The sequence below is a fragment of the Doryrhamphus excisus genome, chromosome 1, assembly GCF_030265055.1.
Source record: "Doryrhamphus excisus isolate RoL2022-K1 chromosome 1, RoL_Dexc_1.0, whole genome shotgun sequence".
In the NCBI taxonomy this organism is placed as follows: domain Eukaryota; kingdom Metazoa; phylum Chordata; class Actinopteri; order Syngnathiformes; family Syngnathidae; genus Doryrhamphus; species Doryrhamphus excisus.
The window spans coordinates 21018929-21163107 of NC_080466.1; the positions used below are offsets into that span (position 1 = coordinate 21018929).

The 144179-nt window shown below is 41.3% G+C and overlaps 5 protein-coding genes and 1 long non-coding RNA gene across 15 annotated transcripts in view; all 6 read right to left on the reverse strand.

Annotated features, from left to right (window-relative positions):
* Nucleotides 1-14612: 14612 nt before the first annotated feature.
* On the reverse strand, nucleotides 14613-36175 carry LOC131132681 (uncharacterized). Its single transcript, XR_009130411.1, has 5 exons — nucleotides 35856-36175; nucleotides 26059-26233; nucleotides 17376-17426; nucleotides 16489-16585; nucleotides 14613-14757 (listed from the first exon to the last, which is right to left on the reverse strand). It is a non-coding gene; the product is annotated as an uncharacterized LOC131132681 (long non-coding RNA).
* A 159-nt stretch (nucleotides 36176-36334) lies between these two features.
* Nucleotides 36335-108475, reverse strand: septin9b (septin 9b). 6 transcript variants are annotated; one of them, XM_058091574.1, is made up of 11 exons: nucleotides 108292-108475; nucleotides 77567-78250; nucleotides 48770-48955; nucleotides 45980-46108; nucleotides 45788-45869; nucleotides 44841-44978; nucleotides 40973-41090; nucleotides 40792-40887; nucleotides 40598-40694; nucleotides 37869-37920; nucleotides 36335-37698 (listed from the first exon to the last, which is right to left on the reverse strand). In XM_058091574.1, the coding sequence occupies exons 1-11, from the start codon at nucleotides 108320-108322 to the stop codon at nucleotides 37482-37484; spliced, it is 1830 nt and encodes a 609-aa protein (XP_057947557.1). In that variant the 5' UTR covers nucleotides 108323-108475; the 3' UTR covers nucleotides 36335-37481. The 6 variants fall into 6 exon arrangements, with proteins under 6 accessions (XP_057947557.1, XP_057947555.1, XP_057947556.1 ...); XM_058091572.1 differs by lacking the exon at nucleotides 108292-108475 and adding an exon at nucleotides 91904-92051; XM_058091573.1 differs by lacking the exon at nucleotides 108292-108475 and adding an exon at nucleotides 85119-85266.
* A 4560-nt stretch (nucleotides 108476-113035) lies between these two features.
* On the reverse strand, nucleotides 113036-123987 carry zgc:174863 (uncharacterized protein LOC100136852 homolog). Of its 2 annotated transcripts, none has more exons than XM_058091581.1 (8): nucleotides 123783-123987; nucleotides 121391-121470; nucleotides 120464-120793; nucleotides 119694-119990; nucleotides 116804-116929; nucleotides 114643-114687; nucleotides 114527-114577; nucleotides 113036-114436 (listed from the first exon to the last, which is right to left on the reverse strand). In XM_058091581.1, the coding sequence occupies exons 2-7, from the start codon at nucleotides 121461-121463 to the stop codon at nucleotides 114528-114530; spliced, it is 921 nt and encodes a 306-aa protein (XP_057947564.1). In that variant the 5' UTR covers nucleotides 121464-121470; nucleotides 123783-123987; the 3' UTR covers nucleotides 113036-114436; nucleotide 114527. The 2 variants fall into 2 exon arrangements, with proteins under 2 accessions (XP_057947564.1, XP_057947563.1); XM_058091580.1 differs by having other exon boundaries at nucleotides 123779-123987.
* Nucleotides 123988-124142: 155 nt separating this feature from the next.
* jpt1a (Jupiter microtubule associated homolog 1a) lies at nucleotides 124143-129390 on the reverse strand. Its single transcript, XM_058091582.1, has 5 exons — nucleotides 128927-129390; nucleotides 127536-127678; nucleotides 126254-126351; nucleotides 125750-125777; nucleotides 124143-125350 (listed from the first exon to the last, which is right to left on the reverse strand). Exons 1-5 carry the CDS (start codon nucleotides 128980-128982, stop codon nucleotides 125217-125219), a joined length of 459 nt encoding a protein of 152 aa, XP_057947565.1. The 5' UTR covers nucleotides 128983-129390; the 3' UTR covers nucleotides 124143-125216.
* A 149-nt stretch (nucleotides 129391-129539) lies between these two features.
* sumo2a (small ubiquitin like modifier 2a) lies at nucleotides 129540-133506 on the reverse strand. The gene is made up of 4 exons (XM_058091583.1): nucleotides 133354-133506; nucleotides 131550-131678; nucleotides 131186-131257; nucleotides 129540-129973 (listed from the first exon to the last, which is right to left on the reverse strand). The coding sequence occupies exons 1-4, from the start codon at nucleotides 133372-133374 to the stop codon at nucleotides 129908-129910; spliced, it is 288 nt and encodes a 95-aa protein (XP_057947566.1). The 5' UTR covers nucleotides 133375-133506; the 3' UTR covers nucleotides 129540-129907.
* A 663-nt stretch (nucleotides 133507-134169) lies between these two features.
* gga3a (golgi associated, gamma adaptin ear containing, ARF binding protein 3a) overlaps nucleotides 134170-144179 on the reverse strand; it is a 14838-nt gene continuing 4828 nt past the window's right edge. The window contains exons 4-18 of one of the 4 annotated variants that reach the window (XM_058091570.1): nucleotides 143047-143145; nucleotides 142851-142974; nucleotides 142652-142755; nucleotides 140339-140419; nucleotides 140100-140237; nucleotides 139934-140015; nucleotides 139734-139847; nucleotides 138926-138985; nucleotides 138791-138811; nucleotides 137596-137666; nucleotides 137187-137527; nucleotides 136702-136934; nucleotides 135685-135854; nucleotides 134979-135089; nucleotides 134170-134899 (exon numbers count right to left, since the gene is read on the reverse strand). In XM_058091570.1, coding sequence (XP_057947553.1) covers nucleotides 134789-134899; nucleotides 134979-135089; nucleotides 135685-135854; nucleotides 136702-136934; nucleotides 137187-137527; nucleotides 137596-137666; nucleotides 138791-138811; nucleotides 138926-138985; nucleotides 139734-139847; nucleotides 139934-140015; nucleotides 140100-140237; nucleotides 140339-140419; nucleotides 142652-142755; nucleotides 142851-142974; nucleotides 143047-143145 — 1860 coding nt within the window. In that variant the 3' untranslated portion in view covers nucleotides 134170-134788. Of the gene's footprint in view, nucleotides 134900-134978; nucleotides 135090-135684; nucleotides 135855-136701; nucleotides 136935-137186; nucleotides 137528-137595; nucleotides 137667-138790; nucleotides 138986-139733; nucleotides 139848-139933; nucleotides 140016-140099; nucleotides 140238-140338; nucleotides 140420-142651; nucleotides 142756-142850; nucleotides 142975-143046; nucleotides 143146-144179 lie in introns of all 4 variants that reach the window. The other 3 variants (XM_058091569.1, XM_058091567.1, XM_058091571.1) reach the window with 3 other exon arrangements.

Genomic DNA, 144179 nt, shown 5'->3' on the forward strand with positions numbered 1-144179 from the left:
TAACCCCGACCGCGACCCCTAACCCTTACCCCCTAACCCGAACCCTTACCCCCTAACCCGAACCCTTACCCCCTAACCCGAACCCTTACCCCCTAACCCGAACCCCAACCCGAACCCCAACCCAAACCCCAACCCAAACCCCAACCCAAACCCCAACCCAAACCCAAACCCAAACCCCAACCCAAACCCCAACCCAAACCCCAACCCAAACCCCAACCCTAAACCAACCCTTGATTTTTCTGTGCATAGTAAACTGTAAAATTATAGTAGTTTCACACAGGAACGTGTTTGTTCTTTGTCAAATTCCATCTGTACCTTTAACCTCCATGGCCAGTCGGCGTCTCCGTAATTGTACGTTATCTCTTCACCAGGCTTGATGTCCGTTGTTGCAAATAGACACAAATGAGGCTGCCCATTGACAGTGATCGTCTTCATTTTGCTATTCGGGCTCACATTATCATCGTTTACAAGTCGGCCGAGGGAGTCATCCTCTTGAGCAGCATCAACACTAAAATTACAAAAAATGACTAAATGAATAACTGTTATTGTTATTTTCGTTGAATAAAGAGTTTTTCTGTATAAAACAATATACTGCAAGTTATGTGTGACAATATACATACCACAAATGCTTTCCATTATACCGAAATTCAAACACGAACACCTTGAGGGCATCATGGTATATATGTAGCCTGTTTTCATGTTCTTGTTTAGATATGACCTGTCCTCCATATTCGATTAGGAACTCCCCTTTGTCAAAATGCCACTTGCTGAATACTCCTCGACCTAAAAAATAAAAAAAGACAATGGGTCAAAGTTTTGAGATTAGCATAAGATTTAGCACATGCTAAATCATCTTGTAACTCACCTTTGAATGAATGTATAAAAAGGATATCAAATCCATCCTTGTCCTTTCCTAAGGATGCAAAGTGTGCAGCCTTATCTTTTGGTTTTACTTTCACCCTCTGCGGCCTCATTGCCTCGCTTTGTTTCAATAAAGATGATGCCTTTGATAAATAAATAATAACTTAAGTATGTCAGTTTTACCTGTTACCAAACATTTTACAACTAACTTTTTGTCATAGTACAATGCAAATTCACTTAACCTTGTTTAACCAGAACATAATTCAAATAAGTAAAACATTTTAAACTCTGTACGCTGTTCAACCTTAAGCCAAGGATCAAGACAGAAACATCAACTCACTTGCTGTTTCTGTTTAACTAAACTAAACTAGATTTAAGTCCATCTGAAATTTACATCAGGTGCATGCATTGTCACTTACATTATATTTTAATATATACCACTTAATGTGTGACAAAAGAATAAGCATAGGAAGTCATGCCTTTTAGTTTGTATTAAAAGTTAATTTAGCAGGTTAAAAACACAAGGAACAATATCTACTTATGCTGGTAGGAATAATATTATATTTGTTTCAAAGACTAAATGAAAACATATATGATTAATGCTAACATGTGCTTTTAAAATAACCTAGCTCTTTAAGCTAGGCTAGCATAGCATATCATGCTAACATAAATTAACCAGTTAGTATGTTAAGATAGTGCTAGCTGGTTTACATGCTGTTGACATAGTACAGTGTTCTCCTTACTGGGATTGCAAACTTTATGGACTTGAAACCTAGTAGTGTGCCACTTGACAAAATCCTACATTACGAGGACGCTTTACCAGTCAGCCAATCAGGAAGAAGCAAATACACAACTTTTCTGTCACAATTGGTAATTGTGGGTACCTTTGGCCCCGGCGGCCAATCAGAAGCTTTAAAATTTACACAAGTGTGAATTATTAATCAGGGGTGCAATACCAGGACTTGGCTCCGGGGGTGCTGGAGTGATACACAGGTTTTACACAAATTCTGGTAAATGTGTATTCTGAGGACTTTTGGAGAAAATTTGGTTTTCAGTTTTTTAGACCCATAGAAGCACTTCTACGTTGGCGGAATTATGAGGACACCGACCCTGTCCTCATAATTCAAAATGTCCTCATAGTGTATTCTTGTCAAATGTCCTCATAATTCACAAAAACAAACAAACACACACACACACATATATAAAATAATAACACATGGACATGAAATTAAGATACATGCATTGCAGAAACACACACAGTCAATTACAGCACACTACTTCTACTTCTTTGTAAATTGACCAAAACCACAACACCAAAGGAGCGACGATGCACATGTTTACACCCAAATTACACCCTGAGGGATAACTTAGCGCCGTTACTACAACAAAAGGCCACAAGGTGTTGGATGCTAATTTGGTCGGGTGTGAATACATGGCTATACTTCATGCAAAACACCAGCCTGCATGGGTAAAAACAGGTAATAAAGTCAAAAGCACGAGTATTACAATAGTTCATGACTTATTTCCTGTATTTTTTGAAATTAGTACTGATTATGTTTATTATGCAGGCTGATGGCTGTAAATTACTTGAGACTTGGACTCCTATAGAGCAGCTAAACACAATAACCCGCACAGAAAGCTTTGTAGATCTTCCAGAATCTGTACCTATTCCAGCTGTGTTTCCTTGGATTTCCAAAACGGTCTGTTTTAATTTATTACACTTACAGGCCACTTACAGGCACGGCCACTCGGCTGGGATTGGTCACATTCCCAATTGTTGTCAAATACCTCCGGACCACTCCCAAACTCCACTGTCTAATTTTGTCAGAATAGAATTAATGATAATAAATGAATAAACCCTTTGGAGAACTACTTGAAAAGTGGTTAGCTCATGAGCTACAGGCTGGAGACCCCTGACTTAGAGTGCTAACGTAGGTCCGCGTTTACTATAATAGTTACTTACAGCTTGTGCTGACTCCAAGTAACCTTGGAAAGGCATTGGACTTCAGCAACAGTTTCGCTGAAACAGTCCAATATTTTTCTCTTTACCTGGACTCTGCAACTATTGAGGTAAGTTCGCTGTCCTTCAAACCTGAGCAAATATTTCCTGGAAGCCATTGATCCATTCTAACAGGGTAAAATCAGAGCAGTGAAACAGTGCTGCAGAGCTGGTGCGGAGGGCAAGCCTACAGCTTGTACCCGAGAACGCCCATATAAGGACGTCCGGTTCAATGTGACATCACAGGGAGCCGGTGTTAGACACATCCCTCTGAAACCGAGCCATCCCAAACTTTTTCCAGGGCTCACCTCCAAATGCGCAAACCTCATTATCTGAAACTTTGGCATCGTTTCACACGAGAATACAACATTTAAAAGGTGAGAAAAGTGGAAAAAAAAACAGGCATAGGTCAGCTTTAAACTTCAGATCAGCCTGTTTCACTTGATGCTTTTTTGCTATAAATTGCAAATCTCTCAACTTATAACCCCCTAAAGATCCAACAGTGCAAAATGTAAATTGTATATGTAAAGAGTAAATGTAAAGAATATATTTCATGTCTAAACGGCAATAAAAATATATTTAGACAACATATCGCACTACAAAATATTTGATACAGTAAACCTCTGATATATCGGATTCAATTGTTCCCACTGGTTTTGTCCGATATAAGCGAAATCCGTTATATGCGTATACCGGAAAATGTCCGTTTTACGCATATATCGGATTTATATCCGGTATATGCGTAAATCGGATTTTATCCGTTATAAAAAGGCACTTCCTTGACTATGTTTCCAATGTACCTGGACACGCAGGCAACGCTGCAAACGCTGCAAATGACGTCGTATAGCGGCCTGTCACGATTCGGCGAATCGGAGCGCCACGATGCGGCCATCCGATATATGCGAGGGAAATTTAATGGAAATGCATTGGAACGGGACTGGAGATTTTGTCCGAAATAGGCCAAATCCGTTATAAAAAATCTGATATATGCAATGAATTTTTATTGGAAATGCATTACAGAAAAATTGGTTCTTTTTTATCTGTCCGTTGTGAGCGAATTTCCGATATATCCGAGTCCGATATATCCGAGGTTTACTGTATGTAAAAAAGGAATCCTACTTCATGGAAATTCACTCATCACGGTCTGGAACCAGATAATTGTAATTCATGAGGAACTACTGTAAGGTGAGCTAGGATTTGAGCCACATGTCCATCGTGTCACCTCCTGTCAGTTTTCCACAGTGTTGCATTTGGTACAAATCCTAATGAATTACCCTAAGAACATGCTTGATTTATGTTCATTTGTTATGCAAAATGTGTGTTAAGGGACTGAGACGTCTCTGGTGTTAATGGCAGTATGAGAAGATAACAAGAGTTTAATGAAATCCAAAAACAAAGACCATTCATCTCGGAGTGTATAGCTGGAGTCTGTTCACCAATGCTCAAGGAATATAAACCACCATTCCTCGTGTGCAATATCCAGCTGTCTTTTCACAAAACAAGGAAATAACTTTCATATTCAGCACGAGCCAGAAAATGGCAAATGACAGATATTTGGTTGAATAGGGGGTGCACGCCGCTTTACTAACCTAGGCGGCAGGCAGTAAAATAGCAAGCGAGCCAACAACGGGGGAAATAAATGGCTTTCTGGACAAAGGCAGCGGCAAAGCAGAAAACATTTCTCCTGAGGCTAAAACCGGGAATGAGAGAGATGAGGGAGGAGGAGGAGGAGGAGAGGGTGTACATCACCTTGTGCAGCGCTCCATATCATTTGCATGGTTTATACTCTCCAAGGCCCCCACCATGCAAATGACTTATAACGTGGAAATAGAGAGACTTTGGAGTTGCTGTCTGGAGTGAATTTATATGTGATTGCCTGACAGGCTCCATGTCCTAAATCATTTTCAATTAGATGACACTTTCAATATCCAGCCTCTGATTTAGAGATATTAAAAAGTTCTCCACATTTCTCCACAGTTGAAAGCAGGCAAGCTTATCTGCAACCCTGCACATCTCACCCCTCTCTCTCTCTCTCACTCTCTCTCTCCATCTTCTTTTCATCACAGGTTTCTCATCTTCCCCTTGTTAAAAAAAGCAGACCTTATAGGGATGCTTTAAAAATGAGGAGGTGAAGGCCACCCTTGCATCTCAAATGGAAAATCCCCCACGTCGTTCATTGTTGCATGCAAATTCGGCACCGAGTAAAAAAAAAAAAAAAAAAACACAAACACTTTGAAGCAATTTGCAGTGAGAATGCAAGAATGTAAGTAAATACTACATCTGTTTACAGAAAGGCCTTGTTGACGTTTATGTGGAATTTCATGACAGCATTCTTCTAATTGCGGCTGCATTATTAACAGTCGCTGCTACGAAAAAGTTACCTGCTCAACGTGACCTAAATAACCATAAAATGTCACGTTGAGCAGGTGAAACTCACAAACAACCTTTACGCGCTCCTTCTGCGGCAACGTATCAAGCTAAGTGAGCATCGATCTTGAATCTCTTTACATAGTCCTCACACATTCACATTCTCTTCATGTGGGCCCCAGTCTCTGCCCTTTGTGGAAGCTGCATTTCAGGCATTGCTTGCAGTGAATGTAATGATGCTGGCGCATGTGCCTAGACCACACGCATTTAACCAAGAGCATCTGCATGCACCTATTTCATCTAAACCAGGGGTCTCAAACTCAATTTACCTGGGGGCCACTGGAGCAAGGGTCTGGGCAAGGCTGGGCCGCATCAAGTTTTCAAAAAAAAAAAACGCATTTATTAAAAACAGAAAAATATACAAACTTTTTCAGTGCTTTGGCTCCGATTTTCTACAATAAAAGCTCTGATAAAACATTCCACAGTTCTCAAATATCTTAATTTTTTTTTCTCCACAAAATAAGATGAAAAATAAATAAACAAATCAAGAATAAAGAAAATCAATCAATCAGTAATAAATAAATATAATAATAATAACAAAACAGCAAATAATAAAAACTTAAGAAACCACATATAGTTGGTGGGTAGACAAATGATTTTTTTCAGATTAAAATGAACAAAGCATTATTAGAGCCCTGTAGACATGACAAAACACGACTATAGTCACATTTATACTCTTTTTATTTACAACATATTGCGCAACTGCAGGGTTTTGAGACACATGCTAACTCGCAAACTAGAGAGCTAGCGACCTAAACGGTAGCCTTCAAGTTATTTCCTTTAAATTTAAATAGCCAAAAACCACTTCCACACAGATAGGGAGGATAACTATTAACAGTTATTTAACCTTTAACATGAACATTAATCAAACGTAATAATTTTTTCTGGGTACATGATACCATACAGCATCCATATCAAACTTGCGCAGGCCATACTAACATAAAACTTTCATATCAAGGCGGGGGCCTCAAACTAGTGTCGCGGGCCGCATGTTTGAGACCCCTGATCTAAAATTTATTCACAGCAATACAAGTGACATAGAGCAATCCTCATCAACAGCTAGCATGAACCTGGACAAAAGTTGGAAGCTCTTTTTTTAATCTTATCGCGTATCCTGAGCTGGAGCCTATCCCAGCTGACTTTGGGCGGAAGGTAGGCTGCACCATGGACTGCTCACATATAGACAAATGTACTCTCATTCACCAACACTGGCTGCATGGAAGTCCAGCACATGAGCAACTACACTATGGTTGTATGAATAAACCCCTGCAAAAAAACACACTCAGCACAACATAAACATGTCACATATGCTGCTGCAATGACAACAATTTACCCTTAAACTGTAGTATTTTGCAACAAAAAGACATTCATTCATTCATTTTCTACCGCTTTTCCTCATGAGGGTCGCGGGGCTGCTGGAGCCTATCCCAGTTGTCTTCGGCCGAGAGGCGGGGTACACCCTGGACTGGTGGCCAGCCAATCACAGGGCACATATAGACAAACAACCATTCACACTCACATTCATACCTATGGACAATTTGGAGTCGTCAATTAACCTAGCATGTTTTTGGAATGTGGGAGGAAACCCGAGTACCCGGAGAAAACCCAACAAAAACACACTTTAATGTAATTTCACAGCAAAGGGGTATCAAACAATCCATTAGTAAAAAAAAAAAAAAAGCAATTCAGCATTCACAGCCCAATAACGTTGCAGATTTAGCCATTTTTAAGCCATTTTCTCCCCACATATAACACATCGTATTCACCCTAAATCAGTAATAATTTACAAATAGGTTATAATACATTTTGAATGAGCGTGCTGGCCACACAGCTAGGAGACCTCGGTTCAATTCTCCGCTCGGGCATCTGTGTGGAGTTTGCATGTTCTCCCCGTGCATGCGTGGGTACTCCAGTTTCCTCCCCCATTAAAAAACATGCTAGGTTAATTGGCGACTCCAAATTGTCCATAGGTATGAATGTGAGTGTGAATGGTTGTTTGTCTATATGTGCCCTCTGATTGGCTGGCGACCAGTCCAGGGTGTACCCTGCCTTTCGCCCGAAAACAGCTGGGATAGGCTCCAGCATACCCGCGACAATATCCTCAACCGTAATCTTGCTGACTGTATGTATCTTATTTACTGTTTTATTACAGCAAAATGACTGGGGGGGGGGGGGGGGGGTACACCTACAGCTTCATACACTTGGCGAAGGTATTTATTTTTATTAGAACCTCTGACTATTACTATCATGTGAGATGAAAATGAAAGAAAATACGGATTGCATCGTTCTTAATAAAAGTGACAAGTCCATTTCATTTCGTAAGCTTGATCCCCACAAACACTCCACTGAGCGGCCAGTAAACAGCCTCGCATTTTGAAGCAATGAAATCTAGATGGTAATGGACAGACAATAAGTGAAAATCCCATGTAAGCAAATGGCCTCGCCTCCCATCGTCATTACAGTCGACCTGGCAAACTTCAATCTTCACCCTGGCTGCCCTTTCAGAAGCAATAAAACCAAAAGCTTAGATGGTCCTCTCCAATCTGCACGACATGTTGCCCACTTCCTCATCTTCCACCCCCCTCCCCTCGACTTCTGCAGCCTTTTCTTCATCCCTCGGCCTGTGCTCCTCCTATCCCATCTTTTCCATCTCCCCCTCTTATCGGTGCACACTCCTCCTCCTCGCCCTCCTCCCCTTCCCATGGTGTGATTGCGTGAGGGGCAAGTCCTGCCGACAGGCCTGTGCAGGGGCGATAACGCCGAGAGCCGAACAATGGGGGCAAAATTGTAGAGACTAATGGAAAGGAGTTGGAGGTGGAAGGGATCAGGGACATAAATCAGAGCGCCTGGCACTGATGGGGCTCTTCAGCCGCAATAAGAGAGGCAATACCTCTTCAAACCGGGCACAGGATATAGCAAAGGGGTCCTCCATACTCCTCGTTGTCACAGATTGAGAGAAAACACATGAAAAATAGCCTGACAAAGAGACTAGCGCTGCAAAATGACATGCATGCACCATAACAATATGTATTGAGAGATTTGCTTAATTTGAAATGTAAATATAGAAAGTGAACAATCTAAAAACGCTTTTAAGCAGACCCTGTGTCAATCTGGACGGAGATGGATGGGGATGGGAGGTAGCTCCCGGAAGATACTGAAAGTGATAACCAGCCAGGATGGATGAGTCACATTTTACCTTTATGGCGTGCGCCTATTCACAGTGTAAAGATAATGGACACAGCCACTTAGCAATTAGAGGTAGAATTAAAAGAGCTTCTCTCATCTTCATTCTGACTCACCGCTTTCCTTAGCCATCATTTTTTTTCCCCTACTTGCCATTGTTTCTAAGTATCGGAAAGTAAATTAATTTCTTCAGCGTTTTTTTATGCAGCTAAAAATGTGATTGAAGACTCCTGTAGGGAGAGTGACTTCAGGGCAAAGGAGGCTGAATAAGGAGGCTTTTAGCGAGTTGCAATTTACAACCAAGGTAATAAATGGCTTTGCTGCAAATAGATGCCATATTATTCATATTTGAATTGCTACAAAGAAAGTCAAATGACATGACAAAACATTTTCAGCAAAAAAAAGCCTTACACTACCATTATGCCCAATGTCAGCGAGTCCTTAGATTATAAATACACTTCAGCTCATCTAAAAAAAAAAAAAAGAGTAGTCTCAAGTAGAGGTGTTAAGAAGAGAAAAAAGTGAGAACACAGAAAGTTAGGTTGAGTACTGTACATTCACCATGCTAATGCAAAACGCTTTGTTGTATTGGGGTTTGAGGGTGGCTAACTTCTTTTTACACTTTCACTGTGACAAGAGGGCTGCACGGTGATCGAGTGGTTAGCGCGCAGACCTCACAGGGTTCGATTCCACTCTCGGCCATCTCTGTGTGGAGTTTGCATTTTCTCTAGGTTAATTGCTAGGTTAATTGTCCATAGGTATGAATGTGAGTGTGAATGGTTGTTTGACTATATGTGCCCTGTGATTGGCACCTAGCGACCAGTCCAGGGTGTACTCTCCTCTCGCCTGAAGACAGCTGGGATAGGCTCCAGCACCCCCGCGACCCTCATGAGGAAAAGCGGTAGAAAATGAATAGATAGATAGATAGACTTTCTTTATTGTCATTGCACAATATCACAGCAGTGAAATTGCCAACAGAATGTCGTTGCCTGGCTCCCACATAATAATAAATAATAATAATAATAATGTGGAGAATAAATAGATGACATCAAATATGAACAACAATATACAGCGTAAACAGTAATTTGTACAAATTAGAGCAAACAAAACCGATTTATGATGTTTTAAATGTTTTTTAACATTATTAGAGCCCCTCTAAACATGAAATAACACCCCTATAATTACCTTTACACTCATATTATCCAATATAGTGGACATAATAAGAGCAAACAAGACATAAATAAGATCCGTGCATGTGTGTGTTGCAATAAATGTGTTCCCAAAGGGTGGCGGACAGGAAGTAATCTCAGTTGAATTTTAGCTTGCCAACAACAGCGGTCTGTGTTTTTATTAGGGATTCTTTATGAAAAATAACAGTCCTTGTTGTGGGATCATTGAAACTTGCAATAAAAGCCTGGTGCTTGTGTGTCACACCAAATATTACGGTAACATTACGACATTGTAGAATACTACATATCATATACAGCGTCTTTGAATGTGTCTTCAGAATGCCTTATATCGGTATTTTACTTCATTTAGCCAATTTTATACTGTTGTTATACCAATAATAGGTTGTATTCGACCACAGAAAACATGGAGTTTTCATCATGTTACCCAAATTGCAAACATTTTTGTATGCAAACTTATCAAATATATAATTTCTTTAATAATTTACATTGATTAAAATATAAAGGGAAAGACGCTTTGCTCGGTGGCGGGCATGTTTTTCAACCAATCTTGGTCAAATTTCAACTAACGTGTGCGTGTCAGTCCCTTAAATCTCGTAATGATTCAGCTAAATGAGTGTTTTGTTGAATGTTAGCTCCCAGCAGTTCAGCAATGTAGAGAGTGGTCGACAGCAGCTCCTGTGTGAATGTTCACTGCATGTGTTCTCTGCTTGGTAATAAAGCGATTGAAATGCATCCAGCATCTCTCCTTAACCACAAACAGCTGCAGTTGAGTAATAAAATACACTGGTCTTGAGGTGTCAGTAAGATTACATTTATGACACATAGCCACCAGGAAGTACGCTGTCAAGACTGTCTTATTATTATTATTTTATTTATGCCTAAAATTGCTCCTCTTCTATTATCATGTCTACTATATTGGGTAATGCAAGTGTAAATGTGACTTTTGGGGTGTTATTTAATATCTAAAGGGCTATAATAAAAAATAAACATTTGTTAATATAGAATTCTATGGAAATTCAGTTACCGCGGTCAAGTCCAGAACTAATTAACCACAATAAATGAGGGGTGATTGGACTGTATGTGATGAGTAAAGCTCTCAATTCATGTTTGGCATCTCTAATCACCTCTAATCGTATAAAGCAAAGTGTATTTCATGGGCCATCTTTGGGAATTCATCACTGTAACTGCTTTCTTCACAGCATCCGTCCTGAGAAACTGTATTTATGAAGGTCAGTTTTGTTTATGTAGAGCGAGTAAAGACATCCTTTGTAGGGTTTAGATCTCCATTAATCATTGCCCCGATGTTCACGACACACAGATAAGCGTTTCCTGTGAAGCTGGAAAATGGTAAGAGGGGGAAAAATAGCACAAGAAAAGTGGGAGATCACAGACTTGTTAAAAAATAATAAGCTGCCACAGAGCCAGGGGCAGAGTCCTTGGTGAGATGGGAATTGCTGATTAAATTAAACGCTCATTAATCAGCTCTTGACCACAACTCCCTCGTATCTCTTGTTCAGTATCTGACTTTGACTAGTTTTTTCCCCTCATGCGCTGCTTCGTGGCTGCCAAAGGAAGGGACCCCCCCTGCTCAGGGGTCAGAAATCAACCGCAGAAAGTGTTGACGAGATGCTTCCAATATTAGCCTCAAATAAAAATAGCAATTTGGCCTTGCAATTGCCCCCTGGCAAAGTTTACCACATTATCCAAGTCTGCCAGTTCAACAATGGCAGCGGTCCACCAGCTTGATCGCAACAACAAAGCTTTGTAGGCTTCCTGCTACATTTCTGCTGTGATTTGGCTGCAGGTCTGGCAGCAGTCCACGTGGGCCTTGTGTCTCGCTGACTGTGCAAAAGAGGAGAGGTGTGAAAGCAACTCTCTGATGATGATGATGATGATGAAGCGCTTCAGAGAGCTGAGTGGCTGCTTGATAATGGTGGTGATTATGCCCTGGTCATTAAACCTGCACATTACATCATGGCTGCTGGGAAAGGAATAACATTAAATATATGTAAAATACATTTTGTAGGAATAAAAAGACAACAGGAAGTTATTAATTTTTAGGGCTCTAATTCCGTGGTGCAGCACAAGGTGGCGTGTGGAGTGTGACGCACCCCACACAGTGGCAAATTTGTCCAGCGCACCATGGTGCGCAGCCAATTTGGGAATTTGGTCGACTGGGCTGTGCTGAGATGGGCGTGCGGGCGCACCAAGGGAGGTGTCCACATTTTCAGCTCAGCGCGGTGACAATTTTGGGGCAGGCAGTGGTAAATTGGCTGCAGGCACGTCACCAAAACCTCCCAAGCAGGTTTTTCAGAGTGTCAGGCACATTTCAATGCAACCAACAACCACTATTTTATATAACCGTCTTAACCAGCATGTAGATTTCTGTATTAATGGTCCCATCACATCTGATGTCAGATCAAAGACATCCCGCAAAATAGGAAGTCAACCTGACACAAATTAATGTGCATTGTTTTGTGACTCAGTTCATAAAAAAGTCCTACATTCGTCCAGTCCTATATTTTGTCAAGGTAATGTTAAAATGTAATCTCGTCTCCTGTGAGCTGAGTGGATCGTGACACCCCTAATAGGGCTGTTTTTTAATCTGCTTTGGAGTTATGGCCAACTAAAGTGTACTGTAATTGTAGTGTCCAACTGCATTAGTGCCCATTATAAAGCTCTTATGTGAGATCTTCACCTCCCCGCAATCCTTTGGCTCCTCCCCTCCTCAATTGAACAGGAGTCCTTGACAAATCTGCCAACATCTGTTTCATTCATTGGTCGACCTTCTCTTCCTTCCCGCCCTTCTGTCCTCTCGCCTGCTTCATCTGTGGGGGGAGTAATAGGATCCCTGGGCGAGCTGACCCCCACATATGAAAAAGGCCACCGCACAAAGCGAGGAGGCAATGACCGCCTGAAAAAAATATATGGAATTGAAAAAAAGCGAGGAGGAAGAGCATGAAAAAAAGCACGGGAAGATGATGAGGAGTGTTGAAAAAACCACAAGTGCCTATCGATGTGTGAAAGACATAATTGAAAATGTCAAAAGAGGTAAGGAATGACAGCAATGAACTGGCTGAGCATGTCGGTGGGCTCTTGTCAATGAGATGCTACAGTACCTTCATCCTCCTGAACATATTGCCTCCACTTTCTTGGTCTTGAAACTGAAAATGCAGGTTTGCAGACCAGCACAGTGTACTTCAAAATACATCACTATTACTGCATGTCTTCTGTATTTACTTACATTACTGTTGGCCACAGTAAAACCATTATGCTACCATCTATGGCGTCACTACTGAAATACTAGGGGCCAATGTTTAGAGACGCAAAGTACTTCGGCTCCTCATAATACTGGTGTAATCCATCTGGTTCAGCCAATCCCACATTCTGACCTGTACACCAACCAAAATCCGCTGAATGAGAGTCAAGAGCGATAGTCGTCGAGCTAAAGCCCCGGACTGTCAACTCTCCATTAAGGACAACTCTTTAGGTGTCAGGGACTTTGGTTTGCCAACTTATTCATAGAGCCACACATTACAGAGTCCTGAGGAGGACATTTTAGCAAGAAAAGGACCTCCATCAGCAAAGTGGAGACTGTGGAGCAGCTCTGCTCCCATCCACGAATAAGGGTTTCAAATTCACAACAAAGTGCACCACTCATGTCTGTCATAAAACGACCACAGTATGTAGTCTTCCACACAGGTCACCAGGTTTCAGTAATGTTGGAGTTGGGGTTACGTTACTGTAACGACCTGTTTGTGTTGATGTTCTAAATTCTGATGTTTGCGAACACACCTCTGTGTTCGAATTGAACACTCCTATAAAAGAACGTCAAACTCTTTGGGGCTCTATAAAAAAAAAAGCTCAATCAGCAATGACAAGAAATTTAATAATTAAAAAAAGGAACAAGGACATTGCTAATGTCAGAGTCTATGTCCTATTTTCTATTATGATGTCTACTATAGAGTGTAAAGGTGACTATAGGGGTGTTATTTCATGCCTATCGGACTCTAATAGTGTTCAAATCATATTTAGAAGGATATTCAAAAGAGCTTCATGAGCGCTAATGAGTGACTGTGCTGCCAAAGGAGGAAGCCAGTCCAAGCTAGTCTCCTTTAATATTCATCATTTTAGCTCAGATTGCTGCATTGGACTGAACTCTATTCCACCACACATTCTTCCATGTTTGTGGAAGAAATATGTAATACGTTTGTCATTGCCACCAGAGAAATTGACCAAGTGTAGACTTAGAAATAGATTCTAGAAATAGAAAAGGGTCATTGTTGTGTCGAGTAGGAAAAAAGGGCAACAAGTCCTATTTTTTGGAAAGCTTTTATGGATTTTTCCATGAAAATTATTGCAAAAAATACGTTTTGGTTTCTGTACACTGTCTTGGTTATCATACGGCAGTACATTTGACAAACTAGTCAAGTGCCCAAACAAAACATCCAGGCTTCCGATTGGTGACTGAGTTTCTGTGAAGAATGGATTGTGTTTCTTTTAGAGTTCTTTTAGAGTCCCCCCTTCACACTTTCCACATTTCAGTAAAGTCGTGTTAAATGTTCATTTATCAATTTCAACATTTTTTTATATTATGTTATTTTTCTGTGTGTAAAACTATAGTAATTCTCTGTAAAATGTGCTTTGTGTTCATATTTTTGGGTGTCTGGAATGTATTGATTGGATTTGCATTTACATTATATTTCAATTTTCGTCAGACCTTTTGAAACGGATTAAAGATGAAAACTGAGGTTTCATTGTACTGGTTTAAAAACATAAAATATAACCTTTCCAAATATCAAACATACTAAAATAAGGTAAAAAAAAAAAAAAGTATATTGCAACATGTCCTTATATACTGTAGTATATATGGGTTTCTAAGTATAGCAGGTAGAAATGGTGTGCATGTGAGCATATTCTAATAGCTACACTTTCAAAAGTTCAATGCAATGCTGGATCAGCACTTGACCTTAAGGGTCAGCTTTACCGTTTATCCTTACCGCCATTTAACTTGGCCTTTGCTCTCCTTTCCTCCTCTTGACTCATCCAAGCCTCTCATCTCCTCTTTTCATCAGTGAAGTTGAACACAGGACTCCCCTGCACATTGACCAGGAGATAAAATAAGCGCCAATTCAGAAAATATACCTGCTATCAGTTTTATTTCAAGACAGAGAATAAGGTGGAGTGATGGAGGACGTCTGTGTAGTTCTACAAAGCAAATGTACCATAATGTGTAGGACGTTTTCTTAATTGAACTATGAATATGGGTGTATAGAGTTCAATAATGTACAATTATCAGCTGAAAGGAGCAGAATCAGAAATGCATGGAAGAATAAGCTGCTAGGAAAGTGGAAAAAAAAAAGGATTTATTAAAATAGTTTGATGACTGAGCAATGCAAGCATGAGTGTTGCTTTGCAAGATATTATGGTAAGTACCCTATGTATTGCAGATACGACATGAAACAGCATTAAAACTGTTGTCAGTGAACATTTACCAGCTAAAGAACGTTCTGTCTTAACATATGCAGTCATTAAAGAACATTGCTTTCAGGCAGTGATGTGAACACACCTTATTATATAATTATATAATTTTAATTATATAATTTTGAGCTTTTTTTTAGTTCCAGAACGCCAGAAATATGAAGAAAAAATACATTTTATTAGAGAATGAATATTGTATTATCGTCTGACAACAATGTGAAACAATTAATGAATTCAATAGATTAATATGTAATATCACCCTCGGCCATCTCTGTGTGGAGTTTGCATGTTCTCCCCGTGCATGCGTGGGTTTTCTCCGGGTACTCCGGTTTCCTCCCATATTCCAAAAACATGCTAGGTTAATTGGCGACTCCAAATTGTCCATAGGTATGAATGTGAGTGTGAATGGTTGTTTGTCTATATGTGCCCTGTGATTGGCTGGCCACCAGTCCAGGGTGTACCCCGCCTCTCGCCCGAAGACAGCTGGGATAGGCTCCAGCACCCCTGCTACCCTCGTGAGGATAAGCGGTAGAAAATGAATGAATGAACAATTACTTTCGTGACGTCATGAATTAATTGTTTTCTTAGTTAATCCACAATTAATCCTGTGATTATTTTTCTGTTCCATTTACCTTTAAGATTATATTTCACATTGTAATGAAAACTATTAAAACCACCGTGGGGCTGCACCGGGATGCACGGAGGCCTCACAGCTAGGAGACCTGAGTTCAAGTCCACCCTCGGCCATCTCTGTGTGGAGTTTGCATGTTCTCCCCGTGCATGCGTGGGTTTTTTCCGGGTACTCCGGTTTCCTCCCACATTCCAAAAACATGCTAGGTTAATTGACTCCAAATTGTCCATAGGTATGAATGTGAGTGTGAATGGTTGTTTGTCTCTATGTGCCCTGTGATTGGCTGGCCACCAGTCCAGGGTGTACCCCGCCTCTCGCCCAAAGACAGCTGGGATAGGCTCCAGCACCCCCTGCGACCTTCGTGAGGATAAGCGGTAGAAAATGAATGAATATGTAATATAATTTTTACCCATGTAGGCAAAATTTTTGTGTAATTTTGCATTGGAAGCCAAATAAAAAAAATATTAAAAAATGGAAGACTGTACTGTATTGATATATAAATTAATTCCATATGGAAATCCTAAGCTTTTTTTAGCCACACTTTTAGCCACAAATGCTGTCAACCTAACCACTGTTGGACATGTCATATCAATACATGTCTGTAGACCACTATTGATTTGGATTGACCACCGTTGAGGTAAATCCATGATCTATGAACGATAAGACCAGATAGCTGTCATATCTAGTCCTACCCGGTGAGACTAGAGTGGCCCTACCTAGTCCTGGAGCTTGAACTGATGCAGCCTACTCAAATTAGAGGCATATCGTGTTGTAAGACAATGTGAACAGTCCAGTTGTGATCGCTTCAATGCCCTGAGAATGAAAGAGAATATGCTGTTAATAAAAATAAAAACAATTAACCATGTCATATTTATATTTATTTGTTGGGTAAATGTAGTTTTAAAAAGTAGCTGGCACATTCCATAACCCATTCTAAAACGTACTATAATATGCTCCATCCGTTTCAATTAAGATGCCTATATTATGGCATCAATTCAAAAAGAGATAAGAGTTATCGCTTCCAATTAAAATCCACAACAATCCTGCCTTTAAAGAAGTGATTTTCTTCTGAAGAAAAACGATTTTTTTTCAGGGAGCATTAATTAAGAAGAAAAGGGGGCAGTGTGAGCGTATGGAGATGTTAGGATGTCATTTGCATAGCTTGATGACATGGATGGAAATCACCACCATACATACAGAGACTATACACACTTTCATTCATATTAATATATTGTCGAGGACATCAACACACGCACACAACACATCAAAACGAGATGTGCAATGGGGAAAAAAAACCATCTTATCAGACAATCCAAGTGCTGCTGCTATGAACCATGGAGAATGTGCTCATATTGAATAAAGTTCATCGAGTTTAGATCCGCCGTAAGCTGGCTGATGCAGGCATTTGATGAAAAAAGCTTAACAGAAATGTCACTGACGTCCTGCCGGAGAGATTGTGAGACCCCCCGTTGTAAAAACATGTACTTTGTAAGGCTTAGTGCAAGGTCGTGTGCTCTCTCATGTGAGAGTGCAAACAACACACCGATGGGATTTGTTCATGTTGTCCTTAGAGGGTTAGCAAGGTAAAGGTAGCTCATATTACCTTTCTTTTCAAGCCCCTTGAAGATCGGTTCAATGTTTCCACGCAGCCTCCCTGAATAGAGGGAATGGGAGAGTGGAAGGACAAAGAGATTAAAGACACCTATAAAATATTGAAATGCGTGCACGTAGACAACTGCAAGGTAAAGTAAATGTAAGGGGCATTTGTAAATGATGCACATTTACCACAAATGTCAGCTATTTGATATAGAATCAGGTTCTATATCTGTGGTGCAAATTGTATAGCTTCAATCTATCACAGTTTTCCAGAAACTTTTCAATTAAAAAAATTATGCTGTTTCATGGCCAGGTATGCATTTCAGGGTGTACAACGCCTCTAGCCATATGTCTGCTGGGATAGGCAGCAGAGAAGATGGATGGATGCATGTTTCATGATTGAACACGGCCTTTTATTTGTCAAAAAATATGCATATTTAAGCTAATTTGACATTTTTGGGGCCGAAACTAAGCATCACCATCATACAGTATGTAGTCTTCTACACCGGTCACAAGGTTTCAGTAATGTTGGAGTTGGGGTTACATTACTGTAACGACCTATTGGTGTTGATGTTCTAAATTCTGATGTTTGCGAACACACCTCACTGTGAATGTTATTGGTAGATTACAAGTTAGCGTTGTTGTTGTGGAAGAGAGTGCGAGGAGGAGACAAGTGTGCGAGCTGAACTGTGGTGTGTGTTTGAATTGAACACTCCTATAAAAGAATGTCAAACTCTTTGGGGCTCTATAAAAAAAGCTCAATTAGCATTCATTCATTTTCTACGGCTTTTCCTCACGAGGGTCGCGGGGGTGGGGTGGTTGCTGGAGCCTATCCCAGCTGTCTTCGGGCGAGAGGCGGGGTACACCCTGGACTGGTCGCCAGCCAATCACAGGGCACATATAGACAAACAACCATTCACACTCACATTCATACCTATGGACAATTTGGAGTCACCAATTAACCTAGCATGTTTTTGGAATGTGGGAGGAAACCGGAGTACCCGGAGAAAACCCACGCATGCACGGGGAGAATATGCAAACTCCACACAGAAATGGCAGAGGGTGGAATTGAACCCTGGTCTCCTAGCTGTGAGGTCTGCGCGCTAACCAGCCCGCTCAATTAGCAACGACAGGAAATTAAAAAATAAAAAGAAAAAAGGAACAAGTAACAAGAACAATATCCTATGTTCTATTATGATGTCTCTATAGAGTGTAAATGTGACTATAGGGGTGCTATTTCATTCCTATAGGACTCTAATAGTGTTAAAAATCACATTTGGAAGGTTGTAAAGATGTTTTCTATGGTGCGAATACAAAAATATTCCACTTCTGAATAAGGAATACTACTTTGTGGTATTCACTTATGTTTGGGTCTGGAACCAATGAACCACAATAAAGGAGGGATGACTGCATATCGGTAATAAAGCTAAAAACTTTCTACCAAGGTCACCGTATTGACCAAAATATAAAACGGTATTTGTCTACAGCAGGCTTGTACAAACTTTTGACACTAAAATTTAAAAATCCGTGTTGATATTGTTTGCAGGGCTTCCATAGCAAGGATGTCTTGTACCATAAATACATCAAATGTGTGATATGAATGCTCAAGTCAACTATGACACATTGTTCAATGTCTTTTTCACCTTTGTGGGTATGAAAGGAGATACTTTATGTACACATGCACACAGTAAGTGTCTGCATGTGTGCAGTGTCAAGCTGAGCCAGCCCCTAATACACGATACAGTGCAGCGTGAGATGAGCTGACCAGCCAACAATGCTACAATCAGTGACACTCTGTAATGGGATAAGTGGTGGGTTGCAAATGTGTCAACTGGAGTGTGAACACCATGTTAATATGCAAATGAAGAGGAGAGCCTATCAGCTTGACGCGCATGCCCCGTGTATTGCACCGCAGCCTGACACAATGGCACAAGGCCTGTCAGATGTGGCCATGTGGTGGGCTGTAAATTATAGTTTATTGCGTATTGATTCTAACCTCGGGAGATTAAATTGTTATATCTTCCTACTGTAAGCAAAGTGGAAAAAAAATTGCTGGATACACACTGAACTGCATTTCATGATGGCGTTTTAATGTCCCACGTTCATTTAAGCAACATAAACACGATACAAAATGAGATAAATAATATACCCCATTTACATAACAATAGGAGTCGGACCTCAATAACAATTTGGGTCTTCAGCTCATTGGACTGTTGTACCTAATAAAGTGGCCATTGAGTGTAGAAGTGTGATTGCACCGTCAATGAAGCTGCAGGATTGTTAGTCCAAGTGCGTCTGAGCACCATCTCTTGCGAGCGCACTTCCATGTCACGTGAGCGTAAAAACCTTGCCCTTGTACGCTTACTGTATAATAGGAAGGCCAAGTGATTGAACTGAATAGATATTTCTATAACACCGTGGGGGGGGTGGGGGGGATAGAATCACTAGAAATATGAGCAACTATTTGTAGGATTAGACTCAATGATCACAATATCTGCTCCCACCAGCAAATACTAATACAAACACCGTCTCTTTCGCCTTCCTCTGCTGTTATTTATCTTTCAGATTTGCGCCTTTACAGCTGGGGAGTTTGTTTCTCATTTCTGAGCATAAACAAGTGAGAAAAGGCAGGTGCCACTGAGCAGAGTGGAGTATTCGCCAAATGCCAAAATGGAAAGAAAAGAAAATGAAAATGAAAATGACCCGTGGCAGGAACCAAATGACGGCACAATGTGCCTCCAGCTCGTTAGAATAAAAGTCCAAAGGAAAAAAAATGCATTTTTCTTTTTCTTTCTCCCCCCCCCCCCTTAATTTTCCTGAGGACTGAGGTGCCTGCCTGGCACATGACATTGATTTCCATCAGAGCTTGGAAAATAACCTCGCGGCTGTTGCCAGGGTAACTCGCATCTACCTTTTTGCATTTTTGCATATTGCCTCAGTCTCTTCCCCCCCCACCCCACACACACACATCCATAGCTCACAGAGCAGCAGGATGACAAATGCGCTCAGGTTGAGCGGGCGGTGGGGAGGTGTGTGTGTGAGATGGGTGGAGAGAGGCACTGCAACGGTCGGGTGGGTGTCGAGAGATGGATGGCTATGCCAGGCAAGAGCAAGCAGGGCCATAGAAACCGTGGCATGTACAGTGAGTGTGTATGCCATGGGGGGGAGGGTTACTGATGGCTCCCCATTGGAGGCCAGCAGGGGCAGGCCGGAGGGGGAGGGGGATAACAATAAAACTCTAAAGCATTGACACCAATGGACTCCTGCCTCCTAATTAACATCAGGATGAACAAACAGACAGAGAGCAAGAGAGGGGGGGCAGCGAGGAGACGATCAGACAGGATCACATGATCTCTCTTCACACTTGCTAGTGTCACATGTGACTCAGAAATCCTGACAGAAATGCAAATAGATCAATGTAACGAATGGTTTACTTTCTTTTCAGTACATCGCACATTTACACTTAATACAATCCTTTCTCCGACTGCTAAATTTCTCTTGGTAGATAAATAAGTATTGAAATAACCCACCATGGGGCCAAATAATTATGTTTGCATTGTTTTCTTCATGCACATCAATTATTATTCTCTAAAAAATTCATTAATTCATTCATTTTCTACTGCTTTTCCTCACGAGGGTCGCGGGGGTGTTGGAGCCTATCCCAGCTGTCTTCGGGCGAGAGGCGGGGTACACCCTAGACTGGTCGCCAGCCAATCACAGGGCACATATAGACAAACAACCATTCACACTCACATTCATACCTATGGACAATTTGGAGTCGCCAATTAACCTAGCATGTTTTTGGAATGTGGGAGGAAACCGGAGTACGCGGGGAAAACCCACACACGCATGCACGGGGAGAACATGCAAACTCCACACAGAGATGGCCGAGGGTGGAATCGAACCCTGGTCTCCTAGCTGTGAGGTCTCTGCGCTAACCACTTGTCCGCTGTGCAGCCTCTATAAAATTTATTTTTGTTAATATTTCGGGGTGTTACATTATTTTCTATGGGAAAATTACCTTGGTTTTTCATTCATTCATCCATCCATTTTCTATCGCTTATCCTTACGAGGGTCGCGGGAGGTGCTGGAGCCTATCCCAGCTGTCTTTGGGCAAGAGCCGGGGTACACCCTGGACTGGTGGCCAGCCAATCACAGGGCACATATAGACAAACAACCATTCACACTCACATTCATACCTATGGACAATTTGGAGTCGCCAGTTAACCTAGCATGTTTTTGGAATGTGGGAGGAAACCGGAGTACCGGCAGAAAACCAAAGAACATGCAAACTCCACACAGAGATGTCCGAGGGGGCCTTGGTTTTTGTAAAAAAAAAAAAAAAGAATTCATGCCGAAAATATCCCCGTATAATATAATTAAGGACAGCATATATCATATTTGGCGCACCATAAGGCGCACCGGATTACAAGGTGCAGTCTCAATTACAGGGTCTATGCAGTCTTATGCAGGTGCTTTGTCTTAGACCAAGAGCTACATAGAAATCCTTGTTGTCTAAAATAAGGGCTTTTAAAGCGTGCATGAGGGTGCTACTGAATTATCGGAGTGTGTCATGAGAAATGCTGGTGCACAGACAAAGGGAAGGAAGGTGTATGAGATATTTCGATCTGCCTTCAGCATTCCATCACCGACATTCAGCACATGACTTCTCTTCCACATCCCTGTATCAACACTCAAGTTAAAGTGCAGTCAGGGAGAAAATGAATTTCTTATTACCCGATTATATTATTAGGTCTCGCTTGGGGTGTCGGTTGAATATTCCACATCAGCATTTCATCAAACACATGCATGGCATGCTCATAGGCGAGTGGGATGTAAAAGTTGGGGCTGTGGGTTATGGCAGGCCAGGCCAGAGATGGAAGCCTGAATTGAAGGCTGTAATTGCCTGAGACGTGCCTTCCCATCTTGACGAATAAAGGCTGGCGCTGGCAATATGCTGACAGAAAGCAATTTACACCAACGCTATTCCCCTTCCGCCACCCACTGGACAGACACACACACACACACACACACACACACACACACATACACAGATCCACTGCACACACACTTAAGCATGATTCCTGCTTCTCCAATCATCACAGCTGCCTGATGGTGAAATTTAGAAGCCAACAAAATGAAGGCGACATTACAGAGGCAACATGGAAGGGATTTTAAAGATGGATAGACCTTTCAGGTGTACATCAATCTCATGTTGTATATCCCTAGCTCTGATCCGCCTTGAAGGGGCGACAGCAAACAAAATTGATCATTACAAAATTCATGAAGTCCAGAAATCCAACCTCATGAGGTCTCGGTCTTTTTTCCTCGAGGGCAATGCCATTACTTCACTTTTTTTCCCTAGGACTCTCCTGCAACACATCTACACACAGTGACTAAGACGCAAGTAAAGGGCACATTTGCATAACTTCCATAAGGTAGAAAATCTGATCATATAAATGTAAATAAGGTGAGCTTAGCGTATATTTTCCTTGAGAAAACAACAAATTGATAACATATGAGCAAGAAGGTGCGAGCCAGGAGATGCGAATGGTGCTGAGAGGTCTCTCAGAGGGGCTTGTGGATCAGTGTATACGCATTAGTGTCAGCTCTGTTAATGCTGTGAAGAACCAGCAGGGGGCAGTGCACTAGTTACCGGTTCCAGTTGGACCTTGGTTTTTGGCACTGACCAGTTCCAAAAGGTCCAACGAAAACCATAACAAATGTACTTGCTGTTGAATTTTTAGTTGAAGTGAGTGAGTACCGTATTTTCCGGACTATAAGTCACACTTTTTTTTATAGGTTGGCTGTTCCTGCGACTTATACTCCAGAGCGACTTATAAATGAAAAAACTGTTTATGTTACATAAACACTGGACACCTTTTCTGTTCATGTTTATTTTTTGTGTAGCTGAATAACCATTGTGTTAGCATATCTTACACCTATTCTTTTATTGTTAGAACTTGCCTTCCAAGAGGACGTAATGTTTGTTTTGGTCAAGTAGTTTGCAAGTAGTTTGTAAAATAAATTACCCGCAAAAAATGCGACTTATACTCCAGTGCGACTTATGTATGTTTTTTTTCTACCTAATTACCGTATTTTCTGGACTATAAGTCACTCCGGAGTATAACGCACAAGGCCAAAAATGCATAATTAGGTAGAAAAAAAACATACATAAGTCGCACAGCAGTATAAGTGGCATTTTTTGCGGGTAATTTATTTTCCAAACTACTTGACCAAAACAGACATTACGTCCTCTTGGAAGGCAAGTTCTAACAATAAAAGAATACAGAACAGGCTGAATAGGTGTAAGATATGCTAACACAATGGTTATTCAGCTACACAAAAAATAAACATGAACAGAAAATGTGTCCAGTGTTTATGTAACATAAATATTTTTTTCATTTATAAGTCGCTGGAACAGCCAACCTATGAAAAAAAAGTGCGACTTATAGTCCGGAAAATACGGTATGCATTTTTGGCCTTGTGTGACTTATACTCCGGAGCGACTTATAGTCCAGAAAATACGGTATTTAGCTCTAACTAAGTTTGTAACGGACTAGAATGAATCAGCATCGCCGTGGCCCCTCCATCCCATCTTCTGTAAAGATAAGTCATGGTAAATATTAATTTAGCAATTTAATTTGTCATTTGGTTAGCTTTGTTTGTGCATGTCATACTATGATTATCCTCTATGAAATGTGTTTTGCGTTAATATATTTGGGTGTCTAGAACAGATTCAGTGGCGCTTTGGTTAGCGTCATTGTTTCCTTTCAGTAGGTCCAACTTTAACTATACCAATTTTTTTTCATAACACCATCTTCCTGTTTTGACATGAGCTATTTCTTGAATTCAATCATGTTTATGTCCTCAATAACCCACAAAGGAAGAAGATGAGAAACAGTACTGAATGTGAAAACAACATAACGAACCAGGAAAATGGTGTCTCCACATTGTCTATGGGAAGAATCACATCTTCATTGAAGGTAAAAGTAACCTTAAATGTTCATTTATCCCTTTCATTTATCTGCTGTTAGAATTGCTTATGCATGTGTAATTATAAAATTGTGTCAACCACTGATGACATTATAGACAGGCAGTGTAGTTGACTTCCAGTTCCGGTGGCCATTTTGTTAGCAAACTGAGCTTCTTTGTTAGAAGCAAAGGACACAGTTGGATTCATGCAGTGTATTAATAACACAACATATTGAATGTGCTGTAGTGAATTTCTATGGCAGATTAATAAAGTATCTATTTATCCATCGATGCATAGCATCTATCACAAATATATGCTAACCGAGGTTTCATTCATTCATTCATTTTCTACTGCTTTTTCCTCACGAGGGTCGCGGGGGTGCTGGAACCTATCCCAGCTGTCTTCGGGCCTGAGGCGGGGTACACCCTGGAGATTGGAGAGGACCATCTAAGATTTCACACTCACATTCATACCTATGGACAATTTGGAGTCACCAATTAACCTAGCATGTTTTTGGAATGTGGGAGGAAACCGGAGTACCCGGAGAAAACCCACGCATGCACGGGGAGAACATGCAAACTCCACACCGAGATGGGCGAGGGTGGAATTGAACCCTGGTCTCCTAGCTGTGAGGTCTGCGCGCTAACCACTCGTCCGAGGTTTCACTGTACATTATTTCTTTTGGGAGAGGTTGATTCAGTTTTTTGTCTGACCTTTTGGAATTACTGATGAAAAGTGTATCATTTATTTCCAGGAAGCTTTGCAACATTGTTACAACAAAGAAATAATGAAGCAAACTTCCTCTTTGTGCTATGTTTACAATAATATGTTGAATATTTGTGTCTCTCAGATACATTCCAATAAAAACAGACTAGAAAAAAAAAGTGTGTACAATTTTGACATTGTGTGAGAAAATTAGCAGATGACGTGAAATGTCTTTTGCATATAATGAGAACTGCCACTGAGAAGTTTCTTTTTTTTTTTTTTTTTGTTCATAGCGTGACTAAACAAAGATGCAGAGCTCAATGAAGGCTTCTTTACTCCTTCACTCCAACTAATGGAGCGCATTTGGCTGCGAGGCGCACAAGGCTTCCAGAATGAATGCAATTGTGACAGAGGAAAGTTCATGGCTGGGAAAATACAAGACAAGCATTCTATTAGCTCGCTCCAGGACATGCTGAGCTACCTACGGAGAAAATGAAAGGACAATCTTTTGAGCTGCATGCGTACTGCGGCCTCAGATTACATTATTTTCTCTCCGTATTGTGGATGTGAATTTAATCTTTTTATTTGTGGCCAAACAAACGTCCAAATGATTATGCCAGTGTCTCAACATATGAGCATGGAACATGAAATGGAAGCCACGGAGGGATAACAATCAAATCCAAGGGTACACTTTAATGTTTCTACAGAGGAAGAAAATGTGATTCGCGGTATCATGACCTCCAAGGAGGCTTCATCACAGAGTGGCTGTGAGGATGCCAACTTGCTCAATGGCGCATGAAACTGCCTCTTTTTATTGGCATGGCATTCAATCAGTTCCTCTTGGGTGTGTGTCCTTGGCTTTGTGGCTGGGAGGGGGTGAAGAGGGGGTTTGACCCATTACGGCGGTCCTGCACCTGCCCATGTCTTACCAGCCAATCCCTTTTAATGTCTCTCCATTCTCGCTTCCATTCCTGCATAAATACAATCAAGAAAAATCTGAACTACTCACTCGCTTCCTCCGCTGCCTCTGATTGATTATGCAGAACAAGCGCTGCTCCATCTTCCTATTCCCTCCCTGCGCCGGAGCTGGCTCAGTGCCCACAGATCCTCCCCCTTATCCTTCATACGCCAACCTCCTGACCTCAGAGGGTGTCCACCTATCTATACATCACACCGGTGCACCTCTGCAGGGGGGACAAACAGCGAGAACATGTAAAAAAACAAATGGTAGTATAATGATAACCTTTAGCAAACTAGTACACAAAGAAGAAAGATGACATCGTTACAGCACAATGTACTATACACACACTTCAGGTAATGACTGGGAAATACGCTGCCCGCCCATAAATAATGTCAGCACCGGGATTTAACTAAGCCGGAAAATACCAGCCATCCATTGGCTGATCGCAACCAACAATAATGCTTAGGGTTATTTTTGTAATCAAAACCTAAACAGCAAACAGCTTCTTTCTTGCAATGACAACCACGCCTGAAGGCATTTCCTGTTGTTGTGTACACAATCTTTTACTTATTCAAACATGCAGAATCCCTCGCTTGGAAATATATTCATAAATCATAGTTAAAAATGACCTTTTATTACATGGTCATATCATTTGCATACATAAGCAAATGTTGTGTATTTTTTGCCTTTATCATGTATTTTCAAGGCTGCACAAGGCTGAGTGATTAGTGCATAGGCCTCACAGCTAGGAGACCCGGTTCAATTCCACCCTTGGGAATCTCTGTGTGGAGTTTGCATGTTCTCCCCGTGCATGCGTGGGTTTTCTCCGGGTACTCCAGTTTCCTCCCACATTCCAAAAACATGCTAGGTTAATTGGCGACTCCAAATTGTCCATAGGTATGAATGTGAGTGTGAATGGTTGTTTGTCTATATGTGCCCTGTGATTGGCTGGCCACCAGTCCAGGGTGTACCCCGCCTCTCGCCCGAAGACAGCTGGGATAAGCTCCAGCACCCCCGCAACCCTTGTGAGGATAAGCGGTAGAAAATGAATGAATGAAGTATTTTCAAGCACAAAAATGGCAACATAAGGCAAAAAAAATAAAATAAGGCATTCAGAAGACACATTCAAAGACTTTGTGATGATATGTAGCATTCTACATGGTTTCTAGGTTTCAGTAATATTACTCTAATGTTCGGTGAGACACACCAGACTTGACCGCCAGAACAACTCTGAACCCTTGTCATTTACTTCCTGTCAACCCTCTGCTCAGCTCCCCTCGGGAACTCATTTACAGCAACACACACAAGCATGAGTTCTATTTATGTCTTTAATGGCTTATTTTGTCTTATTATGGCAACTATTATTTTATAACGGTGACTATAGGGGTGTTATTCCATGTCTACAGGGCTCTAATAATATTAAAAAACATATTGAGAAGGTCAGAAACAGGTTTTCCTATGCTTTAACCATGAAAATATTCCATTTATAAAGAAGGAATCCTGCTTGGTAAAAATTCACTTAGTACAGTCAGGTGTTGGACCGATTAAACGTGACAAACAAGGGATTACTGTATTCGACAAATATACAGGTATGTACGTTTTGAAAGCAGGAGCTTTCAAAGTGGAACTCTCCCATCCCGTTTACTGTTTACTCTCTCGACTCCAGTTGCTCGATACTGGCTTTCTTAGCGATATCCGATTTGCCGATATTGTAAAGCCAGATGCCGCAAATCTTTCTCTGGGGGCCTAAAACTATCGGATGCACTGCCCGACATCTATCCTCATCCATCCTTATCCTTACTAGGGTCGCTGGAGCCTATCCCAGCTATCGGACACGAGGCGGGTACACCCTGGACTGGTCGCCAGCCAATCACAGGGCACATATAGACAAACAACCATTCACACTCACATTCATACCTATGGACAATTTGGAGTAGCCAATTAACCTAGCATGTTTTTGGAATGTGGGAGAAAACCGGAGTACCCGGAGAAAACCCACGCATGCACGGGGAGAACATACAAACTCCACACAAGCAGAGAAGAAGCAAAGAATTACAAATTTCCCCACTGAGGGACGAATAAAGGCATATCTTAATAAAGGCATATCTTAAGCCACATCCACTCATGCTCTCCATCAGTGTGAGGCTTAAGTGATGCGCCTGTCATTCAGCACCATTAAACCACTTGAAAACAGTCCCTAGATAGCCCTATTGTTTGTGCTGTTTGTGCTCCCCTTGGCAGCACTAAACCATCGCTCTATCAACACTCACTCCTACTAAACAAGCTCCGCCTCCCTGGAGTGCTACCCACCTCCACTGGTCACTTCAATGAAATAAGCAGCCCTGTTTTAATCAAGATGCATTTGCATGCAAATGGAAATGAGAGGCAGCGGGTCACACACACACACACACACACACACACACACACACACACACTGAGAGCTGGCAGCACCCTGTTTCTGAGCAGCAAGAAGGTAGGAAGAAGGTGAAGGAGGAGGAAAGGGAGATGTGGGAGGTTTGATTGGGGGCACAGGGAGGAGATGATGAACTTGGAGGGGCGGGAACGTTGCTGGGAACAACAAAAGTCCAAATTAGGGTAAGGAGGAGATGAATATGGAGAATTAGCATACAGAGAACAGCAAAGAAGGACAAGTCAGTCGGCTTTGATCACGGGTAAAATGGGCAAGAAGATTAGAAACCTGATTTACTGTGTATACACGATGACTGTACACCTCCCCGTTATGCCTGCAGGAAGTCAAAACATGGTCATGGTTTTATTTGTTTCAGACAAGTTACATTCAAGAACATCACTCTTACATTAGCACAATTTGACATGTCCGAAAAGGAGTAGGAAAAAGCAGAACTGATTTAACCCTACCAATGTCTCGGCAATTACTAATAGTTTATGTTTCAATGCCACCATTTTCTGATGATAAAATACAGGATAAAATACAATAATGTGCAGAAATTAGGGACGTCCGATATTGGCTTTTTTTTGTGCCAAAAACCAATATACCGATATTTTCCAACTCTCAATTTCGGATACCGATATTAGCAGATACTGATATGTGTAACATGACATATCTCATGTGGTGGAATGAACACATACAAACACGTTTAAAAAAAAATCGGTGTTCATGATCGGGAAAAAACTCCAATACCGATATCAATTGGTACTGAATAATTATCAGTTATTATCAATAACAAATAATTATTCATTAATACATTCTCTATTCCACATGTCCTCACTAGGGTCACAGGGTTATGTTGGAGCCTATCCCAGTTTAATTAATTACAGTACATCTAACTTAATACTTAAGTGGGACCTATCATGCTTTTTCCACTGTTCTGACCTATAAATGTAGTTTAAATGTTGTATTCTCGTGTTAAACAATAACAAAGTTTCAGATAATGAGGTTTGCGCATTTGGAAGTGAGCCCTGAAAGACGTTTGAGATGGCTCAAAACGCTCGGGTTTGAAAAGGCGTGGTAAAACTGTTCCTTTGTGATGTCACAGAGGGGTGGACTTCCTTATAATAAATATAAATATAAATATAAATATAAATATAAATATAAATATAAATATAAATATAAATATAAATATAAATATAAATATAAATATCTCTGTCCTCCTCGTGGTTGGTCCTGTGGCCCAGGGCTTGCTCCGGGCGGCTGGCTTGCCCGGCTCGGTTGGCCGGTAGTGCGGGGTGGGCGTGTGTGGGGCCCCGATCCTCCCTGCTGCACTGCACCACCTCACATACATGTAGGACTTTGGGGGGTGGCCTGCAACTGGTTTTGCCGGGGGCAAAGGGTTTCCTTGCGGATGCCCTTTTGTCCTCGGCATTCCTCTGGCTGGTCACCCTTCAATTTTAACCGCACCTTAGACACTCAGTTCTGGGGGGGGTCTGGGCAGGCAGGGGACCCACCATTGCTCAGCTTCCCTCCACACACACACACACATACACATACACCACACACATAGGTCAGCCATATGGGGCAGGCCAATTTTTAATTGCACTATCTACACAATACCATCTTCACACACACAGGTGTAGCGGGCTGGACCGGAGAGCCTACTGCCTACCCCCGCGATTGGCCCGCTGGCTGCTGGGGCTTGGCGGCTCGCTCGGGGTGCCCTGGGCTGCAGGATATTTTGGTCTGGTCTGCCTGGCCTTCCTGGGGGTCCCGCTGGAACCAGCTGACGCCGGGGCTTGCCCTGGTGTCATGGTTGGCGCTACCTCCCTGGATCTGTCCTGGGTCGCGGGCGCCTCCTCCCCTCGTCTGCCACACTGCCGTAGCCCTGATGCCGTGGTCGAGGGGAGTCTGGGGGTGCTATGCCTTGGCGGTCCGTACCTCCCTGGGCTCGGGGCCTGGTTGTGGGTCTGGGACCCCTGGGTCCCCCGCCCTGTGATGCCCCGGACGCCCCACCCGGGGACGTCCACAGCATGTGTGTGTATTGAGTGGATGGGGTGTGCATGTGTCTGAGTTTATTTTATGTATTTATTGTTTTAAATACCTAGATAAATAATGATTAGTTTTATTATAATTATATATATATATGTATATGTGTGGGTGTGTATGTGGGTATATGGCCATGTAGATATACGGGGGGGGGGGGGGGGGGGGGGCTCTGCGGGGGTCTGGCGTAGGGCGTTCCATCTCAACCGCCCGGTCCTCCATGGGGCAGTGTGCCTGGGCCTCTTCTGTCCTGGCCGGGGCGGTCCTATGTCGGTGGTCGGGCCTGGGGTTACCTGGGGCGGGCATGGTTCTGCTTCCCGGGGGTGTGTGGGGGGCGGGAGGCGGTGCCTCCGGCCGTGGACGGGCTCCCTTCCGGCCGGCGGGGGCGCCCCTGTGCCCACGGATGTGTGGCCTTCGATGCCCTTCTGCCCTAGTGGGGTATGGTCTCCCGCTGGTCTCGGGGGTGCGGCTCTCCTCCGGCCTGCTGGCGCCCTGTTGCCGGTTGGGATTGCTCCTCCATGGCCTCTTGCTGGTCTCTTCGGGGAGTTGCTTCGGGGGCTGGTCTTGGGGAGTCGGCCCTGGCTTTGCCCACACCCACGGGGCCGGAGGATCTCTGGCGGTGGGGGCTTGACCTGGCTGCGCGGGGCGGGGTTTGCTGGGTGGTAGAAGGCAGTCTCTCTCCTTTTGTCATTCTCAGTGACAATTACACATTCACACACTCGCATTCACATACACAACACACCTCCATATGGGCACTCACAGCACACGGGTGCTTCTCTACACTATCTACCATCGTATCCCTGATGTTTATATAGTATTGGTATGCTATTATTACAGTAATAATGATGTCAAGCAGTGAGATTTTAATTACTGTAACTGTATGGTTGTAATTGTGTTTACTATCATGGGTCATGTCTTCATCGTTACTATTGCTACTGGTAAGTTGGACTGTTTCATTTCACTGATATCATCTCCAGTGTGACCCTTAGCCATCATTGACATTTAACTGTTCTGTTTGTCACTGTTGTTGTTTTGGGAATTCTTGTTGCTGCTGTTTTTGTCTCTCCCTCTACTGCCCCCCCCCCCCCCCCCCCGACCCCACCTTTCTCTTCTCTCTTCTTCTTTTCTGTTCTTCTTCTTGCTCCGGTCCAGTCGCTCCAAATGGCATAACAAAAACATCAAATAACGGCAAATAAAATTTCATGGTACAGGGAAGTTGTAGCCAACACCTTTCCTGACACAGAGCAAATCTGTCTAGCATGTAAGGGCATTTAGATCAACAATACTATCTGCCCCAATGGCTGGACGGGCCAAAAAAAAACATCTCTGTCCTCCCCCAAGGTCTGCTTCCCCTGCCTTCCTCCAAGCGCTACACCACTGTTTACCTGCTAGCAATGCCTTGAAAGGGACCGCCACATTTGTTTACAATTCCTAAAGACGCCACCGTCGGGCACAAGTGCTTGAAGTTTCTGAGTAGCTGCTCTCTAGGAGTCCACAACTCAATACAAAGAGCCGAAAAAGGAGCACAATAGATCCCCTTTAATAATAATAATACAATGAAAATTAGACAACATGGAATTTGTCCTCCGTTTGCAGCTATAACAGCTTGTTCAAGCAAGTCAGGGTTCGATGCATCCAGCTAAAAATGGCCAAAACGCCCACACTTGTTAATGTTAGCTGACCCTGATGCAGCAGAATTATACTGCACCGTCTCCATGTTGGTCAAATGAGTTTCCTCCATAGGGTGGCTGGGCTCACTCTGAGATGACTCTCAGAGGTCAACAGGAAGAGCTGAGAATAGAGCTACTGCTCCTTCACATCAAGAGGAGCCAGTTGGGTGGCTTGGGCAGATGCCTCTCTGGTGAGATGCTCTGGGAATGCAGGCCTAGGCCACACTGGAGGCATTATATCTCAAAGCTGGCCTGGGAACACCTTGGAGTACTCCTGATGGAACTGGAAGAGACGGACTTCCCTACTAAGACTGCTGAACACGCAACCCGGAAGAGCAGAAAGAAACAAAATGGAATGTCTCAGTTTTGCTGCAGTGCTGTTTTGTTGGCATCCCCAGGCTTCTCTCAAATAAAATTTGTCTCACCGCATATGTAATGAATGCCAGATGGTGTGGCAGCTTGGGTTTTTACCTTGTCGCCAAGTACTGCTCAACTTAACGTTCATTTTACTTGTGGACGCAGGTGTGAGTCCCGGCCAGAGTGAAGTGAACATTACACACTCTTCTCTTCATGGCAAGATGTGTTCAAATCTTGTATTTGCAGTACTTGAAAGTGGAAAAGCGACAAACCAAGGCAAGGTATGGACAATGGTTTAATTTATTCATCCATTCAATTTCTACCGCTTATCCTCACGAGGGTCGCTGGGGATGCTGGAGCCTATCCCAGCTGTCTTCAGGCCAGAGGCGGGGTACGCCCTGGAGATTGGAGAGGACCATGTAAGTTTTATTGCTTCTGAAAGGGCAGCCAGGGTGAAGATTGAAGTTTGCCAGGTCGACTGTAATGACGATGGGAGGCGAGGCCATTTGCTTACATGGGATTTTCACTTATTGTCTGTCCATTACCATCTAGATTTCATTGCTTCAAAATGCGAGGCTGTTTACTGGTCGCTCAGTGGAGTGTTTGTGGGGATCAAGCTTACGAAATGAAATGGACTTGTCACTTTTATTGAAGAACTATGCAAACTGTATTTTCTTCCATTTTCATCTCACATGATAGTAATAGTCAGAGGTTCTAATAAAAATAAGTGTATGAAGCTGTAGGTGTACCCCCCCGCAGTCATTTTGCTGTAATAAAACAGTAAATAAGATACTGTTCAGTCAGCAAGATTACGGTTGAGGATGTCGATCATTCATCCATCCATTTTCTACCACTTATCCTCACCAGGGTCGCGGGTATGCTGGAGCCTATCCTAGCTGTTTTTGGGCCAGAGGCGGGGTACACCCTGGACTGGTGGCCAGCCAATCACAGGGCACATATAGACAAACAACCATTCACACTCACATTCATACCTATGGACAATTAACCTAGCATGTTTTTGGAATGTGGGAGGAAACCGGAGTACCCGGAGAAAACCCACGCATGCACGAGGAGAACATGCATGCATGGCCGAGGGTGGAATTGAACTCGGGTCTCCTAGCTGTGAGGTCTGCACGCAAACCACTCGACTACCGTGCAGCCCAAACGGTATATAGGATATGCCTTTATTCGTCCCTCAGTGGGGAAATTTGTAAATGTATATGTATAGATATGTATATATGTGTATATATATATATATATACAGTAAACCTCGGATATATCGGATTCAATTGTTCCCACTGGTTTTGTCCGATATAAGCGAAATCCGTTATATGCGTATACCGGAAAATGTCCGTTTTACGCATATATCGGATTTATATCCGGTATATGCGTAAATCGGATTTTATCCGTTATAAAAAGGCACTTCCTTGACTATGTTTCCAATGTACCTGGACGCGCAGTCAACGCTGCAAACGCTGCAAATGACATCGTATAGCGGCCTGTCACGATTCGGCGAATCGGAGCGCCACGATGCGGCCATCCGATATATGCGAGGGAAATTTAATGGAAATGCATTGGAACGGGACTGGAGATTTTGTCCGAAATAGGCCAAATCCGTTATAAAAAATCCGATATATGCAATGAATTTTTATTGGAAATGCATTACAGAAAAATTGGTTCTTTTTTATCTGTCCATTGTGAGCGAATTTCCGATATATCCGAGTCCGATATATCCGAGGTTTACTGTATATATGTACATATATATATTTACATATACTATATATGTATAAATATACATATATATATATATATATATATACATATATGTATATATATAGATATATAACTCCACACAGAGATGGCTGAGGATAGAATTGAACTCGGGTCTCCTAGCTGTGAGGTCTGCGCGTTAACCACTCGTAAACCAGCCCTGGTTTAATTTATTTACTGTTAAATTGATTTTACATTGCAATACCTATACGTTAATTCAAAAGCTTATTTAATCCTATACGCCCCATCCATTTACTATTACTAGGATTTCATTGTAAAGTATCAAACAGAACCCCCTCAAATGTCACCATCCATCCGTCTTCTTATGCCACAAGTTATTGAAAATATACATAGCATGCATCTAAATTGACTTTCTGACCATGTGCCCCCCTTCTGGTTGTGTTTATAAAGACGAGTATTGGTGCATACAGCCCCCCTATCCAGATGGTGATCTGGCTGAGTGTGCTGTATATCTACCAGGTCATTTTGGTTGGTGGCAGTTCATTGGCTGTCTGATCAGGCAAAATCTGCCCGGTAATGACTGCACCGGTAAAGGTACACAGAGGCGTTAGAGGAAAGAGGTGAGCCCCCCTTTTCCATTTAGCATTCATCAGACAACTTACCTATTTGCAGCACTAGCATATCTGCTCAAAAGAGAAAAATAACCAATCAGCAGTGACACAGTATATCCAGTCGACACGTCATCACCTTCCTCGGAGACAAACAAGACTCCCGCAGTGACACGGCGCACACGTCGTCTGAGAGCGATAAACACATTTCCACATGCTGACAAATTTAAAAGCCTGTCACTTTTATCTGACTTAGAAGTATTCACGGCTAATGAATGCAGACCTCCCAGTGGCTCGCAGCACGCCAGCACACGTTGTGGATGTACGCCATCTAAAAGTCACAAACTATTTTTCAAGCTACTCAACAAGAGGTAACTTCCTGTCACCTTTAAACCACCTTGGATGTCAAAATGGATATCAAACGTGATGCTGCAGGCCTTTTCAAAGCGAGCATCATCCATGAATGGTGAAATGTCTTACTGAGCATGAATTGAAAATGCTAAAAACACCTAGCATGATAGCGCTAAATGCCAACTTAAGTTCATATTCATTCATTTTCTATCGCTTATCCTCACGAGGGTTGCGGGCGTGTTGGAGCCTATCCCAGCGTCATATTTTTAAAAATGCTAGTATGCTATTGTTAGCATGCTAAAAACTGGCATAATAGTGTCTACGAAAATGACTACAAATCCTACTATGCTAATGTTATCAAGCATGCTAACAAGTCACATACTAGTGCTAAATGTTTATAAACAGTAAGTGTCAACCCACGAAAAAGGGTAAAAATGCTACTCTAATATTAGCATGTTAGCGTTGCTAGCATACTAACACCTAGCATTATACAATATACCGGGAAAGCTAAATGTCCCTAACAAGAGATTTGACCAATCTTTTGTCAAGTTATATACACAAATGCCAAAAATTGTCCTATCTCACAATCTTAAAGAATCCTTTAAAAAAAAAGTGTGCATCCAGACGCACATAAGCGCTCTAGCACACTACACACCTTGCAGTCCAACCTACCTGTGGCAGTTTAATGTCCTAGCAGAAGCTGCAACTATTCTAAGTTTGATCAAACTTACATAAATCCAATCGTTACGTCATTTTTGAGCGCACAACACCACCGCTGTATGACTTCCATCAAAACTGTCATACTAGCGTTCATAGAGCGATGGTCTATTTCCGGCTGCTTCCCACTTATTCACTACTTCCTGGTTCGGCGCTCTAAGCATCATTGGAATTGTAGTTCTTGTAGTTCTTTCAGCGTGAACGTAATCGTCCGTACTGTACCGCAATATAAAGTTTATTTTACAAGTGTTTTTACGTAATTACACATCATTTCTAGTAGTAGCTGCAACCTTAATCCTTATTTTAACTAATTTAGTTTTAGTTTAAAAAAAATGTGGAAAAATGCAAACAGGTAAAAGCATCATGCTATAAGGACATTTGAAAACATTTCAAAATGTACCTGAAATATAGAAAAAACAATAGAAACAAGCACATTTAAACAATAAAAATATCCATCTTTATTCTTAGACATAGCATATGGAAGATAAAACCTTAATCTATGATACGGTCACAAATGAACTATACAACAATAAACAAAGTTAACTTCCTCTGGATGGGAATGAACTAAACTTTTGTGGTGATGTGATACTCTGTATGCAGGGGGATTATGGAAATGTTGCAAAAGAAGTCCCTTGAGGCTGTTTTATCCAAAAACGTGGGGTTATTAAAGGGATGTTGAAGAAGTTTCTTTGCACACATTATTAAAGGGATGTTGAAGAAGTTTCTTTGCACACATTTCTAAGTGACAGCAAAAATCATGCAACTGAAATTAGTTTGCAACGTCAACATCTCACTCCTAATGTCGCTATTAGATGGGATTCGGGACAAACATAAACGTGCGCTTCACTATACCAGGTCCTAAAAGCATACCGGTTAACATTTGCATTTGAAAATAAGGGACATTTTCCAGAAAATAAGGGAAAACTACAGTATTTCAACTGGAGAGCGACGGCAACAACATGGCAGTGTTGACAGGAATGTCCTAAAGTGCAGCTTTTTCCAAACAGGGCGCTATTTTTCTGGCCACAAATCTCTTGAATTCAACAGTTGCTGAAAGAATAGCGTAACTAAACACACAAATATTCTTTATAATACAAAAAAAACACTTGCAGGCAAAAGAAATGGATACAGGGGCCACAGATTTCTTCACAACATGAATAAAAATACATAAGTAAATGAGCACTGTATAAAACACAAGGTGACTGGCGTAAGGTGTTATATAGTAAGAGACTCAAAGGGATTTTAAAAGCCTCACAGTGGGTTGGGTGGGGGTTGACAAAATGTTTCCAATACCATTCCTGCTCCACACTCTTCCTCCTTAAAAGGTTGCTAATCTAAATATCCAAAACAGAACTATGCAACAACACAAACCAGGCCAGTGGCAATAACCAGAGCTAATCTATTGTAAAAAAAAAAAATGCTGCCATAATGATGATTAAATGCCGTGTATGCTTCTTGACACTATCCTGTATTGACTGTATTGTGGACGTAAAAAAGTGGTGTGTTGCTAACTGGAGCTGATCATGTAAACAAAATTGATGTGTGTATGTGTGTGTGTACTGTGTCGTGCAGCTGGACTCTCTACATCTCATGGGTGAGAACTTCATGCTGGATGGCCACGCCATTGGCGTGCACGGGGACAGCCGCCTGTTCAGGCTGACCGTTGGCCTTTGGCTGAGCAGCAGGACGCTCGGGCGGGTGGGAGGTGAAATGAATATTGGACTCATTGAGGCGGCGCACGCGGTACGTCTCGTAGTGGATGTTGCCTGTTATATCCTTGATGTTCTGCATGTGTGTCCTGAAAGATAGGAGGCATGTACAATCACACTAAAAGCAGAACTAAAACATCAATCAATAATATCATTCTAATCATGCATTTCACTATTATGCCAATTCACTATTATTAAGTAAATGGGGGGAAAAACAAGTTGTAATATTAACAACTGTTAATATAACAGTGTATCTAACCTGATGAGGAGGTCTCTGAGGTAAGCAAACTCGCAGTGTGCAATATTTTCCACTGCCAAAGAGAGGAGAGACATGTTGATTATTTAAATCACAGAAGAAAAACCTTTCTGAAACACTCAAATGGAACTCGACATGCACAGGCATGTAAAGCAAACCATTAAGCTACCACTACAGTGTATGACAGGGATCTCAAACACGCGGCCCGCGGGCCAAATGTGGCCCGCAGGACACTAGTTTGAGGCCCCCGCCTTGATATGAAAGTTTAATGTTAGTGCGGCCCGTGCAAGTTTGATATGGATGCTGTATGGTATCATGTACCCAGAAAAAATTATTACGTTTGATTCATGTTCATGTTAAAGGTTAAATAACTGTTAATAGTTATCCTCCCTGTCCGTGTGGAAGTGGTAAGTTTTTGGCTATTTAAGTTTAAAGGAAATAACTTGAAGTCTCCCGTTTAGGTCGCTAGCTCTCTAGTTTGCGAGTTAGCATGTGTCTCAAGACCCTGCAGTTGCGCAATATGTTGTAAATAAAAAGAGTATAAATGTGACTATAGTCGTGTTTTGTCATGTCTACAGGGCTCTAATAATGCTTTGTTCATTTTAATCTGAAAAAAATAATTTGTCTACCCACCAACTATATGTGGTTTCTTAAGTTTTTATTATTTGCCGTTTTATTATTATTATTATATTTATTTATTTATTACTGATTGATTGATTTTCTTTATTCTTGATTTGTTTATTTATTTTTCATCTTATTTTGTGTAGAAAAATAAAAAGTAAGATATTTGAGAACAGTGGAATGTTTTATCAGAGCTTTTCTTGTAGAAAATTGGAACCAAAGCGAAGTTTTTTTAAATTTTTTTTGTTTTTAATAAATGCGTTTGTTTTATTTTTATTTTTTGAAAACCTGATGCGGCCCAGTCTCACCCAGACCCGACCTCCAGTGGCCCCCAAGTAAATTGAGTTTGAGACCCCTGGTGTATGAGCTCATAAATCCATGATAGCTGCTAATAACCGTTCCGCCACAGGGTGTCAGTATTGCTCACCATCCATTGAAGGACATCCTCTCACGTGACTGCAACAGTCATTTTCCTAAAGGCTGATAAGACAAGCCATCCCGCTTTGTAGTGATTTGAATACATCTCAGCTTTGACTTTGACTGCAGGATTTTTGCTCTCACAAAGCGGACGTGACAAGCGGCTGGTGCCTCCAGTGGGGCAAACACGTGTTTGAATTACAGATTATGTCAAGAGTGCAAATGACAAAAAAGGAGGGTGCTATTTATGTAAAGCTTTGAAATCCAGAGGCAGTAAATTAAATTCCTTTTGAGAGCAGGAGAGCATCTGGTAATGGGGGGTGGAAATGCTCATGAGAGAACACACTGGAACTTGTGCTGTCCCTGTTGGGGGGGGGGGGGGCTGCAGTCATATATCCAAAGCCATGCTTACATGTTTTTCCTGCTAATTGTGCTCTGAGCTTGTAGAATAACTTTGTCTTAATGATGCATCCTCCTTTTTTTTTTTTTTTACTGAGTTCTCATTTTCTTCCCTTTTCTACTCTTTAGTAATCCAGAGCAGAACATAGAATCTTGCCCCATATAATTTCAATTCTAATCTTAATTCACATTTTTTTTGCAGAATGGTGCAATCCTACAGCATAGCATGTTATATTGTACATTGTATGTTGTATTGCATATTGTATGTGTGCATTGTATGTATGATCCCAATGAGATTTACGTACACAAACGCTGGTATCTTGAAACAACATGTGTCTCGATGAGCGAGACAGACGTTATACTTGACATAATGTTACAAATAAGAGAGCAGTGATTCTCAACTGTTCAGTGCGGACCAGAAAGTGGGTCAAGGTTTAATTTCGTCAAAAATGAAAGTGTATAATACACAACCGACGCCTCAATTTTTTTTTTATTACTTTAGTATATACTCATTGCACCGTGATGAGTGAAATATCTGATTTTGTGGTCTTATTTGGTATTCAGTTTGAATTTATGAAGTATTTGTGTGCATGTAGTTATGTTACTCCTCATTTTGTTAATAAAAGGCCTTAGTAAATGTATCTAAAATGTACTTTGGCCATATAATTATGTGTATTCACGTTTATAAAGCATATTTGCTTGGTGTGGCTTTAAAAAAAATGCGGTTGCGGCCATTTGAGAATCCCTTTTATGTGATGAAGTATCACAAGTGGTACACAGGCTCTATCTAGTGGTACAGAGGTGGTACTTGTGGCAAAAAAACTGGATGACTGCGAGAGAATAATACCGCTTATTCTCACGAGGGTCACGGGGGTGCTGGAGCCTATCCCAGCTGTCTTTGGGCGAGAGGCGGGGTACACCCTGGACTGGTGGCCAGCCAATCACAGGGCACATATAGACAAACAACCATTCACACTCACATTCATACGTATGGATAATTTGGAGTCGGTAATTATCCTAGCATGTTTTTGGAAATGTGGGAGGAAACCGGAGTACCCGGAAAAAACCCACGCATGCACGGGGAGAACATGCAAACTCCACACAGAGATGGCCGAGGGTGGACTTGAACTCGGGTCTCCTAGCTGTGAAGCCCCACTGTGGTTTTATTAGTTTTCATTTGTGTGTTACAATGAATAATGTACATGTGCATGTCCCATGTGTACTTTACTAAAGTATATTCTTGTTATTGTACATTGGTTGTCATGTATGTGTCATGTATGTGTCATGTGTAGTACCCTCTATGGTGCCCCATTTTGTTCTCCTGCCCAGAATCCTCTTCCCGTTCTCCTGGTACTCTTGATCGCTACCCACCACAGCAAAAGGGATCATCTCCTGTTACACGCAAGCACACACATTGTTACCCATGTTACATTTCATCATCATTCTGACATTTTGGTGACATACATTTCATGATTCAAGCGTGGCTTACCCTGATTTTATCATTAATCATTCTGTCCTCGGTGTCCTCATCAAACTCTTTCTGAGGATAGACGTCAATGTCATTGGCCCGCAGCTCTTCCCTAATCTGCATATAACAAACAATCACAGGAACATAAGATGAAGAAGTGGCTCACAAATACTTTGAGATGCTTTCTAGATACGCTACTCACCGTCTGCTTGAAGAAGTCCCTCTCCTCCAGGGTGAGTGTGTCAGCCTTGGCGATGACGGGCACGATGTTCACCACCTTACTGAGACGCTTCATGAACTCCACATCCAGGGGCCTCAGACTGCAGGGGGATAAAATAATTCATATAAATGATACAGTATATCAAACACCAAATATCAAAATAGCTCCAATGAAAGGCAAAAAAAAGACTGCAGTGACTTAAATCAACCACTAGATGGTAGTCGAGTTCTATTCAATTTAATTCACCCTTCTGCAAAGTTGCTTTCTTTTTTTTAACCAATGTTTTTTCTGCTGAAAACACAAACCTAGAAGATTATAAAGCAGGGGTGTCCAAACCTTTTCTAGTGAGATTTGCAAACAGGAAAAAAAAATGAGGTATGCAGAAAGCACCTCCTCCGATTTGACAAGCCAAGTTACAGCCACAATGGCGAGCTGAGGAGGAGAAATTGACATCTCTGTTGAGTAGATGTGTTTATTTTCTAAGTTTTATGTGCTCGACATGAGCTGCTCCAGATGATGTTGTGGTATAGCTACAGTACCTAGGAACCCTATCACTGAGTGCCAGATCGCTGCCGGAAGTAACTAATGCTTGAAGTTAATGGCAGAAATGAAAGTCAGGCGTATCCGCAATAATGAACTTGAAGGTAGGGTCAAGTGGGTTTCTGTAGTACTTTAAGTGACTGTGAATTGTAATACAACAGCAATGTACCGGTATATTATCTTTTCCTTTTTTTTTTAACAGTTGGCCAGCAAAGTCCCCACTGAAGGCCCAGGAATTGCACCGCCTTCAAGCAGGAAGTGGTGCATTCAAACAGATGCCATGTGGGATATGTATGTATACATGAATATTTCATGTGTCCTTGCACATTATGAACACATTATAAAGATAATACATTTGCATTAGCACATGTACAGTATCCCTTCTCTTATACCTGTATTTATGTGGCTATAGAAGAAACCAATGCCTCCCTATGAAAATATAACAGAGGTGAAAGGAACATTGGAAGTGACGAGCCACAATGCAAGTAACTATAGCCTCTAAATAGCACGAGATGAAGAAAGCTTGCATGATGAGGTAATAACCAGAACGACTAAAGGAAAAACAGCATGGCTGTCTTGGCTGTTGTTGCACGATGATGACAAATGAAAGATTTACTGTATCATGCAGAAAAGCTCTTTATTTTGTGTGAAATCACGTTCAATTATTTTAAGAACAATGCAACTTGTACATAAATTGTAGTTATAACTATTTATTGATTATACATATATAAAACTGTATATGTAAGATTTAATATTTATATTTATTTATATTACATATATTTATTTATTTATATAAATATATATATGTTTATATATAAACATATAAAACTGTTGACAGTCACTCATGTCATATCTTTTAAGGTTTTTTCTTTCTGATTTTCTTCAAAGTAATAAAAATCTTTTCATAGACCTAACCCAGGGGTGGGCAAACTTTTTGACTCGCGGGCCGCATTGATATAAAAAAATTTCCGGGGGGGGGGCAGACTATATATTTTACACGTAACAGTCCACCTGGTATTATTGTATCTGTAAAATTGTCATGCAATCTGCTATTATTTATTATTTTATATTTATATTTAAATATTTTAAAAATAATAAAATATTATAATAATTAAAATAAAATTAAAATAATAATTATTATATAATTATTATGTAAAGTTTGCAAATATAACAATATTATTATATATAATTAATATAATAATTAGCATTAATATAATAAATATAATAATCATAATAGTTATAATAATATAATAATTATTATTTTAATTTTTATTATTATTATGTGCTTGTGTCTCTTTTTTCAGGAGCACTTTGTAAACAACAGACCATGTCAAACAACGAAATTGATACAACCATCAAAAGGTTGGCTCAGGCCATGATGCCAGGTTGTATGTTGAGTTTCAATTAAATACTTTTGAAAGATTGGGCGGGCCGTATTCAAACACTTGGCGGGCCGGATGTGGCCCCCGGGCTGTAGTTTGCCCACCCCTGATAACCTCGTGTATCGTCTCGCTCCATGAACCGAGTCTCTTGTGACACCCCCAGCAGGAAGCGTATCCAAACCATAGGCTAGTGGTATGTGCGTGAAGTTTCTCGTGAGAAAAACAAGTGACCAGTTGTCTGAAAACAAGAGGGAACTTGGCAATTTGACCAAAGTCACTTATAATAAGAAGACCCGACAACACTGCCGTGTATGTGTGTGTATGTAGTATTTATGTCTTATATGTATTATTTTATGTTATTATGTCTACTATATTAGGTAGTACAAATGTAAAGGTGACCATAGGGTTGTTATTTTATGTCTAGAGGGCTCTAATAATGTAAAAACCATATAGAGAAGGTTGTGAACATGAGTTCTATTTCTACTACAAACATATTCAATTTATAAATCAAGAAATTCTACTAATCATGGCCGTATAGTGTTGAGTCGAGTGGTTAACCTCACAGCTAGGAGACCTGAGTTCAATTCCACCCTCGGCCATCTCTGTGTGGAGTTTGCATGTTCTCCCCGTGCATGCGTGGGTTTTCTCCGGGTACTCCGGTTTCCTCCCACATTCCAAAAACATGCTAGGTTAATTGGCGACTCCAAATTGTCCATAGGTATGAATGTGAGTGTGAATGGTTGTTTGTCTATATGTGCTCTGTGATTGGCTGGCGACCAGTCCAATGTGTACCCCGCCTCTCGCCCGAAGACAGCTAAGATAGGCTCCAGCACCCCCCACGACCCTCGTGAGGATAAACAATAGAAAATGAATGAATACTATATTATATATATCTTGTGTTATAAACTGGGCTATACACATACAAACACACAGTACATCCAAAACAGTTTAACCTTGTAGCTTTTCTTCATTATTTTCATTACCAGACTCCATGTCCTTGCACCCTGAGGTAACACTACACAAGATAATAGCAATTTTCTCAATTTTCTCCAATGATAAGTCACCAATAAGCCAGTCAATGACAGCGGAGGAAGGTGCACCTTAAACAAGAAATCCAGATTACGGCGATAGGCGCAATGCATGCTGACCGAGTTAATGGACTTTATGAAACACAACAGTAGGTTGTGCATGGATAAGACAACATCTGGTCACCACAACATTAGTATACATAACGACTGAGACAATATTACCTAAATGTTATCAGTGATGCCCTACATTTTATGCAGTGTTACTGAAATTGAATTATGTGGTACTGTGTTATGTGTTACTTGGCATACAAACACACACACACACACACAATGCAGAAGCAACAGCTGTGGCGACATGAAGACACGGTGAGGGAGTATGTCAAACACACACATGCCCTCACAGTCGCTCCTCTCAGGGAGGTTTAAGTGGATAAAGCTGGATGGAAATATGAACCAGCACTGAAAGGTCACAAGGTGACAGCATTCACAGTTTGTACATTGGATGGTTTGTGCGTTGCATATCATATTCATAAATGGGTTCAATTGAAAAAGCAGTGCAAGGGCATGCATGAAAGGGATGCAATTTTCACTTTAGTGACATTTCACTATTTAGATGTTGAAAATTACTTTTTACCACTACCACTATACTTCCATTTGCTGTCTTCCTTAGAAACTCTAAACAGCGAGGACAATAGAGTGCCGCTGCTTTATGAAATGTGATTCTCCAAGTCATACTTCAGTGTCTCAGAGGAGGTAATAGCTTCCACATGTGGTCACAAGAGAAGGAGCTGCGGTCCAACTGATGGATTTGGGAAAATCCCCAGTAGGCCTGATTCATCTTATCCGTAGCGGGAGACACTAGTGTGTAGTTAGCCACATCAGCTGGACATGCATGCTCACCAGTGGCCAGTGGGAGGGATGAAATATATGCAGCAGTGCACCCTGGAGTCTGGGATCCTCTTCTTTCTGTCAATGTTGATCTCTTCCTGTAGATAGGTTTCATACTGGGCGTTGATGAACTTCATGATGGGCTGCCAGCTGAGGAAACCACAGAAATTTTTTTTTGTCAAATGTGACAAAATTCACTTTGTTTGTTTCTTTCGGCTTTTTCCTTACTAATTGCTATTCAGGGTTAAGGTGTCAGGATCTGTTTGTCCCTCTGTTTCCGCCTTTCTGCCAAGTGTTGCAGTACACTGCCATGCCCGCAAGCAGTCTCATCACCTGTTGCACTTGGACTCATTTGGTGCCAGATTGTACCCTCGTGCTAACTGGTGTTTCCACGTACGTATGCCTTCTGGTCCTTTTTGGCATCTTTGTTCTAAGTACATTTGCCCTGCTTGACAGTTCCAGAAACAGCTTGATTGGTTACTTGGTGGTAGAGTAGTTCCCCGCTTGGCTTTTTCCAGCAGCGTGTTTCGTTATGCTACTTTGTATTTTTTTCCCCCTGCAGGTCTTTTTTTCCAGCAGTGTTTTTGCTTTTCCTTTTTGTGGCTTAGCTCAGTGTTTATGTTTGGACTCTTGCTTTTGCGTCCTATTTTTGTATTTGTATTTTGACTCCTGAGTGGGACTCTTTTTGTATTAAATATCTTATTTTCAGTCTTACGTGTCATTCTTTGCTTTGGGAGCCAAATACACATATAAACACAACATCAACATGAAAATTTTTGTGTTAATTTATTAAAAATGCCTAAAAAAAGCCATCTAGTAATGATATATCTATAGTGCATACAGTATTTTAGTAAAATGCCATCAACTACCTGGTCTTCTGCATTAAGTATTTTGCATGATAAATTTGAACTGTGGTCTTGTGATAGCCGAGACCCAATACTAAAGATTCCCCCACTCACCAGTTTTCATTGTTGATCTGATCCCCAAAGCCCGGAGTGTCGATAACGGTCAGTTTCATCCTCACACCTTTCTCCTCAATATCTGCATAGATAAAAACATCCTTCACTTCCTGTTTATGATCAGTGAATGTGGAGTATTACATGTATTGCTGCTAAACAACAACAACAACAACAAAAAATGTGATGACCCACCGTGACTGATGGACTTGATCTCCACCGTCTTCGGGATCCTGTCCTCAGCGCAAGGCTGAACTGACTTGCGGCTCACTTTGGATTTGAACAGTGTGTTCATAAGAGTGGACTTACCCAAGCCACTTTGACCTGTCCAGGATAACCACACACATGAGTAATAGAAACTAAATGCACAAGAAAAATAACAAAAACATCAATTATACAATTGTTTCTGACATTAGTACAACATTATCCATCCATTTTCTATACCGCTTATCCTCATTAGGGTCGCGGGGGTATGCTGGAGCCTATCACAGCTGACTTTGGGCAAGAGGTGGGGTACACCCTGGACTGGTCACCAGCCAGGGGCATTAGTGTGTGTGTGTATCTTAATGGACCATGAGAGTAGTAAGACAGCTGCAGGGGCACATAAGGAATCCGTGAAAGGTCAGAAGGTCAGATGTATTGGATGGACCACACACATTTTTTTTCCAATCATTCATGTTACTTGTTGCCTGATTTCTACACTGTGGACCCCCCCCACACACACACACACTAACAGGTCAGCTGTCTGTGTGTATGCATGTTAATGTGGATATTATCCAAGCTCTCCATGTTGCGTCGTTACCAACCCCACTGTAGCGGACATACTTCTATTGTGTGGTAGTACCGTACCGTGGACGGTAAGAGTGTGATTTAACAACATGGTGACTTATCCTCTCATTTAAAGCGTGTTGATACATGTCAGCCGTAACCTCAGCTTGTAAGCAAATGACTGAGGCACACAAAGCGTACTTCTTAACATGTATTTAAGCCTCATAATAATAGATGGCACCATATTCATGACATAATGCTGTCAGTACTGAAACTTTCACTGTGTTTCTATATGCAGTTATCACGTAGTAGGAATGCCAGTGTGGTACCTTGCAGTTTTGTACATGTAAGCACCCTGCAGGGTATGAAAGCGGGGTCTGATTGTATAATAAGCAGGCATACGCTTTTTAATGCAGATCTTATCTACGCATGGTGTTCCACTGTAGGTGCATGAAAAAACATGCATGAAACTTACTTTTCCCTGAAGCTCATCCTTAAAAAGAACTGCTTTGTTCCACATTTTGCAATGTTGCAGCCAAACACACAAAAAAATTCCTAATGGATCCCATCTGATTGTTTTTATTGAATCGAGTGCTGACTCAATAACTGTTGTAAACACATATGAAAAAATGACTGCTTTGGGTTTTATTGGAAACATCTGTGGCCGTTTTGAAGAGAACAAAAATGAACCAACCAGCATGGAGCTGCAGGAAAGGACAGTTTGAAAGAATTATTTCAAATGTTGAGTTGGTCATATATCCTTTTGGAGTCTGGGGGGCTTTTAAAGTCGTATTGAATGACTTTCACTGTAAATATGGAGACAAAAGCATGACTTAAGAACGAGCAAGTGCACTCCTTGAATGACAGTCTGCAATTGCTAGGGCATAAAATGTTCACCCAGGCAATTGGTCCACTGAATGAATCACCCAAATATCTTACTGAACCACAACCACAACCTTCCTGATTTGGCACTAAAAGGAATTCATGCAAATACAGGGAAGATGAAAGTAAAGAGAACCATTAAGTTGCAGGTGAAAAGTAAAAATAACCCACTGGTTTAGCATGGGTTAGTTATCAGCCACCAAAATGATCTAAATATGGATCTTTCGCACTATTCCGTTATTGAGCATAAATATAGTTAGTACAGTAGCCTTCACTGACAGGATCATGAATTGTAAACAATATTTTCTTTCAATATTTACAATCATTAATCAGTTCAAGTGAACTTCCATGTAAATAATACAACATTTTATTGTGAAAAAGCGTTTAGCTTGGTGTAACGTGTGTATTTTTATTATTGCACAGGCTTGTAATGTTTAGTGCTATACAGTCGTCCCTCACCACTTCACACTTCAAATTTTGCAGCTTCACTCTATTGCGTTTTTTCAAAACATATTAATAAAGCATTGATGTTTTGTGGTTGACTACAGCCTATTATTAGTTTAAAAATACAAATGTTATGTATTTTTGACAATTTCCGAGCACAAAATCAATAAAAACATACAACTAACACATTCAGAGGCATTCAAAAACCTTGATGATATGTAGTATTCTACACAAGTCACTAGGTGTCAGTAATGGTTGGTGAGATACACAAGCACCAGACATGATCCCCGCAGACGTGATCGCCGGAACAACCGCCTTTTATTGCAAGTTTGAATTATCTCACAACAGGCACACTAATCTGTAATAAAAATCTATCCCTAATCCCGAATAATAATTCCTAATAAAAACATGTGCTACTGCTGCAGCCTTAACACCAAACCAAACTAAAACTGAAATTCCCGTCTGTCCCTCCTCTGGCACTGGAATAGTCTTATTTATGTCTTAAATGGCTTATTTACTCTTGCTATGTCTTACTATAATGGGTAATACAAGTGTAAAGGTTACTGTAGGGGTGTTATTTCATGTCTAGAGGGCTCTAATAATGTTTTAGAAAGTATTTAGAAGGTCGTAAACAGTTTTTGATGTTGCTTTAAGTACTCAAATATTCCATTTATAAAACAAGGAATCCTACTTTAGAGAAATTCACTTATCACAGTCTGGAACCATGATAACCGAGGGATTGCTGTATACTCATTCATGTACATTTTTGACTATGAATAACATTGTAGCTGACAAAAAGGGACTTAGTTAACATAACTGACGTAATGTTTTCTACAAAATTATCACCACAATTACAACATGCTTTTCCATTGACTAGAGCACGAGACTTACCGACAACCATGATGTTGAGTTCAAAGCCTTGCTTCATGGCCTTTCTCCTCATTTGTTCCAGAATGGCATCGATGCCGACATAGCTGAAGTCTCCGGCATGGCTCTTGTCTCCTTTTCCATGTGGGTTGGGATGGTGGGGCTTGGCGTGTTCCGACATGTTGCTATGGCTCAGACTGACCTCTGACCCTGAAGGAGAGATGAAGATTGGATGATGTGGATTGATGAGGAAGTGCCTTTCATACCATTCTTTGGTCTGAGTAGACCAAATAGTCTACTTTAGTTTTACCGAACGATAAACCACCAGATGCTACTAAACCAAGCAAACACCACCCAGCATTATTGAATTGTCCTGCATGCTGTGACCAAAGCTGTCCCCTCCAGGTGCGCTCCATCAGCGATTTATGAGGGCAGAACAGGCAGAAACGCAGTTTTGAGAAATGGCTGCCAACTAGAAATGATGGCTTACCTCTCTGTATTGAGGAGCGGTTGCCAAAAGAAGTACAACAGTATGCACCCAGGCACTGTTGCGACAAGTAAAGTGAAAGAAACACAACCCTGCCAAGTCTGCTGGTATGTTCTTACAGCAGTGGCACGAGCTTCCCCGTGTGGGAGGAGCCAACACTTCCTGTGCAATGACAGCCTCAGACTGTAAAAACCACAGACGTACACATGTATAGTATATCTAAATTTTGCAAGCTACAGTTTGCTAAATTCTGAGTTGTTTATGTTACAATGCATGTTTCCAATCAAATTGACCAGTTAAACATTATCCAGGCACACCTGCATATCACTTGATCACACTGTTTCCAATAATCAGCACTACAAAATTCATTCATTCATTTTCTACCACTTATCCTCACGAGGGTCGCGGGGCGTACTGGAGCCTATCCCAGCTGTCTTCAGGCGAGAGGCGGGGTACACCCTGGACTGGTGGCCAGCCAATCACAGGGCACATATAGACAAACAACCATTCACACTCACATTCATACCTATGGACAATTTGGAGTCGCCAATTAACCTAGCATGTTTTTGGAATGTGGGAGGAAACCGGAGTACCCGGAGAAAACCCACGCATGCATGGGACGAACATGCTAACTCCACACAGAGATGGCCAAGGGTGGAATCGAACTCGGGTCTCCTAGCTCTGAGGCCTGCATGCTAACCACTCGTCCACCATGCGGTTCCGCTTCTAATTAGAGCTTCAAAATGCAAAAAGAAAAAATGGGAGTGAGACAAAAAATGTTGTTTTTTTTTTGTAAACATTCATTCATTTTCTACCGCTTATCCTCACAAGGGTCTCGGGGGTGCTGGAGCCTATCCCAGCTGTCTTCAGGCGAGAGGCGGGGTACACCCTGGACTGGTGGCCAGCCAATCACAGGGCACATATAGACAAACAACCATTCACACTCACATTCATACCTATGGACAATTTGGAGTCGCCAATTAACCTAGCATGTTTTTGGAATGTGGGAGGAAACCGGAGTACCCACAGAAAATCCTTGCATGCACGGGGAGACTTGCAAACTCCACACAGAGATGGCCGAGGGTGGGATTGAACTCGGGTCTCCTAGCTGTGAAGTCTGCGTGCTAACCACTCGACCGCTGTGCAACCCAGCACTACAAAATAGGTAATAAAATTGTGATTTGTGCTGATATCGGACTAGGTTAAGGAGCAATATCAGTGTCTTATTGGAAGTAAAAAAAAAAAAAAAGTACTATCAGGACACCCCTACTTTTTCAAGCACTAGTCTACCAAACACAAATTTCAGAATTGTTTGTTTTGTGTTTGATGCAGTGCAATTGTACACCATGAATAACTACAGCCACAATAATAAACACATTGTTATATCAATTACCAGAATTTGCCACATTGTTGATAGAAACACACTTGAAGTGAAGAACCCTGTACAGCATAGTATCACATAGTATTTTCATTGAGGCCCAAATATGTCCAGCTACACCCTTGTGTGCAGCCTTTGACAGCAGAAGGCTGTTCTCATTTTCCTTTCACTCAATCCCCCTTTTGCCTCTCCTCCGATGAAGACAAAGGACCCGTAGTTTTGGAGCGTACCCAAGGGTGCACCACACCTACTGCAGCCTCTGTGGTATCTTTTCATCCTTGGGTTCTCACACCATTTGACCACACAAATGTATTTTGGCCATAGCCGCACCAGGTTAAATACAATAGTTTTATGTAAAAGTATGCCTTTAATAATGCAGAATACGGTAATAGGGGACTGAGGTGAAATTGAAGCATTTGCAGCATTCCAGTCCGTGGTGATGATGTCACGTTGTAAACAAACACTTGCACATGCACACAAGTTTTTTTTTTTTGAATGACTTTGTTGACGCATATGTGGGTTTGATTTGATGGTAAATGTGCACTTTGCTGGATAAGTGCTAAGTTCAGAAGCTAGGAGGCATGCCTATACTTAACACGTTTTCAGCCTTTAGATAGAAACCATAATGGTGTCGTTTTCAAGCTTTCCTAGTTTAAGATGTGTTTTTAAATCTTTCCAGGCTCTAAACCATCATTGTCACCTGAACATAAAAAAGGTTGCATTTATACTGGCACTTTTAAGAGTGAGGACAAGCCAATCTTGACAGTCAGGAATTCAGATGAATCCATCCTGCAATATGAGCCCTTTGAATAGTGCTGTGACGAGTTTGCGGTAGGAACCGGGTTCGGATCCCAGGATGCAGAGGACACCGTGGTCAGTTGCAGTTCAAGTCTTTTAATTGGCTTACGTGACAACGAAGGGGTAACCAAGGACAACGGCATGTAAAAGGAAAGAAAAGATGCCGCGGGTAAAAACCAGGAAATCAAAGTACCAACAGGGATCGAGGGGGCCACAGGGCGTGCAGCAGGAGTAGTCCACGTCGACTGGAGGGCACCCGGGATAGTCGATGTAACCGGAAGGTCAGAAGTGAGAGCATATGGCGTGGAGACCAGAACAATAGCCGAGTGCCCTCCAGTCGCCACAGGTGGGTATAAATGGGGGAAATGGAATGAGGAACAGCTATGGCACGTCCTGTGGCTCCTCCCAAAGTGGGAGTGGAGAAATCTAAAAGGGACAACAGAATTAGTAAGCAATACAAACAAAAGGAACATGACAATACCACCCAAGCTACCGAATCATAGTTCAGGTGGAGCGTGACAAGTGCATGACGATGGGCTGGAGCTGATTTACACCCCCGACCTTGTCCTCAACGAATCTGGCCTGGGAATGGAGATGGTCGGACATGGCGGGATGAGATCCATTTATCGTTAGTGGGTGTGATGTGGTCTCACAGCATCATTTAGCTGAACTGAACTGATGACATGGAGCTCAGTGTCGTCAGTGGGCGAGACAGAATGCAAATGAGCTCTACTGACATGCTTCAGGTCTGCAGCCAAGAAGCCTCCTGGGCACTGCGACCATGCTGGCCAGACCATCTGCAGTCATACATTGCTTCTAAGAATAGTGCACAACAACAACATTCAAATTCAAAATGGACACATGCAGCCTGACCGGCACCCTGCTGCTTTCGTGCCCTCATTTTGCTTGTTAAGTCTTCTTCTTCTCAGAGGGCCAGCAATGAGCTGGCCATTTGTATCACCCTTCACTGCCTAAGGCATGATTATGTATTCCTGCATGGAGGCAAGTGACAAGACTGCCGGGCCTCCCCTGAGTCACATCTTAATTAGAGCGTTCTAATGTGCTACAAAGACGGCGTTAATGACCTTTGCCATGGACGCAACGCTTCTGAATGAGTAAACTTGTGACAAATGAGCAGAGACGGTATGACTCATATCACGACATATGCATGCACAACATGCAAATGATGCGTGTGAGCACAGCAGACGGGGATTCGTTTGTGGAGTAAAAGGCTACAGTGGACCTTCAAGTTGGAAATACAACTAAAAATGTTAACACCTCAGGTCATACCATTTGAAAACCAACCAAGACCACATTAGACAAATCTTGCAAGACTTCATCTCACTACACACACTCTTCGCCATCACCTACAAAAAAGTGTGATAAAGACCATAGAGCAGATATCAGCCATAGAAATGCATCTATCTAACAAATTGTGCGTCTATATGGGGAAATACCAGTAATATCTACTGTAGAAAAGTACACCTCACTCGCCAACCATGCTACAAAAAAAATCAATGATGCCGCTTATCAAAAACATACATACTTTACAAGAAGGTACTAAAATTACAGTAGTTAATGAGGAACAAACCTACCTAGCCCTAACGACAACTCATTAGTTCCAGTGTAGCTTTAAATGGGCCTTAGTCATTACTCTGTCACTAATTCCGCAGTAAATATTGAGCACTTTGGTTGTGCTATGTGAGTGGGGGTGTCATTATGTCATTCAAATGAGAAGATATTAGACTGAATAATATTGGGTAAGTACATTTGTGCTGTGATAATTCCGACAATTTATTGTGACTTTTATTTAATCCATTCATTCATTTTCTACCGCTTTTCCTCACGAGGGTCGCGGGGGTGCTGGAGCCTATCCCAGCTGTCTTCGGGCGAGAGGCAGGGTACACCACCCTGGACTGGTCGCCAGCCAATCACAGGGCACATATAGACAAACAACCATTCACACTCACATTCATACCTATGGACAATTTGGAGTCGCCAATTAACCTAGCATGTTTTTGGAATGTGGGAGGAAACCGGAGTACCCGGAGAAAACCCACGCATGCAAAACATGCAAACTCCACACAGAGATGGGAATTTATTATAAATTACATAATTAATGATGATTCTGTGCAATTTGCATGTCACAAAGCATTGTTTTTGGACACATTTTGTATTTTTTCCCCTTTATTTTTGACACTTTTATGTCAAGTTCATTTTCAAATTTAAATATACGGCAAGCCTCCCTTTCCCCTTGGTCATGCATCGTGAAAGGATGTTTCATGGTGGCAGTTCACTTATTTTACCCCTAAAAGTAACGGTGATAAACCAGGCGCATCAACATGTGACCCCTTCAGTGAGAAAACACAATAAAATGTCTGACCTTCTGACAACATTCCTTCATTTAATTCCCTGAATGCAAACAGCGTGAATGGAAACCAGATGTCCACACTATAAAATACAATAAAAACATCACATCATATGATTTTTGTCTTCACCTTGTTACATTAAAGAGGATTTAAAAATCGATGACTGGAGATGAGTTTTTATGATGCGTTTTTTTCCAAAAGTCTTTGATGATGCATGAGTAGACTTCAAAGACCCCGAGTTCTCTCATCTCTAAACGGGATGAGACTTGGGTCAGGTTTTGGCAAATAATATATCCATATATGGGTCACCTTCTATCGCAGAAGTAAAGTATAATAAATATCCTTCAGTAAAGAAAGGCAGCAAATAATAATGTGAACAAAAGTGTTCTTTGACCCTGCTGGTGTATCTGTTTTAAAGTTATACTATGGTCGAGGGGAGGATTAAAATAAATGATCATAATCACCATTTATCATAACCTGTTCTGCATGGAAATTAGTGTGGATATGATGCCAAGAAGGGGATGCACGGCGTTTAGTGGTTAGCACACAGACCTCACAGCTAGAAGACCCGAGTTCAATACCACCCTCGGCCATCTCTGTGTGGAGTTTGCATGAAAGGTTAGGTTTGTTAGGTATGAATGTGAGTGTGAATGGTTGTTTGTCTATATATGTGCCCTGTCATTGGCTGGCGACCAGTCCAGGGTGTACCACGCCTCTCGCCCAAAAACAGCTGGGATAGACTCCAGCACCCCCACGACCCTCGTGAGGATAAGCAGTAGAAAATGAATGATTGATGCCAAGAAAACGTTAGGTAATGCTGAATGACACACTTATCAAGTCAGTCGGCCATGTTTGTTGTTTACTTTTCACTGGAACACTCCAAGGATAATATTTCCTACTTCCGAAATGTCTGCAATGCAGAATTACATACAGTGAAGAAAATAAGTATTTGAACACCCTGCTATTTTGCTATTTCTCCCACTTAGAAATCATGGAGGGGTCTGAAATTTTCATCGTAGGTGCATGTCCACTGTGAGAGAGATAAACTAAAAAGAAAAATCCAGAAATCACAATGCATGATTTTTTAACAATTTATTTGTGTGATACAGCTGCAAATAAGTATTTGAACACCTGTGTATCATCTAGAATTCTGACCCTGAAAGACCTGTTAGTCTGCCCATTAGAAGTCCACCTGCACTCCATGTATCATCCTGAATCAGATGCACCTGTTTGAGGTCGTTAGCTGCATAAAGACACCTGTCCACCCCATACAATCAGTAAGACTTTAACTTGTAACATGGCGAAGACCAAAGAGCTGTCCAAAGACACCAGAGACAAAATTGTACACCTCCACAAGGCTGGAAAGGGCTACGGAGCAATTACCAAGCAGCTTGGTGAAAAAAGGTCCACTGTTGGAGCTATCATTAGAAAATGGAAGAAGCTAAACATGACGGTCAATCTCAATCGGAGTGGAGCCCCATGCAAGATATCACCTCGTGGGGTCTCAATGATTCTAAGAAAGGTGAGGAATCAGCCCAGAACTACACGACAGGACTTGGTCAATGACCTGAAAAGAGCTGGGACCACCGTTTCCAAGGTTACTGTAGGTAATACACTAAGACGTCATGATGTGAAATCATGCATGGCACGAAAGGTTCCCCTGCTTAAACCAGCACATGTCAAGGCCCGTCTTAAGTTTGCATATGACCATTTGGATGATACAGAGGAGTCATGGGAGAAAGTTTTATGGTCAGATGAGACCAAAATAGAACTTTTTGGTCATAATTCCAATAAGCGTGTTTGGAGGAAGAAGAATGAAGAGTACAATCCGAAGAACACCATCCCTACTGTGAAGCATGGGGGTGGTAGCATCATGCTTTGGGGGTGTTTTTCTGCACATGGGACAGGACGAGTGCACTGCATTAAAGAGAGGATGACTGGGGCCGTGTATTGTGAGATTTTGGGGAACAACCTCCTTCCCTCTGTCAGAGCATTGAAGATGGGTCGTGGCTGGGTCTTCCAACACGACAACGACCCGAAGCACACAGCCAGGAAAACCAAGGAGTGGCTCCGTAAGAAGCATATCAAGGTTCTAGCATGGCCCAGCCAGTCTCCAGACCTGAACCCAATCGAAAATCTTTGGAGGGAGCTCAAACTCCGTGTTTCTCAGCGACAGCCCAGAAACCTGACTGATCTAGAGAAGATCTGTGTAGAGGAGTGGGCCAAGATCCCTCCTGCAGTGTGTGCAAACCTGGTGAAAAACTACAGGAAACGTTTGACCTCTGTAATAGCAAACAAAGGCTACTGTACCAAATATTAACATTCATTTTCTCAGGTGTTCAAATACTTATTAGCAGCTGTATCACACAAATAAATTGTTAAAAAAATCATGCATTGTGATTTCTGGATTTTTCTTTTTAGTTTATCTCTCTCACAGTGGACATGCACCTACGATGAAAATTTCAGACCCCTCCATGATTTCTAAGTGGGAGAAATAGCAAAATAGCAGGGTGTTCAAATACTTATTTTCTTCACTGTAAATAGTTTTACTTTTGATTTTTTTTTATGATTTTTTGTCTTATTTGGTTGATGATGACTCCTGAATCATCCTTGATGAACCGGGAAAAGAATGCAAATCGCTTTGGAGTTCTCCACTTCAATGAGTACCTTCTTTAAATAACTTCAGAATAATTAATTCCCATGTTCTCGGTATGTTTATTGATGCAAATGTAAGCCCAAAATGGATGGCAACTCCATCATTCTCGGCCATACTGGCAAAAAATTATTTTTGATGTAAATTTTCCTCAAAACATACCTTTTTTGGGGCTTTTTTTTACTGCAGGTCAGGCTTATCTGCTGTTCCTGACAGGTCTGAAACAGCGTTTGCACTTATAAACCTCACTGGCTCTCATGAGAGGAAACTCCTTGATTTCTGTCCCGGTTCACCTTGGCTGCATTTTCCACTTTTCCTGTCAGTGTGGATGTACTGTATTTGTCTTGGTCTGATGTTACATATTTCCTCTTTTCTGTCTTTCTTATCCAACATCGGCCCATTGGTGGCGCTATAAAAAGAAGGGAGGAACATTCCACTTACTTAATACAAAATACTTAGTACATACTTAATACAAAATACCAACTTAATAAAAAAATAGAAGGTATTTACCACTAACACATGTATTTGCATATGAGCACAGGATTAAAATATGCACAATTAGTATTCTCTAAAATGTTATGGGGTTATTTACTGAACGCTGTCAGGCAAGAATGTGTTTTTATTGCAAATAAAAATAGAGCAGGTGTGCAAGCAGATTAAAAGATTTAAATGCCGATTTTAAATGGTTGTTTTACACAAGTAAACATTTACTGTTGTTTGTTAACTTGGATACAAAGGATGCAAGCGTGGACGTAATATCAGACCCTTGTCAGATAGCCGTGAGAACTTTACTCTGCATATATTTTACAGTTGAACAATTTGTATAATTTATGCTGAAGTCACCTTGGCCAACGGTTTTAACCAAAGGGAACATGAGAACATGATAGACTGCCTGGCAAAGGGGCCGAACCGCTGACACTGAGGCACTTGGTGTTCTTGTTGTTGCGGAACATCCAAATAACTTCACATGTTTTCCAGTTAGTCAAGTTTTGTATAAAAAAAAAGGGACCAAATAGGTTTGGGCCAAGCACAATTGAGAAGGTTCAATCCTAAAGCTTAGTACAGTAGATTCTCATGGGCCTTTAATACAGAAGGCAGCAACTGTGTGCATGTTCTCACAGCAGCAATTAGGCCATTAGCATGATGCCGTCAATGCCAACAGCCAATGTGTAAAATACTTGTTGGATAGCAACAATGGCTTTCACACACCCACCCCTTGAAAACTTAAGAGCACGCTAATGTAAAATCCTGACATATTTCTCCTTCATAATAAGAGCCTGCCAAATGAAGGAGTGAAGCTCTTATTCGATGACGGCCACAGCTGCCACACACATGCATTCGCGCTTCAAACAAGTACGGAAGAATGCTCTGTTCTAGGCCCATTTCATCTTTCAGCCTGACGTTGGGGCCACTTAGAGTACAACCTCTGGGGGGACGGGGGGGGGGGGTAACGTGGAGCAAAGCAGATGGTGTGACTCTCTTGTCGACACACCGCCTTCTTCACCAAGAGAGAGCAAATAATAACTTGTCTTATAACAGCTCAGACAGGGAACTCTTGATGGAGGCGTCCACTCCACGAAGGGAAGGGTACCCCCACAAGATGGGACAAAACAATACAATAATCGTTAACAAATGACATTTAAAAGCAGAACGGGGCCTTTTTCGGCTTCGGGCCTGCAGGCCGCACCTTAACATGAAGGTTTGCTAGTGTGGCCCACGTGCCCTGGCTGTTTTAGATTCATTTCATGGACTTTGTTGTGATCTGGACTCAAAGGCACTTCAGTGGCTAAAAGGTAGAGAGGCTCTCTGATTGGGCTAGCAACACTTAACGCTGAACTCCCAGGGAGCTTGTCACTTAGGGTCATGAGACAGAGTCAAGTCAACTCAAGACAAGTCATGAAAACATTTCTGTCCCAGAGGGGCATGACCACTGCACTATCACTATGGCAACTATCATTCTGCTCTATATCACACATGCAAACAGATGTCCTCAATGATTTCAATTTAAAACTTGGCTGCATGGCGTGCGCGTGGTTAGCACGCAGACCTCACAGCTAGGAGACCCGAGTTCAATTCCATCCTCTTTGCATGTACTCTCCATGCATGTGTGGGTTTTCTCCAGGTACTCCGGAGAAAATTTTTGCAGTTAGACCATAAAAAACCTGTTTACGACCTTCTAAATAAGTACAGTTTTAAAAATCACTAGAGCCTTCCAGAATTGAAATAACACCCCTATAGTCACCTTTATACTTGTATTACTTAATATAATAGACATAATAAGAGAAAATAAGCAACTTCACACTTGCGCTTGTGTTTTGTTGTAAAAGTTTTCTGGCGCTATAATAGGGGAGTAGGGAGCAGATAGGAAGTGATGTCAAGCCTTTTATTTGTATTTTGGTTTAGCCATTTTTATACTTGACAATGCTTAACTTATGAAAAAAATTATGTAAAAGTTGTTCAAATATGCATGTTTGTTATCAATACAAGGCCATATTCAACCACAAAACAGTATCATTTATTTATTAATCTAGTTTTGAAAAACTCTGCAAAAGAATCTGCAAAATTCTAAGCGTGAAGTGGCGAGGCATTACTCTATCATGTCTAATGTGTTTGATTAGCTAGGAGACCAGAGTTCAATTCCACCTTCGGCCATCTCTGTGTGGAGTTTGCATGTTCTCCCCGTGCATGCGTGGATTTTCTCCGGGTACTCCGGTTTCCTCCCACATTCCAAAAACATGCTAGGTTAATTAGCGACTCCAAATTGTCCATAGGTATGAATGTGAGTGTGAATGGTTGTTTGTCTATATGTGCCCTGTGATTGGCTGGCCACCAGTCCAGGGTGTACCCCGCCTCTCGCCTGAAGACAGCTGGGATAGGCTCCAGCACCCCCGCAACCCTAATGAGGACAAGCGGTAGAAAATGAATGAATGAATGAATTTGCACTTTGAGATCTGTTTTCAGCTTCCAACACTGACCGAAAATAAATCATCAAAAAAACGTAGGTGACCCTAAACCCGCATTGTGTAAACGTGGCCTGAAACATCAACGTAGCAAAAGCCAACACAGTAGCGAAGTGAGCAGTAAGAAGCTTTCTGACAACGGCCTTCATATGTGAGACACATGGAGAGGGAAGTCACAGGGTACAGCCAGAAGGGGAACTATTAAAACGACAAATAGCTTGGCAGTAAATCACACAAACACTGAGCATCGTCAGGCTTGGAGAAGGTTACTCTTCACACTATCTGACACTAGATCATCATAATGGAACGTCCGCCATGCAGGTCTGAGTTCAGATGATGGATTTGGATTCAAATTAACTTTATGTGCAATAAGGTGTTTTTTGCAGCATCTGGAAGCAACATTTTGAAATACTGCATGACATATATAGCAGAACCTCTATAGTCGTATAACCCAGAGGTCCTACAATTTGGAATGTGTCCAAGATATGTGTCTCCCAAGGGTGTGAAGAGAAGAAGAACGTGTAGAGTGGAAGTAAGCAGACTCGTATTCAAATCTGGACACTTTGTAGTTAATATACGCATTGTAAATCTGTGGCTTTTTTTAGGTGAGAAAAACAGTTTCAGTGCATATTAATCAATATTTTTACATTTATATGCAACATGCCACGGGTAGGTTGATGTTAAGTACAGTAACAATCACTTTTGACATACAAGAGTTAAAATTAAAGAGTAATCAGATGTAAAAAGTAATCACAAACGACTCGTGCCTGTCAAAGTCATCAAATTTGTGCATTTTTAGTGGCCCTGACTTCCCTAAGCCAGTGTGTCTCTATCGATGCTCTCATGACCTTTCACCCCTAAGCTACCACTCATAACTATCTCCAAAACTTAATTGACATTTTTTGCTCCCATCAATCTCTGTGAATTCTTTATGCCTCCCTGGATAATGAATGTGGGGGGGGCACAAGGTTTAGTGAGTGGACACCTGCCTACAGGCTTCCGGACAGGAGTCCAACTTCTTCTCTCTAAGTATCCGGCCAAGTCGGTAAATGTTAAATGAAAATTCATATTGACTTACTCGTTTCCACCTTTGCCAAATAACTACAACTGCAATCCAAAGTGAGAGCAGAAACATATGAAGGACAAATTGTTTCTATCTTGACACAGGATTTAATCACTTGAATTTAGATCATTTAAAAGTTTGCTTTAATTCATTAAAATATCAGCTTTCAAATATGCTGTTAAAAAAAGCAGGCCGATGTATCACTTTTAAAATAAACAGCGTAAAAATCCACGGTGTGGGCCACCACCTCTAAACTGGGTGTGGGTGCATTGATATTTGCCGCATTGATATAACAAAATTTCCGGGGGGGGCAGACTATATATTTTACACATAACAGTCCACCTGTATATCTGTAAAATTGTCATGCAATCTGCTATTATTATTTATTATTTTATATTTATATTTAAATATTTAAAAAATAATAAAATATTATAATAATTAAAATAAAATTAAAATAATAATTATTATATTATTATTATGTCAAATATGCAAATATAACAATATTATTATATATAAATATTATAATAATTAGCATTAATATAATAAATATAATAATCATAATAGTTATAATAATAATATAATAATTATTATTTTAATTTTTATTATTATTATGTGCTTGTGTCTCTTTTTTCAGGAGCACTTTGTAAACAACAGACCATGTCAAACAACGAAATTGATACAACCATCAAAAGGTTGGCTCAGGCCATGATGCCAGGTTGTATGTTGAGTTTAAATTAAATACTTTTGAAAGATTGGGCGGGCCGTCTTCAAACACTTGGCGGGCCGGATGTGGCCCCCGGGCCGTAGTTTGCCCACCCCTGCCCTAGACTCAGATTCTCGACAGCAAGGTAGCGTACTCTCCATTACCTTTGCACATTCTTCACTCTCGGAACAGGACAAGGCCATGTGAGACTCTCCACACATGGATGCAATTATGCTGAAGGACTACGACAGAGACGCACTGGGATGTGGGGCAGCCTGTTTGTTTACTGTAAAACATGTTAAAACTTCTCCTCTTTGCAGATATTTTTGCCTCCAGGGCCAAAAAATTCTAATGACACAGAACAGTCCAGGGTAACAGGAACAAAAGGTTAATTATATAGAGCGGTGTATTATTGCCCATTGAGCAATCAAGGTTGAAACATTCTTCTTAGAGATTATGTTCTCTCTCTCTCTCTATTAATAACATCACGAATGATACTCGATAGAGCGAAGACCTCTGCCAAGGCTGTACACCAGAGAGAATTTCTATTCAAGGGGAGACTGAGGGAAGCACAAAATGGACCACTGGAACTGAGTGAGTATAATACTGCAGTGTCCAGAGATAAGGTGCGGCAAAAGGTTAGGCTAACATTAGCATGTGTGCACTGCAGTCAGTGTCAAGTCAAGTCTCAAGTAAATACATGCAAGTTCAAGTCAAGACAAGACAAGTCTTGCTGGAAATGACATAATGGTCTTGTTTGTTGAATACTTTAAATGGGGACACACTCACTGAAATCTCAAGTGTTTTCAAGTCATCAGACTAAAGTCCAAGTCAAGTCATTTGATGTCAAATTCCTATTCAGGTTGCAAGTTTGATGATATTGTCAAGCTGAGTGTGACTTGAGTCCACAACTCGGGTTTATTGTTGGCAATTCTAGCACTGAATGACCCCGACTGACCAGGTACGTGAAATAGTACCTGGAAGTACTTGTCAACGAAAAAGTAGTCAGGGGTCATGGTAATACAGTAGAACTAGTATTTATCATTAATCTGTTCCAACAGGTCAGACAAAAACAGCAAACAAATGAATGGTGTGACTGCATTGATTGGATTACACACAGTGAGCTAATCTAATTAGCGCAATAAAAACAGTGGCTTGAATTGACACCCACTGAGATGAGACTCCTGTTCTAACAATATAAAAGTCTTTAAGACCGCAGGAACAGGAAGTCATTTAAAATGTGGAGTCTCCACAGTGTGAGACCGAAACTATTCCTGAAAAATGCTTGTGTGGCTTGTTTGTGCAAAGTAAGCACATGTCTGCTCAGATGTCTTCAAGCAACCAGAAGAGCATTGACCAGTATCAATTGGGACATTTTGATTACATGAGTTGTTGTACATGTCGTGGGGCAGGAGATTTAAAAAAAAAAAAACTATACTTCTTCCTGTTGAATGTTAACATAAACTATGTCTTCAGTGCGACACTAAAGAAGAAAACAGGGACCTAATTTGGTTCCCATCAGGAGCGAGTGATGCTACCATCACAGTTGATCTGTCCAGTCAACTCTTCTTGAACTTTGCAACAAACTTAAGAGCAAATGCAAGACACCCGGTAAAATGTGGCTGCATCTCCTACAGCAGGGTGACTGTTTTTGGTTTTCCTTGCATATCTACATGGGCTGGTTTTGGCCTATTTACACAATTAAAAACATCCCCTTATACTTTGTATAATTTTTGTGGAAGAAGTGGAAAGAGTTAGGACACCCCCGCACCAGAGGCTAATTCACTACAGTGGATCAACTTTGGATTAAACCACTCAAATGTAGGGGATGTTAGATTGTCCTCCTGGTGAATCACATTGATTATCCATGCATGTGCTGCAGATGAAGACACAATGGGAAAGAGAAGGGAAAAGGGGGGTGGGCAGATGGGGTGGAGAGTGTGTTAAGGGAGGGGGAGTGCTGTTGGTGACCCCCTCCAAAAAACTCTCTCACACACACACACACTCACACACACACAATGGGAACGGATAGTGAAGTAAACATGAGACTTTGTACTCATCTCCAGCCAAACACAAGCTCACACTCCTCCAAAATGTCACCTGGCAAGCCCAGTGCAACACCTCAAAGCACCAATCAGTTATACTTCTTTCATGCTCTCTCAACTTGAAAGAAATCTCCCCCAGTTTGGACTTTTGAAGGCCAAAAAAAAAAAAAAACCCAGCATGAACATGTAATGGCATCAACTCACCCAACCCTTCCCTGCTCTTCTTCTTCTCTTCCCTCTCCTGCTCTTCCTCTCACACTCTCCTTGCACAAGCTCCTCAATCACAAGCTCCAGCTGGTGAGACGGGACTCACTGTGGCTGCCTTTGGTCCCGCCCCCCCTCCTTGCATGGTCATGTGACAGCCATCCCAAGTGGCCGGGAAAGGCCTGTACTCTGGAGCCACACCCCTCATTCAAAGAAAATGAATGGGGAACATTGTGGATGTGAATTGAGCTTTACATTAATCACAAGGAAGGACAGCAAGAGTGTGTGCTTGTTTGCATACAACCAAAGTTGACATCTTTGTGTGTGTCCATCTGCTTGCTCTCTCAAACCTTCCTGTGTGTGTGTGTTCTTGTCATTGTCTGTCTTGACCACATTAGACCCTGTGTGTGTGTGTGTCAAAATGAAAGAAAAATACGACAAACTTGCATCGACTTGAAAGACTGAAGCATCCTCAAAGTCAAAACCAGCAGCAGGAAAACATGAAGTGGTGGTTCTCTGCAAATCTCACTTACTCAGGTCTACTTCCTGTGTGGTTGTTCACTCCAAATGCCAACATTAGTACATGACACTCTATTTATATAGTGATTTAGTACAGATTCTTAGCAACACGGCTTTGATGTTGGATTGTACGGCTACACAAATGCAATTGAGATGACAGCACAAATGTCAGTGTTGCATTAAATCTTGTTCACACGTGGCTGCTTCCTTGTGACTGTACAATAGATCATGTGTATGACACAAAACATGAGCACAAAAACTCACCCAAAGGCATGTTAAATATTATTAATATACCTTTAGATTAAGATATTAAGATTAAGATATGCCTTTATTCGTCCCTCAGTGGGGAAATTTGTAAAGTGGGGAAATTTGTAAGTGGGGAAATTTGTAGAAAATTAAAAAATTAGGTGACCCACACACTCACGTAGCACAATCACAGTTGCGCAACACTTAGATATGACCAATGGAAAAATATTGGGAGACACGCAATAGACGCGTTGTTCTCACTCAAGCAAGTTTAACGCTCATCTCTACGTGAACTTTCGTCACTTTCTCTTTCTTGAGGGGTGCAGCAACTGTCTTGCCGTCTGTACTTTTCTTCTGGACTCATGCTCGATCTTTTCTAGCACTGTAACCAAATCTACTGCGCTATACTTTAATGCAGTTTAAAAAAAATTGCTGTGACAGCAATGCGGTCCAAAGAACTAGGAGACGGCCACAAGAGGAGGCATGCGTGGATAATCTCAATCAACGTTCTGACTCACGGGCTGCGTTGAGTTAACAAAATTGACCCAGGGGGCCCGACTATTTTGATACACACACTACTTTAAAGAGGATCTATTATGCTCATTTTCAGCCCTTTGTATTGAGTTGTGGACTCCTATAGAGCAGCTACACACACAACCCGCACAGAAAGCTTTCTTAGATCTTCCAGAATCTGGAGTTTGTAAGTACGTACGAACATGCAAACTCCACACAGAGATGCCTGAATGGGGAATCGAACCTGTGTCTCCTAGCTGTGTGGCCTGTGCGCCAACCACTCACCACCGTGTAGTCCTCACTAAAATATATTTTTTGTTAAAAGGGACCTATTTTGTTCATTTTTCAGCCCTTTGTATTGAGTTGTGGACTCCTATAGAGCAGCTATACACGCAACCCGAATTGAAAGCTTTCTTAGATCTTCCAGAATCTGCACCTTTTCCAGCTGTATTTCCTTGGATTTCCAAAACGGTCCGTTTTAATTTATTACACCGCCTCTGGGGACGCCTACTCCACAGTGATTGGTCCCACTCAGCTTGTAAATTCAATCCCTTGGTGGGCCGTATGTGGCCCCCGGGCTGTGGTTTCCCCACCCCTGATCTAAACGGTATCTAATACAGCTTTGGCTAAACACAAAAATCAACACAGTCATTGACTTCTCAGCATTTTTAGTCAAATAATAACAATGATGGTTATATGTACAAATATTCTAATTGTTCAAATACTTCTGAGCCCCTTAGCATGCATGTGTACTGTAAATGCTTATTCCTTATATGAATCTATATCATATTCATTTAAGGTGGTTTATAAAAGCAAAAACTTATGACAATTGAGACTGCATCTGTGACTGTGATGGGGTAATAGAAGTTTTGATGTCCAGTGACAGTAAAATATACATTCCCACAGTACATCCTGCTTTTATCGGGCAGAATATTTTCCATTTCGGCTCTCAAGAAACAATTATTAGTGTTGATGTGTTATTAGTATGAAACTCATGACCACTAGGGTTTGACCTTGGTATTTCCTTGTGGGAACTAAGATCAAACGTGTCAGAGTTATTTTATTAGTCCTAGTAAGAGCCTAAAAAGCATAGCTTTGAACTAATTTATGGTAAATAAATTGAATTTGAATGCAAGCTGGGATAACCTTGAGAGGAGGAGAAAAGCACTCACAGATGGTGTGGAGCGATGGCTCACCATTTTCCATCGACAAATGTCAACCAGGAGTCAGATGTTTTTAAAATGAAGTCATCTGCTCTCTCCTTGCTGTGAAAAGTAAGAATTATTGGCATGCAGAAAGAGTAATATGTATTGATGCCATGAAACTCCAGGACTGGCCCAGTGGTCCGGACTTTTCGCTGAAAACCAACCAGAGCACAGCACACATGGAGCTGATTAAAAGAGTCACCTCCAAGACTATGCAGGCCGAGCGACACGATGACACTTCCTGGGGTGGCGGATGTAGTGGGGTGAAAAGAAGAAGAAGTAGGCGGAGCTGGTGGGAAAGGTCGGAAAGGGTGAGGAAAAGAAATGGAGATGGAGGAAAGAGGAGGAACATCTGGCATGGCAAACATATCTCCAGGGAAGATAGCAGCATCTGTCAGAGACTTCCTGTTGTGTTTTTTTTTTTTTTTTTTTTTTTTTGCTGAGGCTGCAATGCTCCCCTGTGGTGCAAATGGAGACAGCATGTGTGTAAAGAGTGGGGATGGTTTATCTCACCATTTCACTCATTTCCATGTCTTCGAGCACTTTTAGCTGTCAAACTGTTCAACAATGCAGTTTAAACCAAAGTACATCAAAGTATTTCATCTAGCCGGTGACGTCTTCATATGGGGGTGCCCGGGTACAAGCTGTAGGCACGGAGCAATGGCTTCCCGATTTGTTTATGTTTGAGGGAAAGCTAACGTGACTAAAGAAGCAGGCATCAGGCAGAAGTGGTTGGAGTTGCAGATTGCAGGTGAAGAGAAAATATGGGCCTGTTTTGTGAGCATGGGCGAAGCTAGATCTGCTGAAGTCTGAACTGTTGCTGAAGTCGATCCCTTTCCAAGAGTCAAAAGTGCAAGCTGTAAGTAACAATTCATCATTGTCCTCACTGCGTTTTTGCTTTGTCTTAATAAAAGCTCTCCGATGTCTGGAGTTTCTAATCGCCTTTTTCCAACACAATCGAGTAATCGGTAAACACGGGTAGTGCCGCAAGAAATAGGCAATGATCACATGTTGTGTCAATATTGTCTGCTTGCAGTAAACCCAGATCTACATTACCAGTCTTTGAGGTAAGTCAGGGGTCTCCAAAAGTTCCTAACGACTTTTCAAGTAACTCTCCAAAGGTTTTATTCATTTATTATTAACTCCTATACCGACAAAATTAGAAAGTGGTATTCGGCAGTCGTCCAGAAGTCCTCGGGGGTGCTTGCGAGTGACCGTGCCAGTAGGCGAGCTGTGAGTGGAATAAGTTAAAACATACTGTTTTGAAAATCCAAGGAAATACAGCTGGAATAGGCGGATAATCTGAAAGATCTAGAAAGCTTGGATCATAACATTGCGGCAATGTTACAGATAGTGGGCAAGTAATGCATGATGAAGAATCTGACTTATAACACAGCACTTTTATACTCTCCATAGTACAGATGGATGTCAACTTGACCAACTGCCGACTATTTGTAGCAAGGAGTCAACATATACATGTGGAAGACTTTTACCATATATGTCAAGGCATGTCTGATTATAACTAGAATGTCACTTAGGAGAGCGCAGACCTCCACCAAGGCTCTATTTGCTGTTTCACTGTGTCAAAATGATTATTAAAAAGTATAAACTATTAAAAATCCCTGAAAACAATCCATCAAGTGGTGGTAATACTTCTGTACAGCACTGTACTACAGTTGTTGGGTACAGTTGGAATACATTGCCGTTGTCTGCAAGCATGCATTCCACCAAAGAGGATGGCAACACGTTTGACTTCACCCTGAGCATTTAGTCCAAAGGTTAGAGCAACTCTCACCTGGCTTTGCTTGCAGGAATATATGTTTTTACAACAGTGACCTCAAAGGGGATACAAGGCAGTCTATGTGGTCTGGTCTATGAGCGTTTCACCCTCTCCTTTAAACCCACCAAAGCTTTCCCAGCTGGGCTGTCTTGTAAACTGAGAATTAGAGCCAAGGCCATACCTAGATAGATTTCTTCAAGCACTGTTCTATTTTTTTTGCTATCTTAGACCCTTTGTCAAACAAGCAGGTACTCACAGAGGCTTTCTGTTTCTCGGTTCGTCTCGCTGCAAGATGACACCGTCTCTACTGTCTCCATTGCGCCTCGACTTTTGTTTGCCACAAATGTGATAATATCTCCAGATATCTCCACGACAGCTGCTGCCTGGACTGACGGTGATGTGTGTAAGCCACCGTGTCCTCGCTATTTCTGATGTTCTGCAGTGAATTCTTTCCCTGATGAAGGGTAAACATAATCGACTCCAGGGGATCAGCCTTCTGGGGGGATCCATGGCCCCTCACTGGATTTAAGGAGGATTTGGTTGTGGAGAGGAGAAAGTCGACATGTCTTTAAGGACAAGTTATGATGCTTCAAACCGTCCATGTCCAAAGGCAGATATCATCTTACTGATCATGTTCGTTGAATTAACCAGAACAGCTACACCGCAAGCGTTCCATCACCGTGTATGCAAGTGCCTGGCTGTGCAATGACCATTCATTCATTCATTCATTTTCTACCGCTTTTCCTCATGAGGGTCGCGGGGGGTGCTGGAGCCTATCCCAGCTGTCTTCGGGCGTGAGGCGGGGTACACCCTAGACTGGCCGCCAGCCAATCACAGGGCACATATAGACAAACAACCATTCACAACAACTCACATTCATACCTATGGACAATTTGGAGTGGCCAGTTAACCAACCAATTAACCTAGCATGTTTTTGGAATGTGGGAGGTAACCTAGCAGTGAGGTCTGCACGCTAACCACTAGACCGCCATGTCGCTCTGTGCAATGACTAGTTAAGAATAAATCCCATCCTAAATAACTTTAAATTTGATCCAATTAATGCAAAGTTAAAACTTCAAAGCAGTACTCAACTGAGGAGTCAATGAGCACATGGTTTGATTGACTGATCAAAATTGTCACGTTGTAGGACGTACAGTATTAGAACTCAAAGTAAGAATCAGTCATGGCTTCCTGTTGGTAGGTAGGTTTGAAAATATATATATATATATATATATATATATTTTTATCTTTGTCATGCTGCTGCTCCTTACCTGAAGTATTCTGGCACCTTGTAGGTGACCTACTGTAAGTGATTAGACAACATCCTTGTCCCTCGTTTATAGCAGTTAATTGCTTCCAAATCCAATCCATTAATGGATTCAGGTAATGCACCCCCTCTTGTGCAAAATGGGGTAACCTATAGATCATGGAGACTATGCAGAGTGCTTGTTCTTCGTGTAGGGAGGGGTGGCTGGTGTAAATAAACAGGCAATAGAGACCCAAATGCACCTTCCTAATTTGGAGTTTCCAGCATATGCTCACTTCATACAAACACAACCATGAATCCCTCTGCTGCCCCTTCATCTAGGCACAAGTCAGCAGATGGCCACACCGCGGTGCAACTGACCATCTGCTTGTCTGTCCTCACACACACACACACACACACACACACACACATATACACACACTTAGGGCAATTGCTGCCTCTCCAGCATGTCCTCTCTCAGGCAACATTAGGGGCCAAACATCATTAGCAGAAAGGGTCTGACCACAAATAAACTTTCCTAAGAGTAATTAAACTTTATTGCTTTGCATGCTATACCAGTTATAGACATGGAGTTATGACACTTAAATGCGTTAGTTTGTTGACCTCTACATCCATTCATTCATTTTCTACCGTTTATATTCATGAGGGTCTCGAGGGGTACTGGAGCCTATGTTAATCTCGGTATGTTTGCTGTGCAAAACAACATTCATTCATTCATTTTCTGCCGCTTAGCCTCACTAGGGTCACGGGGGGTGCTGGAGCCTATCCCAGCTGTCTTCGTGTGAGAGGCAGGGTACAGCCTTGACTAGTGGCCAGCCAATCACAGGGCACATATAGACAAACAACCATTCACACTCACATTCATACCTATGGACAATTTGGAGTCACCAATTAACCTAGCATGTTTTTGGAATGTGGGAGGAAACCGGAGTACCCGGAGAAAACCCACGCATGCACGGGGAGAACATGCAAACTCCACACAGAGATGGCCGAGGGTGGTATTGAACCCTGGTCTCCTAGCTGTGAGGTCTGCACGCTAACCACTTGGCCGCCGTGCAGCCCTGACTTTTCCATACAAATTGATAAATGGGTGCCGGTTTGACAAGGTAAGCTAAATCAAGTGCAGGAAGGCCGATTTGAGATTTGGCAACATGTTTAAAAGGAACAAGCGTCTTTCAGCAGTGGTGGGAAACTTCTTTAACCCTTGACTTCCCCCAGATGCTCTATGTAAACTTCAACTTCCGAAAGCCTCACATGGGCTAGAGGGAAACCCTGATTGTGTATCAGTGTGTGTGTATCTCTCAATTGTCTTTCAATAAACAATTGTCGTTGTTATACACTCAACACTTCATAGTTATTATGATTAAATGGGTGTAAATGAGTGTACGATTGTCAATGCTGTTGATGTTTAACTGTGTTTATCTGTCACATACTGCCTCCTGGTGGTGTGTTTGGAAAGCGCGCTTGACTACAGGACGTGTTTGACCTCAAAAGACAGATGCCAACAGTCCGCTGGCTAATAGATTTTTTTTTTTAATTTAAAGCCAGCACAGCCAAATATTTAATCATTCATCAAATTCAATTGTTATCGAACAACTGCTACACAGTTTTTTAAGCAACCAATGTTCCCCTTGAATTGTAAATTACTGTAAAATAAAATTGTGGTGATGAGACATAAAGGCCATGCATTGTCATGCTGCAAGATGAGGTGTGCTCCTGACCTTCTGTCACCTTCAAGCAGACAGGAACAAATCGCCCTCCTCTTTCCAATGGCTCCTCCCCCTCACTTTCAAAAATGTCAACACAAGGAGGAGACGAATGGCTTTACCTTCTGCTGCAATTAGGAAAACAAATCTAATGCTAGATAACGTATTGGCCAACATCAGGACATATTTTAGCTATGCAACTGAGCCAAAAGCAAGATGGACAGTTTTTTCAGACCAGTTAGTTTTTCATACTTGCACTTTTGACTGTTTTCACTAATTCTGTCTTCATACGTCAATACCAAAATATAATGTACAAATGTAGAAATCCATACTTCACATATACTGAACTTATATTTGAGATGAGCTTGTACTATTGCTTGGACAAAGCATTGTAAAAGTGGCATTTTAATACTACTGACATTAAAGGGTTTTTTTCTGACTACAATGTATTCATTCATTCATTTTCTACCACTTATCCTCACAAGGGTGCTGGAACCTATCCCAGCTGCCTTCGGGTGAGAGGCAGGGTACACCCTGGACTGGTCACCAGCCAATCATAGGGCACATATAGACAAACAACCATTCACACTCACATTCATACCTATGGACAATTTGGAGTCGCCAATTAACCTAGCATGTTTTTGGAATGTGGGAGGAAACCGGAGTACCCGGAGAAAACCCACGCATGCACGGGGAGAACATGGAAACACAGAGATGGCCGAGGGTGGAATGAAACTCAGGTCTCCTGAAAACTAAAATGACCCAATAATAATGATATCTAAAACAATATATAATGTTCATTAGTGTCCATCCATCCATTTTCTTTGCCGTTCTCACAAGTGTCTCGGGGGCATGCTGGAGCCTATCCCAGCTGTCAAGCAAGAGCCGGGGTACAACCTGGACTTTTAAAAAAATAACAATTTAAATAATCCTCTCATGACCACAGAATGATACAGTCTAGTTCAGGGGTAGGCAAACTACGGCCCGGGGGCCACATGCGGCCCGCCAAGTGTTTCAATATGGCCCGCCTGTTTTTTCCAAAGTATTTCATTTAAACTCAACACATAACCTGGCATCGTGGCTTGGGCCAACTTTTTGATGGTTGAGGTAGCTGCTTTATCAATTTCGTTATTTGATGTGGTCTGTTGTTTACAAAATGCTCCTGGAAAAAGTAACACAAGCACAAAAATAAAAATAAAAATAATGACAATAATAATAATAATAATAATAATGTTGTTAATAATAATAATACTACTATTATTATATTCATATTGTTGTTAATAATATTAATATAATAATAGTCGTAATATTATTATTGTTATTATTATTAACAATAATAATAATATAATGATAATAACATTACTATAACTAATAACAAATCTAATATAATAATATATATATAAAATAGTAATAATAAAGACAATAATAATAATAATAAAAATAATAATACATTTAATTTCCAACACACTTTACATCAAATAAATGATTCCAAAGTGCACATATAGCAGATTGCATGACACTTTTACATGTAAAATATGCGTAAAAATAGGACTGTTGCATGTAAAATACTATATAGTCTGCCCCCCCCCCCCCCCCCCCCCCTGTCAATTTTGTTAAATCAATGCGGCCCGCGAGTCAAACAGTTTGCCCACCCCTGGTCTAGTTATTGTAACGTCCATCTTCCATGTCTTCCCGCACTGTTATCACAACTTCAAAAAATGAAGCAAAATACTACGTATGTATTTGTTCCAGCTCAACATGTACGAAAATAAAAAGTCCCCATAAATGTCCTTAACTTATGGCAAAAACTCAATATCTCACCACAATTTCAAAGCGGGGGTGGTCACGGGGTGAGCAGGAGTTCATTATATTTTTATAACATTCAAGTAACCCCAAATATGTTAGTTTTCCACTAATTACAGGGTTATCGTCAGAAAATCCTACTAAATTCATGTGATGACAGTCCTACTCATCAGGACCAAACGACGTGCAGCCCTGTGCTCCGTCTATTACATGATTATCACTTGCGGTTTACAGCAGCGCTACATGAGACGGATGTTTCTAAAGATGTGAGATAAAACCTTGTTTGATGGATTGATGAACACCAGGCCGGTCTGTGGAGATAAAATGTTGAATACACACACACGCAGACAAGATAGTCATCACCGTGTCTGCAGCCTGCAGTGAGGTGAATGGTCAGCACATGACTTTAACATGCATCTAACAGCATCAAACACACAACGTTTCTGATGTTTGCTGAGCTGGGAATGATGGCACGCCATGTGTATTGTCTGTTAAATTGGCACGACTAAAGCGTGTATGCCTGAGTTGCAATGTTTGTGTCCACAGCCCGTTTCATGCTGACCTTTGGACTCTAACTTCCCGGTATTTTTTACGTGACACTTTGATGGGAGCACGCTGTGCTGTGTGTCTCGGAAGGTGACTAACTTGGATCACTTGGACCCCCGAGAGAGGAAGTGCTCTCACAGGCAGGGAAACAATCACGCTGACATAACCTGGAAGGAAGGAAGCATGTGCCTGTATGGGGTGGGTGTTTGATCATGATCAGGGACGCGTGATGTCATTTCCTCGGAATGAAATGCTGGTGGCGTAATAGAAAAAAGGTAAAGATATGTACAAAAATATTGTACGTTTGTTGCTACCAGGGGCTGCACGGTGAACCTAGTGTTTAGCACGCAGGCCATACATCTAGGAGACCTGAGTTCAATTCCACCCTCGGCCATCTCTGTGCGGAGTTTGCGTGTTCTCCCTGATAATTCATGGGTATTCCGGGTATTCCGGTTTCCTCCCACATTCCAAAAACATGCTAGGTTAATTGGCGACTCCAAATTGTCCATAGGTATGAATGTGAGTGTGAATGGTTGTTTGTCTATATGTGCCCTGTGATTGGCTGGCGACCAGTCCAGGGTTGACCCCGCCTCCCGCCCGAAGACAGCCTTTAACAAAGATGCACAGTAGCAACAGCATGGCTACTGCTACCGCTAATGAGAGCAAGAGGCTTTTGATCGTTTGATTCCCAAGAAAGGAATAGTATGGTCAGTGGTTTAGAACTACTTTGGCTTTGTGGGTACAGACGTGGAACAAGAGACTTTGAAGTGAAGCACAGCAAAGTTTTTCTAACACAGAGGCATCCAGCCGAGTGGCAGATATGCGACTCTTTACTATGGGAACAAGACCACTACAGACAGATATATCCCTGTAAGTTGTGGCATTGTTTGAAATTAGATTTCATGAAAACTGTCAGGGGCGGCGTGGTGGAAGTGGTTTGCATGTTGGCCACACAGTCAGAAGATCTAAAAGATCTGGGTTTGATTGTCCGCATGGGCATCTCTGTGTCATCTCTATGTTCTCGCCATGTGTGCGTGGGTTTTCTCCGGGTACTCCGGTTTCCTCCCACATTCCAAAAACATGCTAGGTTAATTGGCGACTCCAAATTGTCCATAGGTATGAATGTGAGTGTGAATGGTTGTTTGTCTATATGTGCACTGTGATTGGCTGGCTACCAGTCCAGGATGTACCCCGCCTCTTGCCCCAAGTCAGCTGGGATAGGCTCCAGCATACCCCAGCGACCCTAATGAGGATAACGATATAGAAAACGGATGGATGGAAATACAAATATAAGGCACTCAGAAGATGTTGTCATGCTCTGTAGTATTCTACACTGGCTACCAGGTGTCTGTAATGTTACTGTAATGTTCGGTGAGATGCACAAGCACCAGACTTGATTTTTGGAACAGGCACAATAATCCCTATCACAATCTGATGTTGCGGCGGTAAACCATGCCAAGCTAAAACTTAACTCTGAACCCCCTCATCACATTCTGTCCAGGGCACCAGAACACATCCACAGCAACACAAACTAGTGTTGTTAATGGCTTATGTGTAATGTCTGCAGTAATACGAGTGTAAAGGTGACTATAGCAGTGTTATTTCTGGAGGGCCCTAATAATGTTGAAAAAACAATGAAAGTCGAGTCTGGAATCAATGAAACACGATAAACGAGTGCATGGATGAAGCTCAGCGTCGCATACATGACATCGTGTCGTGCTTCTTTAGACAGCAAACTCGTAATGACTGAATTGACAGCGCCTCCGCTGGTCGCAGCCTAGTACTGCACTTCATTTTGTCTCAATCGCTTCAAGATGCGATTAGTTCTGACGATAGATTCTGCCAAAGAAGAAGCATCAAAGTTGCATGATTGAGTCGTGCAGTGGGTGATATATTTCCTGCTTTAGGGGGAGTGAAAACATTTGTTTCATAGTTACAGTGTGATGTTCATTAAATGTCTAGGCTGAGCTAAGTGAATCCAGACCAAAAAAAGGCTTCTTCGGAGAAAAGGGTATCACTAACAGCGGAGACTGATGTTTGTGGTGACACTGGAAAGTGGTATCTAAGCATCACTTAACAACCTAAAACCACTAAAACCGACCGGAGAAGCTTTAAGAAATTAAAGCAAGACGTGTATCACAACAGCTACGTTTCTTTATATATGAGGGTATTATATTCAAATAAACAGTGGATGTCATTTTGTCGTGTCAATAGCAACAGTTACTAACGACAGTGTACAAGGGCTGGAAGTGATGTTGGAAGGCAACAGGCCCAGTGCATTCTGGTTACTGTAGGGTCTCTTAAAAAACATAGAGCTTCCAACATCCCAGATGTCATACAGAATGATGGGAATAAACAGGCAAACAGCCATCATCATCACAATACTAGCAGCTAATTATAGTATGGCAACACAGGTGGTAACAGTAATCCGTGAGGTTACGCTTTCATAACATACCAGCACGACATTAAGAGCAGACATAATAGTTGATGGATTGGATGGATGGATGGTATCTGAAGGCATCCCAGTCATTACGCAAATCGTTGCTGTGCACATTACTGCCGTTCCTTGGTCAAACGTGACGCTGTTGTGGTGGCGTGATTGGAAAAGGAGCAGGAAACAGTGAAGATGCAAGAAAAAAAATGAGTCTGCATAAGAACTAATGGAAAATTTGATAATAGGTTTGCATTCAGTGGGGTTTAAATTTTCCTACAGCCCTGAATGAAAAGCTAGACTCCCCCCTGGCCAGACAAAAAAGGGTATTGAGGGTTGCAAATGAGAGCTCTGATCCATTGTAGCATCCCCTGTAATGTTCAGTGAGATGCACAAGCACCAGACTTGATTGTTGGAACAGGCACAATAATCCCTATCACAATCTGATGTTGCGTCAGGTAAACCATGCCAAGCTAAAACTTAGCTTATCCTATTTTTTTTTAGCAATTTTAAATAAGTCTTAGTGTATTGTAGTGTAGTGTATTACATATACTATCTTGTTGATTCATTGATCATACTGTTTAATAATTTATATAATCCGCAATAACCATACTCTACTCTAGTCACTTCACTGCAATACTGTACATATTACTGTTATTATATATTGTCATATCCATACTGTTTATAATCTGTATAATCTACAATAGCCATATTATAGTCATTTATACCCCTGTACATATTCTCACTGTATCATAGTCATAGCCTGTATAGTTTTATTTACATAGATCTGTCCATACTTACTACTAATGTACTTATAAAATTGCACTTCTGGTTGGATGCTAACTGCATTTTGTTGCCCTGTACCAGTGACATGAGCAATAACAATAAAGTTGAATCTAATCTAATTAATCTAATCTAATTGGAAGTGTGTTGCCGAAAATCTAGCATCAATGCTAGAATTTAAACAGTAGAAAATGGATGGATGGAAATACAAATATAAGGCACTCAGAAGATGTTGTCATGCTATGTAGTATTCTACACTGGCTACCAGGTGTCTGTAATGTTACTGTAATGTTCAGTGAGATGCACAAGCACCAGACTTGATTGTTGGAACAGGCACAATAATCCCTATCACAATCTGATGTTGCGTCAGGTAAACCATGCCAAGCTAAAACTTAGCTTATCCTATTTTTTTATTTAACAATTTTAAATAAGGGCGGCACGGTGGTCTAGGGGTTAGCGCGCAGACCTCACAGCTAGGAGACAAGGGTTCAATCCCACCCTCGGGCATCTCTGTGTGGAGTTTGCATGTTCTCCCCGTGCATGCGTGGGTTTTCTCCGGGTACTCCGGTTTCCTCCCACATTCCAAAAACATGCTAGGTTAATTGGCCACTCCAAATTGTCCATAGGTATGAATGTGAGTGTGAATGGTTGTTTGTCTATATGTGCCCTGTGATTGGCTGGCTGTGCCCTGTGATTGGCTGGCGACCAGTCCAGGGTGTACCCCGCCTTACGCCCAAAGACAGCTGGGATAGGCTCCAGCACCCCCCGCGACCCTCGTGAGGAAAAGCAGTAGAAAATGAATGAATGAATGAATGAATTTTAAATAAATCTCAGTGTATTGGAAGTGTGTTGCCGAAAATCTAGCATTAATGCTGGAATTTAAACAGTTTAAGCATGTCTGTTTTGTGTGTCCGTAGCTTTAAGGCCAATGAGCTATGTTTGTCAATGAGCTATGCGTGTGTGGTTGCGCTTTTGTGAACTTTATCCAATTTTTACATATACTCTGTAACTCGGTTCTTGTCCAACGTGATAGATGCCATATATCAAACACAAAAAATGTAACATTAAGGAGTAGGACAGGAGGAAACAAATAGCAACACTAGACACGCAGCATTGTGAGCTCCAGTGCTACTGTCACTGTAGTATTACTGTCCATCCATGAGCTTATGCACCAAATGCATTGATATCCAGTCGGCAACTTCTCAACCTGTTTTTTGACAGTCACACATCACACAACCCAATTTGTACTACACATGCGCAAACTACGTCATAAGTCGAACTACTTTTTTGTCAGTTACAGATCGTGCAAGCGTTGGTCAACCCGGTTTGCAATGAGAAGACTACGACTGAAGTAGAACTTACGGTCAGGGTTGGGGGATTTGCGTCCAGCGTGGTTTGGTGAGGCGCATCTGAAGGTCGTGACAATGGCATTGTGGTGAGGATTGGGATGGTGTGGGTGGTGCGCTGGCGCATGGTGGCCATTGTTTTCCACCGGAGCCCTTGTGATGCTGATTTCAGGTTTGCGAACATCTCCAGGACTGGTGGACTCAAACTTGCGGTTGTGACTATGCTCCAGGGTTCGACTGGTCCCATTGGTGTTACTGCTGCCTTCGTTTCGACGTATCCCTGGGGAGTCTGTCGGCGTCTTGGCAAAAGTGACCTCCCTTTTGTGGCTCATCTCAGGGGTCCTGGAGTGGCCGAGGACCTCTGGGCGCTTTAGGGCGCTGTTGGTTACAAAGCGCGTGGAGGCGGGGCTTGTGGCATTGTCCACTTGCTTGCTGGATGAAGAGGAAATATCGATGGAAAGCTCCGAGCGGCGTGGCACTGGCTCTGGGGTCTTGGAGCCTCCTCCCCCCATAATGGAGCGAGGTTGGGTGTAGTTGAGGTTGTTGTTGTTGGTAATTGGGGCTGCCGTGCCCAAGTCACGGTAGTAGATGCTGGTGGGAGACATGGCGTTGCGGTGGGGGGAGTTGGTTGTGCGACGGGAGCCGGGAGAAGAGTGAGCTGAAGTGTCCACATCTTCCACCTCAAAGGACCTCTTCAGAGCTGCATGGGAAAGACAATGATGGCACATTACTTCACAATACATAATACTATATGTAAGGGTTTGTTGCATTGAAAAGTCCAAATCCGAGGCCACCGTCCAGGTAGGGGGCCTTTAACCAAACCAAGCCTATCTTGCTATCAATAACAAACAGTTTAGAAGGGGCACACAAAACAGTTCAAAATAGTTCATACCAAGTCAGAAAGGGTTTTAGGTTTGAGTGCTGGATGCCCATAAAATTACTCCTAGTACCTGCAGCAGTTTTTGCAGTAATATCATAAGTTGTTTTGTCATGACCTCAATGCTACATCCCATGTAATGCATTGGAGTTTAATGCAAAAGCTTGTGAGGCATTTTATGTTTGCACACAATTGGGGCCAAGAATTGCTCACTGTCCAGAATTTATGAGCAACACGAGCGTATTCAGAGAGAAGCACATCCTTCCTCGAGGTTCGTCGTGACAGGAGAAAATAGACGCACTGTACAAGATGATGATAGTGAGGGATGGGACCCCCCCTTGGGAAGAATCAGCATGAGTGATGTGTCATGCCAATGGCCAGAAGCTGGAAATATAATGACACACTGGCTAAGTCCTTTCATACACTCCCCTAAAAACATATTTCATCCAAAATGTGGATTATATCATTAGTTTGTGGCTTGTGGTGCTTGTGAGTGTGTACTGTATGTCTTCCTATGTAGCTAGATTGTGTAATGTAAATGTCACTTAAGTAACATTGTTTATTAATGCTGCAGAGTTTGTACATGTACAAGTAATGTTAGCATCAAAGCTAGTGCTATCAAAACAATACAAAATGCTAACATACTACTCACCTAAATACTACTCACCTATATATATATATATATATATATATATAAATATATATATATATATATATATATATATATATATATATATATATATATATATATATATATATATATATATATATATATATATATATATATAATATATATATGCAGGATTTGTCACGGAAAAGCAGCTACACTGGGTGACCTGATCAGATTTGTGTTTCTTGCTTGCTTTGTGATTACACGGCCTGAGGCAGTTTGTATTTAGAGAGCATGCAGTGAAGTGCACATGATTTAAGCAAAGTGTGTGCACCTTCATGTTTGGGAATACAGGCAATGGGGAAAAAGCAGAGCATCACTGAAGCAATCATTCAACTTCTGCAGTGTCTTCCTGAAGGCTATTCTATGTGGTCGACTACATAAACAATAAAATATGCAATCATGCATCAAGCATGACTATTACACGAACAGAATTATCAAGTATCCGTGTAGGATTGTGGGAATGACAGATAGATGAAGGAGTATTGTTCCATGTGAAACGGCATTCCCAGACTATGAGCTCGAATGGAGAGGTCCATTCCACAGAAGAAGCTCATTAACAAGAGTCGGGAGTCTCATCACCATGTTGGACTCCCCATCACCGCCCGGTGTCCACTATCTCCCGTGGGAAAATAATGCAGCACAGACAATAATGCTCTGGTGTACTGGTGCTGCAAAAACAAAGATGGAGGCAGCTGTGCTTTAACTATGCTTCATGGTTATTTGTCATAATATGCCCCAGGTGTTACCTTCGACTGTATCTTTCTAATCTGTGTCATCGTGTTCTCTCAAGGACATCCCAATCCGTGAACACAAACACCTAGCCTTGATGCAATCATAAGAATGGGAAATGTAATTTGATTTTTGATTAGTTTCTAAAACTAATGGTTTCTTTGCACACTTTAAAATCACATTAAACATGACTTTCTGATCATGTTTTATATACAGTGGTACCTCGGAAATCGAGGCAATTTTTCCCACATGTAGTAATGTAAATCCAATTCCGCTCAAGAAACCCACATATATTAAAGAGGACCTATTATATTTTTCCACTTTTCTGACCTATAAATGTAGTTAGAATGTTGTATTCATGTGTTAAACGATGCCAAAGTTTCAGATAATGAGGTTTGCGCATTCGGAAGTGAGCCCTGAAAGAAGTTTGGGATGGCTCAAAACGCTCGGTTTCAGAAGGTGTTGCAAAACTGTTCCTTTGTGATGTCACAGAGGACTGGGCTTCCTTATGGCCATGGCTACACACGAGATACACTCTCTCCCGACTTCCCCAAGCTCTCCTTCTCTGTTTACATTGCTAGAAATGGCTCGTAAGGTAAGCCACATTTGTTTACAACTCATAAAGATGCCACCATCAGGCACAAGTGGTTGGAGTCCCTGATTCCCTCCCAGCAAAAGAAATGCATTTTAATCTGTAAACTACATTTCACACTGGACTTTTCGTGAACATGGGCCAGTATGCAGCTGGACAACCTTGATGACAAACTTGCTAAAGCCTTTCCAACATTACGTGGTCGCGTGGAAGAGTCAGAAGAGCAAGCATTAAAAAGCAATTTCTCAGTGTCCGTGCCTGGAGGCGGGCCTTTAAGTTGAATACATTAAAACAAACAAAGAAATCCGAAGAAATGCAGCTGAATAGGTGCAGATTCTGGAAGAACGCTTTCTGTTCGGGTTATTGTGTGTAGCTGCTCTATAGGAGTACACAACTCAATACAAAGGGCTGAAAAATGAGCATAATAGGTCCCCTTTAACATCAAATATATTTTAGAGAGGACTGCATGGTGTACGAGTGGTTAGCGCACTGGCCACACAGCTAGGAGACACGGGTTCGATTCCCCACTCGGGCATCTCTGTGTGGAGTTTGCATGTTCTCCCAGTGCGTGCGAACTGTACAAACTGTACAAACATTTACACAAAATATTTGCAGCAAAATCTGCATAACACCAGAAAACTGAGGTGTGATTGCATATATACAGTGGTGCGAAAAAAACTTACATGACCCTGTGTGGAAAAAAGTATTGCCCCCTAAACCTAATAACTGAGGCTGTCAAGCATAGAAAAATGCAAAAACAACTGATAAAAACACCCAAATATCACTTTTCTGCAGAGCTGTGTCGTAGAAAGCATGCTACTCTGTCCCTCTCCACCAAATAAGCTTGCACTGATCCGTAAACAGACCCCCACCCACTCTGCTTTGTATCAAAGCCTGTCGTAATGCAGTCCCAACTCCCTATGATTACTGTAATGACCTGTAAGGCACTAAAAAGCACTCTAGTTTCAGAAAACATTGGAAATATTCTAACAGGTCAAGACTTTAGATGTGCTTTGCAGATCCTATTGTTGGCTTTGACGGTTGATGATCATGGTTTGAATAATTATTTGGAAAAGTTGGGCCAATTTCTATCCGAAAGCCTGTTTATGAGCACCACATTTTAGAAAAATCTATCCATCATGATGGAAAAACGTCTTTCCTCTTGAGCATGATACTACCTCTGATCCACCCCGAGCTAGATGAGCCCACCAGCTCAACATAATCCTAATTTTCAACATATCGCAAAGGTACTGGAAGAGAATCTAATGCTTTGGTTGACAGAAACTTAACTTGAATAAAAGCAGATGAAACCAGGAGGTATGTCACAAACACATCATGAACTAGAGAAAGTTAGCAAAACAAGCTTTTAGTGGAGGAGAATAAATGGTTCGAACCAACCTTGAAGCTGTAATTTTAGATGTATGCATCAAAGTGAACACATTCACTTCCGAACTGTTTATATAAAGCAAGCTAATGTGTCATGGAAGCGATGGTGTTAAGAGTGATGCCAGATGAAGGTCCATGTGGTGAAAACCAGGAAATACAAACTTCTTGACAAGACAAGGCCAGACCATCACATTTTACCCAAAGGTATTTTGCTTTGTCAGACAAATCTTTGATGCTATACCACCAAAAACAGCTCACTGAGTGTGCCAAAATTTGGGTGTAGTTCTCAGGTGAAGTCCTTAGAGTGTTTGTGGTCAAGTTTCAGTAACAGATGTTTAGCAAGGAAGTACAAAACACTACAGGGCAATATCGTGCTGGAATTTAGAGCTGCATACATGCACAACTCACACTGACATAACACTCCAGTCTGTTGTTAAATGCGTGCATGGGACTGTCATGTATGGTTATTTTACATTTTATTAGATTTTTTTTACCCCTAGATGAGGCCAAGGTGCACCTACCACAGTTTTCCGAATCTGTGGTTTCACGGACACACAAAGTAAGGGTTCAGTCACTGATGAACATCCACTCTAACACATCTCATTTTTAATATTCACTGTCAACGTTCATGGTTATGTAATGTAACACACGAAACCACAAAGACTCTTCTCGTCAAAAAGCACAAACTGATGAGACTCAACATAAGTAGACGCAACATAAGTCACACAATATCCAACTCAAAGTCCTTTGCACGGCTGCTCCATAAGCGGTTCGGAATGTCCTATCAAGCCAGTGGATTTGGAACTGAAGCAGGAAGAAGATTCCTACCAAAATAAAGCCACGAACATCACTTAACAGACACAACATGTCAGTTCGGTCATTCATATCGCTATGGCAATCATCAATGTCAATGTTACCCCATTAATCCCTGTTAATTACGGTACCACAATGGCTGCACGGTGCGTGAGTGGATAGCGCGCAGGCCTCACAGCTAGGAGACCTAAGTTCGAGTCCACCCTCGGCCATCTCTGTGTTGCATGCGTGTTTTTTCTCTGGGTACTCCGGCTTCCTCCCACATTCCAAAAACATGCTAGGTTAATTGGTGACTCCAAATTGTCCATAGGTATGAATGTGAGTGTGAATGGTTGTTTGTCTATATGTGCCCTGTGATTGGCTGGTGAACAGTCCAGGGTGTACCCCGCCTCTCGCCCGAAGACGGCTGGGATAGGCTCCAGCACCCCCCGCAACTCTTGTGAGGATAAGCGGTAGAAAATGGATGAATGGTTCCAGAATTTCTATTATGAATAGAATATTTTCACAATTAGAGCATGGAAAACCTGTTTCCTACCTTCTTACTATGGTTTTTAACATTATCACCTCTGGACATTAAATAACACTCCTATAGTCACCTTTACTCTCATATTACCCGATATATAGGAGACAAAATAATAGAAAATAAGCCATTTAAGACATAAATAACAAAAATAAAACTTGTGTGTGCTGCTGCAATTGTTTTCTGGTAAAACCCAACATTTGCTGAAATATGCATGTTTACAATAATAGGTCGTATTTGGTGCGAAATATGAGTTCTCAAATAGTTTGTTCTGGAGCATGAGATAAATGGTCAAAATAACACACTCCCATTGATAAAGACATGACTGGGTGAGGAGCAGCTGGAGGAAGTCAGCATGACCGGAGAAGGAACAGGAAAAAGGTAAGAGCGTAAGAAAGAAAAGAATAACAATGACAAAAGGAAGACATGTGACTCTCACACAAAACAAAAGAGACGTGTTGTGATTGTCTGGACACATCTTTCTGCAGGCGTTTATTTTTAACTACCGTTCCTTCTCTTTAAAAGCAAGTTGACCACTACATACTGGATGAATTTCTTTGGACTGACTCATAGTGCGTGGCTGTTTGTATTATCGCAGACTGAATAAGAGAAGTGGACTTAGTCACTTGAACGTCCACTGTGACTCCTGTTTGGAAGCTCGGCTTTCCCCTGCTGGGTCATTGGGAGTCAAACGTGACCATATTGGGTCGCGCTATAAACTGTCCCTGTGTTGATGGTTGTAATTTATCAAAGGTAAGGTGACCACACCCTGAGGCGCACCGTGTGTTTTGTTTGGGCTCGCTCAGCTGGGAGCTGTGAGAAGCCTCGTGGAATGAAATGTGTGCTGTTATTATCTGACTCAAAGTTTAAAGACGTCGCTTTATAACGAGCATATGGAGCAAAGACTACCTGCAGTTTTAGCGGCTAAGCTAAAATAAAATGTGAACTATAAAAACAACTGTTTGCCTATGAAATTAAACAGCACACCAAGTTAAAGTGTTACATAACGAGCATAAGAGGCCGGCTACACTTTAGCACTGCAAAAGTGACAACACACGCTTGTTAGCAAATGACAAGCTAACATTTGATATTTTTTGTAGCTCTACCCATAAAAAGGACCTAACACAAACTTCACTTACACTGTTTATCTATGAAAGGAAACAGGAAATCAATGTAATTACAGAACAAATGAAGTTAAAGTGCTTTATATTATTAAAAATAACTGTTTCCCAGTAAAGGCTTACAATTTAAAATGTTACAACCAGCCATTAACATGCACTGATATCGTCAATCTGGATATGGCATTGTTCATTCACTGCTACTACACAGGAAGCTAAATAGCCAGTCAACGAGAGTTGACAGCAAAGAATTTTGGTAGAGAATGGCAAATCACAAGCTCAGCCTAACAGAGCTTATGAAATATCTCTCAACTGCTCACGTCAGTTAAAATCTGGTAATGTTTATATTTGACCAACATTGTATATCAGCTTAAAAAGGCTAGATACACTTTAGCCTTGCAAAATTTGCTAAGATAACATATATTTTCCCCCAATGGAGTATTAACTATAAAAAAATTAATCACGTTCATGTTGAATTCTATACAAGCTATTAATTTTCTATATAGTGTGTGGACTTATTTTTGGATGGAATTACATAAGTGGAGTGGATCGTATTTGTTCAGATTTTGAAAAAAGGTACTATTAGCATTTTAATTCAGCACTTGCTAATAGCGCTTCATTATTGATAAGCTAAAAAACTGAGAAGAGTTTTTGCATATCACATATCACAGTCAAACTGACAAACCTGGACTTATATAACTTCTGAGTTTACAGTTTAATACTGAAGAATAATAAAGATGTGTTGATTGGGTTTGATGATTATGACATTATGTACAAATGACCTTTACAAACAGACATCACAAGTATATATAATACCTTACAATCAATTACTCAAGTAAAAAAAAGGCAACGACACAGACCTTCAAAATCAGAAATAATTCCCTCCAAGTGTGGATTAACTCCAGAATCCGACATCTTTCCCGTGTTTGTTCAATGTCCAAACTGTGATCAGTGAGCGGTAAGTGTCCCAAGCTCAGGAAGAACTTTAACTTTCACAAAGTTGTGTATAAAACTAAGTTGAGGGAATGAACCAGAATGCCTCCTCCTTCCTACGCCACCCCTCTCTCTGTAGCAAAGATACACTCCCCCTACTCCCTCCATGTCCTGTGTGTGTGCGCGCATGTGTGGGTTTCCCCTGCCCCCCACACACAATCCAGCATGCACACGCAGGACCCTTGTATTACTAAGTGGCTCTCAAGTTAAACTTCTGACGATCAAAGTGGCCTCCATGGCAAACGGTCACTTAAACAAAGATCCCCTCCCTCTCTCACAGAGCTAAACACCATCATCTGTATTTAGTACCGATTTTGACCAAGCGGCCTCTACGAGCTAGGCATGTTAATTAAAAGTGCGGTCACCTCAGTGGTCGCTCTGACACGAAAACCTGAGGGACTTCCTGGTGAAAGTTGACATTTGGAAACCAGGGTGGCGCCTCTGGGCAATCAGTGAGATTCCAACGCAAACCAACCCCTCTGGAATAGGGTATTATCAGCAAAAATGTCTCAAAATGTTGTGTTTATAGCTCATTAGAGAAACCGCTATGCTCCTATAGGGTGATAAGATCATTTTGGAGTACCTATAGATGAGGCACATGGGTGTCCAGCGAGAGTCAAATACAGAAATACAGCAGAAGCTGTAGCAATTATTATCCACATTTGATCAAAGTTACTTAAGATTTGTTAGATCAATACACATTGATGTTCGGACCTGTCTGCACCGGTAATCACAAAGTCTTTCTATTCACGCTTGTGACATCTGGCTGAAGTACAACTTTACAAGTACCAGCAATTATCGGTTCCGCGTCATAACACACCATATAGGTAGAAAAAATCTGTGTTGACAGTTTAGCGACATGGTCACTGGAATGCATTAAAAGTAGACGAGAAAAAGTGTTTCTTGCCTCACTCATTTATTTAGAAATTAAACAAAAGAGGTAAACAAATGTGATGTATCCAGCACATAGGCGAGCTGGAGTAGCGATTCACCTACGATTGTACTTAAGTATCACTGTGCAATGCTGGCCTAATGCCGGGGTGGAAGCTGCCTAAATCCCTCCACAATGCAATCCAACCCCTGACCAGTGAAAGAGCCAAGAAGACAGAGCTTGGATGCACTCCTCTGTCGCTGTCACCTATAGTCTCAAAAAACGATGACGATGTCTAGTCATATTTTCTTAAAATTAATGTTAAAATATCGTCTCATCTTGTTCTTGTGGATCCAATCCCATGCATCGTCTTGTCTGGTGAGTTGGGTCTCATAACACAGCTAATAAACACTAGAAAAGATACTAAAAGTAGGGGCGTCTCAAGACACTCGACGGTATGATACACAAGATTGGGTCCATATCGCAATCTACTAATTGAATTTGTATGCTACCCGAACCGCCGTTCATGTTGTTGTGTTATGGAACAAACGTGTCAAGGTGCTGAAACCAATGCAAAAAGTGAACCCTCTTCCTGCCTGCTTGGAGGTGACAGATGAGGAAAACAGATACCCATTCACACGGCAAAATGATTGACTTCATAATCTTTTATTGTGTGATCAATTAATGAATTAATCCCCTGCCTCGTGCCCACAAGTCACATTATACTGTAAAAGGCAATGTTTTAAGCGTTAAACAAAGCAGTCCCCTAACTCTTAAAGGAAATCAACCCCCCCCCCCAAACAGGAAGCAAGCAGGCCCCCTCCCAAACTGTGATATCTAATCACTATTGATTACATATCACAATAGGGTTTCTATGACAAACAAGCTCAGGAGTCGCAGCTGCAGCATTAATAAGCTGTGAGACCATTTGAGCAAAAAAGCTTCATTCTAGTGGCCGCTAATAAGATGCCAAACTCACCCTTTAACACCTGAGAGGTCAATGTCGACACAGAGAAACCTTGTGTGTTTATGGCGCAGTCGCTGGTGAGGTGTCTCAGGACAAGGAACAGAAAATGTCACAGGGTAAAAACACGAAGCATTTGAGATTATCCACAAGGAGTTAACCACGGGAGAACATCTGTCCCTTAAAAATCTTTATGTTTTGCTTTTTATTGGCATCCACATAACACGCATCATAGATCTTGCAGCTGTGCGTGCACATTTATAGTATAGTGTGTTTGGGCCTGCACACTGCACGTGCTAGTTAACATACATGTGAAAGCATAGTAGAGAACATAGTTACATTGGTGCATATACAGCATATAAATACACACTGTATTTAGTTGAGTGTGTGGCCCATCAGCACAGCACCATCCAATGTCAAATGTGTTGTAAAAGCTGCACCACAAGGTTTTCTGTAGCACTCAATTAAACAAAAACACAGTATGTGATATACACACTTCTACAGCCAGGGTGTATTTATGTAAACAGGGACATACAATGGCTGCAAGGCATTGCTGCGCGACAGAATGAGGAAAAGCTCTAAAACAACATCTGGGGAACCGTGTGTGTGTGTGTGTGTGTTAAATATGTACATATGTTAAATATGTTGTGTTTGAGTGTCTGTAGGGTGAATCCGCCAAACCAAAACTACTTAACATAGCGACACAAGAGTTGGACTTCTCCGTCATTGTTGTAAAAGTGTGTGTGTACAACGCACGTGTACAGTTGGTGTACTAAAATTAGGTTATGTATATTTGTACCACAAATTTTATGCAGTTTGAATTCACAAAGTTACATTTAAATTCATTATTCATTGAATGGGTGTGAAAAAAGTGTTCATTCTTTGTTCGAAATGTTTCGGATCATCAAACAAATTTAAATAGTCAGGTTTCAGCTTGAGGTCACATTTTTTTTGGCAGACAGCTGAATTCATGGTTCCATTTATCAAAGCAAGTCTTCCAGGTCCTGAAGCAGCAAAACAGCCACAAACCATCACACTACCACCACCATATTTTACTGCTGGCATGATACTCCTTTTCGGAAATGTGGCATTACTTTTATGTCAGATGTTACGGAACAACTTTTTAAAAAACTCTTGTTTTGTCAGACCACAGAGGTCTTGAAGATCAGGTCTAGGGGATGGAACTGCCATGCGGGCCTTTTTGCCCAGTGTCTTTCTTATGGTGGAGTCATGAACACTGACCTGAACTGAGGCAAATGATGCCTGCAGTCCTTTGGGTGTTGTGGGGTCTTTTGTGACCTCTTGGATGAGTTGTCGCTGTGGTAATTTTTGTGGTCATTTTGTTTGACCGGCCACTACTGGGATGACCACTGTTCTTTGTTTTTGCCAATAGTGCATAATGGCTCTCACTGTATCTTGCTGGAGTCCCACAGCTTTAGAAACGTATTTATAACATTTTTCAGACTGATAGCCTCATGCTCACGTGTATATGGTCTGGCAGACATGATACAATGTTGAGAATTAAGAGTTTGGGATTTTTATTAGGACTCATTGCGCCTAATGTGAGATAAGTCAAACCTGCAATAAAAGCCTGATGTTACGGAGATCAAGTCTGGTGGTTGGTGTCTCACTGAACATTACTATTTCATAACATTACTAGAACATATTTCCATAATGTTAATTTCAAAACAATATGTGTGATACTGGGCGGCACGGTGGTCTAGGGGTTAGCGCGCAGACCTCACAGCTAGGAGACCAGGGCTCAATCCCACCCTCCGGTATCTCTGTGTGGAGTTTGCATGTTCTCCCCGTGCATGCGTGGGTTTTCTCCGGGTACTCCGGTTTCCTCCCACATTCCAAAAACATGCTAGGTTAATTGGCCACTCCAAATTGTCCATAGGTATGAATGTGAGTGTGAATGGTTGTTTGTCTATATGTGCCCTGTGATTGGCTGGCGACCAGTCCAGGGTGTACCCCGCCTTACGCCCGAAGACAGCTGGGATAGGCTCCAGCACCCCCCGCGACCCTTGTGAGGAAAAAGCGGTAGAAAATGAATGAATGAATGAATGTGTGATACTTGCATGAAATCATATTAAACTGCTTGGTTAAGTAATCTTGTACATGTTAAGGGACACAGCAAGACATCAATCAAATATATTCTTTATCTCAGAACACGCTGCATGGTGGACAAGTGGTTAATATGTTTATCTCACAGTCACAAGATTGATGGTTCGAATCGTGCTCAAACTGAATGCAACGTGAAGCACCTGCTGCTTGGGCTTCAGGAATGATCAGAAACTAAATGATTCATAGATTGGCACCAATTTGGTATTTCTGCTTATTTTCCGCTTGTAACTTTCCACACCCTGCAATCAGCTGAAGATGCTGTCAGTGGTGGGGCTCATCTTACATCATGATACAATTTGTGTTTCCATCATGCTGGACAATGTCACCTGTCCAGCAGGCTTAATGTCATTCTTAAGTGTCATAAAAAGAATATTTGACGGGAGGAGTACAACAGTACAAGTCCGAGGCGTTAACTCCAAAAAGGATATCCTCTACACCTCTTTTATGGAACATGCTGAACTGGGTGACTTCCTTGGTTTCCTTCACACTGAGATTATGACCATGTAGGAAATCCTTACGTACCGCATTCATGGCCAGGTGCAGCCTTTACTTATGTTAGTTCATAGAGTAAGTTATGTAGAATGGATAATTGGAATTATGGGCTTGAAGAATTGTCCTGTAATAAGTCATAATTGCTGTATGTGTTGTCTACTTCAAATCAAACACATTCATTATTTCATTCATTTTCTACCGCTTTTCCTCACGACGGTCGCGGGGGTGCTGGAGCCTATCCCAGCTGTCTTCAGGCGAGAGGCGGGGTACACCCTGGACTGGTCACCAGCCAATCACAGGGCACATATAGACAAACAACCATTCACACTCACATTCATACCTATGGACAATTTGGAGACGCCAATTAACCTAGCATGTTTTTGGAATGTGGGAGGAAACTGGAGTAGCCGGAGAAAATCCAAAAACTCCATGCAAACTCCGCACAGAGATGGCCGAGGGTGGAATTGAACTCGGGTCTCCTAGCTAATCAAACACATTACTTTCTCTTATTATTATTATAATAATACATAATCGAGTAATGCCTCGCCACTTCACACTTAGAATTTTGCAGATTCGCTCTCAGTTTTTCAAAACTATATTAATAAATAAATGATGCTGTTTTGTGGTTAAATATGGCCTTGTATTGATAACAAATATGCACATTTGAGCAACTTTTACTTATTTTTTTTTCATAAACTAAGCATAAAAATGGCTAAACCAAAATACAAATAAAAGGCGATGTGATGATATGAAGTATTCTACACCGGTCAGGAGATGTCAGTAATGTTACTGTCATGTTTGCTGAGACACACAAGCACCAGATTTGATTGCTGGAATAACAGGTTTTTGTTGCTCGAATTATCTCATAAAAGGTACAATCGTCCTTAAGACAAGCTACTTTTGCACGCCAAACTAAAATTAATCTCTGAACCCTCAAGATCACTTCAGGTCTGCTCTCCACTAGCACTGGAAAACGTTTATTATATTAAGTAATATGAGTATAAAGGTGACTATAGGGGTGTTATTTAAATTCTGGAAGGCTCTACTGATTTTTAAAACTGTACTTATTTAGAAGGTCGTAAACAGGTTTTTTATGCTCTAACTGCAAAAAATATTTATATATATATATATATATATAAATCAGAATTCCTACACTATCACAGTCCGGGCTGGAACCAATTAGCTGTGATAAAAAGGTGATTAACCCCAAATAGATGCTAAACTATACTCGTTTGTATCACACACCGTCTGCGGAGCAGCTGAACTTTACAGTGGAGTTTAAACTCTTTAACACTGACTTGAAAAGAACTGCAATCAATCAGCGCACAGCAACCGATGCTGCTGCTAAGAAACCAAACTCATGCTACTGCATGGGTGTTGCCATGACAACAGGTACAAACAGTGCTGCAGCAACGCAGGTTTAAAAATCAGGAAGTAGCCCAGCCCAAGTGAAGCATATCGGAGGAAGTAGTGCCTGACTGAAATGTTTCCATGACTAAAAAAAAAAAAAAAAAAAATGAAATCCTCTTTATTGCAAAATATGAATCACGCACATGGAACATTTCACAGAAGCAAGAGGACAGGAAGTGAATACAACAACACTGACATCAAGTGGACATTTAAAACATACCGTCCCTTATACACAGTATCTATACTGATGTCTGGCCCCGGCATCTAAGCTGATTTATTAACGGCTGAATTAAAAGCTACTTTGTGCAGAGTCACTCAGCTTGACGTCTGGATTTAAGCAGGGTAAGATCCCCATGGATTAACTCTCGACGCAGGCGGCACATTGTTCCATTGCAGTATATCAACAGAGCTCGAGGGGACAACTGAAACATCTCAGATGCAGGACTGTGTGTCCGTCAAAAGACTTAGCTGACATATGCTCTGTCTTGGCTTCCTTGCAACTTAAAATAAACCATCTGCGTCTGTCACAATTAAGCCAATCCCCTATGGAAAGCATGGGGATTTAACACTGTCCACATATGCAGTCACTCTGTTTCCTCATTCTGATGACAGCCCATCACATGAGGTTTAGTTATTCGGTGACAGTGTGCATGAATTTCTTAAGATTGAGAGGATATATCAAGTGAGAAGCAGCAAGGAAGACATCACACACACTACTGCACCCCCCCCCCCAATGCAAAGCAAACTGTTCAAAGTATGACAGAAGTTATAAAAAAGACTGGACTTACTGGCTATTTTGGCTCGCTCCATAGTTGGACCTCCGATAGCCACATCAACCTCTCCTTTTTTTACTCTCCTTCCTTCTCTCTCGTTTTCTTCATGAAGACTTCCCCTTTCCATGCCCCGACTGACTCCTGACGCCCCGTCACCCTGTCCCCCCACGTTCAACCCTCCTCTCTCCTCCCTTCTGCCTCGCTTTGACTTCCTCCAAGTTTTAATGTCTTCAGTCTGTCAGGGTAGCAGCTGACGTCGGCGGCCATGTGCGACTCATATGGAGTCCTTTGTTTGCTTTTTGTTGATTTCTCTTTTTCTCTTTCCCTTGTTTCTTTTCTTTTCCTTAACACAAACGATGCTACCCTTTCACCTCTTACAAACTCAGCACCGTGAGCTAGAAACAACATGGACTGATCCCAAAGCTGACTTTTTATGTGGCTGAAAATGCATGGTTGCAGGTGATCACAATGTATCCCACCAGGCATCTCTTAGTTGTTTCTGATACAGGATATGCAGTATACAATATTACTATTCTCTTCAGCACTATGGAATAAACGTACCCAGGGAGGCTATATATATTTGGAATGCAACCGCTGGTCACCCTTCTTTATCAAGGAGGATCACCCCCACTCTTCTCAACTTCCACACAATATTGAAGAGATGTGTCATGGTAGACAGTCTTTCAACATTCAGAGCCTTGAGGAATTCAGGGTGAGCTTTGCCAAAGGGCATTCGACCACGGCCCTTGCCGTGTCCTGTGCGGTGTGTTGGTGGAACATCGGTCCTTGTACAACTGGCATAGGAGCATGGTTTGCATTGCCAGCGGTAGGTCGAGTCTGTTCCTTGTGAATGCTGGCCTCCACCAAGGTTCCCATAACTTTTATGGACAGAGGGTGTCCAGTTTGGGGGCCTTTTCTGGTCCTGATGGCCTCATCAGGCTGTGACCTTCAGCGTTTAATGGGGTGGTTTGTAGCTGGGTGTGGGATGAGACTCAGCACCTCCAAATCTGCTTCAAATGTTACTTAGTTGGAAAAGGTTCAATTGCACACTTTCAGTTGGAAGCGAGGTCTTGCCCCAGGTGGAGTGATTGTGTGTCATCGAATATTACAGTACTGACACTTAGTGACCTGTTTAGAGTACTACGTATCATCGTCTTTGAATACGTCTTTTTGCATTTTTGAAAAACTGTGATACTGATGGAGATAGGGATCGGTAATCGTACCGCGATATTGCTGATTTTGCTGTATGTTGTCAATCACTGTGTCAACAAGCGTGATTACGCAGATGACTCGTCTTTCCTGCTTCGCAATGACTTGGCGCTTCATGCTTCACAGCAGCAATGCCCGTCCTTTGTGCATTTGCAGACAATGCGCCCCCTGTGCAAAATGAGGCCTCTCACGGATGAGGTAGTCCTGCGCAGAATACGTGTTCTGCGTGTAGGGAGGGATAAGGCTGTGAATAAATCCTTCACAAACAGCAACACATATAACGACTATAAGGATTTTGATGTGGAGATTGCAAAATTGCTCCCGCATGACTATATCTGTATACACAGAGGAGAGTAATTAGCTGCATCAGCTCTTTGTAAACTGTGCATTCCCAAAAAAAGAGGAAATGTGCACTTGCAATAAATATGGAAGTAACTGGGGAAATATCAACTGATGCCATTAAACATGTGATGCTTGTCAAATCACAGTTGCAGGAGTCGCTTAGAGATCACCTCAAATTTAAGCAAACACTCTAAATTAGAGAGCAGAGCAGAGGACGCAGAATAAGGGTATTTAAGCGCATGTGTGTGCGTGTGTGTGTGCATGTGTATTGTTAAAGCAGCGGAGGACAGTGAGGGACTGCTCCAGTCTCACTGTCATTTCCTGTATATTCATCCGACAGGACACCGTTGTTCATTTTCTGTATCTGACTTACAAGTGTCCGTTCGTGACATGACTGAGAAGGCTGTTGACATTGTCTTTGGCAAGTAGATGCAACCGAGGGTGTTGTCACAATTGCTCATGTTGGTAATCATCAGCCTATTGCGTCATGCTGTGATAATGTCAGCTTTAACACAGAGAGAAGAGACAGGCTGAGTGGTGAAAAGCTCCTCTTTGTCAATTTACAAAAAGTTGTATAAGTTGATTTAGTGCACACACTCATATTTAAAACATGTGATGTATTTTTCAAAGTTTACAATGAAGTTTTAAAATAGTGCACAAAGTCAATAAACGTTACACATTTGTAGTATTTTTCCTCATAGTGTAGTGCAGCTGTGGATGTTTTGTTCGGATTGCTTGGCACATACTGCATGAAGGTGCCACTGCTGTAATACTAGAGCACCAGAAAAGTTCCTGGTAATCTAAAACAATATGTTATTATTCAAAAGGAGCGTTACAAGCTCTTGTGTCACAATATCTTCTGAGTTTAACATTTAATGTGACAAGAATTCTCATTCAGAAAAAAATGAATAAATCAATAAACCACACAATAAATTGAAATATATTGTCATGAGGAAGAGTTCACTCTGTGCATTGGTTTCAGCACATCGGCACGTTTGTTCCATAGAAAAAGAGCATGAACGGAGTGAGCCCTCTTCTCAGTCATACTGTCTTTTTGTCTCATGGGTGGAGGCGGGGCTGGTAGTATACATACACACAGAGTGCAGAAGAGTGTAGTCGCTGTTTCGTGGTTGATTATCGTCTAATATTAGTACAAAAATATTGAAAGACATGTTATATGTCACGGTGTGGCTTGTGAGTTTCTTGGTTCGACCCCAGGATGCAGAGATAAGGACCCGATTGCGGGTAAAAATATATTTAATTGTGCTATGCAGTAGAACAAGTCACTAGCATGGCAAACTCAAAACAAGACAATGAACCGACAAAGTAAGGAGCGCGCACCTGAACTAAATAGGCAACACAAAATAGGAAACAGGTGCGGGAGATAATTGAAAGGAACGGAAAACAGAACAACAGAGGAAGTGAATACAAAATAAGGGCATGAACGAGGAACTGAGGAAAACTCCAGGTGAAAACAAGAACTGTCACACAAGCAACGGTGCGGATTGTGACATTATACGTAGTATTCACACTGCATGGAGACTAGCTACAGAGGCACCAGAGCTGAGCTGACATGCCATGGCTGAGATTGAATGGAAAAAGAGGGTTCTCCTCTCATTCCGTGTGGAAGTGGTAAGATTTTGGCTTCTTTGTCCTTTTTCCCCACTCCATTTGAAACATTTTCTTCAGTTTAGAATAAGTAAATTGGAGAGGCTAACTATAGTTAGATCACTAGCTTTCTATGCTAGTGGCCGCGGTCTGTCATGTCTCTGCAATGATCCCATGGCCTGTGCAATGTGATGTAAACAAAGAATAATGTTCTAGTATATACTAGTAGGATCTATCAGGGTGTTATTTCATGTCTGCAGGGCTCTAATAATGTCAAAATGCTCTACGAAAATATTCAATTTATTAATATTTAATTCTACTTGGCGGAAATTCACTTATCGAGGTCGGGTCTGGAATCAATTAACCACGATAAACGAAGGACGACTGTGCAGTCAATGAAGTTAAGAATGGGGGGTAATACATCACAGCACATCATAGCCCAGTTATGTCGTAATAAGACTCAACAGCTGTGAGCGGTATAGGAATGAGCAACCTCATTGGCTGAAGCATTAGTGTCCATGATCACACTTTTTATCATTTTGAAGAAAAAGTCCCATGTTTCGGAACAAGTCAACACACGTTACAAGATAAAGCAAAACAACATCATTTAGACTGAGCGAAACTCCCTCACACCTTCCATCACCTGCGCTCTCCATCATTTAAGCAAGATACATGCAGGCCCTCCCACTGGACACACACATAGGAACAATGGCCCATAGCTATGAACACTGCACTGAGTAGAATGTGCAACTCAAATGATTTCACACAACATACGTACATACAGTACATCCATACAGAATATCTTTTCATCCGTACACACAAGCACACATAGTAAAGATGTAGCCTATATTTGCAGTCAGCGAGGCAGATGGTCATGAGGCACAGACAGTCACGTGTGCTTGTTCACTCATGTAAAAAAACTCACACACACACACACACATGTACACATACATCCCCCCCAAAAAGGCCATGCACCGTGCACTCTGACTAAGAGTGGATGGTGGGCCCGGGGCTGCACGTTAATGTAAGCCGTCATTTCATAGCACGACTTACAGCCAAACGCGTGACTCCAACATGCTAAATTTAGTTATGTAAGAGGGGAGCAAAAAAAAAAAAAAAGTCACCAGCACGCCAACACACTCTTAAGGGATGCCTGCCAGCCATTGATGCACAATGAAGGAGAAGGAAGAGTGGGAAGAGGGTAAAACGGCGAAAAGTCGATGTGGAAGGGCAGGCAGAGAGAGCATCGGAAGTTGGCTAATAGCGGCATACCATCATGATTGACAGGGACTCTGACTGTCAAGGGGGCCGCTGCAATGCTAAGAAACTGTTTTTATATGCAGGTGGTCCTGGGTTACGTATGAGTTTCCTTCCTAGATCATACAACTAACTTCACTCTTGAATCACTCACACTGTACACCGAACACATGATGGACATAAAATACAGTAATACAGTTGTCCCTAGAATTTTGCGACTTTGGTTTTACAAAAATATATCCTACTGTAAGTGAATGTGACGCGAGTCCTGACTGTGTGTGTGTGTACGTTTTTTTTGCAGTAAAGAGGCCACCTTGTCTTCATTCTTACAATGGGCACTTACAATACGATCTTTATCCTTCAATATGGTCATGAGTCATGACAGTCCATCCATCCATTTTATATGCCGCTTATCCTCAAGAGGGTCGCAGGGGTATGCTGGAGCCTATCCCAGCTGGCGAAAGACGGGGTACATCCTGGACTGGTTAACAGCCAATCGTGATTCAAACAGAAAAAAAAGATGACCTGGTTTTGCACCAAAATTGAATAGGTTCTCCGTTGGCAGCATAGACGTCGGATATCAATAATTCGGTAACAATCCATATTAGGTCTCAACACAAGCAGTTGCCATCAGTCCATGAAAAAGCCCTCTTTAATTCACAGCGTAATGGATGATGTATATCTGTGGTAGAAGTACACAGAGAACACACAAAGAACAGTGTGATGTGGTGCAGCCAGCCACAGTGCCATGACCTCATCAGAGCACTACGCAGAGCTCAAACCCCCCCCCCCCCCCCCCCCAAACCCCCCTCACCTTCGTCATCCACCGCCACGCACGTGCCAAGAGAAAGAAAGAGAAAGAGCAAAAGAGAGCGAGAGCCGCTGTCCTCCTTGTTTGCTGCTGCTGGAGTCTACACATCCAACCTGGGGCGTGTACAGCGACGACAAAACTCCTCACATCACTCATCTACCAAAAGCCAAATTTAGAAGCTGACCCTGTGCACTCATGAGGATATTTCCATGAGGAAGTACGCTTTTCTGCTTGTTCTTCAGAGGCTCCACAATTCCCTTGGGTGCGATTTGACCAAATTTGCGACAAAATTTGCAATTGATTTTGACAAGCGATTCTCTTAAACATGACGTAGCATTGAAAACAACCTAGCATACCGTTGTGTAAGTACACATCATTTTAGCAAGCAGGGAATAGTAAGATCTGATCGGGACGTTATTTTTCCAATCTGAACTTCCACTTTGGACTGATGACACTTGCATGGAGTGAAGTGACATTTCAGGTCTAAATTGTTGAGGTGGGCGATACTCCGAATTTTTGTATCACTACGGATGATTTTCTGATTTTGTTTTCGGCAAGGGCTGCATGGCGGACGAGTGGTTAGCACGCAGACCTCACAGCTAGGAGACCCGAGTTCAATCCCACCCTCGGCCATCTCTGTGTGGAGTTTGCATGTTCTCCCCCTCTGAGAATCCTGTCTGGAATTATTTTTTATATTACAAAATACTATAGTGGACTGTGAGGTCTGCATGCTAGGAGACCGGAGTTCAATTCCACCCTCGGCCATCTCTGTGTGGAGTTTGCATGTTCTCCGCATGTATGGGTTTTCTCCGGGTACTCCGGTTTCCTCCCACATTCCAAAAACATGCTAGGTCAATTGGCCACTCCAAATTGTCCATAGGTATGAATGTGAGTGTGAATGGTTGTTTGTCTATATGTGCCCTGTGATTGGCTGGCCACCAGTCCAGGGTGTACCCCGCCTGTTGCCTGAAGACAGCTGGGATAGGCTCCAGCATCCCCTGTGATCCTCGTGAGAATAAGCAGTAGAAAATGAATGAATGAATGAATGTTTTCGGCAAACAAAAAATATTTGTGGTAACAAACTTATTTTTGAGCAATTTAACAATATTCTTGAAAGACAATGTAACATACAGTATATCATCCATACATCCATTTTCTATCTTCACTAGGGTTGCAGGGGTATGCTGGAGCCTATCCCAACTGACATGGGGTGAGAGACAAGCTGGTTTTCCGTGTTTTTCATTGAGTCACTAAAGTGACCGGCACTATATAGCACTGTGGTGCATATGACTTAATACCTGATAGGCAGCTTTTTGAATTAGTGTTGAAAAAGCCATAGAAAACCTAAGACAAAGCGAAACATACTGTATGCACTTAGTTAATCCTCAATGTTTGCTGAGTTGAAGTCTCGGAAAATTGGGGTTATTGGTTACGTTTCAAAACCAGTGTCCTAGTTTTCAGTAATGAAAATACGGTCACCCTATAGTATAATAAAATGCATACAAGTGAACAAGGATAATAAACAGCCATTAACACATTTTCATGGCTCATGAAGTCAGTAGTCTGAATAAAAGCCACATCATTGCTAATGTTGAGTCAGCAGCTGGGACCGTGTTCAGTCAATGCTGGAGTGCAACGAGCCATTGCTGAGAAATACACAAACCCCTAACCAACTCATGACCCTGTTACTTGTTCACAATACACTCACGCTGCATAAAGTATCTAATGAAATCCAGTCGAAAGCAAACTCCATCCCTTTTTTAGACGCTACGGAATAGGCTCCTCTCCCCTTCGTTGGCTGACCAACGAAAATCCCATTTAGAGCCAAAGCACTGGTTCATCACAGCATGGCTGCCGCTACAACTGACATATATTTCCTTCCCAGCATAAGGTAACCATTAGATGTGAGTGGGAACTGGCAGCAGACTGCATAAAACAAAGGTTTTCATCAAACATCACTTGCAAGATTGAGGATGTATGGTATTGAATAATATGTGGACACTGATGTGGACATTGTCACAGGCCCAATTTGTATTGTTTTCCAAAGATCGATGATCAAATTCGTGGCTTTTGGAAAAAATAATCAAGGATTGAGTTATAGTACCCACAAAGCCACCAATTGGGTCGGCCATGTTTTTCACATGATTGTCCTTCTGATTATTGCCGTAATTCATCTTATTTTTTGACTTTGTCGTGGTCTATGAGCCGGAGTAGAGTTGTTTTAGATCTCAAGTCAAGGATGACTGACAAGTAATCTGTTATTCCATAATTCCACTAACAAACTAACTAATAAACATGATTACAAAAGACTATCATTTCTATTTAAAAGTCAGCATTACACACATCAATCTAGACTTTCCATTGTGTGATCTCCAACCTCAAGATTTAGCTTGCGTCTACGAATATTGCCACATCAGCACGAAGCGTGCTGCCTTTACCTCCAACTCTGCAAATATGCCCAAAGAGAAGAAGGGATGATGTTGGAAAGTGAAAGAGAATAAAAAAAAACTAGAAAGTTCCTGTGGTTCGTTGTGGCTTCAGAGCTCTATAATCAGCATGCCAAGGCCCTGATGTCCAAATCCACCACTTGAACCCTGACACATGCTCATACACACACATATAGTAGTTAAGACACATGTGCCTGGAGGCATATACACACACAAACACACACACACACACACACACACAAAACAAACTCTGCAGTGATCTCTGTTCATGTGGTGTTCGGCTATGGCGCATGTCCGGAATAAACGGATGGTTCCGTGAGCATGACAAGGAAGTGAATCAGACGCTAAGACCTTGGCAGTGACCAGATCGGAGCTTAATTAAATACCTGAAGGCGATTTCATCAAACATGAAATGAAAGGGGATTTCATTCATTCATTCATTTTCTATCGCTTATCCTCACAAGGGTCGCAGGGGTGCTGGAGCCTATCCCAGCTGTCTTCGAGCAAGAGGCGGGGTACACCCTGGACTGGTCGCCAGCCAATCACAGGGCACATATAGACAAACAACCATTCACATTCACATTCATAGGGATCACACTGAGACACATCCCTTCAGTGTATCCTAGGTCTGCCCCAGGACCTCCTCCTATCTGGGCATGCCCAGACTACGGAGCGCCTCACCCAATCTCTGAGTGAGTCCAGCTACCTTATGGAAGGTAAGTCCTTTCAGCCACTTGTTTCTGTGATCTTGCTTTTTCCACTCAGCACCCAAAGCTCAGGTTAGACGGGTAAATCGAGCGCTCTACTTTTAAGACGGTAAAGCCAGTCAATGATGACGTGTAGTGACAAATTGTAAAAATTATTATTACATATCACAAAATAAAACATATAATACACGTCTATTTTTTAATATAATGCCAATAAATAGCTTACGGCAGCTAACAGATTCAATAATCAGCAGTCTATGAACATTTATTTTCTTGATTAGTGTATGGATCAGAGCCTCCGTTACCACTGAAAGGACATTCCATTGAGTCCCCAATCAGAGATTAAACAAATCAAGATAAATCTCATTTTACTTCTAACACTGTCTTCCAGTCATTGATTTATAGATTGGCTCTGACACCCATGAACCCTTGGCCTTAATCTTTTCAATGACTATACATTCTACAGCTCATTCTTTGGCCATCTTGATGATCGCTTGGCTCATAATCACCTCTGCTTTTGTCTTCTCTAGAAGAATTTGGCTGCCCCTGACATCCCGTTTGCCTGCGGGACACTATCCCGCGAGTTCATTGACTGATTTGAAGTTCTGTCCAGAAGTGCAGAAAACAATCCTGAGGCGTTTGAGACAAATACACCAACTGAAAGGGTGAGATTGGATTATATTTACAGCTATAAACAGCACATATATATATATATATATATATATATATATATATAGAAAGTGTTCCATTTTCATGTTACTTAGAACCCAAATGCAGAGTAACAAGGCCGCTCTCATTACGATGCTGCTTTAATGGCATCTGTGTGTAACATCAGGTGTTTTTATCTAATGAGCAAAAAGCTTCACGACTGGCTGGCTGCTCGTCAAGCTAAACTGCAGTGACATGGCCTGCTTTTATCCTTATGTTATTTACACGCCCGCTTTTTAAGGATGGAACGTAGTTGTCGACAAGCTCTATTTTTAGATGGGCGCTGACGCGGAGGCCACATGATGTCATGCTCACATTTTGCAGGCATGTGCAATTGGCTGTGAGGAAATACAAGATTTTTCGTCATACACAGAAGAGGGGTTCTCCATATAGGCATGCAGCACTTAAAGTAGAATTAAGGAACTTTGTATTTTTGTAAAATACTATAGTATTCATTAATTTTCTACCGCTTATCATCACGAGGGTCGCGGGGGTGCTGGAACCTATCCCAGCTGTCTTCAGGCAAGAGGCGGGGTACATCCTGGACCGGTCGCCAGCCAATCACAGGGCACATATAGACAAACAACCATTCACACTCACATTCATACCTATGGACAATTTGGAGTCACCAATTAACCTAGCATGTTTTTGGAATGTGGGAGGAAACCGGAGTACCCGGAGAAAACCCATGCACATACATAGAACATACAAACTCCACACAGAGATAGCCGAGGGTGGAATTAAACTCCGGTCTCCTAGCTGTGAGGTCTGCACGCTAACCACTCGTCCGCCATGCAGCCTACTATAGTATTTTGTAATATTTTTAAAATCCAGACAGGATTCTCAGAGGTTACTCAATATGTTTTATTATCCATATATCATAAAAAATAATTATAATTAGTCACGATAATTATTAATTAAATAAGCATAAGCATATATCTGAAAAATTGGCCTGCAAGAAATTCTACAATAATGACTACAGAAATATGAACTAGCATTAGCTAATGTAATGGCTCAATGAAAAAACATTTTGTGAACCTTCTAAAAAATATTTTTTTTTAAACAACATTTTCTAAAAAGAAAAGAACATGACACGATGTCCTGTTTTTCCAGGACATAAACAAAAGGACAGTACGTAAACATGTTCTTAGAAAACAGGATGTTTGGTCACGCTAATTAAGCAATGTCCTGGGAAAACTGGACATTTGGTCACCGTCAGTAAGTTGAGTTCCACAAACCTTTGTGAATGGATGTCACAAAAACACACTATTGTGCATTTTGGGGCAAATAGGAATAAAAATGCAGACATGGGAATTATTAGGAATAATTAAGAATTACAGAGCAATTGGTCAATGACTAAAGCCTCGTCCAAAAACCCAAAAAAGGCCAGCATTGTTAGTTCAGTGAACGACACCATGCCACGTAAACAACATCTCCGGGTACTGGGTATGGTAGAGGCCAGTTTGAGCTACAGTGGTATAGCCAGGCGTATGGGCTGTTCCCAAACCACAATCAGAAACCTGCACGCACGCCACAACACGACAGGCTCTGTTGATGATAAACTGCGTCCGGGGCGAGAAAGAGTGGAATGGGGAGCTACATTTTCACGTTTCAGAAATAAACCTCTGTCTTTGTGGTTTAGGCAAATAAACGCCTAGCAATAATTACGTCATTAACAGCGTTAGCGTTAAGAAGTTTTATTCAGATAGGATAGCAGCAATGAACTGAGATAATGCTAAAGCAAATCCCATGTGTCATTTCCTGCAGTGGAGGAGGATTCAGATAACAACAGAGCAAAAGTTATCAAGCGGGGTGAGAAAAGTTTTGCTGGAATGTAAAGAATCTCCAGGAGCCATGATTGTAGCAAACACAATGAGCTTTTAAACTTGGCCCTGACTAAAGTGGACTGATAAGAGCAATTTAATCCCAGTGGATTTGCTGGAGCACGGAGGTGAAGTGAATTAGAAGACTTTCAGAGGTTTGACAGCTTGACTCAAGATAGTGAATCAAGTATCCACTTGCAGGAAGTTAAAGTCTTGTGTGGTGGCAGATACACGAGTCAGAGTGAAGAGAATCCAGCTGCCACTGAGGAGATACTGTGAAAGAAAAATACAGAGCTGTCTTTCATAAAGTGGCGGTCTATGAGACCCACTGGAGGGATGATGGCTAAGGGCTCACTGAATGTGGAATAACAGGTTCTTATAGATCTTTGCTACTAGTCCTGCCGAACTTAATGTAGGATGCATTTTATGGAGCACAGTGTCCATAAATAGTCAACCTAGTTTGACTGACTCATAAGTCACTCAGCATTATGTTATCATGAGGAATTCATGGACACTGTACATACATGTACACAACAACGTCTTTATTATGCGTGTATATGTGGTCTAAATAAACAGAAAAACAATGAGTGCATATTCTTATCACTCACTTTGTAACTCTTAATGAGGAAGTACATTTTGCTGCATTCAAGTATACTCAGAAATCTAAAAAAATTCACTCAAAACATGTGAATACATCTTAAATTAACATAGTGTCTTTGAACGTGACTCCTCATTGCTGACAAATAAGTTAAAACCTGATTGAAATATTCTGCTATTAAAGAAACAGTGTTACGAAAATAGATGTTCAGACATGTGCATCATCTCTTAACTTGATTTAAATTTTCAATTAATCTGGTGCTGTTAATAATACACACACACACATATATATATATATATATATATATATATATATATATATATATACAGTAAACCTCGGATATATCGGATTCAATTGTTCCCACTGGTTTTGTCCGATATAAGCGAAATCCGTTATATGCGTATACCGGAAAATGTCCGTTTTACGCACATATCGGATTTATATCCGGTATATGCGTAAATCGGATTTTATCTGTTATAAGAAGGCACTTCCTTGACTATGTTTCCAATGTACCTGGACTGGGCAATGAAAAGAGACGTAAGGTAATGAGAATTTAACTTTATTGGACTCTGAGCATAACAAATTGTTAACTAAGCTAGGCCCTGTTACGCCCGTCAGGCCTACGTTATTTCCAATAGTGAGGTTAAGATCTCATTCACTGCTGTGCTAGTATTATTGACGTCACTCACTTTTATATTTGTCCTAAATCTGAATAATAAACGTGAATATAAATCGCGCAGGCAACGCGGCAAATGACGTCGTATAGCGGCCTGTCACGATTCGGGGAATCGGAGCGCCACGATGCGGCCATCCAATATATGAGGGAAATTTAATGGAAATGCATTGGAACAGGACTGGATATTTTGTCCGAAATAGGCGAAATCCGTTATAAAATCCGATATATGCAATGAATTTTTATTGGAAATGCATTACAGAAAAATCGTTTCTTTTTTATCTGTCCGTTGTGAGCGAATTTCCGATATATCTGAGTCCAATATATCCGAGGTTTACTGTATATATATATATATATATATATATATATATATATATATATATATATATATTATACAATCCTGTCATTTATCTTTCTTTCATTCATTAATTTTCTACCATTTATCTTCATGAGGGTTGCGGGGGTGCTGGAGCCTATCCCAGCTGTCTTCAGGCGAGAGGCGGGGTACACCCTGGACTGGTGGCCAGCCAATCACAGGGCACATATAGACAAACAACCATTCACACTCACATTCATACCTATGGACAATTTGGAGTCGCCAATTAACCTAGCATGTTTTTGGAATGTGGGAGGAAACCGGAGTACCCAGAGAAAACCCACACATGCACGCCGAGAACATGTAAACACAGAGATTGCAGAAGGTGGAATTGAACTCGGGTCTCCTAGCTGTGAGGCCTGCGCGCTAACCACTTGTCCAACGTGCAGCCCATCTTTCTTTCAATAAAACACACAAAAAACTGCCTGGCGCTGATTCATCATGATTAATCACAAGTAATTAATTTGAAACCTGTGATTAATTCGATTAAAAATTCAAATTATTTGACAGCCCTAATATAATGTAGAGTTTTCTAAATGAAATAATACTTAGACATAGTGGTGTCATGACACACGTGTGTAGACAGGCATTACTTAAATTATATACGTAGCGGCATCAAATCAATTTCAATGGCACTTGAATGGGATGGCATCAAAACGTGCAAGTGTACCAGTGAGTGGACTGTATAGTTGATCATATCAACACAGCAATGTACCTGTACTGTAACATGCTGGATATTTGCCATCCCAAATGTGTTTTCTCTTTTGATGCACATTTGTTACAGCGATTCTTTCAACCTGCAGGTCAACGTCAAGAAAGCTCCCCCGTAAAGCCTAATAAATCCTAATAACACCCACACACACACACATACACACATACACATACACATACACATACACATACACATACACATACACATACACATACACATACACATACACATACACATACACATACACACCCCGGGCAAATGTCCACCACAAAGAAGCCCATTTAAAGCAGAGGACAGGCCATGAGAAGATATAACACAGTTGACTGTGATCTCTCATGCGTACGATGATATCGGGGGGAAAAAAATAAAGGAGCGAGGGGAAATAAACCACAGTGCATTCACTCAGCGAGGTCTCACTCTTTATTCAGGGTCATTGCAGTTGAAAGTGGAGAACAACACGAGTATATCTAGTTCATCAAGTCCAACTAAGTCCATCCTCCTAAAAACATGGACTGCACTGTAGTGTGCTTGGCAAAACAAAGCAGGTAGGAAAACCCTATTTATTACTATATTGGTATACCATGCATATATAAGACAGTATTATTCCCCTTATTATTATTATTATTATTATATTATTATATTATTCTTATTTTTTACTTGCTCAACAGTTGCTTAATTGCTTATTATCTTAATCATTATCTTCCCCAATTCCTCCTCTGTTGTTTACTTCCTTGCAAACAACTTTTGATTTGATTTTTCACCTCCTTGTGTGTTTTCTACCACTGAGTTGGTACATCAACATATCATATAGTAGCTCCAAAATCAAAATCAGCCTGGTTTTACACCCGAATAGCAAGCGCAAACCTAAACACACGTCATAGCATAATCTTCCATTAGGATAAATGTCCTGAGAGCCGATTCTCATCCAACATTGGACGCCTGAAGGTCAACAATGCTCAACATTAACAGCGCGTAACCTCTGGTCTCATGCTTCCTCTTTGCTTTGAAAGCCGACCACTCATGCGCAATGATCCACATGATCAAAGCGCACCAACACAGACCTCAAAGTTACCTCAAATACTCATCTTTTGTTAGAAGTCAAAGGTCAAACAGAGATTCCTTGAGGCGCCGTACTTCTGCTGTTTCTTCTGTTGTGTATTTGCATGAATATGCATGAATAAATGAACAATATCATATGAGCCTCATTGGGATTGGGTCAGTTTTGCATCACAGAATCTGCTTGTCCCGAGAGCCAAGTGTCCTGTGTGTTCCCAAATGTTGGGCGCACACACAGATGGGACCGGGAGAAAAAAGTTTTGGTGTAACATGTGTATGACGCACACACACAAAAAAAAAATAGGCTCTGGCAGACAGGTCATGTCAAAAGTCAAATTTGGCAGACATACAGCGAGTACTAGGTGCCCAGCTAGTAGGAGTGCGTATTGGGAGGAATCTGGCGATACGATACGTATCACAATACTAGATTCACGATATGATATATCATGATATGTCACGATACTGTTTACAAGGCGATATTTTTGTTGTTTTTCTTGTAATTAAAGATTATTTCCTGGAAAAACTGAATTACACCAGCAATATGCACTGACTAAACACATTTTTATTGTATGTTGTGCTGTATCATAAACTTAAAAAAAAAATTAATAAAATAAAATAAAGCTAAACTAAAGATAAATAAAGCTTTAACATCCAGCTTTAAATTTACAACAACAACAAAAAAAACATAAAAAACAAATAAATTAAATTATGTCTCAAGATCCTGCTCAAATGTTCACATTCTATTAGCTGTGAAAAAATGCAGAGTATACAGTCCCTGACTTATCCACCATCAGAACAGTATTTTTGTGGAACAAAGTAACAAACTAAACTGACTAAAAAGTCCTTTTAGGATGCTTGAACAAAATAGTGATATCAATTTGAAAAACAAAATACCTGCAATAACACGCAACATTCGCATTGCTTGCTAGCAACAGGTCCTCATGGTGTCTCGCTAAGAGGACTTGTAGATTTGTCGTGTTTCCCGAATACTTTATTCAGGCACGACACATTTTACAAACGGCATGGGTTTTCTCAATTTCTGCACACCCTACTTTGTGTAGAAATCCAAAATGTGTCCACACTTCAGCCTTGTACGCCACAGGGGCCGATGTTATGTGCTCGCATTCTGCCATGTTGAACTGTGTTCATGTGTGAGGACGTTTCACTCGTGAATCTCGTTCAATGTCCTTGCCTAATTGACTATGTAAATGCTGCCACCTAACAATTGGAGGTTTAAATTAAAATCAGAAATGAACCTTTGCCGCGTCTGCACTTGAATAAATACCACATACAGTCTATGATAAATGCCTAAAAATATCGATATCATACTTTTTAATATCGATACAGTATCATGGAACGAAGTATCGCAAAATATCGCTGAAACGATATTTTCTTACACCCCTATCAGCTAGTTCGGTTTTGTTTGTGGTTGCCTCAAAGGTCAAAGTTCACTCATAATAAGGACCATTACGTGGCCATCTGATGACTAAAAATGTAAACAACAAATGTCTACCACACTTTGTGTATGTAGTGGGGGCATGTGTCAAGGAAGAATGACTTATTCTCTATCAGATCCCAATAAAGGTACACCACGTTCTTGGGGAGATGGGACATTTCCCTTCATTTCAATGCTACATACTACATTCATTTGTAAGGAGGGGGTGATATCGTACAGGCTGTGAACCTAATGAGGTGTCCATTGAATGTACATTGCTTAAAAGAAAACAAACACACACAGATTATAGCAATTTCATGAGTGCACACAATAGGAGCACAGCCTGAGCCCAAAGGGTCTGGAGCATCCACAAAGGGGGAAAAAAAAAGGTCACGCTAACAAGGACATCTGATGGTGAACATCTGACCGTAGTAGTCAGGGGACCCAGAGGTGCACCCTTGGGAGACTTATGCTCATACAGTATGGACACCAAACTGGCCCCAATTGTAGCAAGTAAAGTTTGTCAAATTACAGATAAAGTTTTAGGAGATTCCGCGCTATGCTGTTAGATTCAAGGAAAGATACGCTACAGAGTAAACCACACAGATCAGTGTATTAAAATACAATTAAATTGTCTTTACCTGAATTTGGAGTTTTCTTCATGCTGGCCATCTGCTTGCACGAGTGAAGAAGTGTGAAAGTGCCGTGGTGCCACTTTTCCACACACTTGGTCTTTTTAGTGTGAGAGGGACTCCGTGTAGCTCAGAGGAGGATGCGCCGTGTGATTGGCTGTGCAGGGATGCTCAGCTGCAAGACCACACGCGCCTATTAAAGAGAGGGGGGTGGGTGGGGAGTGGGAAATCCTCCCCAGTGACGCACACATTGGATATTTTAAGAGGGATTTAATTTTGAAAGGAGTACTGTGATAAGAAGTTTGAATGCTGAAGATATACATACTATCTATATACTATTTTATTTTGAAATGCCCACTTTATGTGGGATTTCCTTTTGAAATTCCACTCGAAATTCCATTTAAATAGTTCTTCGCACTTTTATGTTCCTTTTATGTTCATATATATATATATATATATATATATATATATATATATATATATATATATATATATATATATATATATATATATATATATATATATAAAATTAAATACTTCTTCCTCAGTGGAAGTAGAATTATCTCTACCACACTGTTTTTTAACCTCAAGTGCCACCTCTAATGTATTTTGCTTTGAAAGTACTACAGCATTTCCAACATTTTTTTGGTATATAAACTTGTATTTGTACAATTACTTGCAAGGGTGTATGTCTGTGTATTTTATTTTTCAAAATCAAAAACATGGGTGCTCCTGAGTACCACTAGATGGCGCCAGCGTACCATCGGTGAGCATAAATGGCCAATGACATTTTGGACATCTCAATGGATAATTGTACTTTTTTATTACACTACCTGGGTTGGGTGTAGTGGTCTGCCTCGCAGTCTGGATATCTGGATATTGCTTGTGTGGTTCTCTCCGGGTAGTCCAGCTCCATCCTGCATGCTAAAAACAACAGGAGACTCTAAAGATCGGGTCTTGTGGTGTCTGTCGACCGAGTACACGAACAAATTGGACATGCGAGATATTAGCGACCGAATAGAAGATATTTATCACTTAAATGCTGTCCAATACTGCCCTCTGCTGGTGTTATGATTATTGCTAGTACTTCACATGTGTTGGTTGGCTCAGAAGAGGATGGGGGGAAAATGAGCAATACCTCATATCTTGGTGAGACGTGAACGCCTTCTCCTCCGACTTCGAATCAACATGTGCAATAAAAGTGCTGTATTGCGCAGTAATATGTCTGTCAATTATTTCTAGCTCACTTGAACGCTTTAAACCTCTCCTGACCCGTTCACTAGCAGCGGAAGAAGCTAATTAGCTAAAAAAAAAAAAAAAACACACGAGCGCTATCGTCGCTCAATGAGCTAACTCACCAGAAAACACTGCCCCCAGCGTTCCGACCGAGAATTGCAGGGCAAAAAAAGAAACCGTAATTGATACATTCGACAAAGTCCTTTCTTGCATTTTGATATTTGCAATATTGTATTTGGCCAGAAGATGGCAGGTTTGAGTTAGTCGACTAATGGCAGGACTCATGAGTTGCAGTAAAGACAAAAGGGAAGTAGTAAGAACTCAAATGTGATTATTTAATTTGAGGTATTTTAAAGAATATTTTTGTTTTTTCTCTCACATTTATTTTTTAATCTCACTGAAACAATACCATAACATTGATGTTTTTTATATCCATGTTAGCTTGTGATGACTGGTGACTGTATAGTTGGAGTGGTATCTTTTCTTTTGTACTGGACTATGTACGATACAATGACTAGTAATGAACTGGTTGCTCTTGGCACGTAGTTGGGTGCCTCAAGCTGGGTGAGGGTGGTTGGATGTGGGGTTTTTATTCTTGTAGACAAGGAATAATATATGTTTTGTTGGAATCTGGGTGGTTAGGGGGGTGGGACTAGATAAGTCTTGACTTCTTCCCATTCCCTTTCAAACATGTGTACGTTTATATATACATAGGTATTTTTATTTGTGTTGATTCATGTTTGGTTTGTTGTGCTTTAGATGATGTTCAAAATAAAGAAGAAAAAAAAAAGTCGGGTCAATATTACCAAAGAGTGCACAAATGATTGGTTCCTAATGAACCAAGGGCAAACTATTTGTTTTCCTATTAGGTCTGAGATAGTAGCAGTTTCCATTCATTCATTCATTTTCTACCGCTTTTCCTCATGAGGGTCGCGGGGGTGCTGGAGCCTATCCCAATTTACCTAGCATGTTTTTGGAATGTGGGAGGAAACCGTAGTCCCCGGAGAAAACCCACGCATGCACGGGGAGAACATGCAAACTCCACACAGAGATGGCCGAGGGTGGAATTGAACCCTGGTCTCCTAGCTATGAGGTCTGCGCACTAGCCACTTGATCGCCGTGCAGCCAGTAGCAGTGTTTTTTCCTGAATGTAAAATGTAAGAAACATATCTGGTCAAACCTTCAAACAACACTATTTGGCCCTCACAAAAAAGGCTTTGCTAAGTTGTGAAAATAATTGTGAATTTTCATAACAGGGAGGACCTGTCCATGGGTGAATGATGCAGTAAATCTCAAGAGAATGTGTTTTTTCAATCATATGTCCATCTAAACATATAGGAGGAAATTGTGAGTTGAACAGACCACTCACTGAATAAAAATGCCTGAAATGAGCCATCAATGTGGCCTTGAAAGTCCAACATGGAGAAGTTTTGATGACTTCAACTTTAAAGGGGACCCATTATGCTTTTTCCACTTCCATAAATGTAGTTAGAATGTTGTATTCTCGTGCTAAACGATGTCAAAGTTTCAGATAATGAGATTTGCACATTTGGAAGTAAGACCTGATAAAAGTTTGGGATGGCTCTAAACCAGGGGTGGGCAAACTTTTTGACTCGCGGGCCGCATTGATTTAACAAAATTTACGGGGGGGGGGGGGGGGATACTATACATTTTACACGTAACAGTCCACCTGGAATTATTGTATCTATAAAAATGTCATGCAATCTGCTATATGTCCCCTTTTCAAGGAGCTTTTTGTAAACAACAGACCACATCAAATAACAAAATTGATCAAACAGCTACTTAAACCATCAAAAAGTTGGCTCAAGTCATGATCCCAGGTTGCATATTATTAATAATAATAATACACTTTATTTGTATAGCACTTTTCAAAATACTCAAAGACGCTTTACAGAAAAATGGACTTGAATAAAAGCAAGTAAACAGAGTAAAAGATACATTAAAATACAACATTCATTCGTTTATACGCAGTTAAAACATGGGTAAAAGCGGGGCACAGCAGTCAAGTATAAAAGTTCATTCATTCATTCATTTTCTACCGCTTTTCCTCACGAGGGTCGCGGGGGTGCTGGAGCCTATCCCAGCTGTCTTCGGGCGAGAGGCGGGGTACACCCTGGACTGGTCGCCAGCCAATCACAGGGCACATATAGACAAACAACCATTCACACTCACATTCATACCTATGGACAATTTGGAGTCTCCAATTAACCTAGCATGTTTTTGGAATGTGGGAGGAAACCGGAGTACCCGGAGAAAACCCACGCATGCACGGGGAGAACATGCAAACTCCACACAGAGATGGCCGAGGGTGGAATTGAACCCTGGTCTCCTAGCTGTGAGGTCTGCGCGCTAACCACACGACCCTGTGCCGCCAGTATAAAAAGTTAGACATTAAAAACAGATTTAAAGAGGTGGGTTTTTAGTTGTTTTTTGAAACTGGGAAGGTCAGGGCAAACACGCAGCGAATGGGGCAAAGAGTTCCAGTAGGGTGGGGGCAGCAATGGAGAAGGCCCTGTCACCCCATTAAGTTTAAATGAAATACTTTGGAAAGAACGGCCGGGCCGTATTCAAACACTTGGCGGGCCGGATGTGGCCCCCGGGCCGTAGTTTGCCCACCCCTGCTCTAAACGCTAGGTTGCTAGACGGTGTGGTAAAACTACCCCTTTGCGATGTCACAGAGGAGTGGACTTCCTTATATGGGCGTGGCTATAAGCCAGATAAGCTCTCGGCTTCTCTGTTTACTTTGCTAGGAATGGCTCGTACGGGAAAGCCACATTTATTTACGATTCCTAAAGACGCCACCACATCAGGCACAAGTGGTTGGAGTTCCTGATTCTCTCCCATTAAAAACGACATTTCACACTGGTTTTGTGAACGTGGGCCAGTATGCAGCTGGACTAGCCAACCAACTTGCTGAAGCCTGACACCTTTCCAACATTAGATGTTACCGATGCTGTAGAAAACGCTAAAGCTACTTACCATTGAGAGAAGTTTTGAAGTAACCTCATTTCTTGAGAAACTTCCGACCTTTTTTGTACTTCATTTTCTCTAATGCTATTCCAAATTGACAAAGAAATGGAGTCACACATTTCCCCAATTTATTAGAAAGTTTGCATTGCATTGCATACAAAAAAATGTACACACTGTTAACAAATGACAGTTTGACTATTTCATTATTAAAACCAATCCCGAAAAGGGACCTGTGTTGTTTTCTTTAGAAAAAATAAACGCTAAGTCCAAGTCAATGATTGACCATTGCAACTGCTTGATGAAGAGTATGCGTTTACAGATGCTGATAAGATGTTTGTGTTGCCAGTTATGGTGTGTGTTTGGGTGGTAAAGTGATGCACAGACACACACACACACACACACACACACACACACACGCGGTGATAAATAGTCCAGGACTTTATACAGCCAAGTTGCGTGGCACAAAGTGTGAGTTCCTTCAGAGTTCACTCCGAGTAGCTGTACAAACTGTATCGCAGTTATGCAATGCTGGGCTTTTTATTCATGTACAAAAATGCGGGAAATGCTGAGTGGTATCTTTGTCTCTGTCTGTTTAACATTCTGATTTCTCACCGGGACCACCGCCAGAAATTTGGCCCCCTGAGAGGCTACTTTCCCCACCCACATACAGCGAGCCTTCTCACTGACGGGATCTCTGAGTTATGATGAAAGTGAAAGAGAACACACACAAACAGTTGTTGTTGCCCGTGAATAATGAGCAAGTGGCGTCGGAAATTACAGCAATTAACAGCATGCATGAAGAAGTTGAATCTGTCATTCACAACGTGGTGAAGTTTCATCCAAGTTGATGGCACTCATTTTGTTTTTTTGGCACAAATGTCAGCAGCTAGAATTAAACTTTCTAGTTTACATTATGTGTGAAAAGATACTACTTTATAAGCAAATATGAGGCTCAGTGTATCTCGGGCAGCCAATTGCAGTGTTTTTGCTACATTTACTCTGCTTATGCAACAGTAGGACACAGATTCGGAGGTTTTAAAACATCGCAAGTTGATAAACCTGTTGCCTTTTTAAGTGTTTCAATGTTTATTCACTGAAGTAACTAAAATATTACCTCCTGAGACCCAGTAATGCATTTCCGTGCTCTGTAAAAGACAAGTACTTATTTATACGTATATATACACACATGTGGCAGTGAGATCAACACCTTCCAGAAACATTATTGAATTCAACAAATAGCTCATGCAAAACAGGAAGGCGGTGTCCATGGGGTGTCATGCTTCCGCATAGTGTCTTTGGCAACAATCACGTCTTCAATGAAAGTAAAAGAAAGCTTCATTTTAATTGCTGACTTACGGTTTTGGTTGCCATTGATTAGCAAGCTAAGGATGCTAACAGGACATTTGATGATTTAAAAACACACTGTTGGACTCATGCAGTGTGTTAATAATATGATGATGATATGATAATAATATGAGCAAAAAAGTATAGCACCGAAAAGTTCAAGCGACAGATTTTTCAGGTCCGATGTTCCAAACCCAAGATGTAAAAATGGACTATAAAGAGCTACAAACTGCTTTCCAAATTTTTTTTTAAATGTTCAAAATTAAACAAAAAATATAAATTGAATGTAAGAATTATTCAGTTGGCAGTAGATACTGTTGCTGTTTTTTATGGTTCTCATGAGAATATAATACTTATTTAGTGAATATCGGCAGGGGCTATTTTAGCATTCACACACACACACACACAGTCGCAGTTCGATAGAGTCTAAATGAGACTTCAATAGTCTCATTTAGTCTCAACTTCTTTCCATCATTCATTGAATCAATATCTCACGGTTGAGTTGTATAATCACCATAATACAAATGATTCCTTGTCATGGAAATGCTGGTTCCTGTTGATAGGTCAGTGTAAGCTAAACCTCCTAAATGACAAAGAGGGAGAGAGATTGTTAAGAGACTCATAATCACATCCACCTACAAAAGCTTTTAAAAGGTTTTCTCAGAAAGAATACCTCATTTAGGGTCCTTCTTGGCATCTAGTGAAAGTTGATCATCTGGTTCCGCTTCATGGGATAGCATAATACATGTGAGAACAACGTCAGAACGAGTCAAATGTGAAAAGGCTTACCATTCTCGGCAGCTTCTTCATCTTGAGCGACCATTCTGTGGGTCCCTTGAACACATCGACACAACCACGTGACTACTACTACCAATACTGCACAAAAAGAAAGAAGGGAGCTGCACGGCTTGATGTTCACAAGTAAAATATTTATGTACAGTAAGGTCTCCAATCACTGAGACATCCAACTAAAATTGTGAACATCAAAGGAGTGCGTGTAGGAACTGGCATGGAATGACATGGGAACGTGCAAGTAGGTACAACACAGCATTACATGAACTAACCTGCCTACCTAAGACTGTCTTTATGGGACGTTCAGGGCTTGTTATACAAAACGATATTGGTTTTGAAAAATAATAGGATAGTGGAAAATGGGATATGTTCTGACATATTGTAGGTTACCATGGAGATTTTTATTCTGTGGGGCAAGCCTGCTCCAGACCAGGCTAAGGTTCAGGTTATATTTAAACTCATCCCTTATCTCAGTCAGCAGTCGCTATAAAAGGGAAACCAATAGTTAATCCACTGCCCACTGCCCACTCCACATTGTTATCACAACTACACCCTCTGTCATTATTTATGTAACATTAGTCATCATTCATTTCAGTCATTCAGTCATTCATTTTCTACCGCTTTTCCTCACGAGGGTCGCGGGGGTGCTGGAGCCTATCCCAGCTGTCTTCAGGCGAGAGGCGGGGTACACCCTGGACTGGTGGCCAGCCAATCACAGGGCACATATAGACAAACAACCATTCACACTCACATTCATACCTATGGACAATTTGGAGTCACCAATTAACCTAGCATGTTTTTGGAATGTGGGAGGAAACCGGAGTACCCGGAGAAAACCCACGCATGCACGGGGAGAACATGCAAACTCCACACAGAGATGGCCAAGGGTGGGAATTGAACCCTGGTCTCCTAGCTGTGAGGTCTGTGTGCTAACCACTGGACCACCGTGCCGCCCCCATTCATTTCAGTCATTAAAGATAAATTTGACATGATGTTGCAATCATTATGTCATTAATAATCTACAAGATAACATTAAAACAATTTCACTCACGCCTACATTCACCAGATTCATAATCACAGTGTGAGTACATTTTCAGAGATGTTCATTGTGTTGCTTAATGTGGGTGTGTACTACATTACCCAGAAGGCTTAGTGCTGGAGGGGAAACCAGTATAGTATACATGCTGCTAATGCTACGAGCGAGTAATGGTGATGAGCGTTCATAGATAATCCCGATTACATTAATTAACAATTTGGAGTTTAAGGATGGGCTAACAAGTGGTTAGAGGCCACACAGCTAGGAGACCCGAGTTCGATTCCACTCTCGGCCATCTCTGTGTGGAGTTTGCATGTTTTCCCCGTGCATGCGTGGGTTTTCTCCGGGTACTCCGGTTTCCTCCCACATTCCAAAAACATGCTAGGTTAATTGGCGACTCCAAATTGTCCATAGGTATGAATGTGAGTGTGAATGGTTGTTTGTCTATATGTGCCCTGTGATTGGCCGGCAACCAGTCTAGTCTCTCCCAAAGACAGCTGGGATAGGCTCCAGCACCAACGCGACACTCTTGAGGATAAGCGGTAGAAAATGAATGAATGAATTAATGAGTTTAATGATGAGACCGATTGATCTGCAATACTTGACAGAGAGACTGACAAAGTGTGTGATGAAATAATTCTGATGTTGTTCAATTCAAATGTGCGTAACATTGTTCTGTCTTACATATCCCATGTTGCAACGTGAAGATCTGTGTCTTAAAGACTGGTACCGCCAATGTATATATACAAATATTTTTTTCTAAATTTAGGTGCAGTTTATATTGAGTGTCCAGAATTTACGGTAGGTTATTTGAATATTCTGCAATATTTACCAGTTTACATTTAACATGAAGCTTCTAAAATCTACTTTCAAAAAGTTCCATGGTCTCACACACACACACACACACGTTTTAACTTAATTTGTGAGTGGGCCAAGATAAATCTCATAAGTCTAACTGCACACCAGGTTTCAGATGATCACATTCATACTTGACCTAATGAACAGTATTAGCAGGGCAAATGCATCACAGGTCATTTTAATTTGAAAAGTGTGAAAAGTCAGTCAGTTTCAGCACACTACACTACTGCTGCATGGAACACACAGAAACGAGTGCATACTTACTGCATTTAAAACAGCGCCTGCTGACCTTTTTCCACAGCAGCAATCCAATGATGATTGCACCAATAACCACCAGTGGCGCCACTATTCTGGTGGCCAGACCAGTGCCTGGTTGATCTTGTCCGCGCCCTGAAAAAGTTAAATGATGAATAAAAGTGTTAATGCCCTTGCAAAACGGACAAAGAAAAGTACACAAAGCAGAAACATTCCCTTTAATACTGAAACAAGAATTGGACTTTCTCTTTCACTCTGCAATAATCTGAACTGTGGATATGTCATCTCTCTCCCGGAGTTCCAGAACATGAACTTGATAAGTGTTGATAAGGAACAAGATGGACCTGAGCCACAGTGATGTCACAACAGATTTGAGACACAAGCGGTTGAAAGATGAACACAGATCGTCTGGATAATATACTACAGTAAACCTCGGATATATCGGATTCAATTGTTCCCACTGGTTTTGTCCGATATAAGCGAAATCCGTTATATGCGTATACCGGAAAATGGCCGTTATAAAAAGGCACTTCCTTGACTATGTTTCCAATGTACCTGGACGCGCAGGCAACGCTGCAAATGACGTCGTATAGCGGCCTGTCACGATTCGGCGAATCGGAGCGCCACGATGCGGCCATCCGATATATGCGAGGGAAATTTAATGGAAATGCATTGGAACGGGACTGGAGATTTTGTCCGAAATAGGCGAAATCCGTTATAAAAAATCTGATATATGCAATGAATTTTTATTGGAAATGCATTACAGAAAAATCGGTTCTTTTTTATCTGTCCGTTGTGAGCGAATTTCCGATATATCCGAGGTTTACTGTACTAATAATACTGGATACATTTGGCAGAAATACACAAAGACATGGGATTTTCGTTTCTTCATGCACAGTTAGAATAGACCAAAGATGGATGAACTTGTTAGAGGTCCATCTATTCAACTGGTGGTCTACAGGCCAAATCCTGCCCATGATTGATATTGGAATGGTCCGCAAATTTGGTTCAAAAGTTAGGAGTGACTCATGTTTATGCAGCAGACTAGCAACCAGAGCAGCACAATACTGGCACAGAGAGAACGTTTGTTAGTATATTGTGGTGAACTTGAGTCACATCAGGAAATGGTCAAACTTCAGCTTGCTTTAAGGAAGTGTTTTTTATTTGCAGTGGATTAGCGAGCTAATGTTTGCACTGATCATGCAAACATACCAGATCTTGTTATTGCAAAACTGGGTTTTGATGACATGAAAGAATTTTGACTCAGCATGCACCCTTTTCTTTTCGATGTAAAGATTACAGAAAGACTTTGAATCTGTTTCTGAGATATGATGCACCTCAGTGATATAGTGCATCAAAACAACTGCATCAGGAAATAACTACGGTAGCTTTTTTTTTAGCACACAGTGCACGTTCTGAAAACAAGAGTAACCATCCAGTATGAAGAAAGACATGTTATTCAGTTCTGTCCAAACTGCTGCAATGGCAATAATACTAAATAAAACGAATACATGCTAAAATCACGCAGACCTCACAGCTAGGAGACCAGGGTTCAATTCCACCCTCGGCCATCTCTGTGTGGAGTTTGCATGTTCTCCCCGTGCATGCATGGGTTTTCTCCAGGTATTCCGGTTTCCTCCCACATTCCAAAAACATGCTAGGTTAATTGGCCACTCCAAATTGTCCATAGGTATGAATGTGAGTGTGAATGGTTGTTTGTCTATATGTGCCCTGTGATTGGCTGGCGACCAGTCCAGGGTGTACCCCGCCTCTCGCCCGAAGACAGCTGGGATAGGCTCCAGCACCCCCCACGACCCTTGTGAGGATAAGCGGTAGAAAATGAATGAATGAATGAACATGCTAAAATCTTGTTTGTAGGGATGTCCTGTGATGACATTGGCATAAAAAATTAGTCAGCGGTTCATAACAGTATTGTCTTATTTTACTAATAAAGATACCAAGATTGCTAGCCCAGTATGTCCGCGATCTGGAATTATTTGCAAGCTTAACCTTTTGAATTGTAAATATGTAATTTAAAGTCTTCCAATTATGCTCATTTTTCGACCTTTGGTATTGTATTGCATTTGAGTTGTGATCTCCCATAGAGCAGCTACACACAATAACCCACACGGAAAACGTTTTAGATTTTGCAGAATCTGCACCTATTCCAGCTGTATTTCCTTTGATTTGTGCTTCCTGCCAAAATGGTTCATTTTAATTTATTCCACCCACGGCCCACCTCCGGGCATGCCCACTCCGCTGTGATTGGTCACAAGCCTAAGTGCTAAGGTCACAAGTGCGTCCTAACTATGAACCATATAAGGAAGTCCGGTCAATAAATGTGTCTTATTCTGCACAAACAGTGTTTATTTCTAAAAGAAGCTAATACTATGTTCATTAGTTTGAGGGATGAGGTGCTGTACATATCGGTATCGGTACTGAAGTGCTGGACAATACTGGCATGTCGCATATCGGAAAGAAAGTCAGCAACAAGCATCTCTACAAATGTGCAGTTTGTCTTCTGTGGCATCTAAGGCACAGCCATTACTGCACTAGCCATGGCTGCAAGAGACTCTAATTGGTCCATCCCAGTTTTGGCTTAACCTGTATGAAACTTGGCAGGATTGGACATGCGACATTGCAAACCTGAAACCCTCATAAATATAATTAGATGAAGGTGTTCATTATGTTGATGAAAATACTTGTGTGCCAATGCTTTGCAAAAATAACTAGGCAAAGTTCCTGGTACATTTCTTGCAGGACTGGTTGGTTCTTGTCTTGACAGGTTTGTGTTGCCTTTACAGAATCTTTTAACACATCACAAATCGGTCCAAAAACAATAAACTAGATCTGAACCAACTAATGTAATTAGTTGGGTGAGTCACTTTCTTTTACCTACCTTGACGCTCGGTATGGGACTTCAGTTGCAATGTGGCCTCATCGTCTTTGCCATCATTGCCATTGAACACCACACAAGTGTACTCAGAGGATTCCGACCCTGGCAACAAAGTCAGATTGCTGGAGAGGTTGAATAGTCCATCTTCTGCATCCTTGGCATTGGTTTCAGTGCTCTTTTCCTGCCTGTTGGGTCCAACAAACCAGCCAAGTCTGCCCTTGGGGTAGCCGCCATTCGAGTTGCAGGTCAAGGTGGCTTGTGACTTGGGGGTAGAGTGGATGATGGGTGTGCTGTATTTAGCTATGACAGAAAAAGGAAGTGAAAGTGGTGATTACTTGCTCACCATACAACGACCTGGGTCGTGGTAGATATTAGCGGCATAGAAAATGGATGGATGGACAAAAGGTTACATAAAATGACATAATGAGTCACCATTTTCTCAGCAACAACACCGAACCATTTATCATTTCCAGAGCAAAGTGGAATATTATGATTCTTTCTTTTTATTAACAGTTTTTGCTTGGACTCCAAGGCTGAAGTCTGTAACGGCTTGAATTGAGGGTTAACTCCCTAAGACTCCCACCTTTATGGTGACATGCTACATGCACCAAGCTCTCTGTACCACTCCCTCACTCACATTCGCTGGCCACTTAAAGGGCCAGCACACCAGACACTCTCCCATACCTATGTTATTAAGACACCAATAGGAACTGTTTTAATACGTGAAAAAACAGCACGATATCTACTGTAGTATGTGCCGTCAAAGCTCTCACCTGTGACTTTAAGGTTGGTTGAGCTGCTGTGCTTGCCGCTATCAGTTATCACCATACATGTATACTCTCCTTCGTCAGCCACTGAAGTGTTAGCGATGAGCAGGGACACGTTCATGTTCTTGTGACTCCATGATGGCTTGGCAAAGGAAAATCTGGATGCCGTCTGGATTGTCACATCAAAAACCAGCACGGGGTGTCCAGCTTTCCTCCATACAACCACCTTAACCGTTGGATCTTTAACCTCTTTTGAGGTTGCGATCCAACAGTCCAGCATAGATTGCTGACCGTATTGTCCCACGTTGTATGTCTTGCATTCCACTTTCACAAAATCTGCAGAAAATATCACTTTATGATAGATGATGACACTCCTGATCATTTTGCACTGTTGGATGTTAAGGAGGTTTTAAGTAGAGCAGTGTTTCTTAAATAGTGGGGAGGTGTGAACTGTGGGGGGTCTTTTCAAAGAGTGTGGAAGCGTGTGGAAGCTGTCACACTCTTTTTAAGAGTGAGGAGGCTAGGACCGTCAAGGTTAAATAAAGCTACTTTTCAATATCCAATGTTTAGTGCTTTTGTGCACATTCCAAACAGGCGATTTTGTGGTGTTGAAGAAGACGAGGCCTTATTTTTTCGGGGTCTACCACTTGACTTTTTTGTTCCATAACCCTCAGGATCGTTTAAGACGTTTCAAATGACTTACTGCATCCAAAACTCTGCAGCAATGGTGCGCTGAGAGAAGCCTCGAGTCATGTTCAAAGAGAAAAAGGTATCAGATGATAAACAGCCCATTTCAGTTTAGTGGTTGTTTGCAATAAATTGCTTCCTTACATTTTCATTCCCATTTCTTTTTGCGTTTTGAAGCTCCTTAAGATCCAACCTGGTCATAACATTTTGATTAAGAGCGTATGTTCATATCATGATGGATCATACCAGTCACTGCAATTTGTCCACTGGCACAGATCACTACTAGCAACCACAACAGGATAGCAGCTGAGGTCATCATTGTTTACCTGCAACACATTAAGTTACAAGAATAATTTAGTCGTGGCATTCATATGGCGTCCAGGTCATAGATTTCAACAGCAAAAAGGAAATAATGCCTAAGGATTACTGTTAAGGATATTGTTTAGCAGTGAAATGGTCAATGTAGTAAAGAGTAACATGAAAACATCATCTGCCTTATCTTATCACAAGTATATGTAACCTTACCCCCGCTGGGGTTTGCTGGAGCCTATCCCAGCTGGCGAGAGGCGGGGTACACCCTGGACTGGTGGCCAGCCAATCACAGGGCACATATAGACAAACCATTCACACTCACATTCATACCTATGGACAATTTGGTGTCACCAATTAACCTAGCATGTTTTTGGAATACGAGGATTGTGGAGTATCCGGAGAAAAACTCCACACAGAGATGTCCAGCGGAGATTCAAAGTCAGGTCTTCTCCATCTCCTGAATGTGTGGCCAACATGCTAACCACTTGGCCACCACACCAAGATACACAATATTAGTGAATGTCATAACTGTTGTGAATTTGCCACTTCCTTCACATGCGTTCATGGCTGTTTATACCTGGTGAAATCTTTAGTTTCATAAAATGTTGGCTTTTTTGTTGTGCTATTACAACTTTATTGTAATACAATTTTTCCCTTGTGTATCAGCTTTTTTTCAGCCCCAAAAACCCCATTTCAGTCGGGCTCGAAACCTTATCTTATGTGGCTTAAGTGACGTAAGAATAGTCTGTATTAACGTTGAAGATACTTATTTCATAACTATTGTACTTGAAATGACTTGGCTGCTTGGGTGTATTTTGTTATAAGCTAAATTGGCGCCCTGATCCTGAAGTTCCAGTGGCAAGCTTTTAAAAGTGACATTACAGTCAGTAGTGGTTAATGTGGTGATGTGCTTTCAGTGATGTTGCAATTGCACTGAGGACAAAGTCCACAAAATGTGTTATATCCACAGAACACTACTACTGTGCGTCTCGTACATGAACAGCCAGACATGTGACTTTGCAGTCAGTCGAGCGGTGCAGTAGCAGTTCCTGAGATTCTGTGAAAAAGAACAGATCTGCTGCTGCCCGTGTATACAAGTGGCTATGGGGTACAATTATATTGTATATAAAAGTATGCAGGAGTTGGTTTTATGATATGCAAGTAGAATCAGTTAATGCATGAGGGTTTGTGAGTGATTCACTTCAGTGGTGGGGACAAAACATCACTGCACCCACAAGACTAAACATTCAAAGTGAAAGAGAAAGTCTATAGAATAACAGTTGCATTTACAAATGCCTTGAGCTGTGAACAATTCCTCCATTGTTATTGTTTAATAACACGTCCTGTTATCGGTAGCAGCTAGGAGCACCCCTTCGCTATGCCGAGATCCCCGCTTAGATACAGAGGAGGAGAGGCTGCATAGCGGGCCTTTGACTAAACTCAGTTTGTGGGGAAAAAATATCGGAATATGAATCGTATATCGATATTCAACCTAAATATATCGGGAAATTAGTTTTGGTCCATATTGCCCAGCCCTAGTTTGTGCATCGAAAGATGACTCTCATAACTGAAAGGTCAGATGTAGTGTTGTTTGTGTGAATGTTGAGTCCAGAAAGTGCAGCTGTGAGGGGTCTTCAACAGGACATCTGTACTCCATCAATCTCGGGTGGGAACTGAGGATGAGGGGTTAGCACCCTAAAGACTATCGTTACCGTAAAAACTAACCCTACAAAAGCAGACTGCAAAACACAGCAAAAAGCAATGACCTCTGATAGCATTAAATATGGTTGGATGACATTATAAAACACCACAAAATGTGAATACTTGATTGCTGTGGAGCCTCCAAAATTAATGTACATACTGTTTTGTAGTGCTGGTTGACTTGCAAGTTATGAATTAAAATCATTTACCCCCCCCCCCCCCAAAAAAAAATATTCCAACTTATATTAAAATGTAGTTCAGGAAACTATTTGTTCATGTCATAATTATCTTAACATTTTAGAACGCCAGCGATGCAACACTGCCTCCTACTGAGGAGGCTAGTTTTCTCTCCACGCCTCATTGCACACACAAACAGCCCGGCAAGCACAAATAAACAATTATGCTATCGTATACTACTACTGTAGTTGTGCGCGCGCAACCACCGTTAAGACAAACGTGTTTCCTTTCAAACTTTGACACTGGCTGTGCCTTGAGCAGAGGGAGAGCTCACCTCACACGTAGACGATCACAAAGTACAGCTACATTAGGGTTACATTACACAACGTCTACACAACATCAAACATGCATCAAGTACACGTTTTGCTGGCGGGGTGTACTCACCTACAGCATGTCGTTGGTCGGCTTGTAGGACAACGAAGGGGCAGTCAAGAGCTGTGGCTTCCCGTGGCTTTCAGCGCCTGCGAACAGAACAAGCTCCACGCCAGCAAAAATACAACTGACTGAATGAACTGTGGGAATTCCAGCCTGCTCGCTGCCGTACTTTCACTTTCGGTATGAGTAGAAAGCATATGAGCCAGTCAGCATTCATGGGTTAACGGGCAGGATGAGTTGAAATAATTAAAGACTTTACTCCCTTAAAAATGTTAAGTAAAAGAATGTCAAAAATGATGGCATTTTGTCCATGCGCAATTTTCTAAGGAATTGAATGTACAGTTATTCACTTAAGTAAATCAGAACAGGAAGGCATGGTCTAAATTGATTTTTAATGTCTATTTTTTCACTTGTGCCATTTCTTGAATTCAACTGTATTCGAGCAACTTAAAAACATCCAGCATGAAGTAAAAAGAAAGACAAAGTACATGATAGCGCCACACTGGAAATGACAGTAGGATTGACAGCTTTATCATGTTCATATACGTACTGTAAAGCGTGGAACGAGTGAGAAAGCAAAAGGCTGAGCTGTGTCATAAGGTCACTTGTCAAATGTAGGACAGGTTTATCACATCAGGCCCAACAACATTCTCCTGGATTGCAATGTAAAACAGTTACAGTATTGCAATGCCTACAAGCAGAAAACTCAAACGTGTCCGAGTTTGTCGCTTTAAACACAAAGAGGCACACTAAGATTAAGAGTAAATTCGACCAATATAACAATGACTGGGGGCAAAATCTTCTAAGGTTAGTCATTACAATATAAAAGGGTGTCATCCTTCAGATAACTGATGTGCTTCCCATGTAGATCTTTTAATACTGCGAAAGTAAGAAAGGTTACAATTTCATGCACTTACAATACAACGTTTTTCCACCATGGACGGACCAACAGGGGAAAAAAGGATTTGAAAGGATTCACAGTTTTGTTTCTTTGCCACACTGCTAGATTTGGGACCAAATGTGCATGCAAGGTGGGTCAAAATGGCACACAATTAAAAAGTGACAGCTTTCAGACACCTGTAGCTTGTGCTGAGTCGTACAAAAGAAAAGAGGGTTGATTTACCGTTGATTCTTGTGGCCTCTCTGCACGTCAATACAAGGACCGAACGGCACAGAATCATTGACTTTGAAATACATAAAGTGCTTCTGTCAAAATAAATAACAGTACAAAATGGTTCTTAAAAGGAGGTATCAAAACAATGCACTTGAGATATGGAAAACACTGGCACTAGGGAGACATCGGAGGGGAGGTCCTGTGGTAAGGAGAAATGGGCTGGGTTTCCCAGTTTGTGTTAGGAATTAGTTAAGAGATAAGTAGTGGAAAGAAGGACAGGGGTCAGGGTGGGGGTGGGGGGGTGGGGGGGGGGGGAGATAGCTTGGCAGCAATTCAGCCCAAGATGAGGCTGGACTTTCCACCGGGTGGATTCCTGCGTCCGGAGGGCAGGCCTCCGGCAGGATCCTCGGCTGGAGGAGCATCTTCTTGACGTTTTGCAGGTGCGTCAGTCTCAGCATCATCACTTCCTGAATACACATGGCACCACCCCGAATATCAGCCCCATTTGAAAACAACAGTTACTGAAGTCGGACATTTTCATACAAGTATAAGTGAGCATCTACAGGATTAACAATTCAAGTGTCTTTTTTGTGTGTGATGCCACCACTGACAAGAACCAGTGATTGCAAAAAGGTGATGTTGACCATAGAACAGGAAATGGAACAACCCTTTGTACGACAAATACATATTCTTGTTTGATAAAATATTACCAACCCTTGGAAGTTGGGTGTATACTATTATAGTATATTCTATTTAAAGTTGCTTCCTAGTGACAACAGTCTTTAACATTCATCACTACTTGATGGAGATGCATGCGTCAAGAAAACCAGTCTTTAACTGGGTGAAGTAAGATGCAAATTGCTCACCGTCGTTGCATACAGGCGTGTCTCCTTCCTAGAAGGAGAAGGACCAAATGTCAAGGTTCTATCACCGTGGCACAGAATGGAAATGACTTACTTGAATCAGAAAAATCATGGTCATTATGCCAATTTTCATCTGTCTCATCAATTGTTTGATGTATTTCAAACATCACATATTCACAATTCACTGTTGAACATGTTTAAAAAGACATTTGTTTGTGGTCGGTTCTCTGAAAAATACAATAAAAATAAAAAAAAAACCTAAACCATCAACTGACAACAACAACACTATTATTCACTTTACACATTGTTGTCATCAACTGCAACTAACAAAGTGACACTCTGTACTTAATAGTCATGTTTCGAATGTACTTTCTCAAAGTAAACAACCTGTAAACACTTGTGTTATGCAAGCTAAAAGGCTGAAGAGTTACTCGGGTTCTAAACGAGTCTGCAAGTCTCTGCGTTAGAAGTTTCACTTCCATGTCCCTGTGTATCTCATGATCTTACCATGGAGGCGGCGTCTGCAGAGGGGTTCATGCCTTGGTTGGCCCCTCTCCTAAGAGGGGCTGAAGACTCACCGCACAGGACACCCGTGGGCTTCCCACCTGGAAAAAGAGGAGGACATGACACACATTATGACACACTTTTACGAGGAAAACGACTCATTATCTGCAGTTTCCGTTGCTGCATTCCAATGTCATACGCAATGTCTGTCTCCTTGATCAAGTCACAGTATATGCAATCATATCAAAGGATATGATACAGAGTGCTCTGTCCATCTTGCTAAAGGAAAAAAAGAACACGCAACATCCAGTTACAAGATGAAAGAACATGTTAGTCGGTGCAAAAGGAGACTTTTGCTTGTCATAATACATGACAGGATTCACTTGGTACAGTGGCGATCTGACAAATTGTTCCTCAAGGATATTTTTAGATAGAATACGCTTTGAATAAACTACTTAAAGGCAAGTCAATGGTAGCTACAAGTAACTGTAAACCAAAAAGCAAAAAAAAAACCCTCACTGTTACTTGTGTAGGCCTGCTTTGAAACAAATTACGACTTTTAGAGGATAAAACGTGACAAGATTTCTCATTCAGGAAAAAAAATGTAGATTAATTAATTAATAAATCACAAAATAAATGAAAATGAAGCCGATCATTTTGCCAGCCTCAATACACTGCCATGTGCATGCATGTCTGTTTTCCTCCTCTCCCGCCTCCAAACAAGCAAGGAGAGACTTCACTCTGTGCACGGGTTTCAGCATCTTGGCACATTTGTTCCATAGAACAACGGCATGAACGGAGTGAGCCCTCTTGTCAATCATACAGTCTCATTTTCTTGGTGGGTGGAAGCGGGCCTGGTAACATACACACGGCGTACACAAGAGTGTAGAAATTTATTGAGTAGATTCCAATATCTTGCCATATATTTTGGTATTTTTCATTACTCTGAGTAAAGTAAAGCTAAAATTTCATCTCGTTGACCCAATCTCACGTATCGTCTTATGTCGTGCACTGAGTGTCTCGTGACACCCTTAAATAAGGAACCCTACTTCACAGAAATTCACGAATCACGATCACGTCTGGAACCAATTAATGGCAATAAACGAGGGATTACTTACTGTACACGGCGTACATCGACTACTCTAAAACTCACCCAAGTTTCATTTCTATAATAGTTGAGGTGCTGATACTGCACGTTTTTACACTTACAACACTGGTAAGTACGCATTACAGGTAAGTACACTTATTCTAAGATAAGTTTGACCCTCTGTGACATAGACACTACCTGGTGGGTTGTTCCTTCTGTTAGCGTAGGGGTCTTCTGGCTCAGCAAAAACACTGGAGGCCATTTTGTTTTTTCGGGCGGGGGGTTTCTCCTCATCAGTGCCAAAGGAGATGTTGGAGGCACCACCCGGAGGCCGCAGAACCCTGCAAAGGAGGATATTTTGGGTGAAATGAATGGCTATGAATGGTTCAATTTATGTTATCTATAGGTTACATAAGTATGATAATGTGATAACAGTATGTGTCTGGGTAAAAATATGACAGTGAAGTAATAACAGTGAGTGGTGTAAGCTGCTGGTGTATTGTTCAGATTTGTTATTGGTCATCTTCTGTAAACCCCACCCCTTTACGTGAACGCACTAATGACAAGAGTAGAAAATCCTGACTTGAATAGTCAAGTTGGTATCCCATTTCCGCATACCACAGAAAGGAATTGACATCAACAGTCCTGGAACTTTTCTGACATCTTGTATAAGGAAGGACACCTTAATTGCACAACCCTGTTTTAGGAGGCATGTGCACTTCTTCTACTGGTAGACACACCCAGCAACTAATTGAGGAACAGTCTCTCTTATTATCTGCAAATAGATGAGATTGTGATTGACTCTCAATCAATCACATAAATAGAGGTAGATAGCTACCCACGCCGATCCTATATAATGAGATTAATATACTGCAGTATATTGTGCATGCTGAAGCACTTGGACGTATAAAGTGGGCTGAAAATGTTCCTAAACGTGCTCCTGCTTGCCTTGTGATGACTTTAGTCGTGATTTCACGGTATAGTTTTAGAGTTACATCCACTTATATAATCATTATGCCATCATTGTCACACAAAATGCCCCAAATTCATGTCAACAGTGGCTACATGTTAGGTGTAAATGTCACTGAATTGTTTTGATCTCATGTGTATTTCAGCATTCAAACAGCACATTGACCTCTTTGTTGCACTTTCAGTGATGGGGAAACCCATGAGTGGCCCCACCCTACCGAAACACATTTCACACGGCAAACCGAACGCTGACGGTCATTTTATTACCTAGATTGGAAATAATACGAACACTACAGAAAAATAGATGTATGCTTTACGTGGTTGCAATTAAAACGCGGTGTGTTTTGTCTGTGGCTAGCTAACTGCAAGGTGTACAAAGGGAGGGACATGTGCTACCATGCTAGCTAGTTTAATTAAACATTAGCTAACTTTAACTGGTCATCCATTTATCTAGGTTAACACCTCAATATGCTTAATGTCTCAATGATTTCCAAGTTGCTACTTATAGACAGAGGGTTAAGGACAAGCATTTAACAATAAAATGGAAAAGGATGCTAGGCTTGTTGGGTAACTGCACAATGGTGGCTAACATGGTGATGGAGAGAGGCGACGCATTTTACCTGGAGCTGTTTTTAGCACCGGGTTCCATTCCTTGAAACGTTGTCGTAGTCGTCATTTTCACACTACAAGCTAGAAAGCTGGACGGAATATACGGGAATTAATCTTTAGATTTTTGTGAATTTCACCGCCTCATCTCCTGTCAATGCCAACCCGTGCTTCAATCAACCTGCCTCCAACCTCGTGAATCGATGAAAAGTTAGCACAGGGAAGGAGAATGTTACTTCCGGCATGGCTTTCAAAAATAAAACTGTATTCCGTTTCGTTATCGGTGATTGTATTTTTACTTATTCGACACAAGCTGCGAAACAGACCAATAAAATCCAGGTCGATAATTTTACGGCCCTACGTCGTTAGAAGTTAGAATGAAAAACAAGACGTTTACAAAACAAACCTTTGTTTTATATTCGAAAATAGACAAAAGTGCCCTCTATCAATATCGTTGAGATAACCGAAGTAGACATTTTTAGAACCTTGACTATATAAAACCACCATGTACATTGATTAAACAATTCTTTATGTTTACACTTTAGTGCATCAGTACTATTTTCATGCTGGCATATAAATGTGTCATATTTATTAAATAAATAAATAAAATAAATAAATAGGCACACATTTAAAAAAACTCAATTTATTCCAATAATACATTTCCATACAAGAGAGGGTTTAAAATGCAGGGCCACTTAGTCCATACCAAGAACGCTACCGGACACGCTCAATGACAAAGTATAAAAACTAAAAAGGAACAGTATTTATTTGCTACAACTGTCTAGAGAACCAACAAGTTAACAGGAAAAACCCATGTACAGCTGTGCAGCTGCTGCAACTACACGTTCCACTGGCTGGTCGCGCGCGCGCGTGTGTGTGTGTGTGTGTGTGTGTGTGTGTGTGTGTGTGTGTGTGTGTGTGTGTGTGTGGACTGGACTGAATGCAAACTTTGAAGGACATGGAGGGGAGGTAGAGTTGTAGAGAAGAAACATTCATTAAAGAGCACATCCACCGGTTTGCTGCTGGAACACGTCAATTGTATCTTCATCCTCCATTTCGAGCTGCAAACACACAGTCAATGTCAGCTCAGTGTTTAAGACATGGCCATCAGAAATCCCATCTTTACATCGCTAAGCGTTTGATACTGCAGATGCAGTCGTGCTTACTGTGTATATATATATATATATATATATTTCCTACCATGACATTTCTGATCATTTTGACCGCTCGTGTAGCTACAAAAGATTAAACCAATTAATGTGATACAGTAGAGGTGTATTAATGTTTTGTAAATGTGAATAAACAAAAAAACAAAGGTATATAATAAGATGTATTGACAGTGAAGTGGATTCAAAATGTTTATCCAACTGACTTTTAAAAGTTAATATATGGAAGGGCATGTTTATGCCCATGATATATAAAAGTCCTAAAAGATACTGCTCATTACATAAAATCGTATCAGTGTTTCCCATAGATGCATTTGTTTCTGGCGGTAATAAGAGGACAGGTTTCAAACTTGGCAAATTAATCATATTTAGCATGAAATCAGACCTCTCCACATACTATTTCTCAAACCAATTCTTAAAATGCACTGGGAACTAAAACGAGGAACAGAATAAAGTTCATTTGCAGCCTTTAACATTTGTTTTTAATCTTTTTGCAAATGTGTCATTACCAATTGTGCTAATTTAATGGTTATATCCAAGTCACCACCGGTGGCACAAATAGCTAGCATATGGGAAACGCTGCTTATAACGCTGATACACAGAGCACATGGTACCTGATAGCACAGCTATATACACAGTCGATCTACCCATCCGCTACACCAGAAAAGTAGTTCCTCTATGTTAGCTCAGACAATAACAGTGTCACGATAGCTTGGTTAATGTATAGGTCATTCATAGGTGAAATAAGTGAATCTCAGTTATGTGCATTCTTAGTGTAAAATTCCCAGGCAGCTATCTAAAGCACACAAAAACGGGAAAGGTGTGATCTAAAACACACAGAAACGGGAAAGAGGCATGTTGCTGGTGTAGTGATTGTGGCTGATTGGACAAAAAAAACAAAATGGCGCAGTTCTCTGTTAAGTTAGGTCAATGGCCATTATTCCACTGAATGAGGCCATCCATTTCCTACACTACACTCCTCACTAAAGTCGTGGCTATGCTGGAGCCTATCCCAGCTGTCTTTGGGTGAGAGGCAGGGTACACTGACCGATTCCCTCTACAATATTTAATTCAAGCCATAGGTTAAAAATCAGTACACTGCAGTACCTGCGAGGGTGTGTCATATTCATTGATGGGCTGACCGTCAAATCGAAACCGTATCTGTCTCATTGATAATCCCTGTGGGAAAGACAGAAAATCGTCAAACATGCCATTACTGACTAAAAATACAATGGAAATGTTCAATACTTGTCAGTTGCTTCATAATGGAAAGCCACTTTAATATTACACCTTTCAATTCATGAAACTCTCAACGCCAGTATATCCAAAAAAGGACAATATTTAATTTAACAACAATTTTACAACAAAAAGGCAATATTTTGCTGCAGAGGCACTGTCTGCAGTTGGGAAATGCCTCCACTTAGTGAACAGTATTTTGTGACAGATGCCATTACACTTTGGAGGGCCTTACCTGTCGTTCACAATAAGCTTTCATCAGCTTGTTGAGTGACGTGTGCCTTTTAATCTTGAACTGCACCACTGAGCCATCCTGGCCTGCAACCTTCAGGTTTATGTGCTCGTTCTCCGTCTTCACTCCCTCCTGACGCAGGCAAACACACAAGTGTGGCGTAGTTCTTATTCATCTTTAATGCATCTTTTCTGACAGTGTGTTGCTAACATGAAGGCTCTTATTTTGCTAGTGATGGTCATTTTTAAAACAAAACATGAATATATACTTTTTTGAAAAATCGGGGGGGAAAAAAAACCACACTGTAAGATGTATTCAATACAAACGGAAATCTAACAAAACAATTGCAATTATGCCCACTAGAGGCTGTGAGCAACATCAGCAGGTTGGTGTAAAATGCAATCAGAATTAATATAGAATTATTACATTACTCTGTGAAAATAAATTATGCATTTAAAAGGACAGAACAGTTGTACAGTGGTTGCCACATTTGCTTCACTGTCAAGATATCCAAGTCCCAATCTCCTGGTATGTCCGCTTCCTTCCACATCCCAAAAACATGGGTCAGTGAGAGCGAGATTTTAACATTAATTCCGACAAATTCCGCATACTGGCTCATGGTACCTACCTAAGAGCTGCTGCCAGTGACTACTTTGGGGCACAAGAGGATCCAGAACCTTTCTGAGGAGTTCCGAAAATATCACAACAGCTAAAGGCAACAGAGGAGGTACGGAATAATGCTGAGCATGTAATGAGCAAGACAACACTGATTTCTTATACTAACTACACCCTACTAGTCTTCAAATTCATCACTGCTCAATAACTCAACTCATTTTAAGACGTATCCATTAAAAAAATTAAATTGGAGCAACAACTCTTTAATCTATAGAACACGTCTTGCTGTATCTCATTGTGACCACTAGATGTAAGTGTTGACGTGTTTTGTGGCGACTTTTTCCCTCCTTTTACATTTTTCGTTATAATTAACACGTATAAAGCCAGGACATGAACTGGTGAGGAACCAGGTTATGAGTTTAGCTTAAGTTACCATGGAAATACAGCTGCTTAAAAAGACAGCTACATTCCCTCAACACTCAAATCTGACTTTCCATTCAACACAGCTCGCTAATCGATTAAATTAGCTTCGATGAAGACCCCCTGGGAGTGTGAATGGTTGGTTGTATGCATGTGCCTTGTGATTGAGTGGACACCAGGGTGAAAACCACCCCTCACACAGAGTCTGCTGGGATAGGCCTAGCTCGCCGGTGAACGACACGCGGTAGAGAAAGTATAGAACATCGATTTAATTAATTAAAAAGACGTCAATCGTTACCAAGTACACCGCACCACATCAGCTGCATAGCTATCAAAAACAGTGCATTTTAATGGATCAACAATCCAAATTAAAGTTGGCGGTACTTGTGCTCCCCCATTGGATTCGCTGTTAATGGCCGACATTCAAAACATATTTCGGCCCGTTGTTGAATCATGTGTTGTTACAACGCATCCAAGTCTCGAGCGAGTACATAAAGAAACTACCGCGGTGTTCATGTCAGAATTACAACTGTGTTATTGATTCAATTGTAATTAATCAAAAACCATGTCAAATTACAAGCATATTAGCCACGTTAGCATACAAAGCTAATTTTACGGCTAGCATGTTAGCGCCGGGTCGTACCTCTAATCTCTTGATTTTTGTGACTCCAATTGGCTCGACTACGAATATACTGTTTCGCATTTTTCCCCAGCGAGAAACGTATACACAGCTGACGCAAACTATGGAAAAAAAATAACCTAAATACCTTACCTTGGGCTTCTCGTCTGCCATCGTTGCTACGTCGTCTGTCTCTGCACCCTTTCTGCTGGGGACTAGGCCGCGAACGCCGTTTATGGAGCGTTACCGCCACCTAGTGTGCTGGAGACGGAGCGATTTATATGCACCCCGCAAGAAGACGAATAAAACGATACATTTAACATTGAGCCTTTCTCTCACTCATCAAATTATGCAACTGTATGTATAAATAATATATCACATACTTTAAAAAAATAGCCACTGATCAAATTTACAACCTTACAACTATAGTTGTTCGGTGTTTTGGCATAGTTATATTATAGCTATATCCGTAAACATGGGTGTCAACAATTATGTAGTGCCCAAATGTATTTGTTCTTTTTGAAAGAAAAAATATACTACATTCAACTCTTCTAAACTTTACTACTGTCAGACCACGCAACGAGATATCTCAAGCATTTTTAAAATTACTAAAATACTTGCTTGACACCTTGATAATTATCTCACAACACTCCTCTTAAAAGCACGTTGTCCTTCGATTTGTTCATACAAATATAATAATCAGATGCACGGGCAACTGTGTAACAATATCATGTATATTCATATTTATATTCATAAATATTGACATTTACAAGCAACCCTCTGGGGGGAAGCCATAAGTGCGATGAGGCAGTCAATGAAAACTTTGACATCCCGGCTGTAGACAGAGGTTAAAATTGAGCTACCAGAAAATGGCATTCTTTATTTGTCATAGACTGAAAAAAAAACATTGTTTGAGCAATCTTAGACAGATAACATAAATGCCAGAATAAAAGTTTTTTTTTCATTCACCATTGATGAGTATGGTGGTTTCATCACCAAAATATACACAGATATTTTTTTCACATAGAAAACAATTGGCAAAATGAACTGTTGGCACATAGTAGCCCATCATTACCCTTCAGCTTAAGACGATACATTCTTTTGTCAGGAAACATTTTACTTGACATGAATTACATGTTCATATCAGAGCCTGAATAGCCTATATGTAACAGTAAGTTATTAAGTTAAAATATTGAAATTCTTCCATCCACCAAAAAACAATAAATAGTGTGTGTGAATAAATATTAAAAGCAGTGAACCGACTTAAAATCTATCTCATTTTACAAAACATCCTTTTGTATGCATCGGTCGGATATATTTAACAATGCATCCACAGAGTCACAGTCAATATTTCTGAACTGATCGACCACAGCCTGACTTTGTTTTCACTTGATTGAACGCGAACAGTATGTGACACGCCTTCAATTGCTACAGCGCTTGGCCACGGCATTGAACGTTGAACTGCAATGCAGTGACTATTCAAGTTTACATTAAATGATGCAGACACATTCCCTAAAGGTGTTTCTTTCTAAAGACCAACAGGGAAAATAAAATTGTTTAAGAGGTCCACTAAATGAGGAAAGGGAGGCTATAGAACACCCCATCTGTCAGGAGGCGGAAAGTCATTAACTTCCCCGATGTCTGTGCGGAGTTGCTCTCCCAGCGTGAAGGTCAGCTTGAACCTCATCCGAACTTTTTCCTGCCAGTCACGTACACACAAACATAAACAAACATCCACACGGGGTCGGTAGAATGCAGCTCCAGGCGATAGACACTACCTTGTGAGGATTGGAAAGCAGCATGACCTGACTGATGACAGCAGTGGGTATGATGGGGTTGAAGGGAGCCAAGTGTGTACCCGAGGGTGGCTGCAGTCTTACTCCCATCGTCTCAACAGAAGCACACACAAGACAACGCATGTCAGCATTGCACGTCCACTCATTACATTCATTTTTCATCAAGCTGGGAGGTTTCTGCACAGCTTGTGATGTCGGTTTGTTTGAGCCCGATCAAAAATGCAAACAAACAGGCATTTTCAATCATCTTGTACCGCTTACCCAGTTCAGGGTCCCGTGCAGCTGACTGTAAGCAAAAGGTGGGGTACTATTTGTACTTTAGTTCCTTCATTTAGCAATTTTTATGATTGAAAATGCCAACGGTACATTCTAATTATATTTCAAAGTAAATAAACCATTGCGCTAATATGCTTCATGCCTTTCCAGATATCTTTGAAAAGGCATCATTTTGAGACATACTCTTGCACTCAATCTTATTTCAATGATGCAGGTGAACCGGAAGATGCTGAGTGCATTCATTCATTTTCTACCGCTTATCCCCACGAGGGTCACACGAGAACATGCAAACTCCAAACAGAGATGGCTGAGAGTGGAATTGAACTCGGGTCTCCTAGCTGTGAGGCCTGCGTGCTAACCACTCGGCCGCTGAGAGCAGTGTGAAGTAACAATGGAATCAAAGAAGATTTACCTTCGGAACTGCAGCCTGCAGTGCAATGTCACTGACAGGGAGTGGAGATGTATTCAGCATGGAGGCAACAATCACCAAAACATCCGGCCTGCCGGGTGGACAGTCACGAGCAAAATGTAGCAGCACGTGAACACCGCTCCCATCGTACACTGTGACAGGACACAGCTTACCTAAAATACAACAGCAGCACTCAGTTTGCCAAGCACATATGAAAAAGATCTGTTAAATGACTGGCCAGAGGATATTTACCCACGATCTTTACCAAGGTCAGCTTCAAATACTTTTATGCACAATTTTCAAATGTTTCCAGCACACTGCAGCTAAATTATTTCTTCATTGCTATTGGCATTTTTTAAGCTGATGCGCTGCACTGCATTTATATTTATAGATTTGCAGCTAATACTACTAATCCAAATTGTCCATAGGTATGAATGTGAGTGTGAATGGTTTTTGTCTATACGTATGTGCCCTGTGATTGATTGGCGACCAGTCCGGGGTGCAACCTGCCTCCCGCCCGAAGTCAGCTGGGATAGGCCCCAGCATACCCGCGACCCTTGAGAGGATAGGCGTTAGAAAATGAATGGATTATGTGGTAGGATATATAATATATATTATACGGAAACTGCAAGACCTTAGTATTCCACAGATAGAATCTCTGATGTGGAATGCCAAAACACATGTATACGTGTGAAATTCGAACTGCTGTGCGTTTTGCTTTTTGATGACACAGTCTCCAGTAAGGTGTATTGAGAGAAGAACAACATGAGAAGGAACAAAAATCAACATCCAAGGCAGTGATTCTCCAGAAGTGTCCAAGCACCTGCTGTCATTTAAGTCTTTTGTTTTTTCTTTTGTTTCATCATGCTTCTTTTTACATCTGATCAGTAAGAAAAATAAACATTTTATGGTTTTTACACAATAATTCCGTAATATTAAGAGTGATGGACATATTTTTCCACTAGCTAATACTAATATTTTTATACTAGCACACGCATGCACACAGAGTTTTGAACTCACTTGGTCTGACAGCCTCCAGTGGTACAAAGACATTAGCAAGGGACGCGTCATGTCCCGCTCCTAAATTGTTCTGACTTTGTACGATGATGGGGTTCGGGGAGTGTAACAGAGCATTATCCGCTTGACATCTGGCTGGGGGGCAGTTGGGCATGCCGCCTTGGCACGGTGGGTTGGCAGGAAAAGACGTATCCTCCCGCTTGGCTTGTGTATTGTCATTGAGCACCTGGGGTCCCCTGATACAGAGACACAAAGACAGATGTGCTCTGTCATGGTAGCATAAGGTGCCAAAGAGAACCAGCATAAGAACACAAAGGTGTGACTAATGATTGGGGAGAAAAAGCACAACACTTCATTTTTAACCCCTGGCATTTGGTTGATTCATTTCGGGTCACAGTGCTAATGAGTTTTGTGAATCAAGCTGTCATTTCTACCCTGGGTAACGGGTAACGGGTCAGACTGGACTTAAAACCTCATGCAGCACTTACGATTTAGGACTGCTGAAATCAAGCAGGGTCACGTCTCGTAGACTGTGACCCAGAGGGGCTGGTTCAGACTGTGACGGTTGTGCTGCAGTGGAGATCTGTGAGGTGGCAACATGGAGAGTTGCTGGAGGCAATAGTACTGTGCTGCGTGAGTGAGGAAGAGCCGCTGGCACTGTTGAACTCGAGACCGGGCCGACTGGTGGATGTTGGAGTGTGACAGATGGCAGTGGAGCTCTAGGAAACACTGAGCCAAAGACGGAGGAACTTGAAGAGGGCGGAGTAGTGAAGAACACAGGACCTGCAGGTGAAGTGGTGTCAAAACGGTCCACATCCTGACTGCAATTCTGAATGAATCACAACACAATGAGATATTACTTTTCATTCATTAGTAATATTATTCAGATGGACATACCTGAAATGGGTGTAGACAATTGCTCACATTTCGAGGTTGCGCTGATTCATTCGTAACAAGCCCATTGAGCCCTGTGATGAATAGAGAATACATTTATTTGTTGGGAGGAAGGGACAAAAAAATAATAAGAACAGCATCTCAGTGGGGAGGAGACGATATGGGTGGCAGCAAAGATGCCCCGTGCTCAAACTTGACTGCACTGTCAGGACTCTTCAAATTATTAACCAGAACAACAACCTGATCAACAAGGTACACCTGTACAACCTTACGAGAACCTGTACAATATACATTAAGTATGAAATATATCGCTTGTAAAAAATAAACATTTTGACTCACACTGACTGACTCGTTCTATAAATTGTTTAAATTCACTACATTTTTAATTATTTGCTTTGGTACGCCGCCTCTCGTCCAAACTCAGCTGGGATAGACTACAGCTCTGCCTTGATGTGCTAATGAAAACAGTCGCTATAGAAAATGGATGGATGCTTTAGCTGCAGTATTTTTCTCCTGTGCTGGATCTCAGTAGACTGAGCAGTCTATCTAATTAGGAAATCAAATTAGCAAAAAAATTGGAAAAAAAAAAAAACAAAGTCAATCATGGCCAACTTTATGTGCGATACGAATAATAACAAAATAATGAATCGTTCAGAATAGATTGAACACCTGGGATTGTTTACTGATTAATTGCATCATGAAACAACTGAGGTAAAGTAGAGTGCAATAGAGTAATCCCTCATTCATAACACTTAATTGTTTCCAGATGCAACCACTATAAGTGGATTTCACCCACACAGTCACCTGTACATCCTATTTGGCTTAAGAGATTATTGTGCTTGCTGTGAGATCATTCAGACCTGCGATAAAAGCATCAAATAAATAAAAGCAATTAAATCTGGAGCTTGTGTGTCTCACCAAACATTACAGTCACATTACGGACACCTAGTAAAGAATATTACAAAACATCACATCTTTGAATATGTCTTCTGAATGCCTTATATTTGCATTTTAATTATTTCAGTTATTTTTATGGTTGAAAATGAAAAAGAAAATGGCAACATTTGCAGAAAACAGCATGATTATATATTTATAATATTATAATTAATAAAATAAAATTAAAGTAAAATAAAATAAAAGATAAATATTTATATCCAACTGATCGTGTTCTCCCTGACAGTGCCATGCTGAATGTTACCTAAAGACAGCAGCTCTTTGTCTAGCAGAGAGAATGATGCAGAGGCTTTGTCGGACTCTTCTTCTGCCACAGTGGATCCACACAAAAGGTCAACGTGCGAAAACATAGACAATGCGAAAGGTACTTTGGACACACCCGGATTGTCCAGATCTGTTAAATCAATAAGACTCTCTGATTCAGCTGGGCGGCTGGTGTCTATTGCAAGGAAAGAGACAATACACTGTTAGTCATCTCATGATTGCTTTTGCTTTGCTGTAAAGCAAAGTTGAGAAGGTTAGGTCACAAAAAATATTACAGCACACGCCAGTGGCTTTTTGTATTTGATTTGGCTTTAAGATTATGGTTTTGCTGCGCTCTGACACCAATAATGTGAGGAAATATTAAATGTTAAAGTTCTCGGGGAGCACAAACGGAAGTAGACTTCTGTAATTTCGAACTGGCAAAGTCTATGTGAATAGAACACAAGCAATGTGTCCTTGTTTTTTTTCCAGGAGGTGTGTTTTATTATATATTTATTTGGGTGTGGGCTGCACGGCGGACTGAGTGGTTAGCGCGCAGGCCTCACAGCTAGGAGACCCGAGGTCAAATTGTCCATAGGTATGAATGTGAGTGCAAATGGTTGTTTGTCTATATGTGCCCTGTGATTGGCTGGCGACCAGTCCAGGGTGTACCGCGCCTCTCGCCTGAAGACAGCTGGGATAGGCTCCAGCATCCCCACAACCCTCATGAGGATAAGCGGTATAGAAAATGAATGAATTTATGAATATTTGGGTGTGTGGTTCAGATTCATTGGACATTATTTCTTATGGGAAAACTTGATTCAGTTTTCGTTCATTTAGGTTTTAGTCTGACATTTTCAAGCATTTTGATGTGGAAACCGAGGTTCCTCTGTGTAGAAAAATTAAATGCCTCAATACTTGAAACTGTTCAGTGTACCGTGTACCTTGTGTGACTGATGATTGTGTTTTAGTCTCTCCATTGATGGTCTGGCCTTCGATTATCTTTTTATAAGAATTAATGACATTGGAGAGGTCATCGTTAGCTTGCAGGATGGCTCCTAGATTATACAAGCAGGTAAGGATAGAAATCAGTAAATGACACGGCTGTTATGTCAAATATTCACACAAGCACAGGATTTCTTACCCAAGTAAGTGTCGTTATCATCAGTCTCTGTAGCGAGCTGACACAATGTTTGTCTCAGCTTGTCACACTCGCTGTACAACTCCTGCGACAACAAAAAAAAACAACAACGGGTTTTGAAGTGAAAGATAAAAGTTGGTTTGCAGGAATTGTTTGATGGACAACGAACCCTGATGATATCCTTGTCACCATCAGTTGAACCTTCAGGACTGAAGTAAGCAAGCATCTCATTAAGAAGTTTGACACGGTTGTTTACTGCCTCCACTGTGCTACTCTGCTTTGAGGCTTTCTGTGTCCTCACTTCATCCTGCAACGGCAAAGTACACGGTACTTGTTAATCGGTAATCATTTACTAACGCTCAATCTCACTGAAGGGAAGACACATTATTTAAGGATCAAAAGCTGTACCTCTTTTACCATCTTCTTGATGAGTCGATTAGCCTCCTGCAGATCTGCTGATTTTTTGCTCTTGAGCAGCTCTGCTAACTTCTGCGGAGGACAAATGACAAAACAGTGTGTGTACTCAGCCACGGACTGCATAAACGATTGAACATAAACCCAGAGTGCTGCCATGAATCAAGTGCTGTCAACGCGGCTTCGGTGTACCATCCGTCATCAACATTTTCAATAAGTAGCCCACATTCAAGGAAAAAAGAGAGGACGACAAGGACACTGTCACTGACTTCACTTTTGTGATACAAGAAACACTGTGTAGTAATCACATTGCTGTATTTCCATACATTATGATAAGGAGAATAGTTTATTTGAAGACATTTTTATGACAGATGAATCTAGTTGACCATGATTAACAAATGCATGTTGCACACTGTTTCTGTTTACCATGAAGTACCCTGCAGGGAGAGCTATAAAGAAAGAAACCAAAACAAGACAATACTGGACGCGTAGTGATACGATGAGAGAAAAAGTTACACCGAGCGATGGTGAGGTCGGATTTTTTCCAAGGGTTTTTAAGTTTCTCATTACCTTAATTACACCAAAACTCGTCTCACAGAACAGGACAAAGTGGGGGGTAAGTCACAGTTGATGCACTACACTTCTGATGCGGATGTCATACAACTTCATGTAAAAAAAATCTCAACTATCCCATTTACCCCATGGGCAAACTACGGCCCGGGGGCCACTTCCGGCTCGCCAAGTATTTAAATACATACAACCTGACATCATGGCTTCATCCAACCTTACGTTAAAAAGCCATAGCATTTCAGTATGTGGAATCAAACTATGGAATGGATTGAGTAAGACCCTCAAACAATGCACAACGATGAGCCAATTCAACAAACAATACAAGCAGTTGATGTTTGCTAAATACAAGGATGAAAGAGTCTTGAACCAGTCATGATGTGCTATATATATCACTATATTGACAGTTACTATGGTACACATAATGTCATTGTATGGTCATATCACCTCGTACTTCGGTACGAGGTACGTTCTTTGAAAAAAACAAAAAACAAAACTGTATTATGGAAAGCAGGAAGTGAACAAATGAAACAGTTACTGATTGTAAAAGTAAACTGTATTATGGAAAGCAGGAAGTGAACAAATGTAACAGTTACTGATTGTAAAAGTACCAGATGGAGGGGTAGGATTTAATAAGCTTTGCTTCTTCCTACTCCTTTTGGACATGTGGAACTGTGAACTGATTATGTGATGCACTCAATTGTAATCTGATGCATGTTCAAATGAAATAAAACCATTACCATTATTGATGGTTTAGGTAGCTGCTTTATCAATTTGGTTATTTGGTGTGGTCGGCTGTAAAAAGGGACACAAGCACATATAGCAGGTTGCAAGACACTTTTACAGATACAATAATTCCAGTTGGACTGTTAGAATTATATGTGTAAAATATATAGTCTGGCCCCCCCATGAATTTTGTTCTCGGCCCGCGAGTCAAAAAGTTTGCCCACCCCTGCATTAAAAGTTCTGTTCTTCCTCTTCAGCTCCATACTGTTACTAATAGCGATCTAAGACAACATAGTACACAAATAAGGTTTAGGTTCATTGTGGTTATGATAGGCTATAAATTAAATGATAGCTAACATTAGTAGCTAAACTTTACCAAATCGCTAATATTAGCCGACAACAAACATGGCTAAAGTGCGTGCTGGTGTGTGGCTTGCAGTGTAGGAGCAGGAGGTGTGCTGAACATGGACTTTGCAGGATAGCTCCCCAATAGCAGTACCCAACCAAGGCAACTTTAAAATGGATTTGACAGGTGATCTTTGCAGGGTGTCACTCCAATATTAACACATGTTGTAACTCCATTGTGACTCTGATTAATATCATTGTAGTAATAGAAAGTGGAAGGAGGGTTGGCAATGTTTTAGGTTGCTGCAAAATGTCCATTTAGTTCCATAGTTCCATTTAATTTCACCTAAAAAAAAACGTAAGACAGCAAGAGGTCACAGAAGCTTAGGTATGTGTGTATTTACTTAGATAGCCACTGACAGGGATTAATGCATGTTCTGTTTTTTGGACCTTAGACTGCATTAAGCTGTCATTCACACACCAAAGCCTCCTTCACATTTGAGTTCCTATCTTTAAAGATTACTGAAAGAGGGAGAAAGAAAGTATGCTTCACACACTAAGCCTCCTTCACATTTGAGTTCATATCTTTAAAGATTATCTACAAAGGGAGAAGAAAAGTGTGCTGGGTGATTCATTCATCAAACAATACTGTAAAATTTTTCCTCTTACTTTGCTTTTCTGCTCATCAACAAACACCGGATTCTTGGGCTTCTCGGAAGAAGATGGGACTATTGTAGCATCAAGAGGGATCTCAGGGTCAGCTAGTACGATCCCTGGAAACATAAGTGTTGCATTTAAGATCTTCAAAGAGATTATGATAAATTACTGAATAATGCTTTAAGGAGGTGTTAAAAAGACATGCACTCACCCTGGCTCTTTAACATCTGGTAAGCCTCACAGATTTTGGTTTCCTCGGGAAGATAAAGGGTCCAACTGTAAATCATCTCGATCACTTTCGACTTCATCCTCTCAGAAACTTTGTCTCCTAGACACTGAATGATAAAAATAAAAGTAACTTAGAATGTCACATTTAAAAGTAATTAAACATCACTGATGCTACTTACTTTGGGTGATATCACTTTAATGAGCTCATTTAAAAAACGAAACTTCCCCACTTCATTCTGAAACCTTTGACCGCAATTCTTCATACAGGCTCCCAGAACCTACAATAAGAAAAAGACATTCAATGTAAATAAATAAATGTACAGTAAAACAAGAGATGACCATAATCATCAATTTTTTGTTGAGAATTCGGTTGATTGTATGAAATCGATTGTTGATTCATCGTGTCTGGAAGCAACTGACACAAACTTGTTTGCTGTTTAAGGGAAAACCACATGACTTCAGCTATGCAATGCTACATCCATACAGACCTTCAGCACGAACAACTCCTATAGGAGCATTACTCTGATATGTGATAATCATATATCAGTGTAGGAAGGGAATACGAATATATTTCATAGCTTATATTTTGTAGTATAATTTAACCAGTGTACAAACAGAAATAGTACACAAGGGCACTATTTTAGTTCAAGAACTGTTAACAGGAATTATAGGAGTGTAACATTTGGATTTTTGAAGCTGCTGCTATTTTTCCTGGGGTTCAAAAGAACATACAAGACAATACAACAGTAAAATATATACAATTATTATGTCATTATTATATCATTCTGAACTGGCAAAATGATCTTGCAATTTGTTACGCAACAACTGATACAATGATTATACAGTACATGTAACAGATCCTGATATATACCCAATAAAAAAATAATATCCCACTCTGTGATAAAAGTAGGACCATCTCCAATCTTCAATCTTCAAGTCTGCAATTTCTACAGATAATTTATTTGTCAAGTCTCAGGCCAGCAATTTATTATGCAGAATTAGAAATCTGTATGGTCTTCTATCACTTTAATGTTTTAATGTATACATCCTGCCATTAATAAATATTATACTCAAGTAACAAGCATTTATGTCTGATCTAAACAATACATTCAGACAGAAAATTCCAACAGGGACATTGTAGTGTCAAACATTCATGAATATAGATGTTTGTCATGCACCAGTAACCACATTAATTTCCATCTTTCTCCACTTATCCGGGTGCAGCAGTCTCAGTAGAAACCCAGACTTGTTGGTCCTCGGCCACCACCTCTATAGTTCCACCAGGTGGACACCAAGGCGTTCCCAGGCCAGC

Coding starts and splice junctions, on each gene's coding strand:
- zgc:174863 (XM_058091581.1), bottom strand. CDS start 121,463: ATGATGACCTCAGCTGCTATCCTGTTGTGGTTGCTAGTAGTGATCTGT. Junction 116,930..119,693: donor GTCCCATACCGAGCGTCAAG/GTAGGTAAAAGA, acceptor TAACTTTTTCAG/GGCGCGGACAAGATCAACCA. Junction 114,578..114,642: donor TGAAGAAGCTGCCGAGAATG/GTAAGCCTTTTC, acceptor TATCCCATGAAG/CGGAACCAGATGATCAACTT.
- jpt1a (XM_058091582.1), bottom strand. CDS start 128,982: ATGACGACTACGACAACGTTTCAAGGAATGGAACCCGGTGCTAAAAAC. Junction 127,679..128,926: donor GGTGCTAAAAACAGCTCCAG/GTAAAATGCGTC, acceptor CCTCCTTTGCAG/GGTTCTGCGGCCTCCGGGTG. Junction 125,351..125,749: donor CACGCCTGTATGCAACGACG/GTGAGCAATTTG, acceptor ATGTGTATTCAG/GAAGTGATGATGCTGAGACT.
- sumo2a (XM_058091583.1), bottom strand. CDS start 133,374: ATGGCAGACGAGAAGCCCAAG. Junction 131,679..133,353: donor TGGCAGACGAGAAGCCCAAG/GTAAGGTATTTA, acceptor TGCCTGCGTCAG/GAGGGAGTGAAGACGGAGAA. Junction 131,258..131,549: donor AAGCTTATTGTGAACGACAG/GTAAGGCCCTCC, acceptor TCTTTCCCACAG/GGATTATCAATGAGACAGAT.
- septin9b (XM_058091572.1), bottom strand. CDS start 92,015: ATGGAAAGGGGAAGTCTTCATGAAGAAAACGAGAGAGAAGGAAGGAGA. Junction 45,870..45,979: donor GATCAAGTCCATCAGTCACG/GTGGGTCATCAC, acceptor TTATCTATGCAG/ATATTGAGGAGAAAGGTGTG. Junction 40,888..40,972: donor GGGACTTCTTCAAGCAGACG/GTGAGTAGCGTA, acceptor TGTTATATGCAG/ATTAGGGAAGAGCTGCGGGC.